At 47.3% G+C, this 144,179-nt stretch overlaps 1 pseudogene; it reads right to left on the reverse strand.

Annotated features, from left to right (window-relative positions):
* Positions 1-49,619: 49,619 nt before the first annotated feature.
* LOC138498580 (dynein light chain Tctex-type 1 pseudogene) lies at positions 49,620-50,006 on the reverse strand (annotated as a pseudogene).
* Positions 50,007-144,179: the final 94,173 nt, after the last annotated feature.

Genomic DNA, 144,179 nt, shown 5'->3' on the forward strand with positions numbered 1-144,179 from the left:
CCATGGAGGACCAAACTAGGGCTTTGCGTGGGCTGCCTCCAATAGCACCACCACCTCCTGTGGCAGCAGCAGCAGAGGTTGAGGAGAGCGAATCCAGCAGTGAATCTCCCACAATTTAGTAGCCGTGCAGGCCATGAGCCCATGGAGGTGTTTTTTTTCCCCAACATTCACGCAGGTGGCTGTTGGTGGGCACCCTGTCCTCGGACCTCCTGGGTGGCCTTCCCCACCTCCCCTGGCCCACACATGGCCATTTTTGATTTTTGATTTTTGATTTTTTGTTGCAGTGTGTTGCCTTGTGTGGCTCCCGTGGGCATCCACTGTATTCCGGCTGGGCACATGCAGGCTTGTCCTGAGTTTGGGTTAGATGCTTGGGTTCGTGAGAGACACACCCCTCCTGCTTCCCGTTTCCATGGGCTTGCAAAGGGTGTGCCCAAGTGACAGTGACTTATACAGTGACGTTGGACTCCCACGACATGTGTGGGCAGTCTGTAGTCAATGCTGTGTATACATTCCTAGTGCATATTGTTGTTGTATTGTGCACTGCATGGTGTATTGATGTGTGCTTGTGCATCCATGTCTCCCTCCTAATTTGCAGGTTCATTCCTCATGTCTTCACAAGGCCGTCCACTTTGGAGATGGAGCTCATGTTGTGAGCAGTGGACTTCCAGATGTGCGTGGCAACAACACTGTACAGTTGGAGGTGGTGGATGTGCTGGCATTCTCATGTTGTAAGACTACGTATCCTTTGCCTTAGTACTGTCATGTTTATGTTATGTCGATTGTATTGTGGTAAGTATTTGGTCATGTGTGTTGTTGTTTCTACATTTATGTGGGCATATTGTGTGTGGCCAGTTTCCATTAGGGACACTGTACTTTGTGACACGTGTCATGTTTGGGGGATGACTTTGTTTGTTCTCACATGGCATGTCATGCCATGGTGTGTTGGGTGGCGGTGCTGGGGAGGGGTTGGGTGACATGGCACTGTTGTCATGTTGTGTCTTGCAAAGGGGTAATGATTTTAGCAGCATAGAAGTGTGCCTTTTGAACACAGCATTGGTGGTGTTTGTGTAGGTAGGAAAGCACACAATGGAACACTTCCAGATGTACAATCTCAGGCTGGTATGGTTGTGACAGTTGACTGTCCATTGACACATCATAATTGTCAGTTACAATCATCATTGATTGTCAGCTGGTATGTGCCAGGGCTGTGTGCACTCCACAGGGGTGTGATTTTATGTGAAGTAATTAGCCACGAGCTGCGTACGGGCTGCCTCACCCCGTGCCCTTTCCCCTCCCATGCGCAGTGGGCATGCATGTGGTTGGGGATGTGGGGGCACCACCATGTCCACGGCCAGGCCCCGGCGTGTTGCAACGTTGTGCAGGACACATGCTGCCACTATGATCCTGCACACTACTGGGGGAGCGTATAACAGCTGCCCGCCAGAACGGTCAAGGGAGCGGAAGCGTGACTTGAGCACTCCGAATGTGCGCTCCACGATGCCCCGGGTTGCAATGTGGGCTGTGTTGTATCTTACCTGGGGTGGCGTGGTGGGGTTCCGAATTGGCGTCATCATGTGGGTGCTGAGAGGGTAGGCACTGTCCCCTGGGGAGGTGGTGATGGGTATCATTAGTGGGGTTGTGACATTACTCAGTATCTGACATGCATGCATGCGCAGTGGCATTTATACTCACCGAGCAGCCATGTATCGCCATGCCGCCCAGCTTCTATGTCCCAGTTTAGGGTAGACATTCTGTAGATGAAACTGTCGTGGGTGGAGCCTGGATAGTTGGCGTATACTGAGGTGATGATTCCCTTGGCATCACATACTACCTGGGCGTTGATGGAATGCCAGTGCTTGCGGTTTCTATAGATGTGCTCAGTTGCCCTGGGGGGACTTAGAGCCACATGGGTGCAATCAATGGCACCTAGCACTTTGGGGAATTGTGGCACCCTGTAGAAATCCTGGGCGACAGCCTGCCTTTCTGCAGGTGTTCTGGGCAGGTATATGTGCCTGCGGACTGATGGGCATGCAGTGATGATGGCCAAGACCTGGTGTAGGCAGCGTGACTGCGTGGCCTGTGACACCCCCCCCACTATGGCACTTGTCCGCTGGAATGATCCAGTGGCCAGGAAGTGCAATACATTGAGGACCTTCTCCAGGGGGCTGAGTGCTTGGGAGCACAGGGTGGTTGATGTGAGGTCATCCTCCCACTCACTGACCAGGTCGAGTATTATGTGAGGTGGACACCTGTACCTCCCATACACATGGTCATCAGGCATCCCAAAAAGGCTGGTTCTGGGTGTAAAAATTCTGGCCCGGACTATCCTCCTCCTCCTCCTGCGGTATCCCACGGCCACTGCTGCTAGGAACGGTATGTTCATCCTGGCGTCTGAGCTTGTTGTTGTTTGCGTGTACTTTTATGCTGTGCGGGTGGACGTACGCCTACTTCCTCCTTGCGTACGTGTTTCCGGATTGGCCACGTTCGATTCCATGAATACGTGTTGTAGGGGAGCGTGTAAAACTTCCTGCACACCCCTGGAATACCCGCACCCAGCCCAATCGCGTGTGGAACTTCTCACGCACCCCTGAAATACACATATCCCGCTCCCCCAGGCCCGATCGCATGTAAAACCACCCGCGAGCCCCTGAAATACACGTACCCCGCTCCCCCAGGCACGATCACGTGTGAAACTTCTCGCGCACCTCTGAACTACACGCGCCCAGGCCAATCGTGTGTGCAACTTCTCGCGCACCCCTGAAATACACGCACACACTCCCCCACACCCAATCGCGTGTGGAACTTCTCGCGCACCTCTGAACTACACGCGCCCAGGCCAATCGCGTGTGGAACTTCTCGCGCACCCCTGAAATACACGCGCCCAGGCCATTCGCGTATGGAACTTCTCGCGCACCCCTGAAATACACGCGCCCAGGCCATTCGCGCGTGGAACTTCTCGCGCACCCCTGAAATACACGCACCCAGGCCATTCGCGTATTGGACTTCTCGCGCACCCCTGAAATACACGCACACGCTCCCCCAGGCCAATCGCGTGTGGAACTTCTCGCGCACCCCTGAAATACACGCGCCCAGGCCATTTGCATGTGGAACTTCTCGCGCACCCCTGAAATACACGCGCCCAGGCCATTCGCGTGTGGAACTTCTCGCACACCCCTGAAATACACGCACCGAGGCCATTCGCGTATTGGACTTCTCGCGCACCCCTGAAATACACGCACACGCTCCCCCAGGCCAATCGCGTGTGGAACTTCTCGCGCACCCCTGAAATACACGCGCCTAGGCCATTCGCGTGTGGAACTTCTCGCGCACCCCTGAAATACACGCGCCCAGGCCATTCGCGTGTGGAACTTCTCGCGCACCCCTGAAATACACGCACCCAGGCCATTCGCGTATTGGACTTCTCGCGCACTCCTGAAATACACGCACACGCTCCCCCAGGCCAATCGCGTGTGGAACTTCTCGCGCACCCCTGAAATACACGCACCCAGGCCATTCGCGTGTGGAACTTCTCGCGCACCCCTGAAATATATACGCGCCCAGGCCATTCGCGTGTGGAACTTCTCGCGCACCCCTGAAATACACGCACCCAGGCCATTCGCGTATTGGACTTCTCGCGCACCCCTGAAATACACGCACACGCTCCCCCAGGCCAGATCGCGTGTGAAACTTCTCGCGCACGCGTGTTCCAGGAACCCGTAATACGCGTTCCCCGCTTTGCATTTGCTGTTTGCCAGTCCTGTAAACTGGTACAGGGTTGGCGCAGCCCTTTGCGATGGTTTGGCGATCTTGATGGCTTTTCCTTGCGCGAGGGCGTTCTTGGGGGCGTAACTGGCGCTGCTGCAGGGTCGCTGCGCCACTCTGTGCCACGTCTGCTTTTGGAGGCGAGAATCCATGAATGCGCTGTGCGCGGAAATTGATTTTATCGCACGCGGCTGGCGCAGACATTCGCACGGGCACGCTGTGTGCCAGCCGTGTGCGACACTTTTGTGAGGAATTACATGAATCGTCTCATAAGTCCCAACTATGCCGCTTTACCATTGATGGCAATATAATTAAAGTTGTCACTCAGTTAAAAACACTAGGTTTCTACCTGGACTCCACACTTTCTCTAAAAAAACAAGTTATCTCCATGGCCTCATCTACAGCCTATACTTGTAAATTAATAAGAGCCTGTAGACCCTTTCAATCCAAATCTAGCTGCATTACACTTGCCAATGCATTAATAATGTCTAAACTAAACTATTGCAATGCTCTATATGCTGGCGCTAACAAAAGTATCATCAATAAAATTCAAATATTACAAAATAATGCGCTGAGAGCAGCCTTGGATATACCCCGACATGAACATATCTCCAACCATAGAAGAGACCAGCACTGGTTAAAAGTTAGCGACGGGATACTTCTCAAAATGGCATCCCTCTTCTTCAAATGTCTTAACAACACTGCTCCCCCTTATCTCTCTGCCAGACTGACCAGAAAAATCCCTAATTACCAAACCAGAGCCTCTAACCACCTCTGCCTAGAAACACCTAGATTCAGACTGTCCAAAGCAGGTGGATCAAGCTTCCCTGTCAAAGCTGCTCTCTACTGGAATGCGTTGCCTACTTACATCAGAATGGAACAACCATACTCTAGCTTTAGGCGAAATCTGGTGACATGGTTGCGAACCAATGCCAACTAATATCAACTGAACCTCTGATCTCTGCATAACCTGCGTCTGTACATATGTGTATATATCTGCTCCCACTTGCCCTATCAATGTATCGATCATGTATTGTGCATACCCAACCAAATTGTAAATATGTTATATGTTTCGTTGATGTATGCACCTATCTGTATTCTGTAACTAAGCTTCAAGTATCCTTGTAACTGCTGCGCCCAGCTACCTATGGGTTTGGAGCGCATTACTAAATAAACAAACAAACAAACATGGAATGCGGGTTTACTGCGTTTCCACCACTTGGAATCTGCCTGTATTTCCAGCAGACCAAGTGGCGGAAACGGTACTATAGTTCGGATACCGTCAAACTCGTTATGACGCACATAGGGCCACATTACGATACTGGTGGTAGCCGTGCTGGTAAAACAGGCACGGTGCCGCCGGTATAATCTTTTTTCCAGCGCCCAGGAATGGGCAATTACCAGGTCATTACGGCCCCGCCAGACCCGGTAATTGCCCATTCCTGGGCGTTAGAAAAAAATGCTCCTTATTCCCATTCGAGCCCCATAGGCCTCAATGGGAATGGGGAGGTCGGATGCACAAGCATCATCCGACATGCTCTGCTCGCAGGTGCCGGTCCACCCGCCAGGTCAGACCTGGCGGGCGAAAAGGCACCCACGAGCAGAACTCGTAGTTTGCCGGTACAGTAACAACGCTACCGTCAAGCTTACCGGTACCGTTGTTACTGTACCAGCAAACTTATAATGAGGCCCATAACAGTCTTGAATGTAATGCATGTGGGCCTCATTGTCAGTTTTCCGGTGCAGAATTATCGTACTGGTAATTCTGTTTACCGGCATGTTTTCGCACTGGCATACTGCAAGTTTGCCGGAGGGGTGGCCAGAATTACCTCCAGTTAGCAGCTGGAGGCAATTCCAGCAGCCCACCATCAAAAATTGCAGGTATTACCGGTGCCAGTAATACCGGCAACTCTCAGCATGGAGTCCCATGGGACTCCATGGAATGGGGAGTAATTTCCCTTACTGGAAGACCACGTACAGATAACGATAATACCGTTTACTGGTATCCTGCCTGATTTACTGGCGGGATACCACCAAACTTGTAATGATGCCCATCTCGTTTGTTTTTAATCACCCTGTGTATTTTATTTTTGTGTGTGCATGCAGTGTTTCTTCCCAAAAACATTCGTTATTTTCGAAAACTGCATTTCTTTTATGAAATGTTCTTACTTTTGGCCACACACATGATGGCTTTGATTGGCCTTGCCTCCTCACCCATAAAATGCATGGTCACGTTTGGGAAGCTTTCACGTGACTTTTCAAGTCCTGTAAACAATCTACAAGCTTGATTTCTTTGGGTGGCCCACAGCCTACATATACATCGTTGGCCACCCAAAGGCATTCACCCTTTGTGATTGCTTTTTTTTCAATATGTCAGAAGTTCAATTAAACAGATTCTGCCCGAATGTCAGGCCTGATAACCGGCCTCAATTTTATCAAGGGCTCTGTACCTCAAAAGGAGGCGTTAGTAGATGTTACTCAGGTGAGTCTGACAGCCAATAGGCTGCACAGCTGAATTACTAAGGGCCATATATAAGAAACCTACATGTACTTTCTTTTGTGCTTTAATTATTTGGCATAGCAGCTGGCAACATCCCTACCCAACTTGGCAGTACGTACAGCATAGTTAATTTGCACATGACATGTGGAAAGCAGCAAACATGAACAATCCTTCAAAACACATGCTGGATTTAGGATAAAGGACTAAATAAAATACAGTTGTCAATTATTTTTTATTTACATTTTTATTGTGTATTAGTTTATACAAAATCTTTCCACAAAAGGTAAAATTAGGAAGACAAAAAAGATAAATACACACTTCATATACTACATTTATGAATGATGTAAGAGAATAAAAGGAAATTCATCATAACGGTTACATGGATTCCATTGAATCATAAAACAATGAATGAAATTTCCATGAATGCAAAACAACTAATACCAAAATAATGAATTTCTTTTTCCTTGTTTTTGGAGAAGTTCCACCCCCAAAGCCTAATGTTTTTTTTAACTAATACAATTCCTCCACCCCAAAACCACTATTCCCACTCCCAAACCCATTTCTAGTTTTTTCCCAAATTAGTTATTTTTGTTTTTGTTGTAATTTCATTAGTTATTTTATATTCAATATCATCACTGCATACCCATCATAACTCACTTCACACACTACATTCCTAATTATTGTAAGATAATGAAGATTACCCCTGCTATCTGCATAGGGAGTATTAATTCTATTAAAGACTAGGAGGCGAGCATTATGCTTCAACGTCATTTATTTACTACTCTTTAGCAGTTCAACCAACTCATATATAAAACATTGAAAAGTGTTCAGCAGAACTTTTCCTTTTTCCAAACTACAAAACCCAAGAGTCTCTGTAGTCAATGTCCTCTCATCCAGTCACAACCCACTTCCTGTGCATGGACTCCTCCTCTGCTTTTACTCGCTCTGAAAGTCTATCATATTCCATAACTGTTCCTCGCTAACGGTGCGAAGTATCTCTTGAACTTGACAACTCAACTGCCGGTGAACCTCCGGTCTCCTGAAGCACTCTGCTGCTTACTCTGCCTTCAGCTATTCTTTTGATCTTCCTCTATGAAACATACAATAGGAGATTTTAGGGTGGTGCCTGTGTAGCGTACTTGCTAACATAATACAATACAATTTTAGAAAGTACAATACTCGGGTGGGAATTTAATGCTCGCCTCCTAGTCTTTAATGGAATTAATACTCCCTGCACAGATAGCAGGGGTAATCTTCATTCTATGACAAGACTGGAGGCGAGCATTAGGCCTGTTCAAAGCTTCCCCAACACCGTTCCCGCTAGACTCTCTGTTGGTTTAAAATAAAACTTTTTAAACGTACGATCACTCGACCAATCTGCTGCTAGCATGATATCTCTTAAAGGTACCCCTGCTATCACGCCTCTAGAAGCCATTGCTCCTCTTACTGAATGAGCTCCATACATGCTCACATTCACACCTGCCGCTTGCATAATCTCTCTGACCCATCTCGCGATGGTAGCTGAAGTAACTGCGTGAAAGGGCTTCCTGCACGCTATTAGCAGCTGTGTGGTACTTACTGCCCTACTCTCCGCCGTCCTATTTTCGTACTCTTTAATGCACCGTGCAACGCACCATTTAGTATTACTCTGAAAATAGGGGTAATGGACCGTAGTAGTCCCTGTCTTGGTTCTCCTGGCTATAGAGAAGGTCACTCCCTCCGGTCCGAAGGACCGTCTGTTAATCTCCAGGGCTTTAACATCTGATACTCGTTTGCATGAAATTAGGCATAATAGCATTGCTAGCTTACCTAATAACTGCTTAAGGGAAAGGTACCTATCCGCTGGCCAATCTTCTAACAAACGCAATACTGCTGACATGTCCCACATTGTACTATACCTGGGCTCTGGTGGAACTCTGAATCTCGCACCTCTGATGAGCCTCACTACTGCAGGATGTTCTGCTGGGACGCCCTCTATTGGCAGATGTCCCGCTGAAATTGCTGATCTGTAAACTCCTATCGTATGGAAAGCTCTTCCGTTCTGCAATACATTCACTAAGAAATTCAGTATTTCCACTACAGGTGCTGAAACGGGATGAACACTTCTCCCCTTACACCAGCTTGTACACTTTGCCCAAGCTGCGTCATAGCTCCTCCTAGTGGATGGAGCCCAGGATTCAGCGATAAGCTCTGCAGCCTGCGCCGAAATTCCTGCCAGTGCCCAACGTTTCCTGATATCCTGCACGCGGCTAGCGGGAGTGTCCCTCTCACTCTCAGAGGATGTTACGACCCAGCTGGGTCCGTGAGCAGTCGCTCTCCTTCGGGGAGGACTCTGGGTATGTCTGTCACTAGTTCCATCAGCATTGGAAACCACACCTGCGATTTCCACAATGGCACTACTAAGACCAGCTCCGCCTTCTCCCTCCGACATTTCGCTAGAACTCTGCTCAACATCATGAAGGGAGAAAACGCATAGTGAGGACCTCCTGACCACTCCTGCAGGAAAGCATCGGTCCCTTGCGCTCCCGGATCCAGCCTCCAGCTGAAGTAGAGGCTCGTCTGAGCATTGAGCCGGGAAGCGAAGAGGTCCATGTGTACTGGTCCCCATCTCGTGTTCAGCCTCTGAAACACTGCCGGATCCACTCTCCAGTCGCTGGAGTCTGTCAGATACTGAGAGTTCCAATCTGCCACTACGTTCAGTGTACCGGGCAGGTACTCTGCTGTCACAGATGTCTCCGACTGTAGGCAGAAGTGCCAAAAGTCCTTTGCTAGCTCCGCCAGCATCTTGGACTTCGTTCCACCTAGGTGGTTTATGTATCGCACTGCTGATATGTTGTCCATTTTCAGCAGGACACATGATTTCACTCTTCCTTTTGTGAATACCTTGATCGCGAACGACCCTGCTAGGAGCTCCAGGCAGTTTATGTGAAGGCGAAGCTCCTCTTCGCTCCACTTGCCTCCGGTCTCTAGACTTCCACATCTGGCTCCCCAGCCCTTCCGGTTGGCGTCTGATTCTATTATCAGATCTGGTCTGTCTCCGAATATGGCTCGCCCATTCCAAGCATCCATATTCTTTAACCACCACTCTAGTTCCGTAATGGACTCTTGATTTAGAGGCACCTGCTGGTGATACCTCCGGCCCTGTTGAAGGTGCTTTATCTTCAACCTCTGTAGTGCTCGGTAGTGCAGGGACCTGGGAATATGGCTTGAATAGATGCAGCTAGTAACCCTACTATTCTTGCCAAGACTCTGAGCGATACTTGTTGCTTTTCTAAGCATGCTCTGATCTCCCTCTTGATATCCTTTATCTTCCGAGCTGAAAGCTCTAGTGTCGCCTTCCTGGTATCTAGTACGAACCCTAGGAAATCTAATCTCTGCGCTTGCGTGGTATCTGACTTCTCTATATTCACTAGGAGCCCTAGCGATCCGAGCAGGTCCTGCACCCATCTCGTCTGGTACGCTAGGAGTAAGAGGTCGTCTAGGTAAATGATCAGCCTATAACCCTTCTCCCTGATCGCTGCTGCTACTGGCTTCATCAGTTTCGTGAATGCCCAGGGTGCAGATGCAAGCCCGAATGGCATTGTCTTGAATTGCCAGAATTGTCTTTGCCAGCGAAAAGCTAGGAATGTTCTGTACTCCCTGAGTACTGGGACCGAAAGGTATGCGTCCTTCAAATCCAGACACGTCAACCAGTCTCCCTCTCTCAGGGAGTCTCTGAGCTGATGGATGCCCTCCATCTTGAAATGTCGATATATGATCCATCCGTTCAGTTCTTTGAGATTTATAACCAGGCACACCTTCTCTTTCCTGTGCACTAGGAGCATGTTGCTCACAAACCTCGGGCAGGGACGTCATTTCACCAAAATGTCAGGGGTAGCGGAAGTGACATCACACCGCCCTTGACCCCCTGATGACATCACAGGAAGTGATGTCATTTGACCTCACCCCGAAGTGATATCCCGGGAACACGACCTTTCACCTGTTGACAAAACAGGAAGTTGCATCACATAGCATTGTACACTACGAAAAATATTGTTACAATATCAGTATAATGTGATGTACATTTCATACAAGAATGGATCGACATATGTATCGTTAAGATCAGTGTGTATAGGCCCATATTACCAAATTACTGTGAATGCAAGCAGACGTCCATGACCAAATGATAATGATGTGTTATTATATAGCACTTACGCTTAAGGGCTTTATATAGAAAAAATATACACCCAATATCACCCAACCTGCATGGGTACTCATTTATCGACCTCAGAAGGATGAAAGGCTGAGTTGAGGTGTTTAAGAACAGACTAAATCAGTGACTCACCCCCTGAAGTGTGCCTGAAATAAACCTTTAATGAGTCTAGCAATTATTGCATAGAATTCCAGAAAGACACATTATTTGGTATTCCTATTCTTTCTTATTTAGGGTCAGTGCTGAAAGTGTTAGGTTAGACTTACATTTTTTTTTTAAAAATACGTTTTTTGTTTTTTTTAGAGGTTGCAAGGGAGACCATAGAGGTCGCAAGGGAGACCTCAGAGGTCGCACTTGCGACCTCTGGTGACCCCTAAATGACGTCCCTGACCTCGGGGTTCTTCACATCTCTCTAACGCCCCTTTGTGGACTAACTGCGCTAGCTCGCTGTCTAGGCATGCCTGTTCTGCTTGCGCTAATCTCTGACTCTGTGGTCTGTTCAGCTGGACTGGGGTCTCTATGAAATCTAGCTGCAAACCTCTGACGGTTTGCAATATCCACGAATCGCTTGAAACCGTGCGCCAATTCTCTAAAAATATGCGTGTCCTCCCCCCTATGGATGGATACTGAATTGCTCTCACCTGGTGTAAATCCTTGACCTCGTCATGATCCTCTGGACCTGTGGCCCCTCTGGAATCTCCCTCTGGATGGGAAGAATGTGTCCTGGCTCTTATTTTCCCAGTATTGTGCCCTGGGATTCGAGGGTCTTCTTCCTCCTTGACTGCAACCGGCTGCGCGACCCCTGAAGCGGCTGGTCCCGCCAAAAACTCTGCTTGGAAATATTTTACGGATAGATGCCTGTGCCTTTTCCAGTGACGTGTATGTTCCGACGAACCGGCCCATCTCCTTCCCAAAGGTCTCTCCAAAAAGGAGTCCCTGGGCTCCTTCTCCTGCTTCATACGATGCTAGATCGCTGAGTTTCGGGTCTATTTTCAGCAGTAGACCCCTTCTCCTTTCCGAAGCGATGGCACAATTCGCATTCCCGAGGAGACAGACTGCTCTCTGCGCCCAGCCGGCGAGAGCCTCAGGATCTACTTCCTCCCCGGCATCTTTTGCCCTCTCTGCGAGGTCCATAATCTTGACGAGAGGTCCTGCCAAGTCCAACACCTTCTCCTGACAGTTTCTCCAAGACCTGTCAATAACCTTGCGGGGGTCCTTGCTTGTCTTTGACACGAAGGTCAGCATCTTTGGATCTAGCTCGGGAGTCTCTGCTACCTTCCCCGGGAGATCTGGTCGTGGGCACTCCGCTCATAGGCGCTGTCTCACCTCCTGATCTAGTGCTTTGTGCAGTCTTACTGTCATATATTGTGCTACCCGGGGGATGGCTGCCACTCAGTGGACCCTGGATTCCGGATGCTGTCCGGGTCAAACATATCATCCCGAGCTTCTTGGAGGTGTTTCTCCTTTCGCGCTCTTTTACCCCCACTGGGCCTTGCCCAGTCGTCCTCAGTGACCTCTTCTTCTTCCTGCGAGGCCTGATCTTCTGCCTGCTCTTCTTCCGAGCCTGCGTCCTCTCCTGTGTTATCTTCACCTGGAGAGGGGGTCATGAGGTCTGGCACCGCCTGACGCTGAAGGTAAGCCTCTTTCAGCTTTGCGAAAGCGTCGGATACCTCTGGGGCCTTTTCTTCTGCCCCGTCCAAAGAGACCCGGGGGTCGTCTGAGGCTTTCCTCTTAAGGGCTGTCTTACTCCCCTTATGCCCTTCTTTCGAGGGTTCTGTGGGTGTGCGCTTCAAGGCCTTGGTACTATTACTGGGCTGTGAGAGCATAGCCTCTAATGTCTTCAGTCTTTCCTGCAGGGGTCTGACCCCTTCTGCCAGTGCATCAATAAGGGAGCTTCCCAGTACTTGTTTGAAGCTGGCTGCGAGATCCTGAGGCTGCTCCTCCTCGCTCCACTCAAACTTAGAAATCTTTCTCCCGTGCTGTGTGCCTAAATACCTGGATCAGGTGTCTTAGCACGCCCACTGCTCCCCCAGTGATGATTCTTCATTATTTATTTATTTATTTATTTATTTATTTTATGTGGCTGCACCAATTAGGATGTATCACTGCCTTCAGGCTAATGCGAGGGTCTTCGCTTCTTTTGCGCTAGTCTCTGTCCACTAGCAGCGTGGGGTGACTATGGAGCTCCCACTGTGTGTCTTGCTGCTCACGATCTCGTGGGCTGCTGCACATCCGCAGCTGCTTGTAATCTTGCTGCTGTGACTCACTCGCGCAATCGCTTTGACCGCCTATCTTTTCAATTTCGCTTGCTGCGAGCGTTCAATGTGGTGCGTGCTATTACACCAAGGTTTGTCGCTTAATAGCAACGTCTGCACTAAAGTGTGGTGCTCGCCACTCTCTGATTCCTCCCCCCCAGAGGGTGAGGGCTGGAGATCCGGAGCATCGCGCACCGTTCCTCGCAAGCAGCTGCCCTGCCTACTCAAGTGTGGGGGCTGGCGTTGTGAGTCTCCAGTGCGGACTGGAGGCACACCTTGCCACTCGCGAGCGCCGGCTCCACCTACCCGAGGGTGGGGGCCTGGCCTCGCGAGTTTTTCTCCCTCGCGCCGAGATGCTGTGTATCCCGCGAGGCTGGCCGCACCCCTGAAGTGCCGAAATTGCGACACGGGGCCGCCAGCCTCGCGGGCAAAACTTTATACTTTACCTGTAACTCGCCTACTGTAATCGTAGAACAACGACTGTAATTTGCATTCTGTAAACATAAAACAACGACCGTATACGCGTGCACGCGTATGATACTCTGCCTAAGGCTGAATTACTTCAGAATAATCTTCTGCAAACACACGTTCACAAGTGCTCTACATGCCCTTAATTAGTGCCTAATCAATTAAGTCTCTTCCACTCAATTTTCAGTCAATTCCCACAACTGACATACGGAGAGGAAGAAATGGTACTTATCTGCTTGAAAAGCAGTAAAAGAAGAGGAGGAGTCCATGCACAGGAAGTGGGTTGTGACTGGATGAGAGGACATGGACTACAGAGTAGTTTGGAAAAAGGAAAAGTTCTGTTGAACACTTTTCAAAGTTATATAGGAGTTTGTTGAACTGCTGAAGAGTAGTAAATAAATGAAGTTGAAGCTTAATGCTCGCCTCCAGTCTTGTCATAGAATAGAACATTGATCACTAGGGTATACTACTATCTAAATAACACTTTTGCGAATCATTCATCTAAAAAAGTTTAAAAACAATCAAATTTAAATACTCCAGATGTCTAATAACCGCAATTGATAAAGCAACAAAAGTTCGAGATAACAGCTTTATCCAAAAGGAGTCCATCTCGACACAGTCGTGGTTATTGAAAAACCTTTCCAAAAACAATACACTGGGCCCATATAAAGCTGAACATGTTTCAGGGATTCTCTTTAACTTGATAACATGCTGCAGTGACGACAAACAGGAGATGGAATTGATTCCCCTCTGTGAATATACAATATGTCCTGAGTGGGTAAGAGAGGAATGTCAGGAATTGATCTTTCCATTTCCCATTTCCCATTAGCAAATTTCATTAAATATGGAGGGAAGACACCTAATTTCTTTGGCACCAAGCTGATCTGCTCTATATGTTGTTGCTATTTCGCAGGTATTACACCAGTCCATCTCCCACAGCTTCAAGGCCCAGCAGGCACGGGACCCACATCTGGGCATACCTGTCCCACTCGGGGTCAAAAGCAAAAACAGAGGTGATGGCTGGAAGGTTTGGAATCTTAAACCTCTGGCAAATCCTGATTTGCATATGGTCTTTTCTCTTTTGTAATGGCTTGGCAGGCGATTAACGATGGACTGGATGATTGCCCAGAGCAATGCCACATTATCTTTCCCCTTTGCAAATGGCTTCGCAGGTGAAGAACGATGGAGGATTGCCCAGAGCAATGCCAGAGGTTAAGATAATTGTAAACATTCCAGCCATCACCTCTTTTGTTTTGCTTAGTCACCCCGAGTGGGAAAGGTATGCCCAGATCTGGGTCCCATGCTTGCTGGGCCTAGAGACCCAAACTACTCCTCACTGATGAGACCCAAGGAGTCTGGAACATGTCTGGGGATGCTTGTGGTCTCATGCAGAAGGGATGTGATCAAGCAGTTCGGGCTGGACTGCCTCTTTTGAGGTGGGACCAAACCTGATTTGCATATGGTCTTTCCCCTTTTCTAAGGGCTTGGCAGGCGGTGAGATGGTCTGGAGGGTTGCCCAGAGCAATGCCAGACACTAGGATGTATTGTAAACCTTCCAGCCATCACCTCTTTTGTTTTGTTTAAATTTAACTAGCCTCAGTTTCGATAGTTCATACATGCGGGCTAAGACATTTGACCTGTTAAGGAGCAGAGTTTGGCCCCTCTGCAAAAGAAATTCCAGTAGGAGTTTTGAGAAGTTGCTGAGTTAACATTTCTCTGATGGAGTTGAAGTGCTGGAAGCTGCTGGAAGGGATCCTGCTTCGAGATGTTAGAGATCTGTACCTTTTGCATGTCATCCAGAATCCACGAAAAAAAGACCTGCTGCTGATCAGCACTCCTTATTTTGGGCCGCTTTCTCAATATCTAATTGGATAGGCATGCTCTCTTCAATACCCTCAGTATAAATACCAGTGTCTTTTGTGTATGCGACAATGTGATCTCACTTGCTGCAAAGTCTTTGGTTAGTTGACTTTCCAAAATGGCTTCTGGTTCCACCTCCCCCACATGCACGAACTTCTACATCTTCAATTTTTTTTTGTTTGTTTCCCTTTATTTGAAATACATTCAATAATTCTCATTTGTTTTACTGGCTTTGGGGAGGTATCAACTGCTTGTGTTTCTTTCAGGGATGTTGCATGCAGGAATTTCCTGGAGGATTTGTTATGAGCGCTTTTTGTTTTTTGTTTTTTAGTCTTCGTTCCCTGGGGAAGTGTACTCGATTTCTTTTTAGCTCACTCAAAGTTTTTATTACTATCCAATCGGAATGTTTTCTCTCTTGGTTGCAGAGCTTTGCAAAATTCGTTACAGACACTACCCAGGTCCAGCTGAGAGTTGGTCATGTTGAGCAAAGTAGTATGATTTTTAACCTCAATGTAAATGTTCTCAGAACGTTTTACTATGGAGGTGATTAGCATATTCAGTACCTATATTGATCACAGGGCCACCTTAGTCCCATCACTCAGTTTAGTTGCATCAATGTTAGCAAACATGGGACTTTGTATGTTTAGTGAGCTACTAGAATCCAATAACAAATTCATTAAATGCTCAGTGAACATGGGAGGGGTATCCACTATTGAAGAAAAGGAAAGCTGGCACTTGGCTTGATTCTTGATTTGCTGTGAGACTTTTGAGTCCAAAGAAACTATTTGCATGACTGGACTATCTTCCCGATGGAATTCATTATTGCTTTCTGTGATAGATGGGCTGGATGAAGCACAAGGTCCTGCTCCTATTTCAAGGGTTTTTATTTAGAAGACAGTAGCTATAGGGTGGTTCTCCATAATTGCAGAACAGACAGGCAATGGTGGCAACACAAATGATGTACCGGCTGGAAAGGGGGTTTCGGAAGGTGGCACCAGGGTGTCTCTCTGTCTCTCAACTACCCTGCGATTCCCGCCCTAGTCCAGGCGTCCGTAGCCCCGGTTAGTTTCGACAGCACCGTAACCCCTACTGTCTGCAGCTTCCTTATGCTCAAGGTGGATTCTGTGAGACGCTGGCTGTCTATCTCCCTCAGGGAATCCCTACCCAATGCAACTCTACCAAGATGTTAGTTCTAGAGGGTGGTGTATGTGTGCCTCCTGATCTTATCACCCCCTTACTTTTTACTACTCTACTCCTCCCCCTACTCTTCTCCGTCCTACCAACTCTGCCTACCTTTTATTCCCCACAACTCTTAAATATCAGTAGCTTTTCACCCTATCACTCTCTCTCCTCTCTACCTTTTCCACACTACTGCAAGTCTTCCTGCTCTACTCCTAGCACAACAACTTCCTGTATCATTACCACTATCGCTTTAGCTCCCACGACCAAGGTCTCTACTACTACTGTCCCACTACTAGTATTTCCACTGCTCTTCTTTTCATGAAAGCTCAGGGACATGGTGTCCTGGTCACCCCTTTACTATTCCCTATCCAGAAAACTCAGATATATGGTGCCCTGCTCAGCCCTTTACTATTCTCTATTCAGGAAACTCAGGGACATGGTGCCCTGCTCACCCCTTTGCTATTCTCCATTCACTAAACTCATGGATATGGTGGGTGCCCTGCTAAACACTTTACTATACCCGCTCTCACTACTCTCACCTCCTCCCCACTTCTCTAATATCACCCTAGTCCTTGCACCCCACTGCTACCCCATCCCTCCCAGCCATACTCTCTGCTAACACTCACTCTCACACTAAGTACTACCACCCACACTATGTTCAGCCTATCTCTTCCCTCCCACCTCCTAAACTCCCGCTCCCCACTTCCTGCACTACAATACACCACACTATACTACATACCACTGATACCACTCTCTCAAATAACTCCTTTTTTCAAAATTGGCCTCTCCAACACCCTGTTCTGCCATTATTCCTCTGCCTGGTCTCTCTCCAACTACACCTGCTACCTCACCCGTACAATCCACACTCTGCCTCTTCTGGTGCCTGCTTTTGTAGTGCAGGGCTGTGTCTACAGGAACTGCCCCCGCCCCATTCGTTGCCGCACTCAGTTGATTTCCTGCAACAGCCCCTGCCTGCCTTTTCCCTAGAAGGAGGGCTACATAGCTGAGAGGCATTAAACAACCCTCTAAGGCCCTCCCCATTTCCCAGCACCGTTTTAAAAGCAGTTTGGTGTTTCTCTGTATGATGAATGGTTATTTTTTCTGTCTGGAGGGCGAGTAGTCAGCTTCTCTGATGAGCTGGATGCAGTTTGGTGGTGTTGCCATTTCACAGTATGCTGGCATTGCTGCATTTCGTGACTTCAGTGTGTTTGCCTCCAGTCCAGGTTTTCCTGGGTGCTTGCAGTTGCATTGTGGGAGATGTAGTTCTAGAACGAGAAAACGAGAACTGGGGTGAGCAACTGTACTGGAAGGCATTGGGAGCATATGAGTGGCATCAGTCTTGTAGTTATTGGCACCAATGGGAGATTTGTTTGGGACCTGTGACCCCAAAACTCCCCCTTAGCATGCCTGGGGCAGGGCTTGTTTTGAGTTTAGTTTTAGGAAGCCTCCTGCTCCAGGCTGAGAAGGGGCACTCCTCCCCCCCTACCCCTTTGTACAGGGTCAGGATTTTCAACAAACGTTTATACCGAGTGGAAAAGAAATGTTTATACCTGGTGGCACATTTCTGACTCCCTATAAATTGGTAGTTGAATTCAAATAAACATAGAACCTTATCTTACCAAAGATGGATCTGAAGATATTGAGGGAACTGAAGTTATAAGAAATCTAGAATTTGCTGTTAAATATATTATTAACCTGTTCTTCCCTCCACTTATTAACTAATTAAATAAATGGCACATTTGCTGACTACGTTTCCCTTTGGCCAGAACTGTAAAGAGATGGTCCAGACCACAAAATTCATTGTCAACTCAAGTAAGGAAATGCACCTCACTCTCATATGGGTGCTTAATTCCTGGCCATGTGTACTTTGAAGGGTACTGACAGCAGGAGTTAGGAAGGCTTACAGAGACTTGCGGGAGACCATTTGAGAGGAAACTCTTTAATCTGCAGGAGGCATGAGTTGAAGGATGGCGGAGAGCATAAAGGACACATGTTTCATGTAGGAAGCATACTGCTATTTTGGATTACTCTTTCATTCACTTACTCTCTGTCACACGACTTCCTGCATTCACATTGTCATTGGCTACCACCGGCCAGCTTCAAAATACATAGATTGCCTGCCAGGATTCAGCTTTATAAGGGGTGCTTTCCCATCACTATGTCAAATACTTTTTGGGGTTGTTGATAGATCAAAATCCCCTTGCACAGATGTGGAGATATAGTTGTTTTAGAAGAGATTGAAAACTCTTCCTTCATCTGCCTCTGGGGAACAGAGAGGCTGCCTGCTTGAAAAACCAAAAGCTTGACTACAGCTGTGAAACTGGTGCCCAGCAGAAGACGGTCCTAATTCTTCTTTAATCTAAAGCATTATAACATTTCATCAAGAGGTTTTCAGACAGTTTAAGACAATGGGCTTTCGTTATCTGTGTTTAAGTACCTACACGTTTATATAGTGGCATACATTGCATTATATGCATATAATAAGAGCAGCTCTAAACTCCCAGCCAGACCACATAGCCTGCAGCCACAAATGAAGCATTACTATTCACTTTTACAGAGATGCGTTTCACAAGTGTCCATTCATAACTATTGGCTTTGCCAGCCTTCTCAAGCACAATTGGAAATATACAGAACATTATTGAAACTTTTCAGAATGCCTTATGGGGTTAATGTTTTCTCTAGAAACAAAAAACGTTTGGTGTGTTTAGAAAATACAGTTATTTATATCTATGCAGAAATACTGCGACAAGTGATTACCTAGCAAGAACTCTATCTGATAACCTAATCCCATTTGCTTCATTGTTTTTTAAAGCAAATGTTCTTGTTTTGCTTCAATGAGAATGTGGTCACATTATCAGTATTGTTATTAAAACACAGCAGCAGAAGAGCACAGGAATTTAGAAACAAGATAAAGCACTGATGACTTTTTATCATTTGGCAAAAGCCTGTCTTGTTCATACGTAAGAGACAGGTAACACCAAAATTGGCTTCAGTTGAAATGTAAACAAACAGGATGTTCTGTTCTTCTATTTCTACTGATTATATTAATGACCATGATTTATTTCTTTTACTTATTTAGTTATTTATATAGCGCACCTATCCCAAGGGTATCTGGGCGCTTTCTTCATATCAGCAGTTACAGTACTTCATATCATCAGTTACAGTACAATGTGAATTTACCATACATTGTTAGGTACATCTAGATTGAGGGGAATGAGTCATTCCGATACAAGCGTACAAAGAGTTACGGACGATACCTTGTAGGATCAAAGAAATGCATAACGTGATAGGTAATACATAGCAGTACAGATGGCGATGTGGGCAAACACCTTAAACGACTTATCCCTCGCACGGAGAGACAGGTTTTTAGTTTCTTTCTAAAGGTCCACAAGGATGGTTCTGCTCTTAAAGACAAGGGCATGGTGTTCCAGAGTTTCGCAGCTTGGACCGGGAAGCTGTTACCTCCTGATTTTTGTAGTTTGAATCTCGGTATGTTTAGGAGGTGAGCATGGGTAGATCGGGTGGGCCTAAGGCTGGTATGCTTAGTGAATTTGTGGGTTAGATATTTTGGCGCTGCATTGGATAGGCACTTGTGGGTCAGTGAAAATGTTTTGAACACAATCCTGTCCTGAACCGGGAGCCAGTGGGCATTGTCTCTGGCAGCTGAGATATGGTTAGTTTTAGGGATATTGAGAACCACTCTTAACGCATTGTCCTGTAGAACTTTAAGTTTTTTTAGGTTACGGCTATTAGTCTCAATGTACAGGGTGTTACAATAGTCAAGTGTAGACACTATAAGGGCCCTGGTCAAGGTAATGCAACTGTCTGATGAGAGGAAGGGTCTACAGGCATTTATAAGTTTTGAGGTGTAAGCAGCTGCTGAGGCAGTTGCATTTCCTTGTCTGGTTAGAGTGAGGGTTGATTCCAGGTAGATGCCTAGTGTTTTAACTTCTTTCAAAACAGTGTTGCTTATATTGTCAATGTTGAATGATTTAAATTGGTTGTCTAGTTTCTTTAGTTGATTCTGGGAGCCAATAAGGAGTAGCTCAGTTTTGTCATTGTTAGGACAAAGGTCACGGATAGCCATCCATGCCTGAACAATTTGGTATGTCTCATTAAGCCTCTTGGAACTATCGTCGTTGGAGCATGAGATGGGGATGAGGATTTGGGTATCATCTGCATAGTTAGTGTAGGTGACACACAAATTGTCCAGGTGATCAAATAATGGCTTCGTAAAGATGTTATATAAGGTTGGGGAGACACAGGAACTTTGTGGAACAGCGCAGTGGATTACCTTTTGGAAAATGATTGTCTTACAGAGAAACAGGTGTGGGACTTAGCTTTTTAAAGCCAGCCTATTCAGACAGTAGGAAGGAGCTCCTGACATTTCTCCAGAGGCTACGACTGTCTCAATCTAGAGGGGCAAGAGCCGGGAGGGCACTGTTGACACAGAAGATCTTGACCTGCCTGGGTAAGGAAGCTAGCAGAAACTTTGATGACTAGGTCAGGGCTGTAATTCTAGTCTCTGTGCCTATAAATTGGCACTTTGCTAGTTTTTCCAAATTCTAATTTTAAATTAAATGCTTACTTCAATAATGCAGAGGTACAGATAAATTACGAAGCTGAACTAGCTTGGAAACAGACAGAAAACAGCTTTCAGGTGCCTTTACCCAAGGTAGTAAGTGCCAATTTTTCAACATATATGTTTGATCCATAGCTATTTGGTTGTTCTTAGTTAACTGCCCAAAAAAACCATGGACTTTTTTTTACCCAGTTTTTAAGCCTCTCCACCTAATGGGTTATCCAGAGGTTGGTCTGTATAACCTTGCCTATCCCCTGGCTTGCTAATCCACAGCATTACAATTGTGAGCATGATTATTTTACTGGGCCACAATGGCTACATAAACATTGGTGATTGGTAGTAGGTTGTTTTTATGTTTTAGAAGTGAATATTACAGTACGATACTCAACTACTTTATTATTAACATTTGGAAATGGATATTGTTTGACTTTTCTATTTTGAATGTTCATATATTATCTCTTAAAGAGAATAAATGTACATGAATGCTAAACATGGGAGTGAAAGAATTATCAATGTGTTTCTGTTTATGAGTATAAAAGACACAGGGCCTCATCACGACATTGGCGGTATCTCGGCGTGAATTGTGCCGGGATACTGCCAACGCAAATAGAGTTACTGGTACTCATTCCAGCGCTACTGGCGCTGGATCACGAGTAGCGGTAAATTGGCAAATCCCCATTCGCCATTGGACTCAATGGGGATAGGGTGGCGCTATTAGCGCCGGTGCAAATAGTGCTGTGCTAATAGTGCAGAAAACAGCCTGAAAATTTAGATTTTTACCTCCAGCAAAAAGCTGGCAATAAAACTCCCATTTTCAGCCAGACCTATAATAGGGCCAGCCCTTAAATGCGGTAGCAATTGCGTTACCGCTGCATTTAAGGGCTACTGCCCAACTTGTGATAAGGTCCACTGTATTGCAAGTGCAAACACGTGATGGTGATAATCTGTGTATGGAAGATATTCATAGCATCTAATGTTTATCACACAGACCAGGGTAATAAGCATTGATACATAAATTCACCTAGAAGGTAGACCCTACAACAATATTGCTATCCAGTAAGCCTGTAAGGAGCTATGGGGTAGTAGTTTAAGATCTAGGTACCAACACAATCGGTCTACTTAATGTTTACCGGGATCTGGGTAGCGTTCACAGTTTGCTTCCAGCATCTACAACAATATCTCTAGAGTTCAAATCTAAAACCTCTTACAAACAGATCATTTGTCTTTTTTCATTCCCACATTTTTTGTGTAAATCCGCCTATTTAGCCATTGACAAAGGTCTTAAAGGGCTTTCATGCATGACAGTAAAAGAGAAATAAATCTAGTAAAAAATAGACTAGAATGGCTGGCCCACAACATACTGATGTTCCAATACCTGCGTAGTGCTGCCAAGCAGTTCATAAATGGCTGATGGATGGGGGGGTCATCAATCCTAACACTAATTTATTTTTATTTTATTATTTTTTTTTAATTTATTTTTTTAGTTGAAAAAATAAACTTTTCAATATAAGAATTTTTTTTTAAATCACTGTTCATGCAATGGAAAAAAATCGATACATATAGCAGAAATAAAATACAACTTTGTATATAGAATTGAACAATTTTACATAACTAATACACAGAATTTCTTATAACAACCTTCTAAAACATATCAAGATCATAATCAAGAATAAAAAGAACTGCATGTGATTGGTCTACTTTATGTGTTTACACTTTACACTTTTCCAATAGATGTAAAGTCATATTTAAGTTACTTTTTTAACAGACTTGCCTGAGATAGGTTTCATTTATATTGTCACATCACTACCAAGTTTTCCTTTAATTTTAGAGCTTTCAAAAAATGTACAACTGTAAGAGGAATGTGTATTTTGAAATGCTTCTTAAAGCATTCAATTCTCATGGGCAACAGGATAGGACATTCTGCTACTAAGTGATATACAGTTTCTGCATTTTCTGTTTTTTTACAAAATCGGCAGAGGCTCTCTGTTTTACTGATGACCTTCCACTTAGCTAGATTGTTTCTTGTATGCCACCAATTCATTCTGAATCTTAAGATTTCATTTCTTGCTTCTGCACCAGGAAATTTTAGCAGATAACTTTCAGTAGTCCTGACTTTTTTTATGGCAATTTTATGATACAAAACATGACCAGTCCTTAGACATTGTTCATATGTGTTTATCCAGTCACAAATCATAATTATTTCTTTTGTTCTTTCGGGATTCATCATTAGTACCTCTTCTGACACCTCTTTTTAAATCAGAAAGTTTCTGACTTGTTGGCGCCATATGCTTATTGCTTTGTGCTCACTCGTTCTCATGTAACTAGACAAAACTTGCAATAGGGAATTATCCTGTTGTGCCATAATACATTTTCGATAGAGACTACATAGTCTCCACATGTACATGCAATTTAGTGATGAAATGCACAATACATACCACAATATACACATCTGTGAAGCTTTTGGCACATGTAAGACCCTCTTCCAAAATTGTCCTTCCAATCTTTGCCAGACCATCGCGTTTCTTCAGACCCTGGATTCGGCACCATAAAGTACAGTCGGCACTACCTTTTGGCAGTAAAACGAGATTATTGGTTTCAGAGAAAATGTACAGAATCTGTAATTTATAATAGATTCTTGCGAAATAGAAGTACTAATTTTTCTTTTCAATTCCTCGAGGTATGGTATCATACATGCCAACATTCTGTGACCAAAAATCTGTAGGATTCTTAGTTTCAAAAATATTGAAAAAAATCAGTATTTGTTGCCACTAAATCGGTAGGCGGTAGGACTGCTTAAAAAGAGGTATCCTACCGCCTAAATCGGTAGGGTTGGCAAGTATGTATCAGGTGCTGGAGGGAGGGGCGCTGCGTTGTGCAGTTAGGCTGAAGAAATAGCATATTTCACTTGCAGGCGGGTGGAAGTGGCGAGACTTGCGCAGGGCGGGGCTGAAACACGTGGTTCCCCCCGGCTCCTGGCGCAAGCTCACACCTGCCAGAACACAGGAGGAGTGGCTCGCCATTGCTTCAGCGGCTCGCCCCAGCATGTAGATGACTGGCACCGGGGAGCTGAGGTATGGTGAACCATGTGGCTGTTGATATCCAGAAGTGCTGGAGTGGATCTCACGGGCGCCTCTGACAGTATGGGAGGTTGCACTGGCGCAGTGGTCTGCTAACTGCTGCCAGTAAGAACACACCATTATAAAAGCAGCAGCTTGGACACATCCCCTCTGAAGAACGTTCCTCGGATTCTGTGTACTTGCGTACCCTGCAACCATGGCTGAACAGGCTGCTAAATCCAGGCCAAAAAACCCCCCACATTTAAAAAATAAATCGGTATTTGTTGCCACTAAATCGGTAGGCAGTAGGACTGCTTAAAAGGCGGTATCCTACCACCTAAATCGGTAGGATTGGCAAGTATGAGTCTACTAAGCTGGCAAAGGCTAGAAGACATGACGAGAGGGAGAGACCTGCAGGTTACTCTCACGGCTGATTAACATAGGTAAGGCAGGCAAAGCTATACTTTTAGAAGAAGATGAAGCTGGCTTACTACACACTAAGATGGAAGAAATCAATGAAGGGTTCTTGACGTTTTATGAGCAACGTTAAGTGAAGTCTGATGACACGGTCAGTGCCTATTTGGTCAAGAGCCCTTTACAACTGTTAACCTCTGAAGTTAGATGGAGTTTGGAAATACCCCTTACGTTACATGTTATATCATACATGTCATAACAGACTTGCTCTTTGCAAAAGCAGTGACTGCTGGTGCCCGAATTTTTAGCTGTTTGGGAGAAGGCATATGCAAAGAGTTCAGGGTGAAAGTCATAACCTTACTTTTGAAGCCAGAGAAACCACCTGCTAAATGTGGGTCACACAAAACCCAATACTCAATGCTGATGTTAAAATGGTTTAAAAAGCCTTAGCCAACCGATCACTGCCTCACATGTTATCCCTTACATAAATGTGGACCAAGCAGGAAGATCAACAGTGCATAACCTTTGTTGCTTATTTGGTAGGATGGCATGGATTACCCCTAAATTGCAAGAGGTTGCTGCAACACAAGGTGCTGAAAAAGCATTCAACTATGTTTCATGCAAGTTTCTCTTCCATGCTATGCAGCGTATGAGCTTTGGAAGCTGCATCATTAACAGCTTTAAACGTCTTTATGCAAATCCGACTGTTGGAATCCTCACTAATGGCATTAATCTCTCTTGACTATTTACATAGGAAATAGGTACCAGGCAGGGAGGCCCTGTTTTGCCCCTCATCTTTGCCTTCACAATGGAGCCATTGGCTGAGCTTATAAGGACATGCCAGGCTCACAGTAGCTTGGCCTTGGGGGTAAGGGGTGATAGAACCATAATATCGATTTAGTTGATGTGTTGCTTTACTTCAAGTAACCTTGACTTATAATGGAGGACGTAGTGACATACTGGGGTTATTCAGGTCTAAATATAAATTGGGCAAAGTGAAAATCCGATCTGTTCCCTCTAAATGGGGGGACCATCTGTGCCTGTAGACATGGGACAGTATAGATGGCTACAAATGGATATTCAATATTTGGGGATCAACATGTATAGGGAAGCATAGATCGAAATCAGGGGTGTCCCTTGAAGACTTTGAGGTTAAACTCACACACTGGAAAACCTTCCTATATTGTGTTGTATGGCGGGATCTCAGATATGAAAATGCGTATTGTCGCAAAGCTACTTTCTTTTTTTCAAAACATCAAAGTGTGGCTGAGGGAGGCAATTCTTTAAGAAAGTAGGAACGTGGCTAATTCCATTTGCTTGGACGAATGGGCAGCCCAGGTTGCTATGTGACCGATTTGTGCCCAGGGCCGACTTGGGCCATACAATTGTCTCGGGCACCAATGAAAAAGGGGCCCACCGTTGCAAATGGCACTTCATTCCTTTTGTGACAGACTGTTTGAATAGTACCCAAGGGGGAGTATAATGATGCTTTGTGATGCAAATTGTGCAATTTAAAGAATATTTATTAAGCAACAATGGTCAAAACAACTAGCCGCATAGTGAAGTAACTCATCAAACTGTCCCACATTGGCCAAAAACTTGTCCCACTTTGACCAAAAAAACTGGCCTATACTAGCTACTAGCATTTTTGATTCGGGCATTGCCCTATTGCTCAATTGGTGGGTCCAAGCCTGTTTGTACCCCCATGTGTCTCCTTCTAATATGGAGTTGTATTTTTTGGAAGCCCAAGCACATTTCTCATTGCATTGGTTTGCCCTCTTTCCATCCCTCCCACATGCCGAGAAAAAGCAACACTTTATCCACAATCGTTGACTTCATAAACATCAGACACTATTACCACCCACTTGTGATGTTGACCCTAAGAGAGTGTGGGAAAAGCAGGAATGGAATATCTGGGCAACATTTTTCAAGGTGGGTAGGGGAGTGTTTGTGTTTTCACAGTGTATCCGGGAGAAGATTGACATGGAGGCGATTATGTAAATGCAAAAATCATAAGGTGCGAGATACCTTTAAAAATTGGAACAAAAATGATCCCTTAGAACTGCAATCGTGTCCTTTATTGCGCTACGGGTTGCAGGAATGTGGTGTCCTCATTATATCAGTAAGCACAAACACTGGATAAGAGCTCTGACAAGACGCCTCAAACAATAAAAATTAGATTTTTGACAATAAGCTGCATTTAAAAAACCCTAACATATCACTGGCTCGGCAACCCCACAGCGCAGCACGGCGCTGACACACAGTTTAAAAGTGTGAACTTACCAGAGAGTGGAGTGACAGTGAACTTAGCTGAGGCACTGGGGCACCGCCCGAAGGATCACGGCACTTCTGACCTGCAAGCAGACACTACCAAACCTTGGTGCGCAGGGCAGAGCCGAGTCATGTGACGGCCCATCTCAGATTTTTATTGATGACAGAGGCGTGCGCCTGGCCAGGCGTGCGCCTCTGTCATCAATCAAAATCTGAGATGGGCCGTCACGCCACCACTGCTCTGGGACCTCAGGCACAGGCCTGAAAATCCGTAGTGCAGCCACGAAAGTCGGTAGGCGGTAGGACTGCTTAAAAAGCGGTATCCTACTGCCTAAATCGGTAGGGTTAGCAAGCATGTGGTATGTCTGCTCTGGACGTGTTTACATTCATTCCCAGATATTTGTATTGGGTGACGTTTTCCAAGATCTTTCCCCCCAAGAACAACGAGAAACAAGATACTCCTGCTTTTTTGTTGGGTACATTCTACAGAATTTTAGTTTTTGAAACATTAATAACCAATTCATTTGCTTGTACATATTCCCCCAATGGGTCAAGTAAGTTTTGCAGCCCCCTTATCGTTTTTGCCAATAGGACTAAATCGTCAGCATAGAACATCCAAGGTATTGGATGTTTACCAAGACGAGGCGCATCTGAGAGAACTCTGCTAAATTTCTTCACAACATTAGCAATGAAGAAATTAAAGAGGGTTGATGCCAACAGACACCCCTGTTTCAGGCCCTTGAATGTTTTAATCGATTTCGATAACGCACCATCCTTCGTCAAGCGCGCTTGTATAGATGTACCAATGTGAAATTGCATTATCCAGTGTAATAATTACTTTGGACACGCATTTTCCTTTAGTTTTTCACACAATAAGGATCTTGACACAGAATCGAAAGCGGTCTCGAAATCAATAAAGGCCATATAGAGTGGTTGATTTACTTGTAATTTATGTTGTTTAATAGCGTCAAGAACCTGCAAATTCACTGAAGTGCCTACACCTACAATAAAGCCCGTTTGATATGGATTATTAAGTTCCGATTCTTTGGTCCATTTGTTAAAATCTCTCAATACAAGACGAGCAAAAAATGTTCCTGGCGCATCAAGAAGCGCAATAGGCCTATTATTTTTTGGGTTCAATCTGTCCCCTTTCTTATAGATTGGGACAATGATTGACTTTTTGCCATGAGGTTGGGATTCTTTTGCTAATAATTACTTGGTTGAAAATAACTCCTAAAATACAAGCCCAGATCTCAGGATTAGTCCTTAACATTACATTAGAAAGACCATCCTGGCCAGGGGCTTTCGACTTACTTAGTTTTCTGATGTACATTTCAATATCCAAGTTGTCATAAATCAATTCTTGGGTCCCTTCCAGACTATAATTAGCGGATTGTCTTTCCGAAAAGTGGGTTTCTGCATACTAAGAACTATAGTACTGTGCCCATATTTCCTCTGGAACCGCATTTATTTGTTTTATGGATTGTTTAGTTCCATAAACGGTTTTGATTAAGCCCCATACTAAAGCAGAATTGTTAGATGCGATCGAGTAGAGCATAGAATGGGTAGTAACATTTTAGCTCTCCGCTGTTTTATCCAATTTTTATATTTGTTTTTGCATTTGGATATCATGAAAGCCCTGTTGGTAGGATTCTGTTGTGTTATATATCGAATCTCTCTTCTGAGGACGGCTTTTCTACTGTTGATCTCTTCATCATAGGAGTGTGAGTGATATCTCTGGTCCGTAATAGATGTTCTGAACGGCTTTTTAAATAATTGTAAAGTGCCCACATAGTTTCCATACGAATATTGTAAGTCTGGCTTTAAAATGTCTTTTGGATAGGATACCGCTGAGAGCAGGTCATTCAAGTTCTGTGTGGACCATTTGAAACTATGACCCTTAGTGGACACTTTTAAGTTGGTTATATGCTTGGAACCAGAGTTGGTAATAACTTCACTCGGCCGAGGCCATGTGAGATGGAGAAGATTGTGATCGCTTTTAGTCTGTTTTAATACTTCAAAAGAGGAGACAGTGGAAAGGAGCTCACTATTGGTGTATATATAGTCTATAGTGGAAGCAGCATTGCCTTGTTGCCATGTTGCTTTTTGAGGGATGTCACCACACACTGCACCATTTAACAGGTTGAGTCCCTGTTAGGACACTTACCTGGCCTTCTCGCCGCATCCGTTCCCGGACGTGGCGGTTCTACCCCTGTTACCAGCTTGGGAAGCGTGGCTGTGGGCAGCGGGTCGGCGCTCGCTTGCGTACGCAAGCCCCGCGGGTAACCAGGAACGGGCAGGCAAGCTTGTGTTCCAAGCCTCGTTCCGGTGCCCGCTCGGCCATCGCGCATGCGCTGTCCCGCTAGCGGTCCACGCCTCGCTTTCGTGCTGGACGCTGTAAATAGCGTCCAGCCCTCTACTATTCGCGTCTTAACGCGGTTTGTCCCCACTTACCGTTGCTTGGTGCCCGCATTCAGTTCCCTGCTCTTTGGTTCCTGTTTCCTTTTCCCGGCTACGGGCTGCCTTACTCCTGCTACCCGCCTGTTCCTCTCCCTTCCCTGGGTCCAATTCCTTTGGGAGTAGCTCCCTTGGTTCCGTGGCTCTTAGGAGGTTGGGGGGGATTCCCATCTTGGCCTTCTCCCTCTCTTTGGGTCTCCCTGTTCCTGGGTCCATTCTCTCTTCCTGACCTCCTTGGCTGCCTTGAACCTTTTGTCACTGTGGCTCTGGGTGCCAGCCCTCCGGATTATCAACTGCCTTGGTGGATCGTGCTGAAGACCTCTCGTCCTCCAGTTGTGGCTTTCTACCGGACCGTACCAGCTCAACCTAGTCACCTCCCTGTCAGTGCTTGCACTGTCCCGACGTCACTGTAATCCACAGGGAGGTGAGCCAGTGGCGTTGGGAGGTGATTCCAATCCATCCCTGTTCCATTAGGGTTGGGTCGGGGTCGCTTCCTAGCGTTGCAATATCTACATTCGGTTTGGAGACTATCAGTCTGGCGTCACCAGTGAGACCAGCAACCGAAACCCCAGGTACGCAGCGCCCCAGAGACGCACAGCTTAACAGTCCCCTCTTATGCATCAGGTTTTTCCATTTTCTCTTAGTTTCTTTCATTTTCCCCCCTTTATCATTCATGCAATCCATATTCAAATCGCCTGCAATAATAATGGATTTAATCAGCTGATCTTTGTCAATCTTGTCCAGACATTTTGTTAGATCTTTGAAAAATCGATTTTCTGAAATGTCTAGATGGTTCCAATATATATTAATACATGCGATAACATAACTGTTGCAAGTGATTCGTACTAGTTGCATATAACTATTAAAAGAAGCCCACTTTTCAGCAGTCAAACCACTTGTTAACTTTACAGCAGTGAGAAGTCCAGCTTTTAGGCGACCTCTTGCTGATTTAATAGCAGGTTCAAGGATTACAAAGTGATTTTCCCAGACCGGGGGGTAATAAGCCATATTTCTTGCAACATGATTATATGATATAAACCTAGAACAGACTTAGAAGAGGACGTGAGATGCATATGACCTCTAGTGTTCCAGGACGCAAGCTGAAAAAAGCTCTTTTTTCCTTTACAAGATAGCTAACATTGATTCATTACTTTGTTTTGAGAAAAGGTCGTTACTGTTTTTGTTTGGTCATCTGCTGTAAAGTACTTTATCGTCATTGGGTCAAAATGTCTTTCAGCTAGTTGTATCTTCCCGTTTGTATTATTCGTGTATATGTTCGCATGAATTGAGGGGTAACTGTTAGCTACATTTGAGAACGAAGTACTATTTGCATCTGTTACAGCCGTGGGGTTATTTAACAAGAAACCTAGTTGATATATTTCATTTCTCGCTTGCCAGATCAAATATTTAACAATAGCAGATGACATCCAAATTTTAACTACAGACCTGTCATGGTCTTTGATGAATTCTATTTGCGCAAAGTCATCAGACTTGATCTCTTGAAGCGCTTGTACACTTTGCATGATATTTAATACGGAGGATCGATTCAAATCATATAATCCGAAATCGCTGCCTCGGCATTGCAAAATAAGGCTCACATGTGTAGAGTCATTGCATTTGTTGCGTCTATTTTTAAGCGGCATCTTAGTTTCTTGTTGTTTGAGCGACACCAATTTTTTTGCCTGTTCGAGCCCTGTTTTGGCCCCAGCACCGGCGTTATTTTGGTATACCTTTGTCTCTTGAATTCTTGGGGTAAGTTCCCCCATCTGATTGGTTTTATTTACACATGGCCTTGGCATGGCCAATTTGGAGTTTTGGGTGTTTCGTGAGAAAAAGATGCCCAGAGATTTCATAATTTCCTCTCGTCTTTCCTCTAATGTTGTAAATGAAGTGTCTCGGTATCCTTTTTCATTATCACCACACTGTTCCTTTGTTTGCACTATTTGTGAGGGAGGAAAAGTCTTTAAGGTGTCCACAGTTTGTTCATGTTTGAAAACTTCAGTTACTAAGTTATCGAGGGGTTCATAGCTCAGTTCATTAGTCAATACATTTTTGTCTCCTTTAGGGGCCAATTGTATAGGAGGTAAATTCGGTTTGCTTCTATTGATAGCAATGTATTTTCGAGCAATTGCCGCACTTTTTTCTTGCGTTCTTTTATCAGGTGTGTTAAGCAATTTAATAATTTTCTGCAAATTCTTGTTTTTTTATTTTTCGTCAATTTCTAGTTTTTTTGTTCTCAAATTGCGTATTTGACATTTGTTTTTGCCCTTAAATATATTGTATGTTTCATTATTTACCAAAGAAGACACAGATGGATCTGCCCTCCCCCCCATGTAGTTTCAACTCCTTCTATACTTTTTTCTTTGGGTTTTGCGTCTTGTTGGTCAATAATATCAATCATGCTCTTATCATGGTTAACACAGCCAGAGCTGACTTTTTTCACGTTCATAGGTAAAAGACTTGTGTCAGTTTGATGCTGTTTTACCTCACTGACAGTCACGTTATTGATCACTTCCTTTGCAATAATAGGTGATACAGTATGTGTTTTTTGAGGACTTACATTTTTAGGTAGTATAGGTTCTACATGATGACACACGTCATTATTATTTACCAACAGTTCTTTAAGCAAAAAATGTTGATCCAATAGTCTAGCATCAAGTGTTTCATACAATTTGGCTAACGAGAAACGGGCCGTATTCATAGCTTGTAAAGTTAGTTCGGTTGGGGCCAAAGTAGTCGGTACTTGATTATATTGAGAACCTGTCTTGCTGCGTTCAGAGTGTTTGGGGGAGTGTTGAGTGAATGAAATTGATAAAATGGAAGAATCATTAGAGCATTCTGGAAACATTACGGGAGATTGGGACAATTGATCTACATTGGCCTCCACACAAGATTGTTCACCTGGAGTATCTTGATTTAAGGCTCTGCATCATTTTGTGATGTTTGGATTGGATCTCCATTTATATTATCATCGTCACCGACTGGGTCTCCAACAGCTGTAACATCGCTAGGTTGCACTGGCTCGGAGTGAATCATAATCTCAATCACTGATTTGTTAGTAGTTGGAAGAGCAAAGTCACCTAGCAAGTTTTGTTCAGAAAAAGCTGCAAGTAATGAATCAGATGGAGTGCACAGGTCTATCGCTACAGGAATTACTGGTTCAATCTTACCGGGACTTACCATTTACCTCTCTATTATCATCAATTGCATTTTTGCAACTTGTTACATTCTCTTTGTTCAATTCGTCGGGCACTCCCGACATATTCTCAGCATAAAATGTCCTTATGTCACTAGTATGTGACAAGGATCGACCCCTCGCGGGCCCACGACTTGGGGGGGCCATTCATATTCTGCTTTGGCGTGGTATGGAAATCGTAAGGTTTATCAGACAGAGCTTCAATGTTCGGCATATTGGTCCGAAGAGAATAGAGTTTGACCATTATGGGGTTGCTTTCCACTTGAAATAATATAAAACTATGAGTTTAGGGGCCCCTCACAGCTCACTGTTCACAGTTAACAGTAAACAGTATACTTCAGGTCACTTCCGGGTGCGCTCGCGGATGCGCTGCACACTCGGATTTTGAAACCTGGAAAGGCGGAGACAGAGGAGTGACACAAAAGCTGGCTCCAATCACAAGGGAGCTGCAATAGGTAAAAATAAAAAAATAAAAAAAGGGAGAGAGGTCAGAGAGCTGAAGTTCACTAACGGTTCTCAGCAACGCTGAGAACTACAATTCACTAAATTAAATTATTCACTTAGACAAGTTCAAGAATGATTATTTGATAGTCAGGCAGGGTCTGTGTTGCCTGAAAAGACGTCCTCCCACAGTCGAGCCGCGACAATAATACAATCACCACAGGAGAGATTTCGTCGGGAGCGCAGCTCGATTAGCAAAGTCCTCCACAGTAAACAGTATACTTCAGGTTACTTCCGGGTGCACGCGGGGATGCGCTGCACACTCGGATTTTGAAGCCTGGAGGGGGCGGAGACAGAGGAGTGACACAGAAGCTGGCTCCAATCACAAGGGAGCTGCAATAGGTAAATATAAAAAAAACAAAAAAAGGGAGGAAGGTCAGAGAGCTGAAGTTCACTAAGAGAAATACAATTCACAAAATTAAATTATTCACTTAGACAAGTTCATGAATGATTACTTGATAGTCAGGCAGGGTCTGTGTTGCCTGAAAAGACGTCCTCCCACAGTCGAGCCGCGACAATAATACAATCACCACAGGAGAGATTTCGTCAGGAGCGCAGCTCGATTAGCAAAGTCCTCCACAGTAAACAGTATACTTCAGATTACTTCCGGGTGCGCGCGCGGGTGCGCTGCACACTCGGATTGTGAAGCCTGGAGAGGGCGGAGACAGAGGAGTGACACAGAAGCTGGTTCCAATCACAAGGGAGCTGCAATAGGCAAAAATAAAAAAAACAAAAAAAAGGAGGGAGTTCAGAGAGCTAAAGTTCACTAACGGTTCTCAGCAACGCTGAGAACTACAATTCACAAAATTAAATAATTCACTTAGACAAGTTCATGAATGATTACTTGATAGTCAGGCAGGATCTGTGTTGCCTGAAAAGACGTCCTCCCACAGTCAAGCCGCGACAATAATACAATCACCACAGGAGAGATTTCGTCGGGAGCGCAGCTCGATTAGCAAAGTCCTCCACAGTAAACAGTATACTTCAGGTTACTTCCGGGTGCACGCGCGGATTCGCTGCACACTCGGATTTTGAAACCTGGAGGGGGCGGAGACACAGGAGTAACACACAAGCTGGCTCCAATCACAAGGGAGCTGCAATAGGTAAAAATAAAAAAAACAAAAAATGGGAGGGAGGTCAGAGAGCTGAAGTTCACTAACGGTTCTCAGGAACGCTGAGAACTACAATTCACAAAATGAAATTATTCACTTAGACAAGTTCATGAATGATTACTTGATAGTCAGGCAGGGTCTGTGTTGCCTGAAAAGACGTCCTCCCACAGTAGAGCCGCGACAATAATACAATCACCACAGGAGAGATTTCGTCAGGAGCGCAGCTCGATTAGCAAAGTCCTCCACAGTAAACAGTATACTTCAGATTACTTCCGGGTGCGCGCGCGGGTGCGCTGCACACTCGGATTGTGAAGCCTGGAGAGGGCGGAGACAGAGGAGTGACACAGAAGCTGGTTCCAATCACAAGGGAGCTGCAATAGGCAAAAATAAAAAAAACAAAAAAAAGGAGGGAGTTCAGAGAGCTAAAGTTCACTAACGGTTCTCAGCAACGCTGAGAACTACAATTCACAAAATTAAATAATTCACTTAGACAAGTTCATGAATGATTACTTGAAAGTCAGGCAGGATCTGTGTTGCCTGAAAAGACGTCCTCCCACAGTCAAGCCGCGACAATAATACAATCACCACAGGAGAGATTTCGTCGGGAGCGCAGCTCGATTAGCAAAGTCCTCCACAGTAAACAGTATACTTCAGGTTACTTCCGGGTGCACGCGCGGATTCGCTGCACACTCGGATTTTGAAGCCTGGAGGGGGCGGAGACACAGGAGTAACACACAAGCTGGCTCCAATCACAAGGGAGCTGCAATAGGTAAAAATAAAAAAAATAAAAAATGGGAGGGAGGTCAGAGAGCTGAAGTTCACTAACGGTTCTCAGGAACGCTGAGAACTACAATTCACAAAATGAAATTATTCACTTAGACAAGTTCATGAATGATTACTTGATAGTCAGGCAGGGTCTGTGTTGCCTGAAAAGACGTCCTCCCACAGTCGAGCCGCGACAATAATACAATCACCACAGGAGAGATTTCGTCGGGAGCGCAGCTCGATTAGCAAAGTCCTCCACAGTAAACAGTATACTTCAGGTTACTTCCGGGTGCACGCGCGGGTGCGCTACACACTCGGATTTTGAAGCCTGGAGGGGCGGAGACAGAGGAGTGACACAGAAGCTGGCTCCAATCACAAGGGAGCTGCAATAGGTAAAAATAAAAAAAACAAAAAATTGGAGGGAGGTCAGAGAGCTGAAGTTCATTAACGGTTCTCAGCAGCGCTGAGAACTACAATTCACAAAATTAAATTATTCACTTAGACAAGTTCATGAATGATTACTTGATAGTCAGGCAGGGTCTGTGTTGCCTGAAAAGACGTCCTCACACAGTCGAGCCGCGACAATAATACAATCACCACAGGAGAGATTTTGTCGGGAGCGCAGCTCGATTAGCAAAGTCCTCCACAGTAAACAGTATACTTCAGGTTACTTCCAGGTGCGCGCGCGGGTGCGCTGCACACTCGGATTTTGAAGCCTAGAGGGGGCGGAGACAGAGGAGTGACACAGAAGCTGGCTCCAATCACAAGGGAGCTGCAATAGGTAAAAATAAAAAAAATAAAAAAGGGAGGAAGGTCAGAGAGCTGAAGTTCACTAACGGTTCTCAGCAACGCTGAGAAATACAATTCACAAAATTAAATTATTCACTTAGACAAGTTCATGAATGATTACTTGATAGTCAGGCAGGGTCTGTGTTGCCTGAAAAGATGTCCTCCCCCAGTAGAGCAGCGACAATAATATAATCACCACAGGAGAGATTTCGTCGGGAGCGCAGCTCGATTAGCAAAGTCCTCCACAGTAAACAGTATACTTCAGATTACTTCCGGGTGCAGGCGTGGATGCGCTGCACACTCGGATTTTGAAGCCTGGAGAGGGCGGAGACAGAGGAGTGACACAGAAGCTGGCTCCAATCACAAGGGAGCTGCAATAGGTAAATATAAAAAAAACAAAAAATGGGAGGGAGGTCAGAGAGCTGAAGTTCACTAACGGTTCTCAGCAACGCTGAGAACTACAATTCACAAAATTAAATAATTCACTTAGACAAGTTCATGAATGATTACTTGATAGTCAGGCAGGATCTGTGTTTCCTGAAAAGACGTCCTCCCACAGTCAAGCCGTGACAATAATACAATCACCACAGGAGAGATTTTGTCGGGAGCGCAGCTCGATTAGCAAAGTCCTCCACAGTAAACAGTATACTTCAGGTTACTTCCGGGTGCAGGCGTGGATGCGCTGCACACTCGGATTTTGAAGCCTGGAGGGGGCGGAGACAGAGGAGTGACACAGAAGCTGGCTCCAATCACAAGGGTGCTGCAATAGGTAAAAATAAAAAAAACAAAAAATGGGAGGGAGGTCAGAGAGCTGAAGTTCACTAACGGTTCTCAGCAACGCTGAGAACTACAATTCACAAAATGAAATTATTCACTTAGACAAGTTCATGAATGATAACTTGATAGTCAGGCAGGGTCTGTGTTGCCTGAAAAGACGTCCTCCCACAGTCGAGCCGCGACAATAATACAATCACCACAGGAGAGATTTCGTCGGGAGCGCAGCTCGATTAGCAAAGTCCTCCACAGTAAACAGTATACTTCAGGTTACTTCCGGGTGCACGCGCGGGTGCGCTACACACTCGGATTTTGAAGCCTGGAGGGGGCGGAGACAGAGGAGTGACACAGAAGCTGGCTCCAATCACAAGGGAGCTGCAATAGGTAAAAATAAAAAAAACAAAAAATGGGAGGGAGGTCAGAGAGCTGAAGTTCATTAACGGTTCTCAGCAACGCTGAGAACTACAATTCACAAAATTAAATTATTCACTTAGACAAGTTCATGAATGATTACTTGATAGTCAGGCAGGGTCTGTGTTGCCTGAAAAGACGTCCTCCCACAGTCGAGCCGCGACATTAATACAATCACCACAGGAGAGATTTCGTCGGGAGCGCAGCTCGATTAGCAAAGTCCTCCACAGTAAACAGTATACTTCAGGTTACTTCCGGGTGCGCGCGCGGGTGCGCTGCACACTCGGATTTTGAAGCCTAGAGGGGGCGGAGACAGAGGAGTGACACAGAAGCTGGCTCCAATCACAAGGGAGCTGCAATAGGTAAAAATAAAAAAAACAAAAAAGGGAGGGAGGTCAGTGAGCTGAAGTTCACTAACTGTTCTCAGCAACGCTGAGAACTACAATTCACAAAATAAAATTATTCACTTAGACAAGTTCATGAATGATTACTTGATAGTCAGGCAGAGTCTGTGTTGCCTGAAAAGACGCCCTCCCACAGTCGAGCCGCGACAATAATACAATCACCACAGGAGAGATTTCGTCGGGAGTGCAGCTCGATTAGCAAAGCCCTCCACAGTAAACAGTATACTTCAGGTTACTTCTGGGTGCGCTCAGTAACACTCATTTAATTGTACTGTGGCAGTAGCACAACCAGCAGGTCTGCCTAAGGAGACACGTTTCTCATTGATCAAAACACCTGCTGAAAAGGTAGGGGGTTTATTTGATATCCTTTTCATTGGGAATGATATAGACCAAACAGACTATGCACTGGTGTCCTAAAATATTCCCAGAAAACATAGCACATAAAAATTGGTTTGGGCGCAATTTAAGATTTCCTGAATATGCTGATAGACATGGTGTTGTACTCCTCACTGGGACCACCATATGGGGCCAACATGCACCTCTGCGACTGCGAGCCCCGAGGGGGCCATCTCGTACAAAGACACACAGGAGACGGCTTAGGAAACAACCTTCTTTATTGCCCTCTACACGGATCTGTTCCCGGGCTCTAGTAGCCCCTCCTCTTCCTCCCTGTCCCTCGTGTCAGGTCCTTCCTCTTTGACTTAAGGTGGTCCAGTATTTAAGGTGGCACGCTCGCTTTCACCCTGCAACACCTCCCCCCTGCTTAACATCTTGGTGGGATCGGCGACTTGTGTTGCGTTCTGGTGGTCGCTGCTGTGTGCGCTTTAGTCTTGTTAGCCTTATGCCCTCCTCCCTAAGTCTCTCCGTTCTCGCAGATCGCTCCTTTTCTACTGTTGTCCTGCAGTGCTCCTTGCTGATGTGATTGCTGTGCAGTAGTCGCGTATTTGGGCTATCCTTTGTGGTATTCAGCAGTCGGTCTTGTTCTTTCCGGTGGCTCCCATTTCTGGGTTTCTTTTGTTGCAGGTGTCCTACTCCTTCCTGTTCTGTCCTCTGGCCCTTCCAACTGGGCTTCCTTTCATGTGTGCCTCCTTTTCTTGCTGCCCTCTTTTCTGGGCTCTCTTTTCTGCTGCCCTCCTTTCTGGGCTTCATTTTTTGCTGCCCTCCTTTTGGGCTCCGTTTTCTGCTGCCCTCTTTTCGGGCTCCCTTTTCTGCTGCCCTCCTTCTGGGCTTCTTTTTCTGCTGCCCTCCTTTTTGGGCTCCGTTTTCTGCTGCCCTCTTTTCTGGGCTCCGTTTTCTGCTGCCCTCCTTTGGGGGCTCCCTTTTCTGCTGCCCTCCTTTCTGGGCTCCATTTTCTGCTGTTTCTGCTGCCCTCCTTTTGGGCTCCCTTTTCTGCTGCCCTCCTTCCTGGGCTCCATTTTCTGCTGTGGGTCTCTTGGGCCTTCCTGCTACTTGTGCAGTGGGCTGCCATCTATGTGGGTGAATTGCCTTCCTCTCATTTCTTGCTGTTGGGCGGAGTGTCCCCTTTCCACTGCGGGTGGACTTCCCCCTCTTCCCTTCGCCTTTCCTTGCCCCCCTCCTCTTGGGCAATTTTCTCTTGACGCTGTCTCATTTGCTGTTGCCTCAGGGTCATCAAGATCTTCCTCCATCATCTGCTCTTTTCGGTACTGCTATCCTGTCGTTCTCCGGTCCCGCTGTCAATCCGCTCTCCTCCTTGTTCTCTGGCACCGTGCTCCTGGTTCGCAGCCAGCCATTTTACGTCCTGTCCTCATGCCATCCGTGGTCTGTTATATGCTGGTTGCGCCATAAATCTCCCGTGGCAATCGTCCCTGTGTTAGCTCCTCTGCGACAACGCTGTACTTCAATGTTCGTGCTTGACCCTCTATGTTGTGTTTCACTGGGCTAGCTGCTGGCCATCTGAGAGCAACAGGTCTCAAGCAGTATCCCTCCACAGGGCTCTTAGTTCTGCATGAGATCTCTTGATGCTCCTTGGGTCCTCAGTGGGTGGTCTGTGGCGTTGCCAGACCGCCTTTTCCCTTTGCCAGCTCCCAAGTCGTTCCCACATTGCTGGTGGCACTCAGATGAGCATTCTCTGGTAGTCTCTGTTGTGAGCCTGTTGTTGTCACCATTGCAGGTGGTTTGTATTGGCTGCTACGTGTGTCTGTGGTTCCCTGGGCTGTGGCTTATGGCGTGGTTTTGCTCTTTTGGGGCTGTTGGCAGTCTACAAATGCGTGCCCTTGGTCCTCAGCAGTGGTGTGAGCGACGTGATGGCTTTCCACCTTGTGGTTATCCTCGTGGTGTTGCTCACTCGTGTTATTGTCCTTCTGTGGGCTTGGCAACTTGCAGTACCAGTGGTCTGCGTGGTGTGGACACTGTAGTGGTGGTCGGTGATTGGCCCTTATAGCTTTCTTCTGGTTAACCCTCTGTGAGCCTGAGGATTGATGGCGCCGGTGTCCTCCGGAGTCTTGTCGTAACGCACTTGTCATGTGTGTCTTTTATCACTTGGACTCGTGCTCTGCGGTTTCGTGCTGCTTTTATGATGTGGACCCCCTGGGTTGGCACAATGTCATGTCCCGGTATGTTAGTTTCGTATGTTCCCTTTTGATATTTAGAAACATACCTTTCTTCGCTGGAGTGTTTTGGCGCTTTGCGGGCAGTTCGCTGCCGTCATGGCTGGGGGGATGATGGTGTCCCAGTTAGTGTGCCCTTTGTTTTTTTTTTTTCCACGCTCACAGGGGCGTTTTGGCGCGCTTGTGGTGCTTTTTGCTTGTGCTGCTCTTCGTTTGGCAGGCGGCGGTGGGTGAGGGGCGGGGGCCACTTTGCGACGCTTGCGCAGTCCTTTGTTCTACATGCCCCGATGGGGGAGGGGTGTGGACTCCTTACCGGTGTCTGGTGCCTCCCATTCTGGGCCGCTACGGTCTTCGTTTTGCGGTGGGGCTCCTCTGTGCTTCTTCCGCCTGCTGGGCTCCCTTACTCTCCCGATGGACTCTCTTAGATGTAGCAGTGCATGCTACACCTCCACTGCTGGGCACACCGGGAACACAGCCTTCCTTGGCTCTGCAGGGTTCGATTACCCTCTTCTACCACAGGCAGCGATGCCTGCTCCTTGTGGCCACTTCTGCTGGGCACCCGATCCTCTTCTTGGCACCGTCCTGTGCCGCTCCTCTCCTTGCGCCGGTCCTGCGTGCTCTGACTGGTGGCACACGGGCCTCTTCTGCCTCTCGCGCCGTTTTAGCTTGCACGGTGCAGTACCTCCTTCAGTGTTGTCACCTAAAAGAGTGGTGTCCACTGATGTGCTGTCTCACTCAGGTGGTGTTGCCTCACTTGTAGTGCGGGCTTCTCTGGTGCTGTGATGTGTCTCAGCCATATAGTGTTACTCCTCATGCCATTCGGGTGTCTCTCCCTCTGTCTCGTAACGCTGGTCGCTGGATCACCTGTGTGCAGTGGACCCTCCTGCAATCCTGTGGCCTCTCTCTTGTGGGTCGATCTCGCCCACAGTGTTGGGTCTCACGCTGCGCTCTGCCAAGCTTGGCTGACTCTGCCCTGCCAATGCTGGCATCATCTCATGTAGGTCCGGTTCTCATGCAAGGGCCAGTGATGTCACACGTGCAGTGCCGGGTCCCTTGAAGACATGTGTATCTATTCGCCTGCTTGGCCCGTACTCTTGATGGCGGGCGCACTGGCCAGTGCGTCGGGTGTTTCTCCTCAGCTGGGCACTCTGTGTCCTTCCCTCTGCTCCTATCCTCACATCATCTGGGGGTCTTCACGCGTTGCGCATCGGGTCTTCAGTGGGTGCTCACCACGACGGTTGTTCCCCCCTTGGTGCCGTGCTGCTGGGCTCTTGTCACCGTCGGTACCAGTGTCTCTGCGCCGCTTCTGCTCTGCGGCCTGCTGCTGCGGGAAGCGCACCTCACCTCCTCTGCAGCCTGCGACGTTGGGCTCACTGCTTTATCCTGTCCCTTGGGCTCCTCTCGCACTCGACTCTTCGCTGGGACGTCACCTGCACCTCACGTACTCTGTGGCCTGCATAGCCGGGCACTCTTTGTGGGCCGCTCCTGGGTTGCGGTATGGGCTGCTGAGCTCCTCACACCCACCTCTCCTACTGCGGGGGCGCCTCTCACGCGGCAGAGTAATCCTCCTCTCCCGTGTCGCTATCCTGTCCGCTCGGCTCTGCTGGACGCTCCTCGCCTATCACACTGCTGGGCTCTGCGCCCCCGTCTTGTTGGGCTCACTGTGCCCCCTCCGTCATCGACTGTGCATCATACAATCAGTTTAGTTCCATCAGCCGCATAGCGTAGGGTTCGAATCACTTCGTCGCCAGTTGTTGTACTCCTCACTGGGACCACCATATGGGGCCAACATGCACCTCTGCGACTGCGAGCCCCGAGGGGGCCATCTCGTACAAAGACACACAGGAGACGGCTTAGGAAACAACCTTCTTTATTGCCCTCTACACGGATCTGTTCCCGGGCTCTAGTAGCCCCTCCTCTTCCTCCCTGTCCCTCGTGTCAGGTCCTTCCTCTTTGACTTAAGGTGGTCCAGTATTTAAGGTGGCACGCTCGCTTTCACCCTGCAACACATGGTTAAAAATCTGAGGGTTTAACACTATAACACCTAATTAAACTTCACACCAACAGAAATCGTACTAATCCTTACACTCGACAAGAGTATAAAATCCTGAGGAGACACTTTGACACAGTCAGAGCATATGCTATAGAGATAGCTGCTCTAGGACCTGCTCCAACACCAGGCAATGCTTCAGCTAGTGAAGAAGTCAAGTTCATTCTGTACCCTCAGACCCAACAAAGTCCTTGTAGCAAGTGCCTGCCGAGTTCAAAGGAAGAGTGTGCTGGGTGGGGTGGTCTTCCTTGTGCCACCTTCTGGTCCTTCTTATCGCCTGTGTTGTAATAAGTGTTTGTTAGAGGAATGCAATGCGCACGCAGCGTTATACCGGCTGCATTCGATATCGCATCCTGCATTGGAGACACGCAGTGACCTCGGATTCTTTCGGGCTTACCCATGCCGCTTCAATTTGCTGCGGGGTTCTCCATACACAAGAGTAGCGCAGGATATACAGAACATCTGTCTGTATACAACACACGTAACCTGAGCACGTTGTACGATATGTCTTTAGTGTGGGCCACCCCTACTATGCAGACGAGAGAAATACCCACCACAGAATGTTTATGCATTTCTCGAAAGTAACAAGAACACATTTATTATGTGTGTTTGAACTAGCCAGCCCAACATGAACAGCACACTTTACAGCACGGGCAATAGAAGTGGAGAGTCAATTAAAGCAAACAATTTAGTTTACATTTAAGCTTTAGGAATGGTATGTAAGAGGCACCACCCTCCAAGCTTCCCACATTAACCATACATTTAAATCCCTCGGCATGCATAGTATGGACAAACATGCTCGATTGTCTTTGCAACTGGCTCTTCATTACTAACATTAGCCTTCCTTGGGCCAGGCATAGACACTAATCTTAGATGTATCAGCAGGACTACAACACGAAGTTGGATGGAAAATTCTCCCACAACTTTGTTTATCGCAGATGGGGAGCAGGTGCAAGTGGATCTAGGTCACCTGGCCTCGCCCACCTGGCGCCTTCCAGGTAGCCACTATTTTTCCCCACTTAGCAAGGCCCGCCCTCCTGGTGCCTTCCAGTTTGCCGCTCTTTTTTCCCTACTTAAGGAGCCCTCCAGCCTCTTTTCCTTGGCAGATGGTGAGCAGGTGCAAGTGTATCTAGGTCACCTGGCCTGCACCCTGTGCACCTGGCACCTTCCAGGTTGCCGCTCTTTTTCCTGACTTAGCAAGCCCCGTCCACCTGGTGCCTTCCTGGTTGCCGCTCTTTTTCTTTACTTAAGGAGCCCTCCAACCTCTTTTCCTTTGCAGATGGGGATCAGGTGCAAGGGGATCTAGGTGACCTGGCCTAAGCCCGGTCCACCTGGCCCCTTCCAGGTTGCCGCTCTTTTTTCCCACTTAGCAAACCACGCCCACCTGGTGCCTTCCTGGTTGCCGCTCTTTTTCCCTACTTAAGGAGCCCTGCAACCTCTTTTCCTTTGCAGATGGGGATCAGGTGCAAGGGGATCTAGGTCACCTGGCCTAAGCCCTGCACACCTGGCGCCTTCCAGGTTGCCGCTCTTTTTCCCAACTTAGCAAGCCCCGCTCACCTGTTGCCTTCCTGGTTGCTGCTCTTTTTCCCTACTTAAGGAGCCCTCCAACCACTTTTCCTTTGCAGATGGGGATTAGGTGCAAGGGGATCTAGGTTACCTGGCCTAAACCCGGCCCACCTGGCACCTTCCAGGTTGCCCCTCTTTTTCCCCACTTAGCAAACCGCGCCCACCTGGAACCTTCCAGGTTGCTGCTCTTTTCCCCACTTAGCAAGCCCTGCTCACCTGGTGCCTTCCTGGTTGCCGCTCTTTTTCCCTACTTAAGGAGCCCTCCAACCTCTTTTCCTTTGCAGATGGGGATCAGGTGCAAGGGGATCTAGGTCACCTGGCCTAAGCCCTGCACACCTGGCGCCTTCCAGGTTGCCGCTCTTTTTCCCCACTTAGAAAGCCCCGCCCACCTAGTGTCTTCCTGGTTGCCGTTCTTTTTCCCTACTTAAGGAGCCCTCCAGCCTCTTTTCCTTTGCAGATGGGGAGCAGGTGCAAGTGGATCTAGGTCATCTAGCCTAAGCCCTGGCCACCTGGCAACTTCCAGGTTGCCGCTTTGTCCCCACTTAGCAAGTCCCACCCACCTGGTGCCTTCCAGGTTGCCGCTCTTTTTCCTGACTTATCAAGCCCCGCCCACCTGGTTCCTTCCTGGTTACTGCTCTTTTTCCCTACTTAAGGAGCCCTCCAGCCTCTTTTCCTTTGCAGATGGGGAGCAGGTGCAAGCGGATCTAGGTCACCTGGCCTAAGCCCTGCCCACCTGGCATCTTCCAGGTTGCCGCTCTTTTTCCCCACGTAGAAAGCCCTGCCCACCTGGTGCCTTCCTGGTTGCCGCTCTTTTGCCCTACTTAAGGATCCCTCCAGCCTCTTTTCCTTTGGAGATGGGGAGCAGGTGCAAGTGGATCTAGGTCACCTGGCCGAAGCCCCTGGCCACCTGGCACCTTCCAGGTTGCCTCTTTTTCCCCACTTAGCAAGTCCCATCCACCTGGTGCCTTCCAGGTTGCCGCTCTTTTTCCTGACTTATCAAGCCCCGCCCACCTGGTGCCTTCCTGGTTACCGCTCTTTTTCCCTACTTAAGGAGCCCTCCAGCCTCTTTTGCTTTGCAGATGGGGAGCAGGTGCAAGTGGATCTAGGTCACCTGGCCTAAGCCCTGCCCACCTGGCGCCTTCCAGGTTGCCGCTCTTTTTCCCCACTTAGTAAGCCCCGCCCACCTGGTGCCTTCCTGGTTGCCGCTCTTTTTACTTAGTTAAGGAGCCCTCCAGCCTCTTTTCCTTTGCAGATGGGGAGCAGGTGCAAGTGGATCTAGGTTACCTGGCCTAAGCCTGGCCCACCTGGCACCTTCCAGATTGCCGCTCTTTTTCCCCCACTTAGCAAGCCGCACCCACCTGGTGCCTTCCAGGTTGCACCTCTTTTTCCCCACTTAGCAAGCCACGCCCACCTGGCGCCTTCCTGGTTGCCGCTCTTTTTCTCTACTTAAGGAGCCCTCCAGCTTCTTTTCCATTGCAGATGGGGAGCAGGTGCAAGTGGATCTAGGTCACCTGGCCTAAGCCCAGGCCACCTGGCGCCTTCCAGGTTGCTGCCTTTTCCCCACTTAGCAAACCCCGCCCACCTGGTGCCTTCCAGGTTGCAGCTCTTGTTCCCCAGTTAGCAAGCCCCGCCCACCTTGTGCCTTCCTGGTTGCCGTTCTTTTTCCCCACTTAAGGAGCCCTCCAACCTCTTTTCCTTTGCAGATGGGGATCAGGTGCAAGAGGATCTAGGCCCCCTGGCCTAAGCCCTGCACACCTGGCGCCATCCAGGTTGCCGCTCTTTTTCTCAATTTAGAAAGCCCCACCCACCTGGTGCCTTCCTATTTGCCGTTCTTTTTCCCTACTCAAGGAGCCCTCCATCCTCTTTTCCTTTGCAGATGGGGAGCAGGTGCAAGTGGTTCTAGGTCACCTGGCCTAAGTCCCGCCCACCTGGCATCTTCCAGGTTGCCGCTCTTTTTCCCCACTTAGCAAGCCACGCCCACCTGGTGCCTTCCTGGTTGCTGCTATTCTTCCCTACTTAAGGAGCCCTACAGCCTCTTTTCCTTTGCAGATGGGGAGCAGATGCAAGTGGATGTAGGTCATCTGGCTTATGCCCTGGCCACCTGGCAACTACCAGGTTGCCGCTTTGTCCCCACTTAGCAAGCCCCGCCCACCTGGTGCCTTCCTGTTTGCCGCTCGTTTGCCCTACTTAAGGATCCATCCAGCCTCTTTTCCTTTGCATATGGGGAGCAGGTGCAAGTGTATCTAGGTCACCTGGCCTAAGCCCTGCCCACCTGGCACCTACCAGGTTGCTGCTCTTTTTCCCCACCTAGCAAGCCCCGGCCACTTGGTGCCTTCCTGGTTGCTGCTCTTTTTTCCTACTTCCTACTTAAGGAGCCCTCCAGCCTCTTTTGCTTTGCAGGTGGGGAGCAGGTGCAAGTGGATGTAGGTCACCTGGCCTAAGCCCCGCCCACCTGGTGCCTTCCAGGTTGCTGCTCTTTTTCCCCACTTAGCAAGCCCCACCCACCTAGTGCTTTCCTGGGTGCCCCTCCTTTGCCCTACTTAAGGAGCTCTCCAGCCTCTTTTCCTTTGCAGATGGGGAGCAGGTGCAAGTGGATTTAGGTCACCTGGCCTAAGCCCCACCCACCGGGTGCCTTCCAGGTTGCCACTCCTTTCCCCATTTGGCAAGCCCTGCCCACCTGGTGCCTTCCTGGATCACACTCTTTTTCTCTACTTAAGAAGCCCTCAAGCCTCTTTTCATTTGCAGATGGGGAGCAGGTGCAAGTGGATCTAGGTCACCTGGCCTAAGCCCTGCCTACCTGGTGCCTTCCAGGTTGCTGCTCTTTTTCCCCCTCTTAGCAAGCCCCGCCCACCTGGTGCCTTCCTGGTTGCTGCTCTTTTTCCCTACTTAAGGAGCCCTCCAACCTCTTTTCCTTTACAGATGGGGAACTGGTGCAAGTGGATCGAGGTCACCTGGCCTAAACCCTGCCCACCTTCTTAGCCCTGCCTCTTCCCTCCTTCTCTTAACTCTAAGATGAAGGGCGTCTCTCGCCCGGGCGTACGAATCGAAGGGCTGACGAAGAAATTCCTGTTCGGACCAGGAGGACCCAAGTCAGACAGCAGGTAAGCATGCACCAACATGCGATTACTTCCTCTGTCCCTACAGGCCATCTCCTCCCACTCTGGTCCCACTGTGATGTTCCCTTGTGCCACCCTCCATTCTCGCACACATGTGTTGCCTGTTTTGCTTGATTCTTCCACCCTGCTCCCCCTCTGCCCCCTCAAGCCTACTTCTGCAGGAGCCTGTCCTGATACATTCTGGTTTCATCATCACTGTCTTGTGGCCAATGCTGGATTTGACTTTTATGGACTTCATTGATTCATGGTGCGTCACCCTTTCTCAACTCTCATGCTGGACTTCCTTTGTATCTTGTACTCATGGTGGCCCTGAATCATGCTGTTCCCATCTTCATCTTGTATCCTGGCTTGTAATATTATGTGTTACTACTGACTTCTGCAATTATATTCTCTCTTCCCCCTTGCTTCTCCACTCTTTTTGACTGATTACTCTCTGTTCTCTCCCCCTCTCCCTTTCTCCCTTTTCCTATCTCCTCCCGTCCTCCTCTTACTTTCTTCTATGCACTTACTCTAACAGAATTGTCCCTGAACCTAGTATGATAGCAACCTCACCTGTCCCCTCCCTCATTACATGCCCCCCCCTCCCCTCCAGCACTATCTGAAATGTTGTCAGGCCTAGTACGATAGCCGCTGGTTTTGTTCCACCTGTCCCTTTCTGTACCCCTCTCCCTTAGCTTTTGTTTTTCTCCGGCTCACCCAGAAATGTCATCAGGCCTAGTACGGTAGTCGCCTATCTGTTTCCATTTCCTTCCCATTCTTCCCCTCCCTTCCTTATCTAAGTCTTAGCTCTTGCACTATCTGAAATGTTGTCAGGCCGATTATGATAGTTAATTTCACATCATTACTGTTCATGGCCTGTAAGAATGTCATTGTATTTTCCCTTGTTCCCTCCCTTGCCTTGAAGCGCTTTGAAACACATCGTGTATAGGCACTATATAAATAAACTATCATATCGAACTATCATATCTACAAAAACCGCAACCAGTATCAGCTCACCAATGTATACAGCGAAGGAAAGGCTCTCTATCGGTAAGTGAAATTACATCAGTCTTCCCCTTGACATAACATAATGGCATTATGTTCTTGTGAGATATTTACAGATCCGTTGTGACTTCATAACAAAGTGGTAACGAGAGCGTGCATACGTGTCGCTCTGATGTCCCTACAGATAGTGGGCTGTAATCAGCACGTACTTTGACAAACTATGGAACATTTCTGCAAACAGAATGTGTAAAAAGGAAGCTCGGAAATGACCCCAGACCTACCCGCCCTGAAGAAGGTGGCTAACACCAGATAAGTGCTACTGAAACCGGCTGTGCGAAATGAGAATAGCACCACCCCCTAGAAACTGAAGTTTTACATTTATTGAAATGGAAGATCATTCTTCCCAAAATTCAATTTGTGTGCCAGTAGGACATTTTACACGCACACCCAAGCAGAAGAAGTTCTTACCTGAATCAGCAGTATAATTGTGTCGTTGATTGCAAAAAGATGTTTAGATGAGTAGGACAGACAGTAACAAATACAATTTAAGATACTAGTCCAGTCTTACTAATTTTCAACTTTTTTTCTGACCTTTTTACTGTGATTGTATTTGAGATAGATACAAGACATTTGTCAAAGTATCTAGATAGGGTAAGGTTTCTCCCTCTATCCCTGACCTAGACAGGCAGCCAACCATCGCTAGTTAGGGTGAGACACCCACATTAAAGACAGCTACAGTCTTTTGTAGGGACAGGTACCTAGGTGACGGGTGACATAAAACGCACAATACCCTCTCTTCTTTTGTGTTTCACAATTGTGTTTGGGTGTCAGAGAGGAAAGTATATTGTTTGCAAAGTAGTCCTTTAGTGTTAAAGTTTTTACTTAAGTACCACAACTTTAAAAGCCTATATTGTTATTAGCATTAGGTATCAATAACCATATAGCTCTCATGAGGGGTCATTATCCCTTGGGACAGACTTGTCCTGAACGTTTGTCACTGAAGTTAGCATTAGGCCATAACTTGTTGGTGGATCATTATCCGGTTATAGTACATTGCAGCCTGCAATATCCCCATAAAAGCCTAGAAATAATGTTCTTATTACAGGCGAGTTGTGACTTCACAACTGAACTGCAGTAAGAAAATGACATTGCAACTGCTTTGCTTGTTAACATGTTTTCTGTGATACTTTAGAGCCATTATTGACACGGAACATTATATGTAGAATGTTTTATTTGTTCAACGCTGGAGTTTAATGCAGGTGAGCAAGAATCTACATGTTATTACTTATTTTAAAGTACACAATGAACATGCCTTAAATGTATTTTAGTAAGCTGCTTCAGCTATCTTTCTGCATATTAGCTTTTTCAATCCAAACATTCACAATTGGTTACATGGATCAGAAAATGGAAGCTCACCTATGTTAGATTAGGCGAAAGGTCACGTATTTAAGGGAATGACAGTGTGTGGCCTGATATTGTAAGGAATGGTTACCCATATTACAAGTCACCTCGTAGTGACTTGCAACATCCTTATTACGTACGGCAGGGGGTGCTTTATTCCATAAATAGTGACCATGCCCCCAGTCTATCACAGTACAGAACTTAATATGAGCTGTAGTACTTTTAGTCACAGTTTGAGACTTGACAAGACTCAAGTATGACTGTATCTGTGATTGTGTGTTTGGCATTGTGACAAAATTACTCTGACCCCACAGGAGTACAATGATGATTAGTGACTGAACCCTGTATGCAGCCCTCACACTTCTACAACACAAGATGAATTCCAATCATAAATGCAAAACAGGCACCGGTCAGAGGGATACCTCCTTCGTCTCTTGTGGTAATTGGGCAGGCTATACTCTCAAGAGGGGTGTGAATGTGATCCAGTAGCAACCCGAACAGCAAAGTATAGCAGTCAAAAATAAAGGACTGTCCAATCAAGGTTCTCTAAAAAATAAAGGCAATAAAGTACCACAACGTTCAAAAAGGATATGCTGCTTGGTAAACAAAAGATGCAAAAAAATATATATATTTTGCCTATAATAATTTATTAGATAACTAATCAAAGTAAAACGTGAGGAAGTTTATTCAGTGTAGTTAATCATTCCAAAGATTAAAGTTTAAGAGATTGGGTTAACATTGCAGCAGACTCCATTTTTTTAGCACCTTAGAATGGGTTGGACTGGAGAGATTTAAGACACAGTAGCATGGCAACAATGGTATTTGGAAAGCTGTGATATAAAACAAAGTACAATGTACAGGTGCTGTGATCTTCAGTTTAGAACGTCAGCATTTGTGGATGTTGAAGTAACAAAAACATAATACTTTGAGGTTTGTGTGCAGGATATGCAATCAGTTGATGCTGAGATGAACACTGTGAAATTGTTAGATTTCAAGTCCAAAGGCGCTGACTATGCAGTACAGTCTTATTCTCCCATCTCACAGTGCAACTTCCATCAGTGCCGTTTGTAGCAAAAGCAAGAGCTTGCCGTATGCAGCCCTGCGCCATTCTTTTGCATAATTACACAGGTCACTATGTATTTGAAAGGCTTTCCAAGCTTGGTTAGTTGACTTAGGGTTTGTTTCACGACATTTGTGGTCCACTGGTTAACGTTGTTGTGGTGGTAGGCATTACCGCCAATGACACTTTCGATGGACTCTTTGATAATGTTGCTCACTTCTTCAACTACAAAAGATGTCTCTTTGGCTGTCTGAAACTCGTCCATCTTCGGTCTGCCGCAGCCCCTCACAGACAGACTGCGCATGCGCCCCGCCCCTGGTAACGGAAATTATCTTATTCAGTCTCTAGGGTCCCAACAAGTCGGCAAGAGAGTACTGGGAGTTCTAACAGTACATTTTCAGTTCCAATACAGGGGCTCAGGGACACGTTGAGTCGTTGTTCTTGTTTAGCCCAACACGGGAGAGAAAGACAAAATCCCACTGGAGTCCTTCACCTCTAGTTGGTATGGAGCAGAGCACGCCTCTAACATGAAGCACTCAATGTTTACCTTGCAGATGGAGGGCTTTGGAGAGGTCCGTTCCCACACAGTTTTAGAGAACTTTCTGCCACTCCCCGGCCTAATGGAACTTCATCTGTTAAGCTGCTCACATTGACTTTTGCCTCCTAATGACACCAACGGCCACAATGACCTGTTTGGGTCTCCCCCTGCAGGCTGAATCTCCCTTCCTATGTGTCACCTCCCCACACATAACACAACCTCTGGGTGAGGAGAGTGGTTGGGCGTTAGTGTTAGAGGTATGCTCACTCTTCGTTTCTGTGGGGCTTGTCCAGTCATGGGTCTGTGAACTCCGGTTGTGTCTCTGGGGATCTTTTCTTGAAGAAGGGTCAGAACCTCTGTCCTTTTCATCTCTGTGCTTACCTTGATCAATGATCCTGTCATCTGACTTGGATGCTGACACCTCTACCTTCTGCTGTTGCCTCTATTACACTATGGCCACCCACCTTTCTTCTAGGAGGTACTTCCTGAACTCCAGGTTATCCAAAGTTAGACTCTCGTGGGGCTTAATTGAGGCCCTGGACCTAGCTGAAGCAAAAGACCTAAATATAGCCTGAGACCAACGGGACACTTGAGATCTCTGAGAAACTACTCTCCATTTCTATGCCCTCCCAGAGAAAAAGGTACCTGAGCTTGGTGCTCCAGGGACTTCTCTACCCCCTTAGCTTTCTCCAAATCTTGGAGGTGCTTGAGCAGTTCAGACTTTCTAACCTTACTATCAAAAGGGGAGTCCCCTTTCCTGACACAGCTCACGCATCTCACTTGCTTTTAGGTTTTGTGTGGTGCTTATGTCAAGATCCATTGTAGCTATTAACACATGCATGGCAGTGCTTCTAGTGTTAACTGCACACTTTTTTTTATTTTGGATGAGTAAGCTGTAGGCACAGTTTGCATCAAATCCCAACAGCTGTCACCAGTGTGATGAAATGGCTTCTGCCACACAATAATACAAGGATGAGTAATAGCTAAACCACCTAATCAGTCCTCACACTTCTACCAAACACGAGTGATAACAATCATAAAGGTGAACCAGGCACAGATAACAGATCCTGCGCCTTTTGAGGTAGTGTCAGCGCAGGGCGGACTATACTCTGCAGAGGAGTGTGAATGGGATCCAGAAGGCAGCCAAATAGCAAAGTGCAGCAGTCCAAGAGTGCACATTCAAGGTTGTATACAAATATATAAACTTTAATCAAACACACGAATGCACAAATAACTAATAGAAAACAATATAAAAACTCACCCCTGCAAAGAAGACGAAGAAATGTAGAATATAAGACGTTCAAGCACTCTTGATATTTAGCAGAGAAGGAAAATGCAATATTCCATGTTGTTTCTTGGTGAAAAAGCTTTGAAAAGGATCTTATCCCGTCTGTAGGGTCCCAACAAGTGGATATGGGGAGCTGGGGCCTTCTAAAAGTACATTTTCAGTTCTTAACAGTTGAATGGCATTGAAGCAGGGTCCTATTAAACATGAATTGGTGACTGGAGGGATTTTAAATACCAGGCAGAGCAATCCCTCTGTAATGTAAACTATCAACAATGGTTGGTGCTTTGATGGCCTTATGTCATTTTAGGTACACACAACATACAATACATGATAGCTTCTCACTTGGGAGAAGTACTTGCTTCCAACAAGATATCTCAGGAGGATAGCTCAGGAGCCGTCTCAGGAGGCCAGCCCAGGGGGAACGTGCTCTCCTTGGAAGCTAGACGACGCGGAGCAACACAGTTTCTATCCCTGCGCCTAGAAACATCTGGGTATAAAGCACGTTATAAATAACCAATTACAATATATCTTAGTGTATATATTGCAATGAGCCTGTTTCAATTTTAATGTATTCTCTTAACAAATACAGGTACATTTATTACTCTTGGTTTTACAAATTGATAAGGATCAGTGAATTTTATATCAGCAGTGCAAAATGAGTTTTCTAAACATCTAAAGGTGCATTATTTTTATAAAACTCTTCAGGAAAAAAACTGTCAGGGTAATTCATAGAATTTCGCACAAAAGTGGCGCACGCGGCTGGCGCACAGTGTGCGCGTGCGAATGTCTGCGCCAGCCGCGTGTGCTAAAATCGATATCCGCGCACAGCGTATTCATGGATTTCAGCCTCCAAAACCAGCCGTGGTGCAGAGTGGCGCAGCGACCCTGCAGCTGCGCCAGTTACGCCCCCCAAGAACGCCCTCGCGCAAGGAAAAGCCATCAAAATTCACAATTCATCGCAAAGGGCTGCGCTAACCCTGGACCAGTATACAGGGCCGCTAAACAGCAAACGGCGAGCGGGGAACGTGTATTACTGGGGTGCGCGGGAAGTTCCACACGCGATTTCAGCAGGGTACGTGTATTTCTGGGGTGCGGGGAAGTTCAACACGTGATTACAGCAGGGTACGTCTATTACAGGGGTGCGCGGGAAGTTCCAGACGCGATTCCAGCAGGGTACGTGTATTACTGGGTTGCGGGGAACTTTTACACGCGATTTCAGCAGGGCACGTGTATTACAGGGGTGTGCGGGAAGTTACACACGCGATTTCAGCAGGGTACCTGTATTTCTGGGGTGCGGGGAAGCTCAACACGCGATTACAGCAGGGTACGTGTATTACTGGGGTGCGCGGGAAGTTCCACACGCGATTACAGCAGGGTACGTGTATTTCTGGGGTGCGGGGAACTTTTACACGTGATTCCAGCAGGGTACCTGTATTACTGGGGTGCGCGGGAAGTTACACATGCGATTTCAGCAGGGTACGTGTATTTCTGGGGTGCGGGGAAATTTTACAAGCGATTTCAGCAGGGTAGGTGTCTCACTGGTGTGCGCGGGAAGTCCCCCACGCAATTTACTATACACAGATGAACAATCCAGGGTCCATGATCCCAACCAAAGAAATGAAACCTATCAAAAACTCCTACCTAATTAAAAAACTATATACAAAAATGTGGTCCATTGTCCAAAAGGTCCAAAATAAAGAAAAAAACAAAGGAAACCTAATACTAACTAAATAACTATTTACAAGGGCAGCAGGCAAGTCCAACGGCTCACATGTTGATGTTCCGGGCCAGGGCATCATCGAACTCCTGATCGATGTCCCGGAGGCGGTCTTCTTCCATGGCCCCGAGGGTTCGCAGGGACGATGACATCTGGAACTCCAGGTCCCTGCGAATGGCCTCGAGGCACTCGGCCCGCCTCAGGGCCCTACACATGGAGTTCTCCGCCTTGACCATCGTAAATCTTGGAGGTGCTTGAGCAGTTCAGACTTTCTAACCTTACTATCAAAAGGGGAGTCCCCTTTCCTGACACAGCTCACGCATCTCACTTGCTTTTAGGTTTTGTGTGGTGCTTATGTCAAGATCCATTGTAGCTATTAACACATGCATGGCAGTGCTTCTAGTGTTAACTGCACACTTTTTTTATTTTGGATGAGTAAGCTGTAGGCACAGTTTGCATCAAATCCCAACAGCTGTCACCAGTGTGATGAAATGGCTTCTGCCACACAATAATACAAGGATGAGTAATAGCTAAACCACCTAATCAGTCCTCACACTTCTACCAAACACGAGTGATAACAATCATAAAGGTGAACCAGGCACAGATAACAGATCCTGCGCCTTTTGAGGTAGTGTCAGCGCAGGGCGGACTATACTCTGCAGAGGAGTGTGAATGGGATCCAGAAGGCAGCCAAATAGCAAAGTGCAGCAGTCCAAGAGTGCACATTCAAGGTTGTATACAAATATATAAACTTTAATCAAACACACGAATGCACAAATAACTAATAGAAAACAATATAAAAACTCACCCCTGCAAAGAAGACGAAGAAATGTAGAATATAAGACGTTCAAGCACTCTTGATATTTAGCAGAGAAGGAAAATGCAATATTCCATGTTGTTTCTTGGTGAAAAAGCTTTGAAAAGGATCTTATCCCGTCTGTAGGGTCCCAACAAGTGGATATGGGGAGCTGGGGCCTTCTAAAAGTACATTTTCAGTTCTTAACAGTTGAATGGCATTGAAGCAGGGTCCTATTAAACATGAATTGGTGACTGGAGGGATTTTAAATACCAGGCAGAGCAATCCCTCTGTAATGTAAACTATCAACAATGGTTGGTGCTTTGATGGCCTTATGTCATTTTAGGTACACACAACATACAATACATGATAGCTTCTCACTTGGGAGAAGTACTTGCTTCCAACAAGATATCTCAGGAGGATAGCTCAGGAGCCGTCTCAGGAGGCCAGCCCAGGGGGAACGTGCTCTCCTTGGAAGCTAGACGACGCGGAGCAACACAGTTTCTATCCCTGCGCCTAGAAACATCTGGGTATAAAGCACGTTATAAATAACCAATTACAATATATCTTAGTGTATATATTGCAATGAGCCTGTTTCAATTTTAATGTATTCTCTTAACAAATACAGGTACATTTATTACTCTTGGTTTTACAAATTGATAAGGATCAGTGAATTTTATATCAGCAGTGCAAAATGAGTTTTCTAAACATCTAAAGGTGCATTATTTTTATAAAACTCTTCAGGAAAAAAACTGTCAGGGTAATTCATAGAATTTCGCACAAAAGTGGCGCACGCGGCTGGCGCACAGTGTGCGCGTGCGAATGTCTGCGCCAGCCGCGTGTGCTAAAATCGATATCCGCGCACAGCGTATTCATGGATTTCAGCCTCCAAAACCAGCCGTGGTGCAGAGTGGCGCAGCGACCCTGCAGCTGCGCCAGTTACGCCCCCCAAGAACGCCCTCGCGCAAGGAAAAGCCATCAAAATTCACAATTCATCGCAAAGGGCTGCGCTAACCCTGGACCAGTATACAGGGCCGCTAAACAGCAAACGGCGAGCGGGGAACGTGTATTACTGGGGTGCGCGGGAAGTTCCACACGCGATTTCAGCAGGGTACGTGTATTTCTGGGGTGCGGGGAAGTTCAACACGTGATTACAGCAGGGTACGTCTATTACAGGGGTGCGCGGGAAGTTCCAGACGCGATTCCAGCAGGGTACGTGTATTACTGGGTTGCGGGGAACTTTTACACGCGATTTCAGCAGGGCACGTGTATTACAGGGGTGTGCGGGAAGTTACACACGCGATTTCAGCAGGGTACCTGTATTTCTGGGGTGCGGGGAAGCTCAACACGCGATTACAGCAGGGTACGTGTATTACTGGGGTGCGCGGGAAGTTCCACACGCGATTACAGCAGGGTACGTGTATTTCTGGGGTGCGGGGAACTTTTACACGTGATTCCAGCAGGGTACCTGTATTACTGGGGTGCGGGAAGTTACACATGCAATTTCAGCAGGGTACGTGTATTTCTGGGGTGCGGGGAACTTTTACAAGCGATTTCAGCAGGGTAGGTGTCTCACTGGTGTGCGCGGGAAGTCCCCCACGCAATTTACTATACACAGATGAACAATCCAGGGTCCATGATCCCAACCAAAGAAATGAAACCTATCAAAAACTCCTACCTAATTAAAAAACTATATACAAAAATGTGGTCCATTGTCCAAAAGGTCCAAAATAAAGAAAAAAACAAAGGAAACCTAATACTAACTAAATAACTATTTACAAGGGCAGCAGGCAAGTCCAACGGCTCACATGTTGATGTTCCGGGCCAGGGCATCATCGAACTCCTGATCGATGTCCCGGAGGCGGTCTTCTTCCATGGCCCCGAGGGTTCGCAGGGACGATGACATCTGGAACTCCAGGTCCCTGCGAATGGCCTCGAGGCACTCGGCCCGCCTCAGGGCCCTACACATGGAGTTCTCCGCCTTGACCATCGTGAGCCGTGCCTCTTCCGCCCGCTGCCACTCCACATCTATCGCATGGAAGACACTTCCCGTCCAGGGTCCTCCTGCCCTCCGGCCGATGCCTGCCCCTCCGATGTTGATGGCCCGAGCCATCATTGCTCCCACCTACAGCCTGCTCCTGCTGCTGCTGTCCATGTGCCCTGTCCGATGGTGCCTGCACATCCACCATCTGCTGGTCTCCAGTTGTGGTGTCCACCCCTGCTGGACCGCTGACTCCCGACTGTGGCAGGGATGTGAGCTCCACCAAGCTGGCTGTGTTGGTCAGGCCAGGTCCACAGGGGGCCCTGGTGGAAACTGGGCCAGAAGACGATGTGGAGAACGACCGGCCCATAGCCTCCACAGAGGAGGAGAGGTCCGCCAGAGTGCGCGTCACATGTAGTAACCCTCCGACCTGGGCCCCTCCCAGCAATGCCACGTCACGACGCTGCTCTTCATGATGGCGTGCGTTCTCCGCCCAGGAAGAATGCACGTCATCACGAATGACACGCGTGGTGCACAATGCGACACTCACCAGGACGGATCCCATACGGTTGTGGGACCCCTCGTCCACACGTAGTGGAGAAGCAGGTGATATGGCACTCTCCCCTACCTGCGGACGGGACTGGGACGGGGCCTCCCAGCTGGTGCATGATGGTGCAGTCACAGGGTCAAGGACAGCGACATGCACAGGCCCCTCCGCGGTGACCTGTGCTGCCTCCTGACCCTGGACTGCACCACTTGCACCAGTGGTACTACCCCCACCAGGCCCCATGTGCGGCTCAGTAGCGGGCTCCTCCTCCTCTGTGGAGACCACCAACCTGGATGTCTCTACACCGTCTTCCGCCATTGGAAGCTCCTGTGGGGGCTCACCCGGCCCTTCCGCCACAGCCGTTGAGGCAGACGCAGCACCAGCCCCCTCGCTCCCGGATGATGGTAATTCCTGGGAGGGTGGCTGGGCCTTGCGTTGCTGCCCAGTGGAGGCATCCCCGCCGCTTGGCTCCACAGCGCCGTCTCCGCCCTCTTCTTCACTTGACGCTGCGTAGAGGGAGACATAGAACACAAGCATCAGGGTACAGTACAAAATACCCTAGACAGGAAGCAATAACACATGAGTGGCACTGTCAAATGTCACTTCCATCCTGTCATTCCACAACACATGGGTGAATGCACGCAACACACATGCAGAAACAGTCCGTGGGCCTGCAATCAACATCAACATCCATGTAGAAGGGCCCCTGTAAACCAAGATGTTGCCTTCAAAGTCACATGCATCCATGGCGTTTCAAACACACACACACTTCTCAGGCACACACACACACATGTGCACCATACATGTACATGACATCAGCACTCATTCCTCACCCCCCTCCATGTCCAGGAACAGAGACAGCCATGCATTCATGTGTGCATTCCACATAGAGCTCCCCATGTTGCTTCAAAGCACATGCACCAACCATGTGGCTCACATATAACTGGTCTCACATGCATGACCATGATGTCCCTGCACACACACATATCCATACATGGCCTATGTCACACATACAGGCAAGCATCAGACTACCAGCACACTGCAACATGCACTGTCTCACACAGCAATGCTTGGCCACTTACCGCTCAACTCCAGACGGGTCTGCCTCTGAAGGATCTGGGCGTGGAGCGCTGGGCCTACGCGTTCCAGGACCCTCATCTGGATGGTACTCAGGTGTGCCCACCCCCTCCGCGAGGCGCCGGGCCTTGTGGAGGGTCCTGGACCTGAAGTCCTCCCAGCGCTTCTTGACGTGCTTGATGTCGCGGGTTGCCACCCCCTCCGCGTTGATGGCAACCACTACGTCGTCCCAGATCCTCTCCCGTCCTTCCTTGTTGGCGCGTGATGTTCCGAAGAGGGCATCATAATGCCCCAGGACATGCTCCACCAGGACACCAACTTCGGTGGCAGTGAAGCTGGTGGCCCTCTGCCTCTCTGGCTGGGGGTTGCCAGTGGTGCCAGATGGTGTAGTGCCCGACATGGCAACCCCAGAGGCAGGAGTGGGTGGGCAACTGGGTCCTAGAGCTGGGCTGTGGAGCGATGGAATCCCAGTCGGGAGTCTTCTGTTCCAGCAGGGGTGGACACAGCAACTGGACCCCTGCAGATGGCTGACGTGCAGGCACCAAATAGCAGGGCACATGGGCCAGCAGGCAGACAGGCAGCAGCAGATGGCTGGTGGGAGCGTGCTCGGGGCTCTGGGGGGCAGTAATTCGGCCTTCTGGGCAGGAGCGTGGTCTTCTGTGTGTGTAAGCGTGGCCAGCTTGATACGGAGTGATTTGGCACGGGAAATTCTTGCACTTCAGCGCGTAATTCGAGGAAAGGCCCTTAGCGCGTAAGCGCGTCAGCACACGTACGTGATATCATTGGACCAAAGGCCCTTAGCGCGTAGGCGCGTCTGTGACGTATTGTGCACGGGCGTTGCCCTTTCGCGTGTAAAACTTGCCGCGCACCCCTGAAATTCACGTACTCCCTCGACCAGGGCCCTTTCGCGTGTGAAACTTCACGCGAACACCGTAATACATGTACCCTGCTGAAATCGCGGGTGAAACTTCACGCGAACCCCAGGACAACACGCACCCCGCTCGATCGCACAGGGCCATATTCCTGTGGTCGCGTGAAGTTTAACACGCGATAGACCATGTGCGAGTGGGGTATGAGTATTTCAGGGGTTCGTGTGAAGTTTCACACGCGATAGGCCATGTGCAAGTGGGGTACGTGCATTACTGCTGTTCGCGGGAAGTTTCACCCGCGATAGGCCCTGTGCGAGTGGGGTACGTGTATTTCAGGGGTTCGAGTGAAGTTTCACCCGCGATAGGCCATGTGCGAGTGGGGTACGTGCATTACCGGTGTTCGCGCGAAGTTTCACCCGCGATAAGCCCTGTGCGAGTGGGGTACGTGTATTTCAGGGGCTCGCGTGAAGTTTCACCCGCGATAGGCCCTGTGCGAGTGGGGTAAGTGCATTTCAGGGGTTCTTGGTAAGTTTCACACGCGATTTAGCTGTCAGAGTGGGCTACGTGAATTTCGGGGGTGCACGGGGAGTCCTACATGTGAATTGGCAGTGTGGGTCCTCCCAGGTGTTCCCTTTACACCCTCCATGGCCCTTGCAGGCAGACCACACCACAGGGGACTACCACGCACCCCTGGTCATGTCCCGCAGGCAGCCCATCCACCATGGCCATGCACCCCAGACAAGCCACCTGTTCGCTTGCACCACTGATCAACAACTCATGTCCCCATGCACCCCCACCCCCCAGCATTGTAAGCCACCTGCCAGCAGGCCCCCACTCATGTCCCCTTGCACCCCCACCCCCCAGCAGTGCAGGGCACCTGCCAGCAGGCCCCCACTCATGTCCCCTTGCACCCCCACACCCCAGCAGTGCGGGGCACATGCCAGCAGGCCCCGACTCATGTCCCCCTGCACCCCCACCAGTGCGGGGCACCTGCCAGCAGGCCCCCACTCATGTCCCCTTGCACCCCCACAACCCAGCAGTGCGGGGCACCTGCCAGCCGGCCCCCACTCATGTCCCCTTGCACCCCCACCCCCCTGCAGTGCGGGGCACCTGCCAGCAGGCCCCACTCATGTCCCCCTGCACCCCCACCCCCAGCAGTGCGGGGCACCTGCCAGCAGGCCCCCACTCATGTCCCACTCATGTCCCCTTGCACCCCCACCCCCCCACCAGTGCGGGGCACCTGCCAGCAGGCCCCCACTCATGTCCCCTTGCACCCCCACCCCCCAGCAGTGCGGGGCACCTGCCAGCAGGCCCCCACTCATGTCCCCCTGCACCCCCACCCCCCACCAGTGCGTGGCACCTGCCAGCAGGCCCCCACTCATGTCCCCTTGCACCCCCACCCCCCAGCAGTGCGGGGCACCTGCCAGCAGGCCCCCACCCATGTCCCCTTGCACCCCCACCCCCCAGCAGTGCGGGGCACCTGCCAGCAGGGCCCCACTCATGTCCCCCTGCACCCCCACCCCCAGCAGTGCGGGGCACCTGCCAGCAGGCCCCCACTCATGTCCCCTTGCACCCCCACCAGTGCGGGGCACCTGCCAGCAGGCCCCCACTCATGTCCCCCTGCACCCCCACCCCCCAGCAGTGCGGGGCACCTGCCAGCAGGCCCCCACTCATGTCCCACTCATGTCCCCTTGCACCCCCACCCCCCACCAGTGCGGGGCACCTGACAGCAGGCCCCCACTTATGTCCCCCAGCCAACACGTCATCACAATCTAGATCCCTGGCCCTCATGGCCAGCCTCCACATGCCAAAGACCCACCCAAGTATTGCATCCACCCACATAGAAATACCAATTTCATGATACAACCCCAATGGCAAGTATGTAAATGAACACATGTCCGTCACACACACACAATGGGTGCAAGTGAATGTCAAAACCCATATCATGACACGCATGAAACCAATGAGATAATACCACACATCAAAGTATGAACAAAAAAATGTATTAAAAGCAACATGAATGGAATAAAAAACAAACAAACGACAAAGGGAATTAAAAACGAAAAGCTGCATGTCCGTAAAATAATGAAAAGCAACAAATCATAATCCAAAGGGAAGGTGTCCAAAGTCACAGTTCAATAAATGAAATCCAAGGGAAAAACAAAAGTGAAAACCATTGCTACATGGGGAAATAAAATGATGGCACACGGCAGCTGCTAAACTTCTGGAATTTGCAATTGAAAAGATAAAAATTAGCACGGCCGTTGATTCCTCACCTACAGAAACTTGAGATTGTGGTTCATTCTACTGTCAAACTGTCCGCAATGCAACGGGGATTCGCTTCGAGTGGAACCATTTCTTGTAAAAATCTGATTTCTGATTATATACAAGTAATAATAAAAAAAAAAATAAAAAAAAAAATGATAAAAAAGATGAATCCAATAGTGAACTATATACAGAAGAACAATCCAGGGTCCATGATCCCAACCGAAGAAATGAAACCTATCAAAAATACTACCTAATGAAAAACTATATACATAAAGGTGGTGCATTGTCCAAGCGCAACCAAAATAAAGAAAAAAACAAAGGAAACCTAACACTATCTAACTATTTACAAGGGCAGCGGGCAAGTCCAACGGCTCACATGTTGATGTTCCGGGCCAGGGCATCATCGAACTCCTGCTCGATGTCCCCGAGGGTTCGCAGGGATGATGACATCTGGAATTCCAGGTCCCTGCGAATGGCCTCGAGGCACTCAGCCCGCCTCAGGGCGCTACGCATGGAGTTCTCCGCCCTGACCATAGTGAGCCGTGCCTCTTCCGCCCGCTGCCGCTCTGCATCTATCGCATGGCCCAACCGCTGCCACACGGAAGACACTTCCCATCCAGGGTCCTCCTGCCCTCCGGCCGATGCCTGCCCCTCCAATGATGAAGGCCCCGAGACATCATGGCTCCCACCTTGCTGCTGCTGCTGTGACGCTGCCTGTGCCCTGGCTCCTGCTGGCTGCACATCCTCTTCCAGCTGGGGTGCAGTTGTCGAGGTGCCCACCCCTGCTGGACGTCCGACTCCCGACTGTGGCAGGGATGTGTCCTCCACTAGCCTGGCCGCAGGGTCAGAGGCAGCTCCACAGGGTACCCAGGTGACACATGGGTGGGAAGATGGCACGGAGGACGACTGGCGCATAGGGGGTTCAGTTGAGGAGGGGGTCGGAACAAGGTCCACAAAACGGAGGAATCCGGCCAGGGTGAGCTGTCCCAGTGTCAACGAGCCATGCGAGAAGACGTGCAGTCTCCTCATGAAAAGACTGCAGGTCAGCTCGCATGGCACATTGACGCAACGCCACCCCACCCAGGACAGGCACAACCTGGTGCCGGATAGCCACATCCGCAGGGAGAGGAAGGCCAGTTGGTGTAAGCCAATCCCCTCCCTGAGAACAGGTCTGGACGTAGGTATCCCTGCTGGTGCAAGATGATGCAGTGCCAGGATCAGGGACAGGATTACACACAGGCACCTCCGCGGCAGCCTGTGCTGCCTCCTGTCCCTGCCCCTGCACTGCACCACTAGCACCAGTGGAATCCCCACCTCCAGACCCCGTCTCTGTCCCTTGCAAGGCCTCCTCCTCCACCAAACCCCCCACCAACCTGGGTGACTCCGTGCCATCTTCCTCCGTTGGGCCCTGTGGGGTCTCAGCTGCCCCTTCGGCTGCCAAGGAGTCCAACTCCAACCTCCACCTCTTGGACCTCCCCTCGGCAGCTGCGACCTGGGACACGGCACCTGACTCCTCACTCCCCGACGAGATGACAACCTGGGAGGGGAGCCGGGCCTTGCGTCTCGGCTGGCAGTGCGATCCCTGCCGCTGTGCTCCACAGCACCTTCTCCGCCCTCTTCATCAGTTGACGCTGCAGACAGGGAGAGATAGGAGACAGGCATCAGGGCACTGTAGAATGGACTCATACACACATGACAGTTGTACATGAGTGGCATTGTCAAACTTCAGACATGGCATCACAATCCCCAACACACATGTCATTGGAACTCACACACATGAGCTATTCCACAGCCATATTGCAACAGCCAGCAGCATCCATACACATACAAACAGCATGAGCAGCCAAAGGTGAGCCAGACATCACATGAAACACAGGGAGTGCACTAGACATGCACACACGCCACCACAATTACATGCATGTGTACACCTCTGCCAACTGTCGCAGTGATGGGATGGGCATCCATGTCACATCTGGCTATCAGTCTTCTACATATCAGTCTCACATGCATCCATGTTGCATCACTGTTGCACCCATGTCAAATACACACACATGCACATGTACACGGTGCAGATACATGCAGCTGGAACCAACATCCATGTGTGACACCACAACCATGCCAACTGACATACACAGTAATCCAAACATGTGTACTCACACATCTGCATTTGGCCTGCATGCTTACCCACACATACACCATCCATGTGTCTCACACATGAAAGGACTTGCATGTGTCAGCCTCACAGCCCTGTAAATACACATCCATACATGGCCCTACAAAACCACATGTACAACCTGCACACTACTGGCACACCACCACACGCACAGCTTCAAATCAGTATGCATGTACACTTACCGCTTGACTCCAGACGGGTCTGCCTCTCAAGGACCTGGACGTGGAGCGATGGGCGTATGCGTTATAGGACCCTCATCTGATGTTTCGACAGGTGGCCCCGGTGCCCCTTAGCATCCGCTGCCTTCAAGAGGCGCCGGGCCTTGTTGAGGGTCCTGGACCTGAAGTCCTCCCAGCGCTTCTTGACATGTTGGAAGTCGCGGACTGCCACCCCCTCCGCATTGATGGCAGTCACGATGTCCGTCCAGATCCGAGTCCGTCCTTCCTTGTCGGCGGCCGACCTTCCGAAGAGGGCATCATACTGCCCCAGGACTTGCTCCACCAGCTGGTGGCCCTCTGCCTCCCTGGCTGGGGGTTGCCAGTGGTGCCAGATGGTGCAGTGCCCGACATGGCAACCCCATAGGCAGGTGTGGGTGGGCAACTGGGTCCTGGGGCTGGGCTGTGGAGCGATTGAATAGCAGTCGGGAGTCTTCTGTTCCAGCAGGGGTGGTCACAGCAACAGCACCTCGGGCTGACGTGCAGGCAGCAAATGGCAGGGCACGTGGGCAGCAGGCAATCAGGCAGCAGCAGATGGCAGGTGGGAGCGTGCTCGGGGGGGCAGTAATTCGGCCTTCTGGGCAGGAGCGTGGTCTTCCATGTGTGAACGAGTGGCCAGCTTGATACAGAGTGATTTGGCACGTGAAAATCTAGCACGTCAGCGTGTATTTTGAGGAAAGGCCCTTAGTGCGTAAGCGTGTCAGCACGCGTACGCGATTTCATTGGACCAAAGGCCCTTAGCGCGTAAGCACGTCTGTGACGTGCGCGTGCAGGCGTTTCCATGAACACGGATGCATGTTACACGTCCAAGAACTGCACGTCCGAGTGTCAGCTCGTGTAATTGGAGGTTATGGCATTAGAGCGTATGCGCGGAAGTGACGTTGGACGTGTGGGCCGGTTCATAAGGCACGTGTAGGACGTCATTTCCTTGTACGTGCTTTTCGTGGAGAGCGAGTGGGTGAATTCTGTTCTTCTTGTCGGTTCACATGCGATTTACTTCACATCGTTTCTAGTTCGTACTCCCTGTTACCTCTGACAGCTTTTTTCTGATTTTCTGTTGGGCCTGTTTCCTCAAACAGCGTTCACTTCTTCTTTTGTCCTGTCTCCTCAGACAGTGTACAATTCTTCTTTTGGCGGGGGTGTTGCCAACGCGCACACGCGCGTATTTTTAACGCTCATTTTCCAGGCAGACAGTGACTTGCGCACGTATTTACCAACTGTGCTTGCCCCGTGTCGCGTACCCCTTCAGAGGTCATTGTAGGCTGCGTGTAACACGCGTACGTTAATTTTTGTGTTTCTGGGTGCCACAGCGTAGTGCGGGTTCATTTTTCCACGCACGTGGTCTACGAGGGGTTGCGTGCATGTTATATTCTGTTTTTGGGGTGCCTGTGCGTTGCGTGACCCGTCATCTTCCCCTAGGGGTCACATACAGCCTTGCTAGAGCACTAGGGTACGAATTCCATCTAGTACCCTACCCCTTTGATACCCAATTGCCCAGGACAATAGTTTACTGCAACTCCCATACGCACAACAACATCAGTGCCATGGTTGGGAGGCGACCAAGCGGTAAGGGTGGCAAAGGTGGCCGAGCCTCAAGAGGTGGCCGTGGTGGGCGCGGTAGGGGATGTGGCCGGGATTTGCAGGGTACCCCTAGCCCCCCATGTGTGGAGGACCAGTCAGGGACACCCATGCCCCCCCAATAGTTGAAGGAAACGCGGCTGACACCATCTCTGATCAGCCCTTGTTGGACCGGCCCATTGTGGCACCTGACCTGGCAGAGGGTGACTCCCAGGCTGACTTCCAGGTCGCCAAGTCTAGGCCACGTGTGGCGGTGCAAGTTGGTGTCATCAGGCCACGTGGATCAGGGGCAGCTATGTCATCTGCTGCCCCGAGTAGGAAGGGTGGGGAGGCTGCAGGGGCAGCTGCAGCTCCATCCACCCCAGCTCTGACTCACCCAGCCAGGGCAGTGTTGGTCCCAGTCCATCTTGCTAACTTTCCCCCTGACTACGTAACACTTCAGCCAATGCCTGCACCAAGTCCCATGCTCAGTGTGCATTCCCACACTCCAACTACCCAGTCCACTGGTGCTCCTGCCCCTAGTGGCCAGAGCGGCGTGGGCCACTCAGGATCCCCACCACCTTCCAAAAAAAAGAGGAAGAGTGCTCCTCCACTACAGGCTGATACCCCAGACACGGCTACGCAGTCCGGCACGCAAAGGAAGCCTAGCTTCAATGATGCCGAACGTGATGTACTTGTGCAGTATGTGTCCGCACACGACAGCGAAATGTTGATCACTTCAGGGTGCAAGACCACACCTGCCCGACGTCAGGCACACTGGCAGACCGTCGCGGACATCATAAGTGCCCTTGGATCAGTGAGGCGCACAGCTGGTGAGTGCTACAAGCGCTGGAATGACCTTAAGCGCAGGGCAAAGAAAAAGCTGGCCTCAAGTCATGTCGCTACTCTGGTGACTGGAGGTGGGTCTCCACAAGAGGACATTGAACTCACTGTACATGAGTCTGTTGCTGGGACCTACGTCACAGAGAAACAGATCCAAGGTGTGGGAGATCTGCCAGATTACGAGGCATTGTCCGGTGAGTGCACATGCATGTGTGTGTGATCCATGTGTATGTTGTGTGTGTGAGGGGTTCTGATTGAGTGCCAGGTGAGGGTGTGTGTGCCTGAGTGGTTTGGGTCACCCATGTGCTTCATCCAAAACATTCTGCACCCCTGGATTTGGGTATTACAGTATCCTTTCTGGCCACAGTAGACTTTTTGTGCAACATCACGCCAGTTGCCCTTGAAGTGGCATCTTGCAACAACATTGTTCCGTATTTCTCATTGTTCATTCAGGCTGATTGTTTCGATCCCCCCACTTTCACTACGCATATCTCAGCCCTATTGTCAAACGATATGTGCCATGCCTATGCTACATGCCATCTGTGTGATGGCATGTGTCATGTATGTGGATTGGACATGCCACTCACAGGCCAATGTGTGATGGCTCTGCTAGCCAGCATGCAGCTAATGTGTTGCTCTTCCATCTTGGTGTCATCAGTGTCTGACATTTTCCTTCAAACTCAGTGACAGTGCATGCATGTGAGGGTTATAGTCATGTGGGACATGTGTCAATCAAGTACTGGTTCTGTACCTTGTGAGGCCTAATTGTGTGCCATGGTGCTAATGCTTGTTTCCATTTTTTGTCTTTCATGGTTCTGCAGGGGATGACGCACTTGATGCTGTTGAGGGTGAGGAGATGGTGCAGACCCAGGAGGGATCTCAGGCACGACCGGGCACCAGTGGGGGACGGGGTGTGGTTGTGGGTGAGAACCCACTCTTGCTGCAGACCGTTCTCTCCAGGGGTGTCTCTGGGTGCACCTCCCCAGACCTCTTTTCGGGTGTTGATTCGGATGATGAGACCTATGTGGCTTCGCAGGTACGTGTTTCTGGGAGGGATTCTGTTCTGTCCGACCCACCTGCACCAGGGGTACAGCCCACTATGGGGATGTCAGTGTTGGTAGGTCCGCCTTTGGTGGTTACGGATGCAGGGCCACACTCCGCAACATCTGATTCTGTTCCTGGGCCAGCAGATCAGAGGGGGAATGCAGTCCTGCAGCCTCAGGCAGTGCCGACACAGCAAGGCACAGTTCGCCTTGCCCCACACAGGTATGGTGCCCGCCAACGCGGTGGCCGTACGCCACCAGGCAATACTGCATGGGAGAAATCCATATACAGTATGGCAAACCAACAGGCAGCAGCATCTGAGATGATGGCTCAAGCTACGGAGAGGGTGGCCCCTTCTATTGTCCCCCCAGAGAGGCAGATGGAGCAACTACAGCAGGCAACAGACTCCATTTGCCAATCACTCACGGAGGACATGTTGGCGTCCAACAGGGACAGACGGGCGGCCCTGGACACTCTGCGGGAAGCCATTTCTTTAGAGTCCCAGGGCCAGAGGGAAGCCCTGAGGGTAGAAGTCCGTCACCTCAGGCAGACTCTTGTGGAGCTTGAGGCTTCCACTGTCACGAGGACAGAACAGCTGCTGGAGTGTGTCACACGTATGCTCTCAGCAGAGATGCAGGCAACTCAGGAGGAGGTCCGGGCATCACGTCAGGTGGTGCATGGGGATCTCCGCACCATAATCCTCCAGAACGAGACCTTCCACACCCGCATGCTTGCCGCCATGGAGGACCAAACTAGGGCTTTGCGTGGGCTGCCTCCCATAGCACCACTACCTCCTGTGGCAGCAGCAGCAAGGGTGATGAGAGTGACCACAGCGATTCTGAATCTCTCACAATAGCGTAGCCGTGCAGGCCATGAGCCTATGGAGGTGTTTTTTTTCGCAACATCCACACAGGTGGCTGTTGGTGTGTACCTTGTCCTCGGACCTCCTGGGTGGCCTCCCCCAACCATCCTGGCCCCCACATGGCCATTTTTGATTTTTGATTTTTAGATTTTTGTTTTTGATTTTTGAGTTTTTGTTACAGTGTGTTGCCTTGTGTGGCTCCCGTGGGCATCCACTGTATTCCGGCTGGGCACATGCAGGCTTGTCCTGAGTTTGGGTTAGATGCTTGGGTTCGTGAGACACACACCCCTCCTGCTTCCCGTTACCATCGGCTTACAAAGGCTGTGCCCAAGTGACAGTCACTTACACAGTGACGTTGGACTCCCATGACATGTGTGGGCAGTCTGTAGTCAACACTGTGTATACATTCCTAGTGCATATTGTTGTAGTATTGTACACTGCATGGTGTATTGATGTGTGCTTGTGCATCCATGTCTCCCTCCTAATTTGCAGGTTCATTCCACATGTCTTCACAAGGCCGTCTACTTTGGAGATGGAGTTCATGTTGTAAGCAGTGCACTTCCAAATTTGCGTGGCACCAACACTGTACAGTTGGAAGTGGTCGATGTGCTTGCATCACCAGGTTGTAAGTCTACGTATCCTTTAACTTAGTACTGTCATGCGAATGCTATGTTTGGGGTGGCTAGCTGCATTGTATTGTGGTAAGTCTTTGGTCATGTGTGTTGTCAGTTCTACATTAATGGGAGCATATTGTGTGTGGCCATTTTCCAATCGGGACACTGTACTTTGTGACACTTGTGTCATGTTTTGGGGATTCCTTTGTTTGCTCTCACATAGCATGACATGCCATGGTGTGTTGGGGGGCGGTGCTGGGGAGGTGTTGGGTGACATGGCACTGTTGTCATGCTGTATCTTGCAAGGGGGTAATGATTTTAGCAGCATAGAAGTGTGTCTTTTGATGACACAGCATTGCTGGTGTTTGTGTAGGTAGGGATGCACACAATGGAACACTACCAGGTGAACAATCTCAGGCTGGTATAGTTGTGACAGTTGAATGTCAGTTGACTCATCATCATTGATAGTCAGCTGGTATATGCCAGGGCTGTGTGCACGCCACAGAGGTGTGATTTTATGTGAAGTAATTAGCCACCAGCTGCGTACGGGCTGCCTCACCCCGTGCCCTTTCCCCTCCCATGCGCAGCGGGCGTGCATGTGGTTGGGGATGTGGGGGCACCACCATGTCCACCGGCAGGCCCCTGCGTGTTGCAACGTTGTGCAGGACACATGCTGCCACTATGATCCTGCACACTACTGGGGGATCGTATAACAGCTGCCCGCCAGAACGTTCAAGGGAGCGAAAGCGTGACTTGAGCACTCCGAATGTGCGCTCCACTATGCCCCGGGTTGCAATATGGGCTGTGTTGTATCTTACCTCGGGTGGCGTGGTGGGGTTCCGAATTGGTGTCATCATGTGGGTGCTCAGAGGGTAGGCACTGTCCCCTGGGGAGGCGGTGATGGGTATCATTACTGGGGTTGTGACATTGCTCAGTATCTGACATGCATGCATGTGCTGTGGCATTTATACTCACCAATCAGCCATGTATCGCCATGCCGACCAGCTTCTAGGTCCCGGTTTAGGGTTGACATTCTGTAAATGAAACTGTCGTGGGTGGACCCTGGATAGTTGGCATAAACTGAGGTGATGATTCCCTTGGCATCACATACTACCTGGACGTTGATGGAATGCCAGTGCTTGCGGTTTCTATAGATGTGCTCAGATGCCTTGGGGGGACGTAGAGCCACATGGGTGCAGTCAATGGCACCTAGCACTTTGGGGAAGTGTGCCACCCAGTAAAAATCCTGGACGACAGCCTGCCTTTCTGCAGGTGTTCTGGGCAGGTATATGTGCCTGCGTACTGATGTGCGTGCAGCCATGATGGCCAAGACCTGGTGTAGGCAGCGTGACTGCGTGGCCTGTGACACCCCCCCCCCACTATGGCACTTGTCCGCTGAAATGATCCAGTGGCCAAGAAGTGCAGTACATTAAGGACCTTCACCAGGGGGCTGAGTGCTTGGGAGCAGAGGGTGGGTGATGTGTGAAACTTCCCGCGAGCCCCTGAAATACACGCTATTTTTGACACAGCGGCTGTCCGTGTTTGTTGCGTACCCCTTTGCACGTCATTTGTCCTAGAGGGCCACAGTATGGGACATCCATCGGAGCTGTATATACGGCATTTTGTTAGCGCACATTTTTTTCATGCGCAGGGACGCTACCGCCTGCCTTCATGTGGCGGACAGGTGTTGATGTACATAGTTGACTTTTGGTTTGTGTCGTGGGATCGCCATTTCACTGCTGGGGGGTGGGGGTGCATGGGCACATGAGTGGGGGCCTGCTGGCAGGTTCCCCGCACTGCTGGGGGTGGGGGTGCAAGGGGACATGAGTGGGGGCCTGCTGGCAGGTGCCCCACACTGCTGGGGGATGGGGGTGCAAGGGGACATGAGTGGGGGCCTGCTGGCAGGTGCCCCGCACTGGTGGGGGGTGGTGGTGCAGGGGGACATGAGTGGGACATGAGTGGGGGCCTGCTGGCAGGTGCCCCGCACTGCTGGGGGCTGGCGGTGCAGGGGGACATGAATGGGACATGAGTGGGGGCCTGCTGGCAGGTGCCCAGCAGTGCTGGGGGTGGGGGTGCAAGGGGACATGAGTGGGGGCCTGCTGGCAGGTGCCCCGCACTGCTGGGGGGTGGGGGTGCAAGGGGACATGAGTGGGGGCCTGCTGGCAGGTGCTCCGCACTGCTGGGGGTGGGGGTGCAAGGGGACATGAGTGGGGGCCTACCTGGCAGGTGCCCCGCACTGCTGGGGGGTGCGGGTGCAAGGGGACATGTGTGGGGGCCTGCTGGCTGGTGTCCCGCACTGGTGGGGGGTGGGGATGCAGGGGGACATGAGTGGGGGCCTGCTGGCAGGTGCTGCGCACTGCTAGGGGGTGGGGGTGCCAGGGGACATGAGTGGGACATGAGAGGGGGCCTGCTGGCAGGTGCCCCGCACTGCTGGGGGGTGGGGGTGCAAGGGGACATGAGTGGGACATGAGTGGGGGCCTGCTGGCAGGTGCCCCGCACTGCTGGGGGGTGGGGGTGCAAGGGGACATGAGTGGGGGCCTGCTGGCAGGTGCCCCGCACTGCTGGGGGGTGGGGGTGCAAGGGGACATGAGTGGGGGCCTGCTGGCAGGTGCCCCGCACTGGTGGGGGGTGGGGGTGCAGGGGGACATGAGTGGGACATGAGTGGGGGCCTGCTGGCAGGTGCCCAGCATTGCTGGGGGTTGGGGGTGCAGGGGGACATGAGTGGGACATGAGTGGGGGCCTGCTGGCAGGTGCCCCGCACTGCTGGGGGTGGGGGTGCAGGGGGACATGAGTGGGACATGAGTGGGGGCCTGCTGGCAGGTGCCCCGCAGTGCTGGGGGTGGGAGTGCAAGGGGACATGAGTGGGGGCCTGCTGGCAGGTGCTCCGCACTGCTGGGGGTGGGGGTGCAAGGGGACATGAGTGGGGGCCTACCTGGCAGGTGCCCCGCACTGCTGGGGGGTGCGGGTGCAAGGGGACATGTGTGGGGGCCTGCTGGCAGGTGTCCCGCACTGGTGGGGGGTGGGGATGCAGGGGGACATGAGTGGGGGCCTGCTGGCAGGTGCTGCGCACTGCTAGGGGGTGGGGGTGCCAGGGGACATGAGTGGGACATGAGAGGGGGCCTGCTGGCAGGTGCCCCGCACTGCTGGGGGGTGGGGGTGCAAGGGGACATGAGTGGGACATGAGTGGGGGCCTGCTGGCAGGTGCCCCGCACTGCTGGGGGGTGGGGGTGCAAGGGGACATGAGTGGGGGCCTGCTGGCAGGTGCCCCGCACTGCTGGGGGGTGGGGGTGCAAGGGGACATGAGTGGGGGCCTGCTGGCAGGTGCCCCGCACTGGTGGGGGGTGGGGGTGCAGGGGGACATGAGTGGGACATGAGTGGGGGCCTGCTGGCAGGTGCCCAGCATTGCTGGGGGTTGGGGGTGCAGGGGGACATGAGTGGGACATGAGTGGGGGCCTGCTGGCAGGTGCCCCGCACTGCTGGGGGTGGGGGTGCAGGGGGACATGAGTGGGACATGAGTGGGGGCCTGCTGGCAGGTGCCCCGCAGTGCTGGGGGTGGGAGTGCAAGGGGACATGAGTGGGGGCCTGCTGGCAGGTGCCCCGCACTGCTGGGGTGTGGGGGTGCAGGGGGTCATGCGTTGGTGATCAGTAGTAGTAGTGGTGCAAGCTGACATGTGGCTTGCCTGGGGGGCATGCCCATGGTGGATGGGCTGCCTGCGGAACCTGAAGTCCCCTGTGGTGTGGGCTGCCTGCAGGGGCCGTGGAGGGTGTAGAGGGAACACCTGGGAGGACCCACACTGCCAATTCACGTGTAGGACTCCCCTGCACCCCAGATATACACGTACCCCACTCGCACAGGGCCTGTCGCGTGTGATAATTCCCGCGCACCCCCGAAATACACGTACCCCGCTCGCGACCAAGGCCAATCGCGTGTGAAACTTCCCGCGCACCCCAGATTTACACGTACCCAGCCCAATCGCGTGTGAAACTTCACGTGAACCCCAGGAGTATACGCACCCCACTCGCACAGGGCCTATCGCGTTTGAAACTTCCCGCGAACCCCTGGAATACACATATCCCGGTCCCCCAGGCACGATGACGTGTGGAACTTCACGTGCACCCCTGAAATACACGTACCCCGCTCCCCCATGCCCGATCGTGTGTGAAACTTCACGCGCACACACGAAATACATGCACAAGCTAATTTTTCACACAGTGGGTGTCGCTGTTTGTCACGTACCCCTTTGCACATCATTTGTCCTAGGGGGCCACAGTATGGGACATTCATCAGAGCTGTATATTCGTGCTTTTTGTTAGCCCACATTTTGGCACACATTTTTTTCCAGCGCAGGGACGCTACCGCCTGCCTTCGTGTGGCGGACGGGTTTGGGCCAGTGCGCGTCTTTGCCCGTGCGCTGGTTTACCCTATTCGATTCCATGAATACGTGTTGTAGGCGAGCGTGTGGGCGTTCCGCGCACTTGCCTCCTGTACTTCCCCCGTGACGCCCACATTTTCACGATTTGTTCCCCATTCCGAGTGTTACGCCCCGTGTTCCGCCTACTTTTGTTATGTGCGCCGCGCTATGTGCGATTTCGCTGTGGCCTTAGCGCACGCCGTTAGATGACCTGTGCGCCGGCGTGCGCCGTGCACTTTTTCGGCACACATCCCTGATTTTACTCGCGCACGGACTTCCATGTATAGATGTGCGCTGGTTTCCCTGCGATATTCACACTTGCACTGCGATTTTCGCTCTTTCACTGTGAATCGCACGTTTTCGCACGCTTGCGCCGAAATTTTCGGCGCACATTAATTCCATAAATCGGCCTGTGTGTCACTCATTCTCATTTCCAGTCTACTCGTTTAGTCTCATTGCATTTTTCCCTAAATGTTTCATTCCTTCCATCCGTTCTATAAAAACAATTTTTAAGGAATTTCTTCAGGGGAGCACTGTCCGCTTTTCTACTACATCTTCAACATCTACTAAATTGTTTAGAAGGCTTATTCCATTTGTAAGGTTCTCCTTGATCTAGTTTCAGCACTTCTGTCTCTGTATTCACGTGCTCTGATCTAATATTGTAAAGGTGTGTTTCCCGCAAAGATATAATAGTAGGGGTTTAGTTTCCCATTTCTCTAAAGGTTTATTAATTAGGCCTACATTAGTTCTTAATTGTTAATTATTATAATACATTTTTCGGGATATTACTTCCCTTTTTACCTCGCATATAGATATACTTACAGTTTCAACATACAGGCAATAACATTAGCTCTGGTGTGCTCGAGGGTGCAACCCAGTGATCATGACTTCTCTATTCAGTGACTATACTCCACGTCAATTTTTTCAAGCTCTGGAATCAGAGAGGGGGTGGGGGGAGATAACATAGATCTTTTCCTATTAGTTTAGTTTTTAGTTAGCCTGTCCTCAAGGCTAACATATACCATATTGATGCAATATGTGTTTGCATCAATATGGTATCTGTTTACAATCTGGATACTCGCTTTAGGCAGTGTCCAAATGTCAGGTTCACTGGCTCCTTTTGGTGCAAACTTGTGTCTTGACTATTCGGAGTCCTTATCTCCAGATACAAAATGACTTCAATTTGCATGCGTTTTAGAAAACACGCGTGTTTCTAGGTGTTACATAGCAGAAACTTACTGTCATTTTTGTGTTCCTCGGCTTGTATGCCTTAGGGCTCTGATTGTGTTCCACGGAGACTTATCCTTCATACGGGTACGCGCAGTTGTTTTGATCCATGCCACATGCTGAAAAACAGAACGAATAACCCAATGTATTGACTACTGTGTCCAACTTCAAAGGATATTGCTCATTCTCAGTATAAGTACTGTCTATCCGGATATGACTGCATCGCATATGCATTGTTTAGTTATTACAGATTAGTTACCATTTCTGTACAGCTACTCTTTGCATCCCTTACGGGTTACTGAACGAAAGTTCCTGCTGGTAGCTCAACTATAGTAACTTCAAAAAACGACCCACATCTTTAGGTTCTTTTTTCTAATCCTCCCGCTCTTCCTTCGTTTGTTTAAGCGGGTTGCTATCGAATCTCATTCTTTCAGTTACGTTGTTTCAAACCGGTTTCCTCATTATGGTTTTTAGCTTTTTTAATGAGCGGTATATATTTAGTGGGGTATGGACTACATAACACCCAGGAGAGAAACATTTTATGGGTTTGTCCGCTCGGCTTTCTTTGGTGAACCAGATGTCAAAATTATGTATTTGTGCCGGGTCACGGTGCCATGGTTACCGGTTCAAATGTCCGAATTACTCTGGTCATATATTCTATATCTTAGTCACTCAGAAGCTTTTCATCACATGGGCTATGTGTCGTCAGCTCGTTAGTAAACAAACGCTGCTGCTAAACAGCTATATCAATGTTCATAGATAAATATATATGCCACTCCTTGTGCAATACTTGTTTCCTCGTGGTTGTGAAAAAAAGGTAACTCCAAAATGATGCTCCTTTCCCACAGGTATTTTTTATAACCTGTCAGTGTAGCTAAACACCACTCCGCCAGCCGCAAGTCAGCTGGATCGGAGACCGGTTGTCATGACTAGTTGTCCACCTCTCCCTCCATTAATCATTTAGTTGTATGGTTTTCTGTCCATATCTTGTGTGGTGAAGTTAGCCAGGTAGCTTCTCCGGGCTATGATATAGCCCTAGTGGAAGGAACATCAGGGAAAGTAATACCCTTGTTTCCTGACATTTTTGCTCGTTACTCGAAATGGCTCCTATTGTTTCCTTGTTGGATACCTCAATGTGTCATTTCTATCCTCTTGCTGTGCCATCACACCTGTATCTATAGCTTCACTCTATATTTCTTACTGGTATGTGACCTCCTCAGCCTGAAGAAGAACTGGATACTTCCCCTGTGTTTAGACAGTGGGACTAGGGCAAAAGATCATCCTAGCACCATTACTCTGTCTGTTCCATAAGTCTTTCCCCCATACTTTATGTGAGAAATATGAATTCCTTTTCTTTTTGTAATAGTTTCTTTTTATCTATGTTGCTGCCACTACTCGATATATTATGGTCCATTTCAATTCTTCTGATTTGTGTATTTATTCAATGAAATGACCTACTAGTGGAGCTGTGTGTGTTCTGTTCCTAATGCAGCTCTTATGTTCGGTTATTCTAGTTTGATTTTTCTTTCTGCCTTTCTTATGTATATTTTGTGGCATGGGCACCATTTTGCATAAATTACCATTTTTGAATTACATTTAGTAAAACTGTATTGTGTCCAGGGTTTTCGTAACCCAAGATAAACTTCTAAACTTCTTCTTATTTGGCTGCAACAGGAGCAATTCCTACAGGGTGAGTGCCCTTTCACTTCTGGAAGACCCCAGCTTTCAGTCACTGTAGTTTATTTTTCCACTAGCATACTTATATTGTTTTGCGTCATGCATGTCTTTTAGGTTCTTGCTTCTCTTATAAGCTATCAGGGGTTTATTTAAAGGACATTTCCCTTTTTCCATTACTTTCCAATTCCTGTGGATGATCTTTTTGATCTGATTTGACATATTACTGTAAGTGTTCACTGTAAGGAAGGCATGGCATCAAAGTAAGACATACACAAGTGATCACAATTCAAGGGTGTTTATTAAACTGTAAAATGGGGGAGACCTAATTTAAACCTAAATCTAAGATGGGAGCAAGCCACGACCATCAAATAATAATAATACAGTCCTAGTGGAGTCTAGTCAAATAAAACGGGCCTATACTAAAAATAACTATTGCCAATCCTTACCGCTATGCTACAAAAGAGTGTGGTATAATGTTCACAAGAAAAGAAAGAAGTGTTCACAAATGTATAAGTCAGGATGTTATGGCTGGGTTCTGTTGGGTATTTTGTGGATATTTGGGGCTTTGCGGTATTTTCTTACCGCCAAAATACCTTTAGCAATAATCACTCTCTGTATTCATATTGAATCACACATAACAATAATACATTGCATTATTTCAGAATTCAGACCTATTTAGATAATGTGCGCGATAATTTGCGTGGTTGGTTGGTATAGTGGTTGGTTTATTTGTGGCCCCAATATCCAACATCCCTTGTTTTTTATCTAGATTGTTCTTGATCACTAGAGAGACCTCAGGCCTACATTTTAGGGATACCACATTTTCAGTGTTAGTGTTGTGTGCCACCATGGGCTATTGTGGTATTTTTGTGGTAATTTCCACTACCTTATATACGGTATGGAACTATGTCCAGAGAGTCTCTCTTCCCGTTGGCTCATGTGCCTCCAACAAGCTATGCTACAAACAGTCACTCACAACTGTCCATACTGAATATAATCATGCACACATCTGTTTTAAAATGACAATTGCACTGTTTAACAATCTACCCACGTTTAAACCTTTTCCCATGCAAAATGAAAGAGAGAAATAATACACACTAGCTATCTGTTTTCAGATATTTTTGTATTATAGAAATTTCCTTTAAACAAAGTTTAACCCTTTTTTACAGAAATAAATGAAATGGTACAACATTATTTGTGATAAAATGAACAGAGAACTGCGAGAATATATTCAATTGGTAACATTAAATATGATGATAAGGGACTGGGACTCCCTCAAATACAATGACTGAACAGTTTCGCACACTTTCGCACAGCTCCCACACTTCTGTAATTACCTTATCTGTTCAGCATGAGTTTTCGCCGGCTATTCTCTTTCTGAATTTGGCTCCCTTGAAGAATAACCCCAGTGAAAACAAGCGTCTGCCGTTCTCAAACCGAGGTTATTGCCTGGAATTCTCAGCTTTTGCAGCAGGAATGCTTCAGCCAGGAAACAGGTCCTTCTCCCAGCTCTGCAAGATCTCGATTCCTCTCCCCCTCTCCTCAAGCTTCCCCAGCAAAACTCTATAATCACAGCCTCTAGCATGATACTTGCTATGACGCTGCTCCAATCAGAATCAATCATGTCATCTCCTCCCTCACTACACAATGGCTCATTTCTACAGTAAAAATTGTAACAAACTGATTTCCTGTTCCTTCGAGCTCTTTGCTTCCTGTAGTTATGTGGACAGGGCAGCAGAGAAAAAAAATGAATGTGCGTGTAAAAGTTCACTTTCAGAGTAGGCCTAATTCTGCAGTGGGGACACATTTTTATTAGTGGGTTATGTTAAATGAAGTTTTATTAGTCAGGTTAGCTATTAATAAGGTTAGTTATTAATTTTCAAATGTGTCTCTTGCAACATAGGCATTTCAGGTGAAAAATAGTGTGCATTTTTGAATGTGCACATGTGTGCTTTTAACTGTAAAAATAGATTTGCATCTTATATGTAAAAATCGTTTTTGACTGAATAGCCTGTCTTTACTTATATGTCCAAGTTACTCTGGCAACACATATAGCAATGCACCACACCCATGTGGTGGTGCTGCATCAAAAAAAAATTGCTACATGTGCAGTAGTGCTGTACACTGTGCTGTAACACGCCAAATATCCTTACATACCCTCCTTTTGTTTTTAGAACTTGGCTACGATCCAAGCCAATTTCTAAAAACAACTTGTTCTTTTTCTTCTTTTCACAATATAGCAATCCAACAAAATGAATATTCATGTGCATCAATGAAAAAGTTGCAATCAACACAGTATTCATCTGAGTTCATTAGTTTACAAAATGTTCTACATTTGCCTTCTCAGTGGAAGTTGCATTACTCTAAGTTTCGATTTTACAAGTCAATTAAAAACAATAAAATAAAACAACTAACTAAAACAAATAATTAATATAACAAATTAAAATAAATAATTAAAATAATAAATATGTGGAACTCCATATGTCAGGACTCTTGTCTGCCTCTGATATGTCCCGACCAGCGATGTCATTTGGTTCATTCGAGTACACTTTCATCTTGGCAATCTTGGATCCATAGGAGTCATCTTTTCTGGCATTCTGGTTATCTTGTCTTCACCTCCACCTGGAGGCAGGCATCTTTTGGTCTTCATCCAGCGGACTCCAGGACTCCATCGTCTCCCGTGGCCTCTGATCCCGGAACCTCTGACCAAATAATGTTAATTTTCTAAATCAAATAGAAAAGAAACAAATTAAGTACATAGCACAAAACTAACTTCACCCTTTTGCCAAAAATAAAACATGCTTGGTAAAATTTTTTTTTTTTTATTTATTTTTTTTCTGAAATAAAACACAAGTTCAAAAGAAAACAAGCACATATAAAACAGCATTCAATATTTAATACATTTTCTCTCTGCACACCAACCATGAGCTTCCATTATATATATTTATTTATTTATTTATTTATTTACTTATTTTATATTATATATTTTTACATATATTACAGTGTTTATGTGCAATTATAACAATCAACCTTTTTAACTTCTCTGTCACTGCCTCCTGATTGTACCCATTTATTTTCTCTTTTTGTGTTCAAGGGACTTTATCTGTTTCTACATGCTCAAGCTGCCTGATCTCATGTCTGGGATGGCATGGTTTGATTTGATTTACATGGACGAACTGCTCTATTGCCGTTTCACCTTCATTTTTCAAAATGTTATAAACTAGAGGGGAGACCTTATCTATAATTCAAAATGGCCCCTGCCAGGCTGCTAGAAATTTAGAATTTTTCTGTTTACTTTTTCCAAAATGAAACTTGTACACCTGATCCCCTACACTGTATTCCTTTACTGATGTCTTTTTGTCATAATAAGACTTTGCACTGTCAGCAGCTCTTTCCAGATTTCTCTGCACAAAAGCAAATGCATGTTGCAAATGCCTCCTCAGTTCATCAATATATTCATGAACTGTGGATGCACTCACAAGTGTCTGCTCATGTGTTCTGTATAGTAGGTGTTGTGGTAACACCATTTTCCTACCTGTCAAGACCTCATGGGGGCTAACACCTGTTGCTTTGGCAGGAGTTGATCTGATTGCCATCAAAACCAACGGTAAACCTAAATCCCAGCTGGAACCTGCTTCTGCCACAAATTTCTTTAAAATATCCACAACAGACCTATTGCTCCTTTCAACTGTACCTGAAGACGCTGCCCGATATGCGATATGTAGTTTCCTTTTCACACCTAGTATTTGCCATACCTTACTCGTTAGAGTACTTGTGAAATGACTTCCTCTGTCCGACTCAATTCTTTGCGGCAAACCAAACCTTGAGAACACATGGTTCACCAGCAATGTGGCTGCTGTTTGCGCACTACAATCTGGTGCAGGAATGCATTCAATCCACTTCGACATCAAACATACCACACTTAAAATATAACGGTTTCCCCTGCTCGACCTTTTTAAAGGACCTACATAGTCTATTTGCAAATCTGACCATGGGAGAGTTAGGCCTCTTTTCATCAATGGTGCTCTATGCATTGGTGAAGCAGGTTTAAATTGGGTGCATACTAGACATCCTCTAGTATATAATTCCACATCTTGGGACATATGTGGCCAGTAAGCATAATCTTTTAGTATTTCTAATGTTTTTTGTGAACCTCTATGGCCTGCAGTTATGGCATCATGTGCATGGTGTAGCATTAGCCCTCTGAATGAAAGGGGTACTACCCACTGTATTTGTCCTGTTATGGACTCTCTAATCATGAGTCCATCCTGTAATCTAATTCGTGTTTTATTCTTTAATAGCACCCTCAACTCTTCTTTTCCCATACAATCATTTTCTGTTAAAAGAATTTTGTTCAGGATCTATCAAATGATTATAATAGATTCCCAAAATTCGATCATTCTTTTGTGCCTCAATCAAATCTTGGTCTGGCGTGTCATGACTCCACTGCACCACTGGTTGATCTACCTCCTTTGGTGCTTTAGAACGTGTCACTGCATCAATTTGTATTTCACCCATTAAATAATCAATAGGTAGCAATTCTCCCATCACAGCCCCAATCTTAGCCAGGTGGTCTGCCTTATCATTTCTCTCCTTATCCTCTCCTGGTGTTTTTAAATGCCCACAAATTTTTCTCCAGTATATTGTTAAATTATTCTCTGACACCAATTTGTCTATGGCTTGTATCATTTTTCCATGTTTAAGTGGCTTTTCGTTGTATGTAACCATGCCTCTTGCTTTCCAACCAGGCAAATACTCCACAAAGCTATTCCGTGCATAGTCAGAATCAGTCACCAGGACAATTTCACTGAACTTTTTATCAACTGCAGTAGCAATTGCTTTATAAATGGCTGCCAATTCCGCCACCTGACTGCTCCTATCTCCAATCCTCATCCCTATACTGGGGACGCCTTCACATTTCAACCAGACATTTCCTATTCCTGCCACTAATTGTTTATTACTGTCATTTTCAATGTGAAAAGCACAACCATCCACATATACAGTTGGCAAATCCTTGCATGTTTTTTCATCAAAAGCTTTGTGTGGTGATTGTTCAAATTCCTGCAAACTAGTTTCCACTTCCATTCCATTTGGTATTTGTTCAGCTGTGCAGTCATGTAAGTCAGCTAACCCTTGAGCAATTGGGTTCTTTTTATTTTGTCCATATGTCACTTCTACGGGAAAACCTTGTAATGCCAGCGTCCACAAAGTGATTCTGGACTGCGCTAGATTACCTGATCTAATTCTTTTACTCTCTAAAAATTGCAAAGGTTGATGATTTGTTTCAATAATCACCTTTTCTCCCTGAACAATGGGGCAGAAATGTTGTAGCGCCCACACAGTGGTTAATAGGGCTTTTTCACATTCATTAAATTTCATTTCAACTTGGGAAAATGCCTTACTTGCATAGGCAATGGTTTTGTGATTCAAATCGTGTTTTTGTGATAACACTGCTGGCATACAATGTTCAGAAAAACCTATTTCTATAAAGAAATCTATGTCCTTTATGGGATATGCTAAACATGGTGCCTTTACAAGACATTCCTTTAATTAGCCACTGCATCAGACTGCTCTTTTTCCCATTTCCAGGGAGTATTCAGTTTAAGCAGTTTAGTCAATGGTTGAGTGATTTATGCATAATTTTCAATGAACTTTCTGTTATAGCCTGTCATCCCTAATAAACTTTTTACTCCTTTCACATTTTTAGGATCTTTTAATCTTTGTATGGCCTCTATTTTGTTCTTTTGTGGATTTAGCCCATGTTCAGTCACTTCATGCCCTAGAAAGTTCACTTTTTTCTTGCACCATTGTGCTTTTTGCAAAGATACTTTGGTGCCTGCTTTCTGCAATTGGCCAAGCACATGTCTTATTTCATCAAATTGGCTTTTCAGGCTTTCATTTTTTACCAGGACATCGTCCACGTAAACTATTGTTCCTCTTTCCGCTGCATCCGGCATGGCCTTTCTCAAAAATATGCCAAATTCACTCCCACTATTGATGTACCCGAACGGAGCTCTAAGCCAGGCGTATTGAGTCCTGTCCTGTCATGTAAAGGAAAATAAATGTTGTATCTCCTCTGCCAATGGCACCCACCAATATCCAGAGGTGAGATCTAATGTGGTAAATACGTTTGAGCCATGTACCTGAGCTAGGCCCTGATCAATGAATGGCAGTGGCCATCTAGATACTGGTACTCTTTTATTTAACTCTCTCAAGTCTGCACATAGCCGCCATTGACCATTTGGCTTTAACACACCTAAAATAGGTGTATTGGATGTGCTATGAATGGGCCTGATGATTCCCCGCGATTCCAAATTTTTAATAATCTCTGCCAATGATTCTAAACATGCCAGCGGTAGTCTATACTGGCGTACAAACACTGGATTTCTGCTACACCCTTCTGGTAGTGTGGCCACATGTAAATCAGTTAAACCACAATCATAAGCATCTTTTGCAAATACATCCTTAAACTCCATAAATATCTCCCTCAGATTGTCCCTATCCTCATTGCTTTCACACGCATCCGCTAAGGAGATCTGCTCTTCTACCATTTTGGAAAATTCTGGAAAATCTTCTGGTAAGGGAATCTCGGCGCTTTCCTCTAACTGTGTGGCTGTGTCTTTTTGTAAAGCTGCCACTTTTAAATATTTTGGCATATCAGCTTCCACTTCAATGGGCTGATTTTCTCTTTCATTTTCATTTAAATTAAATATTATGCAATCCTCTTGATGGCAGCACACTGTCTCATTTGAATCATAAGGATACACAGAATGAATTTTAAATATTCCTTTGGGCTGAGAGTCCAGGTGTTCTGGCAACTCACCCTTGGCATCTACATACTTTTCAGGGATATTTCCAATCACCATGTTATTTAAATCTGCCGTATAATGTGATTTTTGTATGGCCATTCCTAATGGGGAGTTTTCCTCTAAATGAATATCCTGACAACCTTTATTATTTACCATAATTTTTACAGATCCTTCACCAATGTCTACCAAGGGAATGTATTCATAATACAGGTCTTGCTGTTTTATGGATTCATTCAGGCATACAAATGCATCAGAGCCTTTCATCTGCTGTCCATTTTTGCATTTCAGTGTTATTGCAAACTGTTTTGTAAATGCAGGAATAATAGTATCTTTCCTCATTTGTAATTCGATTGCATAAGGAACCAGTTGTGCACAATGATAAGCCCTTCTTTTGTCTTCAAATTCAGGTGCCGGACCACCTAGGCGTGACCATATTTTTTGATTAAGGAAATCTAACACCATACACATTCTGTGCATGATGTCATTGCCCATGTAAAATTCATTTTGTGCTCCACTCACTATCCATACATTATGGTAAATTGTTTTCTGCCTAATGCTAATTTTAAGCATGCATCTGCCTGCAATTCGGTTTTCAAAGTCTGGACTGTCCAACCCAGAAACATATTGGTTTTTAATCCTAAATTTCGAGATTTCTTCCCTCTGCATTATTTTTTGCAACAATTTCTCATTAATGAAACTCCTTTCATGTCCAAGCACTAAAATGGCTTTTATTGTTTTAAAATAGTCATTTATACCAACATGAACCCATGGTTGCTCATCTTCCATGTGTATTTCTGCCAGAGTGGTAATGTGTTTTTCTGAATCTGTCTTAGGAGCAATATTCTGTTTGCATGTTTTCTCTTTTAAATAAAAACGTAATGTGTGCTCATCTATGGCAGTCTGCCAATTTTTCCTTGGGTCCAAGTATATTTGTACAGGTAGTTTTTCATTGTCGCTCTGCATTCTGTCTTGACACATTAATATAACAGTTACACTAGGTATGCAGCTATTCTGGAGATATACCTCCACAGCATCATTTGTTTTGGCAACGGTGTGACATTCATTTATATTGCTGTTTTGTGATTTTAGTTTCTTAGACCTCAATGGTTTTTTGGTTAAGGACCACAGCACTCCATTCACCCCATCTATGAGAGGAGACAATCTTTTCAGGCAATCTGTCCCCATCAGAAATGGAATTTCACAAATAGATGTGATCAATACCTCTTGTTTCATTCTGTGCTTTCCTATTTTTATATCAACCTCAGTTACACCTATGATGGGCTCCCCCTCCCCATTAAAGTTATGCACTGGACCTTGATTTTCCTTCACTGTGATCTGACTCTGTGGGGGTCTCCCTTCATTGATACTCTTTACCAGCTCCTTGGACATAATTGTGGCCTGTGCGCCAGTGTCAATCATAGCAAAGGTGTGGCATTTTTCTTCTACAGTGATGGGTGCATAATATCTGTCCTCAACTTCCTCTAATACACATAAGAAGTGTGAATTCTTACTGATTTCAGGGCTCACCTTTCTCAGGTCTTTTTCACTTTTGGCTAAGCACATTGGTAAATGGAAAGAAATGTTTCCCTCCTTTTTACCCATTTCTGCGCGAGAGACTTTATTCATTTCTCCATGATCAGAGGTTTTTTTGAGTGTGGCCACTGTTCGCCCATCCATCTGGGTAACATCAGAGACCAAATTACAACCTTCCAACTGAACATGTGTAACAACATCATTCAGCAATTTGTCATTTTTTAATTCTGTGCATTTGTGATCATTTAGTGTGATACCAGCCCTTTCAGCCTCTTCAAAAATATGTGGCTCAAAGAATTCTTCAGGTGATTGACTTGTACCTTCCGTTTGAGTATTTCCTTTTTCTGCCTGTGTTTGGTCATTGTTTTGCTTGCCCAGGGAAGCAGCTATAGCGTCCCCACTTACTCCCTGTTCACTGGTATTCCCCAAGCATGAGTCATTTTTCTTAAATCTGTCCCTTTGTTCTTTTGGAATTCCTAATGTTTCTTTTTCATTTGTGCAAATCTTTACTGTTTTATTTAGCTCTAGGTTAAACCGTACCTCTTTTTTAGAAGTATTTGCACTTTCTGTCACAAGTTCATTTACTGGCACTTTCATTTTTAATCCATTAGGCATCTCAGAGTCGTTATGCAAAATTATATCAGAGCAATCTGTCATTTTGGCACTGCAGTTATCATGAGTACTTAGTCACTTTTCGGAAGCCCCCCGGTCATTGCTATGGCCATCAGCCCCCTCTTTGGAAGGTTGTTTTTGTGCTGTATAGAGCTTTCTTATTTGCTCAGCTAACATTTTCACTTGGGCCTCAAGGCACTGGAACCTTTCCATCTCCCTAGGATCCTCTTTCTGTGGCCTAGGTCGATATTGGTTGTTTTCCCCCTGATTGGATCTATTCTGATACCTCTCAGGTGATTGATGTCGGTTGGGATGGTTTCTGAACTCTTGATTCATTTGTGGAGGGGAGCGGATTGCACCCATCCTTTGATTATAGTCCCCTGGTGGAGAATCATTGTACTGACGTGGATTGTAGTTCACGTTTTGCCTCATGTCCTGTCTCTCAGATTTTGGGTACTGGCCCCTATGTTGATTTCCATTATCAGTAAATCGATCCACATATCGGGGTCTATCCTGATTACCATATATCATGGTGTTGGGATCAAATCTGCTCTGTGTCCCCAATGACTGGTAGGGACCATAATTTCTTTGATCTTGATTTTGTCTCTGGTTATTGTTCATACCTGCCATATCAGGCCGATATCCTACCCGGGGTCTGTCCCCTAAATACCTAGGGCTGATGTAGCTCTCTCTATTACTAGGATCATGTGATTGGAACATTGGTACAGGAAATGGCGATCTTTGTTGATTATCCCTTTGTTCAGGTGTCACATTATTTTTACCTTGGCTTTGAGCAGACTCAAGGGACATTTTGGCTGACCTGATTTCCATTACTGTGGCTGAGGGTTCTTTAGATTTAGGTCTAGTATCTTTCATTTTATCACTTTCTCTACCCTGACAATAGAGTACCTCATATAGTTTTGTGCTTTGATGTACAATCCATTCAAGGGACTTGTCACGGTCAAATTCACGACCAATTGGGATATGATGTCTTTCTGTAGCCCATAGAAGTATGCAGTTTTAAACTCATTGGAATTTGGGTCAAAAGATACATCAAAGCGAGAAAATGCTCTTTTTAAATCTTGTAAAAATTGGCGAGGGGATTTATTAGGTCCAGCAGTAATTGTGTAAGCGACTTTCTTTGCCTCCTGCAATGACTGAAAAGGAGAAAAATGATGCCTAATTTCTTTTTCAAACTCCAACCAGGTCATATTCTGCTGTTCATTTAATCTCCTTATGATGCTGGCCGTCGGGGCATCTAAAGTTAAATGTAAATATTGTCTGTACTGTTCCTTAGGTATCTGGAGTGCTTTAAAAATGTCATGCACCGCTTCTAAGTGATCCTCAATGCAGCATTCACCTCCCTTTTTAAATGGTTTGATCAGGGCTTTAATGGATTTCATTATTTTTATGGGGCTACTTGTTGCAATGCATGGAATTGCACTATTTTGTGATTCAATCCTGTTTTCAGGTGTATGAGATTGGTGGCTGCCCCCAATGGGAGTATCAAATCCCCCAAGGGCGCTGCAACCAAGTTCAGTCACCGGCCCAGTCACTGGAGCACTAGCTCTTTGGGCAGAGCTAGAATTCACCTCCACTCCATTGAATGTGGTACCCTGTCGCCTCTCCTGGGACCTGGGAATGCACATTTGCTGTTCTAAGTCCTTACACTTTTTAAGGAGTCTGTTTGCTTCATTTTGCAAATAGTTGTTTTCATCACTCATCTTATTAATCACCTCCTGCATGTCGCACATTTGCATTTGGCATTCATTGAACTCTTTATTTCTCTTGTCTCTTTCTTGAATCATTTTAATCATTTCTTGTTCTGCACTCTGGAGATCACATTCTTTTTCACAATGTTCTTTTTGTAAAATCTGCATTTCTGAAACAATCTCATCTTTATCCTGTCTAATGTGGTCCACTAAGGCTTTTAAGTGTACCAATTCTTGCTCACTATCCCCAAATTGTTTCTTGCTTTTGGATAACTGAGCATCAAAGTCTCTGCATTTTAATTGCATGTCTTTTTGGGATACATCCAATTCTGCTCTTAACATTTCCTGATTTTTACTTGCCCCATCTAATTCAGTCTTTAACCTGTTAATTAGCTGGGTATCATTCTCCTGCATTCGCAGGGACTTATTCAAAATAAACCATATTTTGCCGCATAGCCGTATTAAACAGTCTTTCTCTGCACTTTTATCGGCTGCATTCAATAATCTTGTAAGGCAGACCTGAATTATGCTGCCTTCTGCAAAAATATTGTCTAGTTTTTCTTTCTGCACCTCACCCTGAATGCGGTCACGCCATTCTAAGGTGCTGTTTGATGACCACGTCCCATGTGCAAACAACTTTGCCTCTAAATATTGCACTAGGTCTGAAAATGTGGTTTTCCTTTGTGACATTCTGAAATTCGTTTTTAGTGGCACACTGCTATTATAAAATGGGTTCCCTTTAATGTGCAAATGGCAGTGTGAGACACGCTTCCCATGCCCAGTAGGTACTCTATGATCACTTTCCCGGCCTGCAACGCACCATAAATATGTTGGGTATTTTGTGGATATTTGGGGCTTTGCGGTATTTTCTTACTGCCAAAATACCTTTAGCAATAATCACTCTCTGTATTCATATTGGATCACACATAACAATAATACATTGCATTATTTCAGAATTCAGACCTATTTAGATAATGTGCGCGATAATTTGCGTGGTTGGTTGGTATAGTTGTTGGTTTATTTGTGGCCCCAATATCCAACATCCCTTGTTTTTTATCTGGATTGTTCTTGATCACTAGAGAGACCTCAGGCCTACATTTTAGGGATACCACATTTTCAGTGTTAGTGTTGTGTGCCACCATGGGCTATTGTGGTATTTTTGTGGTAATTTCCACTACCTTATATACGGTATGGAACTATGTCCAGAGAGTCTCTCTTCCCGTTGGCTCATGTACCTCCAACAAGCTATGCTACAAACAGTCACTCACAACTGTCCATACTGAATATCATCATGCACACATCTGTTTTAAAATGACAATTGCACTGTATAAAAATCTACCCACGTTTAAACCTTTTCCCATGCAAAATGAAAGAGAGAAATAATACACACTAGCTATCTGTTTTCAGATATTTTTGTATTATAGAAATTTCCTTTAAACACAGTTTAACCCTTTTTTACAGAAATAAATGAAATGGTACAACATTATTTGTGATAAAATGAACAGAGAACTGCGAGAATATATTCAATTGGTAACATTAAATATGCTGATAAGGGACTGGGACTCCCTCGAATACACTGACTGAACAGTTTCGCACACTTTCGCACAGCTCCCACACTTCTGTAATTACCTTATCTGTTCAGCATGAGTTTTCTCCGGCTATTCTCTTTCTGAATTTGGCTCCCTTGAAGATTAACCCCAGTGAAAACAAGCGTCTGCCGTTCTCAAACCGAGGTTATTGCCTGGAATTCTCAGCTTTTGCAGCAGGAATGCTTCAGCCAGGAAACAGGTCCTTCTCCCAGCTCTGCAAGATCTCGATTCCTCTCCCCCTCTCCTCAAGCTTCCCCAGCAAAACTCTAATCACAGCCTCTAGCAGCTCCAATCAGAATCAATCATGTCATCTCCTCCCTCACTACACAATGGCTCATTTCTACAGTAAAAATTGTAACAAACTGATTTCCTGTTCCTTCGAGCTCTTTGCTTCCTGTAGTTATGTGGACAGGGCAGCAGAGAAAAAAAATGAATGTGCGTTTAAAAGTTCACTTTCAGAGTAGACCTAATTCTGCAGTGGAGACACATTTTTATTAGTGGGTTATGTTAAATGAAGTTTTATTAATCAGGTTAGCTATTAATAAGGTTAGTTATTAATTTTCAAATGTGTCTCTTGCAACATAGGCATTTCAGGTAAAAAATAGTGTGCATTTTTTAATGTTTTAACTGTAAAAATGGATTTGCATATTATATGTAAAAATCGTTTTTGACTGAATAGCCTGTCTTTACCTATATGTCCATGTTACTCTGGCAACACATATAGCAATGCACCACACCCATGTGGTGGTGCTGCATCAAAAAATAAATTGCTACCTGTGCAGTAGTGCTGTACTCTGTGCTGTAACACGCCAAATATCCTTACAGTTCTCCCTTCCCCACGTTTTTAGCATGGAACAAGTTGGGTCTCTCGAGCACAGCACACTCCTGGGCTTCTCCGGCACAAGCTTACAGTTCCTTTTCTCAGTATCAGGGCCTACTCTGCCCAAGTCTCTTTTCATGCAAAGTCTCTTGCTTCAGAGGGCCTGACATGCCAAAACAACAAAACAAAGGTTCCTTCTGTTAACCTTTACATTGGGTGATTTCCCTTCACCCTTGGATCCCCCTCAGCTGGGTTCCGATCTTTCTCTCAATCGTCAGCCTCCGACCAACCAGAGCACTTGCCAATCTCAACAGAGAGTTCTGAAGGGCGATCTCGTCTCGCTGGGCCACTTTGTTAGCCTACGGCAAGCGCAGGCTTCATACCATCACAGTTCGCACACCGTTCCCCTCAGCCGGGCGCAAATGGCTGTTTCACAATATCAAAAGTTCTGCAATGTGTCAAGGACTTTTGATTGTACAAGGGATTTGGCTTGACTCTTGTGTGACCACCTTAACACCTTATACCGGCCTTCCCTATGGCCTCTCGGTACTTGTAGTTTTCTTTAGATAAGTACAATGTTCAACACAGTCTATTTGTTCAGGAGAGGAGTACCAGCCAGAGGCCTTCGACTGAGCACCCACATGGCAACGGACCACTTTATCTCTGGTACCAAGTTTGTTCATAAAATACCTTTTTGTCTATTTATCTTCTTAATGTTGTCACTGCAACCTTGAGCCTCACACAGTCCGGTCGACTATCAGGTTCTTCTGGCTCACTGGCTGTGCTGAACTCTTTGGCGGTTCCTGTGCTGCTGGAGTCAAGCGCGGTACCACAATGGGAACCACGTCTCCCCACCCTGGCTATCAGTGCTGGCGGGAGCCATGCACCGCTGATATCCGTCACACCATTTGCCAGCTGTTATTCCTGGTTTTATGTTTCTTTCATCGGAGGTTTGTGCGTCTGGGTTGAAAAGGGCAACTCCCTCCTTGACGTCCTTTGAGGTCTCGCTGCCTTTCTCCTCCATTTGCACTGCCTTCTTGGAATGGCTGCTGTCTCGTGCATTCGGCCTTGCTCAGAGTGTGCTCTTGTGCTCCGCCTTTTATCCCTATGGGGAAGGGAAAGGGTAGTCAGGTGTGTGAAGTTGTCGGTAATTGCCTATCTCTGCCTGATCGTTGTGCTGGGACATGTGAGAAAATGGCTCGGGTATTAGTCCAATGTTGTTCATGCTGTGAGAAAGTGTTTGGGTTGTACAAGGGGAGGTAGAGTTTCTAAGTATCCTACTGGGGGGATGGGGAAAATGTGTCATAAGGAAGGGTAAACCGCATCTCACCCTTTCACTCCCCGAAGACCCTCCCCATCCAGGTGATCCTCCCGCACTGGTTCACCCCCAGGAACCAGATCCAATAGCGATGGCCGTGTCCTGGTCACCTGGATGACAGATCCCCAGGGACTAGTGGTGAGACACCTTCAGGTTTCTCACATCACAAAGACAACATTGTCTTCCTTTCCATTCCTTGTTCTCTCTATGTATTCTAGCAAGACTTCACTCTCATTGTTACTGGCTCGCTTCATTACTTTGGCTGTCTATTTAGGTGGATATCCTCTTTCATGCAGTCACTCCCTAAGCCTGTTGGCTTCTTGCTTGCAATCCTTACGGTTTGTACTGTTTCTTTTTAATCTAAGGAATTGTCCCATCGGTAGATTATCTCTGACATGCTGGGGATGGAAACTGGTACAGTGCAGGAGTGTGTTCTTATCCGTGGGTTTGTGGAATGGTTTAACAAAAAGTTTCTTATTCACAGGAGCAACCTTTATGGTGAGGTCTAGATAGTTCATTTCGTGTCTGTCTAAATTATGAGTAAAACTCAGATGCCTCTCTTGTTTGTTAATTCATTCAAAGAAAAGAGCTGCCTCTTCTTCATTCCCTTTTTTTCACACTATTAACACATCATCGATGTAAAGCCGCCATAGGCGGAGACGTTCTTTAAATGGGTTAATATCGGCATAGATCACAGTTTTTTCAAAGTGTTCCATATAGAGGTTAGCTACACTCTGGGCTAGGATTGCCCCCATGGGGTAATGGCCCAAAATGTCGCCCTCACAATTACGATGGCCGAAAAGGCTGTCTTTTTTTTAGACACCCCTTACGCCATATATATATGTATGTGGGGGGTATGTAATATAATGGTAATGTGGGCGGGGTCTGGCGGCCTCCCCCGCATATGTCTGCATATGTCTGCATATGTATGTGGTGTAAGGGGGGGGTTTAAAAAAAGTAACAAACAAAAAAAAGTCATCATTTTCGGCCGTGGTAATAATAGTGGTTGCAATAATCACATAGATCCCCCCATGGTTGTACCTTGAGTTTCCTTATAGTACTTCCCATTAAAATGGAAATAATGTTCTGTTAGGGCAATTTCTGCACACCATAAAATTAGCACCATGGTTGGTGCCGGTATCGTAACGTGTCCGCCATGGTGAAATGGGGAAATACGGCCCCATTCCAAGGTTGGCGGGGCAGTATTTCCCCATTTCCCCATGGCCCTTCCCCATTCTCATTTTTGCCCCATAGGGCATAATGGGAATGGCGAAGGCGCTAAGTACGGTACCGCAAATTGCAGTACCATACTTACCGCGAAGGTCCCTTTGCGGGTCCCTACTTTAACGGCTGGTCTAGACCAGACGTTAAGGTCGGGTCCCACAAAGGGACCTTGTAATTAGGCGCTAATGGGTTAACCGTGCTGCAGCCTTTTACGGAGCCGTTAACCCATTAGCGCCAGGGTCGTAATGAGGCCCCTTGCATCTATTTCTTCTAGAGCAGATGTTCTTCTAGCATTTTGAGAGTTATTCCTTACACTATGCTGGTATATAGTGCTACCACATCTAGTCCAATGAGTGTTTCATTCCATTGATCAAAATGTACACCTTCTATTTCTTTAATAATCTGCATAGTATCTTTAATGTAGGGCGTCATTTTCTTCACCTAGAGGTTGAAGGTATACATCTGCAAATTTTTGTAAAGGTTCTAGCACTGAATCTAAACCTGAAACTATAGCGCGTCCAGGCAGTTTTATCATGGTTTTATGTATTTTGGGGAGGGTGTAAAATTGAGGGATCCTTGGTTTATCCATTATCAGAAAATCTGCTTCTTTCTTAGAGATCCAATCTCTTTCTCATGCTTTCTCTGCTTTTGACCCAATCAGCTATTCTAGTTTACATGTCGGATCTTGTTCCAATTGTTGGGAGCAGTGTCTGTCTTCGAGTTGTCTATTACGTTCTTGAATGTAATCCGCAATGCCTTGGATTACTATGGCTCCTCCCTTATCCGCTCACCGAATGTTGATGTTTTTGTCATATTTACTTGTATTCTGAAAACCTACAGTGTGTGCATTTGCACATTTTAGTTTTTCTTGGTCACGCAGTACTCTGTTCTCAAATACTCAAGCCTCAGCACTTTGTGTTTGAGTGGGCGATATAAAGTTCGATTTTTTCCGTAGGCCGCTGTCCTTCTCTCCTTCTTCTAGGTCTTTATCCACAGTTGTTCCAGATAAACATTTTGTATGAAATCCGAAATTCCTTGTCTGATGGTGAAGCGACTATGATTATTGCTAGGATAGGCCTTTCTCTAGTATTGTTTGTTCATTACGGGAAAGGACATGGGTCGGCAGATGTACCACAATGCTCTCAAGCACCGAATTACCCTTGGTTCCATGTCCCAGTCCTGATAATCCGTCTCTAAAAATGCTGATCATTGTACCCACGTCTATTATCCTCATGTCTCATGCTCCCTTGTCTTCCTCAGAAGTTCTTCTCGCTATGGGGTGAGCTAAATTCGTACCTCTCATGCTCAGACCTGCCTCCTCGTTGTTACTGCTTTCACTAGAGGGGTTCAACTCATTGTTTAAGGGGTTCGAATCAGGTTTAAATGCAGCAAGCAGGCTAGGAGCAGGCATTGAGTCATATTCAGGGCTTGTTGCGGTTCAATACAGCATTCAAAAGCAGCATGTTAAAGGGTACCAGGCTCAGTTTGGCATTGGAGCTTGGGTTGGTGGCAATGGTTCAGGTGGCTTGAGGTGCTGTTCGAAACATGGTGGTTCAAAGAATTACATAGTAGTGAATTTCTTCTTTGAGCCAAAGCATTGATGTGCTCAACTGGTGTGGTGGCAAACTGTTCGAGGAGCAGTAACAGCAGTTCAAAGGGTTTGAGCGAGAGCTAAAGGCAGCACCGGCAGGTTCTGTTGGATCGAATGTGGCGAGCATGGCTCAAGGAATTATAACACAGGTATCCTGGATGTTCTGGCTCTCAGGATGCTTTGAGTCCCAATCTAGGGCTCAGAGAAAAGATAAATCCTTGTTCTAGATTTTCCCAACATCTGAGAGGCTATTAAACACCTGTAGGAGTCCTGCACCCCCAGAGGTAGGTCTTGCTCCAGCCGCAGTTCACCCCAACTGGTCTGAATGTGTGGCTAAGGAGCATAGCTTACTGCTGCCGTGGAACACTCAATCGCCACCTCACTGACAGAGGGCTTTGAAGAGGACTTCTCTCCCAAAAGTGGTCTAAAATTAATCAAAAAAGGGATGGTAGATCTCTTCTTCTATAGGCAAAATTCCAGAGGTGATTGATGAAAACAAGCTTGCTTTAATGGGTCGAGTCCACGTCCTTGTGACAAGTGGTCCTTTGTTTCTCACATCACACACAAAGTGCTTTGTGTTAAAAGAAGTGGAGGAGACAGGAACGAAGAATAGGTACAGAGAGAAACAAGTTGGTAGGATTCTCCTCCAAATGTGCTGAGCTCCCTCTGACTACACTAACACTAGCCCCTTCTTAGACCCAATGCATTAAAGGCCCTTTGGTCTGCAACAACCTGGTGTGAGGCCAGTCCTTTTGTTTAAGGTGTGCTCTTTAATTCCTTTTTCCAAGGACAACCTCTGCTGAGGGGCTGCCCTACTGGAGAGAGGTGTTAACCTACCTCACAAAGCATCAAAAGAGTGGCATAGTCTTTCAGTCTCTGGTCCTGCTAGCTGTCTTGGACAGGGTGTGTAGACTAGAATAGACAGAATCTTTCCATAGCTGAACTGGACTCACTGTGATTACACATGTATGATACAGATCAGATGTGGCTGTAATAATTATGTGAATGACCAGCCACCATTCTCAAACTCAGCTTTGGTGTGTGTTTAGAGATTATATTGCCACCAGGATAGTAATTTCTCATAATTATGTGGTTGGGAAGAGAGGTGCAGATTTTAAATGCAGCGTCTGCACTGCAGCAACTTGGCTGTGACATAAGCTTTGAAACGGGCCCCAGTGACCGCTGAACCTGCCCTGTGCCACTGGAGAGCAGGGGCCGCGGATCGAGACTGATGCAGCATGGCACATACGCCTCTATTCTTTTGGCATGGATCCTAATAAAATGGGGCTCTGGTTAGCAGACCATCCGGTCTGAGATGGAATCACTCACATTATGGTATTAATTAATACAAATCAGAAAAGCCAGGGCTTCCACACCTTTGCCAGATGGCATGTCCTCAGAGGCATATCTGGCCTGATCATGTTCATCAGAGCAGCTTTAACAGATAAACAACTTTGTAATAACGGTGCCAAGAGACAGACAGGGCTCTTGCTGCAAATCCATACAGAAAGGCGCACCAGAAAGGAAGACAGAGGGAGAGCTGGTGGACAAGTTCAGCACAAGCAGACGTCTGCTTGTTAATTTCGTTGAAGGTAAGAAAAAGCACCTCATTATTTCGCAAGTCTGAAATAAATTGATAATTTGACCAAGCTCAATAAGGAGAAAAAATGCTGCATCCCTGGCAAGGCAGGCACACAATTGAGTCAATAGAGCTACGTGTACATCCATCACTGTGCAAAGTGATTAAAACAAACGTATTTATACCATCCTGCGGAACCCATTTTATCGTGAAATGTCAGATTTGCATATGACCTTTTTGAATATATATTTCTTTTATATTATAATGGTAAATTAGTTTTCGCGCTCTTGAGCGCTCCGTAAGAGAAGGTTCCAAGATTTAACATGGCCTGTCACTTGGGGGGAGAGGGTTCCTATTGTTGCCCGAGGCGTTGTAGGTTTCGGCAACCCCCACACCATTTAGCTGATTACTGTGTGAACACTCCACAGCATAGTGCTCCTGCCCTCTGGCCCTGCTTCCTCGACACCTCGTTTATCAAAGCCTGTTAACAGCTGCTGAATGGATGTGACACCACATTACCATATAGTGTCTGTTCGCCAAACAATTCAGATCTGCTTAAGTGCTCTGTTCTTAGTTTTGACATGGACGTTGAGAGGGGTGGGGGAGGGGGAGGCATGCCATTGTGTGTGTAACCCTGCTCCTGGTCCAGTTAGCAGCTTTATCTCTGTCAGCTTGGCTTCCTAATGGAGATGGATAAGGCAACATTAGTATTTTAATTAAGAAAGACACAAGGCAGCCACGTGTAAAAGAGCCAGGGTAAAACGGATATGAATTAGGATAAGAATGAGTCGCTTCATTTTACCAGTAGGTACCAAACTAATCGCATTAAGTTGAGTCTTGTGGTATTCTTGTGCTGTCACAATTGTCACCATTACATGTGTGTTGTTTATGAATTAGCAGATGTTTCCCTTTCTGAATGTTGCATCCTCCTGGTGTCTTGTAATGGCAGAGGAACAGGGAATGTATAATCAACTGCCATGACATCACAGCAAAGGGATGTGGCATTTGCACTACCCGGTCATTTTTCCATTTTTGAGCTGCTTTGGGATGGGGTGAGTGGGAACCTATTTTTAAATGTGTGTATAGATCCCTAATGCATTCGCTCTTAGGCCCCTAAAGGTCGGGTCCATGGGGATAGCAGGTGGTGGAATATGGACAATGGCGTTGCCAGGAGTCAAATTTAGGAGGGGCACAGAGAGGCCCACAGACAAAAGTAAGGGGGGGGGGTCAAAGACAAAAGTAGGGGGCCGTCTATAAAAGGGCAATGTGTGACGTCAGAAGCACTCCTGCAGAGAATCTTTTGTGCACACCCATCTCCACACCCCACTGAACCTCCCCTCCCATCAGACTGTAGGCATGAAACCATTAAGTCACTAATGACGCATCATTTGCGGTTTTGTGCACTACATTCTGATTGGAGGGGCTGCTGTTGGCTGCAGGGCGAATTTAACATCTCTTCATTGTTGTGTGTCAGCATTGATTGCGTGACTGTGTGTGTGCTGTGCTGGGATGGACACAGCACTGCAGACACTGCAGAGAAAGTAGCCAGCTGAGGTAGGGGGGCACAAGTGGGGGCGCATGATTTCAGAGGAGGGGCTCCGGCCTCCCCCAGCCCCACCCGAGCGACGCCACTGTATATGGATGCACAAGGCCATGCGCTACATACAATCTACAATCATGGATGGGTAGCTTTCAATGACAATGTGTGGATTTGACCTTGGAGCGCTGAATAAGGTTACAGATATCTCGAGCAACACTCTACTTGTCTATCAGATGTTAAGTGGTACCTCTCAGTTAATTATATCACCACAGTTGATGAATATAAACAGTTGTGCAATGCCAAACTCATACATACATACATTCACAAATCTAGCGCAGATTTGATACTTTATCCAGATAAAGGTCTCTGTGGGCCAACGCAGAGGCTCGCCAAACTCTAAATCTATATCTGTGCCCTGCGAAGATGTACTAAGAGGATTACGAAAGGTAGGTTTGTTTGCAGTGGAGTAACTTTGCTGAAAATGTTGGCAGGGACATGACAACTGTAGGAAAGGGGCAGGGTGGAAGAAGGGCGGATGTGGCTCTGAGGGATCGTTTCGTAGAAATTGTTCGTAAAAATTTCAATGAATGGTAGATTTGACCAAATTCGGTCACAACAATAATTTTGAAGCCGAACATAGCAAACATGAAGAGCGGTGGTTGCAGGGGTGTCCCCCGCTTCCTCAACATTGGAGGCGGGGGACCCCATCAAAAATAAAAGAAGAAAAAAGAAAAAGGGACCCTGCAGAGTCAGATCCAATCTGCATTAGAGGGATGGAACTGACACCACAGAATACAGGAGAGACAGGCGGACAGAGAAAAGGTAAGTAGGGGGGTTTGTGGGCCTACTGGTAGTTTGGGGGGGACATGTTTTTTTTTGTACTGAGGTAAAAACGTATTCACAGCAAAAATGACTATGGTCAATTCCGCCGCAAATCTTTTTAACTCGATAAAACAACCCAAATCCCTGACGGATAACACTAAACTAATACACTGCAAGAGTCCATTGCTGACGCTCTGCTATAACTTTCATAAGACTGGTGGCCTACCTTTTAAAATTCAATTGGGCCCCCACACATCTTCAGCCGGGCCTGCCATGCACCCAGTGACACAACATAACATTCACTAACTTCATTCCACCCAGAGCATACAAACAAAGCATTATTTATCATTTATTCAGACACAAACGTCAACACACATATGCTTGCACACACACTCACTCACACACAAATGCACTCAGCACCTCCATTGACATACAGTGTGTGCACACAACATATATATGTACATACACAACAACAAATGGAAACAATGGCACAACGTCCATTGAGCAGACCAGGCTTTATCACCCTCTGATCATTGAAATTTTGGGCTAGGTTGACTTGACCGGCTGAACTATAAAGCCATGGAAGAAAGGAACAGATTCACTGGAATTTTAGCAATACCCTTGATTTTTCCGTTCAGTCAAAGGCAGAAACCATTGGTTAATACACTGCAGAGATTGACCAAGTATACTTGGTATAGTGTTTTAAATGCCATATATCTCGAAGGTTGGGTTCTGCAAAGCACCTTATATGTGTACGTGCTGATAGATTTTTTCTTCAAGATTCTGGCTGATTAAAATGATGGTATGTTTTCATGCGTTCAAATTACCCCAAGCAGTGTGGTACCAAGTGGAAGAGGCAGTGGGGGGGAATGCTGCCCACCATGGCGCTTTTATGAGCCAGATCGGGACATTTGTTAGTGGGACACCTCTCCCGTTCGGCACCTCAAAGAGGGTGCCCAACGGGAAAGGTGTACCGCTGGTAGGACAATGTGTGCCAAGTAATTGCTGCTCAGCATGCTCATTGTCCTGGCAGTAGGACACCTTGAGCGTTCCAAATGGTTGAGGTGTCCCGCTGCCAGGATAATGCCCAAGGAACTCCAGGCAGCAGAGGGTGCTCACATTGCTCTGTGTCAACAGCGGATTAGAATGTGAGCTATTGGGCACTGATGGGAGGGAGTGGGGTACTATTAACAGGGACGTTTGTCCTTTTAGAAATGTGAATCCGAGGGAGTGATCAGAAGTGAGAAGGTTGCATAATGCTGCATGCTTTATGAAATAATGACAATGGCTTTAAAACCCAAGGGTATTTGTTGGCCTCACATTAATCTACACTATGCTATTGTGGCTTTGCATGCAGGATAGGGAGAATAAAACTAAAGCCATACTCTCACTGCTGAACATATTTCCATGACAGTGTATATAGTGTATGGTTAGTTTACTATGAAAGGCTAGTTTATTATGTAATGTGGTTTCTTCCCAGGAATTGTTATAAATAATTATTTAAGCACATGAAATGTAAAGCAAAACCTTAATAAATATCTATATCAACTAAACCTGGGAAGATGTGTGCAGTTGCTTAAATTTTCCACATCCCAGTTACACCATTTAACCAAAGTGTGTGATTCTGGGCAAACCATTTAATCACATTGGGCCTCATTACGACCCAGGCGGTAAGGGGTTAACGGCGCCATAAAGTTGGCGGTGCCGTTAACCCCTTACCACCTAATTACGAGGTCCCTTTGGGGGTCCCTACCTTAACGGCAGGTTTTACCAGCTGTTAAGGATTGGACCCGCAAAGGGACCTTGGAGGTAATTATGGTACTGCAATTTGTGGTACCGTAACTACCCCCTTCCCCATTTCCATTGAGCCCTATGGGGGCAAAAATGGGAATGGGGAAGGGCCAATGGTGAATGGGGAATTACTGCCCCGCCAACCTTGGAATGGGGCGGTAATTCCGCCATTCACCATGGCGGAATCGGTAAAATACAGCACGGGTCGTAATGAGGCCCATTGTGCCTTATCTGCAGCTCTGTAACTGATTCGGATTCACTGCAAAGTTTATGTTAATATATTGTGCTATTATAATTAAAAAAGCCTAATGACTATAGAGTTTCTCTATATATAACAATAGTGCAATTTAGGTATTTTGCACCACAAAGTTATTTGCCACTTGGCTAACTTATGGCAACTTATTCTAAAGTCACTTCCATGGTGCCTCCATGTATCAAAGACTGATGATGCTTCTTGCAATGTCTTTCTATGAAGTCACTTGTGTTGGTGCAATTCATATGCTAATTATGAGGTTTGCATGTATTTTGCCCGATAGGGCTTGGACAGAGCTCTAATAGATGAGATTCCTGCATCTGGAATGAGCCTGCAGTTTTATTTGTTTTATGTATTAAAATGCAATCTACCACTAATGTTACCAAAAAAGGTAGATTGGGGCAGGGGTGGGCGGTTTGGGGGCACAAATGAGATCATGTGGAATTGCACGCACTGCATTTCATCACTCACCCCCTCACCATGTTGACACTTCCCTGCTTAGTTTGGTAAGTGAAGCAGTTTTTGGTGGCCAGTAACCTGAACCATGACACCCATTGACTAATTAGCATTAAACTGTCCTGAAAAAGCGTCTGCATAGCTCAAAATACTTTTTACCAGTTTGGTAAAGATTATTTTTGGCAGCAGTGGGAAAAATGTTATGGGGCTCCCAAATGTTTGCTTTTAACACAAAATCCCATACGATTCCATTAGGAATCGTATATCGTATATCGTATATCGAATAGGAATCGTTCCTATAGGAATAGGAACGATTCCTATTCCTATAGGCGTATAGCACTCACCTTCATTTCATAGAATGTGCATAGTATGACAGTTTTGGGTCACAGGTTTTCGCAGTTTGACTTTTTCCACTCTACTCGGAGAGGGCACACCTTCCCCCAACTTCATTTTGAAATTAGGATGGTGGTGCTTTCGTAGCACCTGAAAACTGGCAAGACTCATTTTAGAGGCATCACAGAGCTGTGGCTTGCCACAGTGAATGCACGATTTGTTATTGTTAGGGTGTCTTCATACCTGGGGCCTTAATGTGTACTGTGAGCTCTGCGCTCACATTGTCCAAATGTGACCTGGGCCCTCACTAGGGCCAGCCTGCAGCCCAGCCACCCAACAAACACACACAAACACAAAAACATTATTATTTGTTTAAACTTACCTCTGCTCTGCTTTCGAATGCAGCAAGGGCCACGTCTCAAGTGGTGGTCAGTCAAAAGGCGAAAAAAAAATATCGAATGACAAAAATATCGAAAAAAAATCTCGAAAAAAAAAAATCAAATTTTTTATTTATTTATTTATATGTATTTTTGGGGTCAGGTAAGTAAAAAAAAGGGGTAAAATAAAAAAAATGAAAAAAGGGGGATTGGGGGACCCCCCCATTTCGAAAAAAAAAACGTATTGAAAAAAAAATGCGCATTTTTTTTTGTTGAGATTTTTTGGTTCGACCTTTTTTTTAGATATTTTTTTTCGGTCTTTTCACTATAAACCGTCTCAAGTTACAGCGACCTAACCTCTTCGCACTCACGCGCCTCCAGACAGAAACCTGGAAGCTGAATGAGCTTCCTAGTTCCTGTCTGTGTGTCGCCCAAACGCAAAGCCGTACAGCGACGCTCTAAGCCGTGGCCCGCAGAAGTGCTGCTGCTAGCGTGACAGCACAGGCGCCGGGCCCCGCACCGCCCAGTTCAGCACCCTGGCTGCTGACTTTGAGTCAGGCCAGCCAGCATGAGGAACTGAGTGAAGTGACGCGGGGCATCTCAGCCCCAAATATGGATCAGCACGCCTGTCAAGCAGCTCAGAATTATGTAATGAGACAGCGCAAGCCTTGCTGGGCACCCCAGCTGTGCTCATTCTGTCCAATCACATAATTGATGATTGCAACCCCCTGCCCTACCTCCAAAAGATGGAGGGGACAAATAGGCATGCCACAGAAGTTTGGGGGGGACAAAACCCCCTGTCCCCTCCCTATAATTACGCCCATGTTTGTTTGGCTGAGAATACACAAACTGGCTTTTTCGTGTCCCTAATTTCTGGATCCCTCCATGCTCCTCACTATGACGTTCCATCACTGAACTACATCAAGGATAACATTTGGCCATACTTTCCACAATACCTAACTGTGTGAAAGGAGACCTCTGCCAGCTGGCTTCCAAGAGCATGATCTTCCAAGACAGTCACCAGCCTTGTGGAGACAGACCCATCCCTCCACTTCACTTATTACCTGTAGTGCTACCTCTGGCAGAGCCTAGACAAGCGGTCCTTGGAGAATGGTTCCACTCTGTGCAATGTGTAGGGCAACCGGTGAAGCCCTGGAATTTCTTCCATAAACAATACAGTCCATATGTGGCTTTGTAAAGTTAACAAGCACTGTTTGAGCCAAAAGAATCAGCCTTTTTAAGTGTAGATGTTGGATTTAGTTTTAAAGTGTGTGTATGTGTTATGTGAAATGTGTGCAGTTTGTTGCAAGCATGCATTGATTTATAAGTGTGTTTTTTAAAAATATTTTATTGGCATTTGCTTATAGGCATACAATTTGATCGTAATATGTAATATGCATTAGGCATAGCATAATGTCTTTTTCTTTTTTTATGTAACTGATAACAAGTAACAACGGAAAGAGAGGAAAGAAAAAAGGAAAAAAAAAATAATTAACAGGGCCTGTCTTCAGACTATAGTATGTTATGTCCGTTTTCCTGTACAAGCAGGTGGGCGATGGGGACTGATAGCTGAAGCATTGGGAAGTCTTGTGGAGTTCACCTCCTAGCAAAAAGTCTTTAATTTTTCCGTGCGACCCATAACCAATGACAGGTAACAACAAGAAAAGAAAAGGAAAAGCAATCGACCAGAACCTTCTTCAGATTATGATGTGTTATATCTGTCCTTCGTGCAGGCGAGGGGCTTAGAGGACTAGCGGCTCAGGTATTGGGAAATCCTGTGAAGGTTACCACAGATGGTGTGGTTGAGTATTTCATCAACCATATTGGGAAGGTTGCATGAGTCATGGGGGTTTGTGGTCGGCAGCGTAGTGTATATCCCTCAGGAGGGCTTTCCATGATTCGAGCGTATCATTTATGCCTTCTTACCCTTGGTGAATCTCTCCTGCCAGGCTTCAGCTTCTGTCCACCACTCCAACTCTCTGATCCAGCGTTCGTGTCTCGGGCCCCCTGGTGATTTCCATGCCATTGCGATTGTTCTCTTTGCAAGTATAATTTATAATTGTGTTAATGGTGTATGCCGTTCTTGGTTGAAGGTCCTGTATCTTTTGTTTGTGAAAGTGGTAAGGGAATGTGTGTTGTACCAATTGCGTGTTTGTGCTGTTGCCACAGAAGAACCACACTTACAACCATGCAGGCAACAGACAGGTACCATGCAAACTATAAACACACACACGTACAGCCCTCACAAAGGCAACATGTACATATATTCTGTGATCATGTCTCCTGCCTGATTCTAAGGGGCGACCAAGGGGTGCAGCAGGTAACTCCCAGGCAATAGGATGAGTGCCCCAGGGTGGAATGCTGAATACACCCTGGTAACCCACACTGGGCCCTCAACTCATGGAAGGGCACTGTCATGGCTGCCCTGACATCTCACCTTCCTTGGGGTTCGGGAAAATCACGTACCACCTGCCCTCACCTAGTCCTTGCAACGATGGTTCAGAGGCCGGGCACAGGAACTTTAACCCTATCCTCTGCACATTGATTCTTCCCTATGCACAAGCATTGACCCTCCCCATCTTCACAATCAGTGTGGGACAGGTCAGGACTCTTTGACCCTCCCAAGCACCCAGATTAGACAATCTGGAAAAATTAGGGCAGCAATGTTCCTCAGTAATTCAGCATTAGAGAGGCATAGTAATATCGACCCTTCCCAGCTCCACATCACTTCAGCTTGGGTAGGCACAGCCACCTTATCCCTCCCATCTGCACTAACATTGACCCTCTCCATGTCCATAGGAATTCAGCAGGGGACACACTCCTGTTGGCTTTGTCCAATAATGTTAGAACTGTCACAGTAAGAAGACAATGGATCTCATTACAAGTTTGGTGGTATCTCTGCTGTAAATCCGGCGAGATACCATCAAGTTGTCTTACCGTTACCGCCACTTGGTCCGTCAGTATTACTGCCAGATTACAAGTGGGGTAGGCAGTGTTAGTCCCCATTAAATATTGGAGTCCATGGGGGATGTCGGCAGTATAAGCGTCGGCAGTAATACCGCCAAATTGTGCCGATTTTGAGCAGTAAGGTGGAGGAATTACCTCCAGCTTCTTGCTGGGCGTTTTTCCTCCACCTTTCCGCCTAATTCGTAGTTAGGCAGTGCGGTAACATGGCAGCAATTGCATTACCGCCACATTTTTACCTCAAAGCCCAACTTATAATGAGGCCCATTGTCATGCCAGCTGTGCCAGTATATGCCCTGTATGGTTTGACTTGCAGGCAGGGCCAAAAGTGTGGCAGCATTGCAACCAGAAACCTCTGCTTGTAGTTTGTAGACACTCCTTCACAATCTCCTCCACCCTTCCCTGTAGTAATCACTGGCCCTGCTACCATGGCCCACACACACATTACACATATGCACTGCTGCGATCTTACAAAGACATACACACTACACAGACACACACTCGCACACAAAACACAGATGCACACACAATTACATGCACTCACATTCACTCGTGCACACACACGCGCGCACACACACATCCTCTTGCATGCAAAGGGGTCTGGAACCTCTTTTGGTGTTTGATTCAGGACCACTCAGTTTGCGTTTTATGCATTTAGACAGGAAACAGGGAGGCCCTTACAAGTGCCTCGTGCATTGATGGGTGACTGGTGTTGGGGGTCTGTCCTTTGCCCCCCAGGCGTGCCCGTGAGCCCCCAACCCAACAGAGCTCACACGCACACGTCCGTCAGGTTCGGGCTCCCCGGTCGCTCTACTGCTTCCGGGAACGCCCCGTTTATTAAAGCCGCACGCGGCAACGTGCAACGTCACGCCGCCGCGTGCGCAGCCCTCACGGGGCAACGCCACACTCCTCCTTTTTCAGGAGGACACACAATTACGTTATTAGTTAAACACAACATATCACACAACAAACAACTTGCCCAAACTGGACCCAGGCCCCTTTAATGTCAGCCACCCTCACCCCGGACGACTCTCCAACTGTCCCAACACATACTCACTGAGGTAAGCGGGTTTCCCTCGCCCAGTCCTCTGGGGGTACCTCCCGCTCACCTCCGGCACCGGCAGTCCATCACCAGTAGCCTCCCGACACGGAGAGGCCGGGACACCGAGAGGGGGCCCATCTTCCTCAGGGATCTCGGCGACACCAGGATCCAGAGGGGGTTCAGTTCTCGAGTCCCCCAGCTTCTTGAAGAAGCTGACGTTACGGGTGACAGCCGTTCGCCCATCGGAGGCCTTCACCATTGACCCCTTCACGGCGACCACATCCAGAGGCGCTGGTTCATAAGGTAGGGACAACTTCCTGTGAGGATGGCGGTTCCGGATGAGCACCTCATCCCCGGGTTCCAGCCGCTGGGGCCGCAGGCCCCGGCGCACGTTCTCTTGGCTGATCCTGGCCAGTCGGTCAGCCTCAACCTGCTGGTCGTTGATAATCCCGGGTTCTCTCTCCTGTACCTCCGGCAGTAGACCCCGGGGGCATCGCCGGAACAGCACTTCCGCCGGGGCGACACCAGTGGACGCATGTGGGGTGGTGCGATACACTCTCAGGAATTGATACAATGCCCGTTGGAGGGGCTGGCCTTGTCCTTGCGCAATCCGAAATGTCTTGTTTAGTGTTCGCATCAGTCTTTCCGCATCGCTGTTGGCCCGAGGCCACAGAGGGGATATCTTTCGATGTTGAACTCCACAGCTGGCCAGGAACTCTGAGAAACGTTCGCTTTGAAATGGCGACCCATTGTCCGAGCACAGCGTCAGGGGAAATCCGTGGGTTGCAAAGATCTTTTCCACGCCGACTACCACATGCTCGAATGCCACCGATTCCACAAACTCCACTTCGGGGTACCGGGAGTACTCATCGACTATGGCCAGAAAATGGGTGCCCACGGACGTGGACCCAAAGTCCGCATGCACGACCTCCCAGGGCCTGGTCCCTCGAGGCATTGCTTCGATAGCCGGTTCCCTCTGCACCGGGGAGGCTGCCTGGCACCATACACAGGCTGCCACAAAGTCATCGACCCTTTTCTCCAGCTCCGGGAACCAGACCTTCATCCGCAGCCTCGCCTTCGTCTTGGCAGCACCCTGATGTCCGTGATGGGCCAAAGCGATCACCTCACCCACTTTGGAGTGGGGGACCACTATGCGATCCCCCCGGAGCAGGAGCCCCGACTCCGAGAAGGACAGCTCATCTTTCACCTTCCACAGCTGTTCAAGGGCGGTCTTCCCCTCATGGGTCCGCCCTGCGAGAGCTTCCAAGACAAGCTTCCAGGAACCGCTCTGCATCGACTGCTTCAGTATCTGGAAGCACCCATCCTCGGCCGCCGCAGCCTCCAGCTCCGACAGGGGCAGTGCATTTGGTGTTGCTCCCTCCACCACCATCCGGACATGGTCATCCGCTTCTTCTGCGCAGGTGTCTCCCGCCACTCCCCCACGCACTCTGGGATGACGGGAAAGGAAGTCTGCTGCATTGTTGGCACCTGGCCGGTATTCCAGCGTGACCCTGTACTCAAGCAATGCAAGCATCCATCTCTCAATTCTGGCCGGGGGCTTAGATGACGAGCCCGCCAGAATCGGGAGCAGGGGTTTATGATCAGTCACCACAGTCACCGGGCGCCCCAGCACATAGAGGCGAAAATGTCGGCATCCCCACAAGACCGCCAGGGCCTCCCTCTCGATCTGGGAGTACCGCTGCTCCGTTTCCGAGAGCGCCTTGCTGGCGTATGCTACGGGCCGGAGGTTTCCATCCCGGTCCACCTGGGTCAGGACCGCAGCAAGGCCGAACGGACTGGCGTCGACCACAATCTCCGAGGGTAGCGCCGGGTCGAAAAATGCCATGGTGTCTTCCGTTGTTAGGGTGCTCTTGATGTCCTCGAACGCCGACTGTTCCAGTGGACCCCAGTGCCAGGCGGTCTCTTTCTTGGTAAGAGCTCTGAGCGGCTCAGACCTCGAGGCCAGGTTTTGGATGAACCGACCACAGTAGGTCACCATGCCCAGAAAACTTCTCACTTCCGACACGGATTCCGGGGGCTGTGCACTCTTTATGTCCTGAACCTTCCGCGGGTCGGGTGACACCCCTCCCTCCTTGAACACGAACCCAAAGAATTCTATTGATGGGCGCAAGAATTCGCACTTGTCCCTATGGAGGGTGAGGCCCAATGACTGTAGTCTCTCGAAGGTCTTGGCCAGGCGTTTCAGGTGGATCACCTCCGTGTTGGCAAACACCAAAATGTCATCACTGATGTTGAGTACCCCTTCAAGATCAGCAAGTGCACCCCGGATAATGTTCTGAAACACTTCGGCAGCCGACGATACCCCAAAGCTCAACCTCTTGTACCTGTAGAGTCCCCGGTGGGTGGTGAATGTAGTAATGTACCGGGACTCCGGATGGAGGACAACTTGATGGTACCCTGCTCTGAGGTCGAGTTTGGAGAAGAATCTGGCCCCCTGTACCTCAGCAATTATGTCATCGATGGTCGGGGTCAGGTGTCGCTCCCTTTTTATGGCCTTGTTGGGTAGCCTCATATCCACACAGATGCGAACGGAGTCCGGCTGCTTTGGTTTCCTGGCCACGACAATGGGGGACACCCATGGTGTTGGGCCTTTCACTTTCTCGATAATGTCCAAGGCCACCAGGTTGTCCAGTTCTTTGCCGACTTGCTCCCTCAGATGAAAAGGAACTCTCCGGTGTTTCAGGGAAATTGGTTGTACTGAGTCGTCAATGTGTAGCCGGACTGGATCACCGGTCATTCTCCCAATGCCGTTGAACAGGGCTGCGTACTTGTCCAGTAGATCGTTGATATCTTCCAGGTATACTGAGTACGCAAAACTCACTATCCCGAGTGCCTCCGCAGCCGCACAGCTCAGCAGGGTGTTGTTGCTTATGGGGGTCACATAGAACCGGGCTCCGATCTTCGAGCCTTCATGCTCCACCTTCGCCACGAACGCTCCGTCTAGCGGTATGGGCTCGAGTCCACCGAAGGCGAAGATGCGAGCTCTTGGCACAGCCAGGTTCGGTAATGGGTCAAGAGCGTCATAATGTCCCCTCGCCATAACATTGACCGATGCCCCGGTGTCCACCAGCACGGGAACAGGCGAGCGGTTCACCTCCACCACGCACCTTGGCTGTCTCCTGCTTTTGCTTTTCAGGATCCCCATGCTTGAGACGAAGAAGATGTTTTCCTCCTCCTCTACTTCAGCCTCCTCTGCCTGAGCCTCCTCTTCCGCTTGATCCACCTGGGCCACGTTGGATGGCCGGGTTTGGCGCGGAGTCCAGATTCGGGCAGGACCTCTGGGTACCATGACAGGTAGAGCCGACTTACACACTCTCGAGAAGTGATCCGGCAGCCCACATCGGCCACATGTTATTCCTGCGGCTGGGCACTCTGTGGGGTGGGGGAGGTCATAGCCACATTTCTGACATGACTCCCCCAATCTTCCTGCCCTGTCTCGGGGGGCTCCACCAGGCCTTCTTGTTCCTCTGCCGCCCCGCCACACAGCGCACACCTCTTCGGCCTTGATCGAGCGTGAACCCGCTTCCATCTTGTTTGCCCGTGCCTCAGCCACTTCGTGACATCGACCCAGTACTAGTATACGGGACAGAGTGATTCCCGGCTCTCTGAGGACCTGTCTCCTCAGTTTGCCGGAGGAGCATGCTTGGATCAGCATTGTCCATATCATGTCCTCCGTGTCCCCCCACGCGCACCCTTGGGAAAGGCGGCGCAGGCGGCCGTAAAACGTGTCCAGGGTCTCATCATCCTTCTGCTTGGCCGACAGCATCACGAATCTCTCAAAGTCCACGTTGGCAAGTGGAAGTAAGTGTGCGAGGAGAGCCGCGTTCGCCTCACCATAGGTCTGGTCCACTGGAGTCAGCGACTCGAAGATCTCCTGAACCGCGGCTCCCGCCGAGTACAGCATGGTGGCTACCATGCTGTCATCATCATCCACTCGAGCAGCCCTGAAGTACATGTCCAGGCGGGCCACCCACCTCTTCCATCGGGGCCCCAGACTGGACGGGGGGCCCGTAGGATCGAATTCTGGTATCGGTTGCAGGGCCGCCTGGGCTCTAGCTTGAGCCATAATGGGGGGCCCTTGTGGAGCGACAGGCTGTGCCCCTAGTGGTGCCTGTGGTGCAGGCCCCTGATTCCCCGGTGGCAGCGGTTGCAGAGCTGCAGGCTGGGCCGCCTAACCTTCGTCCTGAGATTCTTCCCCAGGATCCGCGGTGTCACCGTCCTGGTCGCTGTCGGACATGGGACTGAGCGCACAGGCACCTCACTACCAGACCTGGGGCCGCAACTCAGATTCCCACCATCACCATGCGGAAGGATGCACCCCCATGCCACACACAGCCTGGTGCAAACACACGAAGAACTTCCCAGAACGGCCACCACCTCGTGATGATGAAGAGGATCAAAAAGAGTGTCCTGATGATGAAGGGGGCGAGGAAGTGCCTTGTTGCCACCTTGCAGCAAAGCACTGCCGTATAGAAGTCCCAAAAATTGAGCCACGTGTATGGACTGGACTAAGCAGGCCCTACCATATTAGTCCTTATCCTGGCTTACACTCGACGTAACAGTCCCAAAATCTGATGAAAACACACAAATTGGGTATGGGCGTGCAGGTCATGCACTCAGCAACCACAAAATCCAAAAATTAGACCCGGATCACCTTCTCGGTCCGAACCGGAGCTCCGAGAAGTTTCGCGGCCTCGTATGCAAAATGGCCGCCAGCCGCGTGTGCGGTCCGCAGCCACGGCATGAAACGAAACGTCCGTGAACGTTCCGATCGTTTGAAAAATTGCGGACGCCTTTCACCGCCGGGCCCGGGCATCCGACATCACTCGTCGCCACTGTTGGGGGTCTGTCCTTTGCCCCCAAGGCGTGCCCGTGAGCCCCCAACCCAACAGAGCTCACACGCACACGTCCGTCAGGTTCGGGCTCCCCGGTCGCTCTACTGCTTCCGGGAACGCCCCGTTTATTTAAGCCGCACGCGGCGACGTGCAACGTCACGCCGCCGCGTGCGCAGCCCTTACGGGGCAACGCCACAACTGGCAGTGTCCCTTCCCAGCAGACTCACATCATGGGGCCTAGGGCATTTTCGTCAGATTCTCTCCAAATACAACTGCATCGAGAGAAAGTTAAAGGAGGAAGGACTTCTGTCTGTTTGCTTTTTCACTGACAAGATTTGATTAATCTGCCGGGGAAAGTCTAGGTATATAAGAGGTTAAAGTCTAGATACAGGCAGAAAAGGTGCACTAGTAGTGTTGCATGTCACCCCTTCTGGGGGACATGGTACCTCCCAGTTGTTGTGTCATGGTCACATGGGCTAACCATGTGACCATGTAAATAAAAGGGACGAGCCGCTTCCGGTTAGTCAGTCTATCCCAAAATGACTCCTCTGTGTCTGTGCACCATGCTGGTGCGGAGCAGCATGCCGAGGGTCTGCCCGTGGCCCGGCATGAAGACAGTGTCCCTGCTGGGCAACACCGCCTATATTGAAGGATGATGCCGTGTGATCATGGCGACTGAGGTGACCCCGGCCTGGATGTCCCCAGGGCCGCGGCTGATAGGTGCTGGGTGTCCCCGGCCAAGGCACGTGGCTCCGGTGCCCCAGAGCTCAGGAGGCTGCAGGGTGCCCCCTGCGGTCCGCCGCTCTCTGAGTGTCCTATCCTGTGATCAGGATACTGTAGGGTGCCCCCTACGGTCCGCTCGTCTGCATGGATGCAGAGCGTGTGGAGGCCTGGTGATCCAGGCCCCCAACAAGTAGTACTCTGTAGCCACTCAGCGCAGCAGGCATTTCTTAATTTACATTTCCATCATTGTATATACATCAAACCACCAGTCAGCATTGTCCCCAATGCCTTAGCATTTTAAAAGGCTGGCTTGTTGCATTTCAATTGATGCAGCCCGCTTTAAAAAATGCTTTGAGTCACTTTTAGACAAAACGTACATCGGGCATGACTGTGTTAAAGGTAAAAAGAGCAACCGTATGTTGCTGCTACATTTGCAGTACATTTCTTGACTCTGCTACAACACTGACACCTTCCCACCGGCTACCCACACACAACTGTTGGCCTCCTGCATAGAGCCATGCTGCTGTCAGCAAAGACGAAGAGTTGACTGCCTTTTGGCCGGAATGTGACAAGCAGACGTTTCCCAGCTTGCATATTTCAATTAAAGCTCACTGTTTGAAATATTCCGAACTAGTTAGTGACATATTTCCATGTAATTTCATTTTGTGAATATACGTTTACACGTTTCCCTCTTCCAACATTTATTTCTGTTTTTAACACAAAAGTCATCCTCAAACGAACGTAGTGGTACACCTGGAGGTGGGCAGAAAATGCAACTGGTCTGGCCTTTTCATATGTTAATTATTCATGGTTGAGATAAAGAACTTGTGTAGGTGCACGAGCGTGTGTGGTGGGTAGATAAATGCGTGAAATTGTGAGTGCAGTTATGTTGATGGGTTAGTGGGTGAATTAATGGAAAATCACATTTATGTTTGTGTTTTTGTGTGGATAGGTAAGTGGGTAAAATGATGGATGATGAGTTGTATGTGTGTGTTTTTGTGGACGGGGTGTTGGCTGTGTGGTTGAGTTAGTGGATGGATGGAAGCATGTTGGGTTTGTGAGCACATGTACCACTCTGTATGGGTTTGTGCCCAACTACTAATTTGTGTCTTGGGGCACACAGATGTCAAACGTTTGGTCAATGGTTAACAGTGCACATGGTATTTACTCTAGTATGCTCATCATTTGACAGATTACGTTATTAGGATTTGTACTGCACACCATGGCCATTTCCATCGTCTTCAGGTGCTCTTTGCGGATCTGGAAGCGAGTGGGTGGTCCTGGTCAGTTGGCAGGAGAGGAAAATGCAAGATTGAAGTGCTTTGTGTTGAGGTTGCAGATCAGAGGTACCCTGAGCTCTGCGTGCTTGTAAGCTTTCTAGGTAAGAAGTGTAGGAGGCATTGAATGCTTTGTGTCCAGAGGGTCAGCCTTATGCTTATAGTGTGGGTGTGTGTTGGCCAGCGGCTGAGTATGTTGTTTGTAGTTAGAGGTATACATATGTGAAATTCAAAGTTTGGGGACATTTAAAAAAAAAAAGATGTATGAAAGTGGCTGCTTTGTGTTTGTGTGTAGTGAGTAAGGTGGAGAGAAATTGAGGGTTAATCAAAAGGTCGTTTGAATTCTTGTGGTTCCATAGTGCTTTTGAATTATTGGGCTCACTGTCTGTTGCATTATGGTGAGAAGTGTTTGGCTTTAGTGGTTGATGTGGGATGTTGCCCTGCGTTGAGGTTTATATATTCGGAGAGACAGGAAATATGTTCTCTTATGGTTTTGGCGGTGCCTTGATGTGATGTCTTCTTGTTGTTATTGGTTCTTGTGTGTTGTGTTCTAGGCAGATGGACAAAAGCCGGTATGGCGTTGTGATGCTGGAAATGCATAGGAGGGACAGGGCCTCCGTATCCTTGTCCTTTACTGCTTTTTATCGTGTGTTCTGCCGTGTTTTCCGCGCAGGAGTTCATGTGGGACTCCTGGCGGTGCAGCTCTCTCTTTTGGTTTTGGTGAACAGACCCATGCGATACCCTTATGGCACCCATGGGTGGGGGTACAACCCTGTGCCCCTAGTGCATGTTTTTGGGCACCTGTGTGTGGCCCACAGAGCAGGGTACGGGCTGGTGGCAGCTCCGTGCTGAATTGACTGGTGCCCTGAGCGTCCTCCATTTTGGGATGCCCAGACCCTGTCATTGGAATCGGTAGATTCCTGATGGAGACAAGATGGCCCCTGTGACCTTCCATCGCCTGTTACCCTGGTCTTCCTGAAGTCCCGGGAAGCCCTGACTCTGTCCCTTCCCCCTAACCGACTGTTGGGTGGAAGTTCCATATATGGTAGTGTGGGGAAGTGCTGACCAGACTGGCTGTAGCCTTCCCAATGTTGTGGGTATGCCTGTGGGTGGGATCTGGGTGAATGGAGTGTGTGACGAATATGCACTTCTTGTTGTGGATGTCTAGTGTCTGGTGGTTGACAAAATGACTGAGACAGCCCCGCCCGAAACTGGTATGAATGCAGTGTGTAGTGTTGAATGGCGTGATACTTGTCCAAATCCACATTCTGTGTTGTGAGTGTCTGGATGGAGAAGAATGGCCTGAATGCACTATGCGCCTGATTGGCTGACAGACTGCTGAATGCCCTTCGTAGCATTTGGATGCTTGAGTGTGACCCAGCAGAATGAATGGGAGATCAACAGTATATCTGGAGACCTCTCACTGCTAGGAATCATGTTCAGAAGTGTTCAGAGCTGAAGTCCAAACTACGAAGAGTAACTGGAGTGAAACTGACGCTTGACCTTGAAGCCCTGCTGGAAGAGAAGAATTGCTGTTGCTCTCCTTCATCAATCTGAAAGCTGCTGTGTCTCCAAGGACTGACCCAGAGAGGACCTGGTAAAGCGCCCTCTTCCCGAGCTACGAGGGACCATCGTGCACCAGCTGATCTTTGCCAAAGCTCCCTGGTAGACAGACCTACGACAGGCTGCTGACCGGAGCCAGGGACTGCCGCGGAATCCCAAGGAAAGTGCCCGGACTGTTGTCCGCCACTGTCGACGACCACCGTCGCCGACCGGAGCTGCCATGCTCCCATTGCCTAAGAACTTTTGATCCAAGGACATTCTCGTCTGCATCATCGCCCGTCTGATCCCACTGGAGAAGGCCAGGCCATCGACGCACCAAGGGGTATCCGCTGGTGGGTTTCCCGCCACCCAAAGTCCACAGAGACGCCGACAACTCGACGCCCTTGCTGGGCCACAGTTCTCCAAACTATCGTCATCGAGGTGCCCCGCACGCCTCTTCCTTGCAGGATGTTTACGCTTCCCTGTCGATGAGCACAGCTAGGAAAGAAGCTGTCACTTCACCGCTGTTGTGCACCCTGTTCTTCGCCAGACGTTCGACGACCCGTGACTCCTGCCTTAAAGGGATGGCACGCAAGAAGGGCCATCGATTCTCCAACGAGGAACACTACAACGCCAGGTACTTTGGGGTTGCAGAACTATTGGGAAGTTGCTTGTGAACAATATATGGACTGGGCTTGTGATATACCTTTATTCAACAAGTTGCCCAGATGGGGGGATCTCCAAACAGAACTGTGTCTAGGTATCGGGGACAGTATTCTGCCAATTGTTCCAACCAGCTGATTTCCTCTTACCTCTATTGTTGGTTTCCTTTACAAACTGATTTGTGTGCCATTTAACTGTACAGTTGATGCACTTCAAAGAGATCTAATAGTAATTGTGGTACCACGTAGAACTGTATATTTGCCATTATAGATAACTGAATTACAAAGTGAGTTATCGTGATATTGTGCATAACCTTGAATATTAATTATATAAATACTTTGTTTTAACTAATACAGTGTGTTGACATTCCTTTGTTGGGGGCTTGGGGACTACACTGTACTTAAGAACCAGCCCACATCACCTCCTGAGAAGCTAGGCCTTGGTTGCTCGTCCATTGCTACCGTAATAGAGAATCTTGGCTGGGGTCATCTGTGCCTCTCCTCTACCATATGGAGAGCAGAAGTACAGACCCACCTTCCAGTCTTTACACTGGTGGCAGCAGTGGGATGCTTATGGTTTTAAGAATCAGTGTATAACTGTGCCACTTTAAAACAATGGAATCTATTGCAAATGGTAAATTGACAAGGATGAGTTTAGAGGCTCTCCAGGATGCTTGTGAAGCCAGGGAGTTAGACTTTGTGGATAAGTCTAGGGCTGAGCTGATAGCTGCCCTGGTGGACTACCAGACTGATGGTGAAACTCTTGAAGGGGGGTGCAACCAATGAGGACTCTGCCCCGAGGGTTGTCGCTGAATCTGTTTCTGGGAATGCCACCATTCCTGCTGCCTCTGTTCCAAACCCCAGCAATTCCTTGGAGCTTGAGTTATTAAGGATGAAATTGGCCTTTGAATGCCGCAAGTTGGAAATAGATGCTGAGCTTAAGAAAGAGGAGTTGGCACAACAAGTGGAGCTCAAGAATAGGGATCTTGAACTCAAAGATAAGGACCTTGAACTCAAGAACCGCGACACTGAATGTCAGCGAATCCAGTTAGAGAAAGCTTGAGTGGAGACTTCAGCTAAACCAGTTGAGAGTGTCAGGTCCCCAGCAACCAAGTTTATGAAATATTTGGTTGGTGTGTATGTGGATGGTTCCGATATCCTCCAATGGATTGAAGCGTTTGAGATGGCTTGTGCAATTCATGATGTAGATAAAAGAGATTGGGCTAAGTGTTTGTTAAACCGAGTGCCTCAGAATGGATATGACTGTATTCTGAAACTAAGTGTGGAAGAAAGGGGTCAGTATGAGTGCATGAAGTCTGCTTTGATTGGCAAGTTTGGCAAGACACCTACCCAATACCTTAAGAGGTTCAGGGATTTTAAGAAACAAGAGAATGTGTCTTGGATTGACTGGATAAGTGCTGCGCACATGAACATGATGGGGTGGATTGATGGTTACAAAGTGAAAACGTGTGTTGAATTGTCCCACCTTTTGTTTTTTTTGCATTTTTCGGAAGCCCGTTCACCAGAGCTGCGTCAGTATGTTACTGACCACAACATTTTGGACCCCTTTAAACTGGCTAGGTTGGCTGACAAGTGGGTCTCCCACCGGGTGTCCCCTAAGGACTCCAGTGGGAAGGACAAGAACAAAGAAAAGGGGACCGGTCAGAAAGCTGAGGAGTCCCAGAAGCAATCACAGTCGGGTAAACCAAAACCTTCCTCTCCTAAGACCCAAAAAACTAGTGGGGATAAGTCTGTTGTGGGTGGGAGTAAGAGTAGTGGTCCGCCTGCTGCAGAGCAGGGTCCCAGTGGTTCCAGTACTGTACCCCGCACTCCCGGCACTTGTTGGGATTGTGGGGCTCTGGATAACCGAAGGGGTGACCCCAAGTGTAAGGCACTTGGAGTCCAGGCTGTCAGCCTGACCTACCCCTACTCCGTACCTGAGGTGGAGGCCACTGTCCTCCCCTCCTCTACTGGGATCACCTTAGGTGCTCCCGTAGAGATTTCGGTAGTGTCCCTTGGGCCCTGGGACCAGTACGCAGAAATACTGGCAACTATCCCACAGAACACTCGTAGGTTTTTGAGAAGTGTCCTCTTGAATGGCCAGCCTTCTACTGGTTTGAGAGACGCTGGGGCAAGTATGACAGTGGTGGATAGGACCCTGCTCAAGCCTGAGGACTATGTAGGTGCTCCTCTGAGAACCACCAGGTTAGCTGGTGGGCCTCCCAAATTATCGCCTGTAGCCTTAGTCAACCTTATGATTGGAGACAAGACAGCAAAGATTCCGGTCCTGGTTCAGGACAACGTGCCTGCGAACATTTTGTTAGGAAACGATTTTGTCGAGCTGGGGATGATCACGGATGGTCTACCCATGGCTGCTGTGGCAGTCATCCGATCGCCTGTCACACAGGGTCCGGCTCCAAGGCCAGTACCCTCGCCGATGGGGAAACCCAAGGCGCGAAGGAAACAGAAGAGTAAGAAGGCCACCTCTGTGGAGCGAGCCCCTGCTCTTCCTGCTGTTCGGACAGCACCCACTGGGAGCCATGCTCCGGACGGGCTGGGTCCAGTGGTGAAACCCGTCTCAACTCCTGTGGGAGAAGAGCCAGAAGACTTTCCTGTGGGAGAGGTACTCAACCCGGAGGACCACCCCGACTTTCAGCGCTTGTTAGATGAAGGGGGACCCTCCCGGGTGGACTTCTGTCAGGGACAGGGAGAGTGCCACTCTCTCGAGGGTCTGAGGAAACAGGCCCTGTCCCAGGCACAAGGAGAAGTGCCTAGGACATTCCGGATCTATTGGGAGGGTGAGCTCCTTGTTAGTGAGCCCACTAAGCCTGAACCTGGTGCCCTCAAGAGGTTGGTGGTACCCCAGGCTTACAGGCCCTTCCTACTGCAGTTGGCACATGAGGTGCCCTTAGCTGGTCCTCTTGGGACCAAGAAGACTAAGCAGAGGCTCTCGGCCCAATGCAGGACCTGCCCAACTTGTCAGTTGTTTGGCAAGACATTTCTGCGTACTGGTCCAGGGACACCGTTTGAGAGGATGGGCATCGACATTGTTGGTCCCCTTGACCCTCCCACTTCAGGTGGACATCGGTTCATCCTGGTCTTGGTTGATCATGCCACCAGGTACCCTGAGGCTATACCCCTTCGGACTGTTACTGCCAAGGTGGTTGCCAGGGCTCTCCTGGGCATTTTCACCCTTCTTGGATTCCCTAAGGAGGTTGTCTCTGACAGAGGATCCAACTTCATGTCTAGTTACATGAAAACCATGTGGAAAGAGTGCGGGGTAACCTACAAGTTCTCCACCTCTTACCATCCCCAGACCAATTGTCTGGTTGAGAGATTTAATAAAACTCTCAAGGGCATGCTAGGTATGCTAGGTGCTTTGGGAGAGCCCCTAAGGAGGAAATGGGATCTCCTCCTGCCATGCCTGCTGTTTGCTTACAGAGAGGTACCTCAAGACGGTGTTGGTTTCAGCCCCTTTGAGTTACTCTTTGGACATCCCGTGAGGGGGCCTCTTGCCTTGATCAGATAAGGTTTGGAAGCTACCCCTCCAGGTCCCGCCAAGCAAGTGGGGGACTATGTGTTAGGCCTCAGACGGAGGATGACACTGATGATGGGTCAAGCAACAGCGAATCTCAAGGCCAGCCAGGAATTGAATAAATACTGGCATGACCTTAAAGCCTTGTAAGTGGATTGGACTCCGGGACAGGAAATCCTTGTGATGGAGCCTACCAAGCCTAGAGCTTTGGCAAACAAGTGGACTGGACCCTTCAGGATCATCTCCAAGATGGGCAAAGTCAATTATCTGGTTGACATGGGTGTCCCTGGGGTAGCCCCTCAAGTATTCCATGTTAACAGGCTCAAGCCTTTCCACAGGCGAGCAGAAGTCCCATGTCTCTTGCTAGCTTCAGAGCAAGAAGAGGATGAGAGTGAGCCCCTTCCTGATTTGTTGCATAGCAACCCTCAGGATGGCTCAGTGGAGGGAGAGAATAGACATCATCAATGGTTTGTTGGACCATAACAGAAAATAAACGTAAATGCTTTAAAACACCATTTACCACCAATGCTCGGGACAAAGTTGAAAATGGTGTGTGTGCAACAAACCCAACCTCTGTGGAGGTTTGTCAAAACAGACACAGTTCAATTGTGAAACAATTCAAAGCGGAATTCTAAAGACAACGTAAAACAACTAAGAAGCAACAGATAAGATTTTTCATGTGTGAACAGCAATCACTGTGCTGTGAATTCGGGGAGTAGTATGTCTACACCAGGTGTTTCGGCTGTTTAGAATTGGGCTAAATGAGCCTCATCTTTGGGGCGGCCATCATCAGGAGAAGGTTCTGTACACGGGACGTCTAAGCTGTGGGGAAGGGAGATCACAATCAGGTGGGTGTATGAGCCGCAGAACTAATTTAAATGGACTGAATCAAAAATGTGTAGTCACAAAATAGAAAACACACAGCTTACCTATGTAGCAATTGATAGGCACTGTATTAGAGATCCATACGCCACACTAGGCTGGTCTCTAGGTACTCCTGTTGTGTTAAACAGATAAAAAGGGGGGGGGGAGTGAGTCTAAACCCCAACCATTATGTACATAATAAATATAAATGTACACAAAGCATAAAACGTGTCTTACCTTTCACCGAATAACTACAGGTGAAAAGGTCCAATGTGTTGTAAAGCGGTCAGCCATCAAAGGTATGGCTGCAAGTAAACAGAAAGTCACATTTAAGGGTCTGAATGTAACGACTGCTCATGTGGAACTAAAAGTGCCCATGCTGGCGAATTTACCTTTTTTGGTGGGCCAGATGGGCTGTCAAAAAGCTGCGTCCAGAGAGCGGGGCATCTTCGAGTGACTGAAGGAGCACACTGCACAGCGTGGGAAAAAGCTGTTGCCAAGGCTGCATGAGTGTTTTATATGGCAGCCATGTTAGGATCAGGCTGAAATCGAGCAGCCAGAGAAAAAATGTATAGCACTCGAACTGGTGGAGCATAGTGATAATAAATCAATTTAGAGGGCACACGGGATACACATCTGTCTTAAAAATTAATTTAGGAGCTAAAATTAGCCAACTGGTTGTCATGGTAACCGTCATGTGACTCATACAAAAAAATCATGCATCAACAGAGTGTAAGATGACCTCATGGGGATGTTAACAAATTCGTTGAAAAGTCGGCGCATGATTAGAAAATGGGCCCAATATGTACAGCTCTTGGAATGCATAGGCAAATAGTAAAGCAATAATAAATACATGGCACATAATGCAGGTACATAATTGCAAAGTCATAGAAAGCCGCAAAATGCATTAATAGGTACAACTCTTGGAATGCATAGGCAATAGTAAAGCAATAATAAATACAAGGCACGTGGTGCAGGTACATAATTGCATAGTCATAGAGAGCCACAGAGTGTACTGATTAAATACCAGCCGTGGGCAAAAGAACATATAAATTGTACCGCTATTCTAAATAGATGGCAAAAGAGAGCACAACAAAATGCTCACTAAATGTGCACACAGACATAAGAATTGGACTGGATGGGAATTGATGTATAGAAAACTGAAAAAACAGTGGCATTTTTTGGAAAAGCATTCTAGTAGGCATACCGGGCACATAATTTGGTCTAGATGTAAAAATATCTAAACAAATGAATGTTCAAGAAACCAAAACACAACATTTTTTGAGAACAGTGTTACAATGTTCATTCAAGTGTGTCAAAGATGGTTTAAAGAAAAGACTTCCATTCCACTGAAATGTTTAAGCCCGAATTTACGATGTTAAGTCTGTGCACCCACCGTTGCTCTAACTGAGTCAATGTTTTATTCAAATCCCCACCCCTCCTTGTCAGGTTCACTTTCTGAAGAACAAACCACCTTAAATCTGTGTCTTTGTGATTTTTACTAGTAAAATATTCTACTAGGGGCTTGTCTGGTATTTTGTTCCTGATGCAGGAACGATGCTCAGAAATGCGCATTTTAATTGCACGTACTGTTTTCCCCACGTATAGAAGATTGCATGGACACTGTATGATATATATAACACCCTTCGTGTTACAATTGGTGAAATCATTCATAGTCCATTGCACCTTATCATGTTCGAATGATTTCTTTTGTAGGGTCAGAGGGCAGGCGACACACTGGCCACACATATGGTGTCCAGAGACAGGTGGTAGATCCCAGAGTGTGCGCTGTGGTTGGGAGGGTGGCTCTATCAAAGTATGGCTGAGAGCATCTTTTAAACTCCTGTTTTTTTTAAATGCGAAACATGGTACATGCTGCAATGTGCCGGGATGGGTTACCAAGTGCCAATTCTTTTTAATCGTTTTCTGGATCAGTGGACTCAAGGGTCCAAAAGGGTCCATTAACACCAGAAAATCCTTTCCAGGATCACATCGTACTATGGAAAAGGTACATTGACGATATAATTATCATCTGGCAAGGGACACCTGCTGAACTACAAGATTTTCATACATGGATCAATTTGAGAAATACCCACATCAACTTCACGATGCAGTGGGACCACCATCACATAGACTTCCTTGATCTTCACATCTATAAAACGGGAGACCGACTAAAAACTGAGCTCTTTCGCAAGCCAACAGACCGCAATACTTTATTGCACTTTACCAGCTACCATCCAATGGGTCTCAAGTATAACTTACTCTATGGACAGTTCCTACGTATTCGTAGAAATTGTTCAGAGTTGGAAACGTTTCATCTACATGCAGAAGGATTAACCCAACGACTCATTGAAAGAGGCTATCCAAGAAAAGCCATCAACCAAGCGAAAAAAAGAGCAAGATACACTCCCAAAGAGATCTGTTTGAGCACAAAACCAAAAAAAGACCTGGGTAGACTTGTGTGTGTCACCACTTTTGGACGCTGTGCAGTTTGCTCCTTCAGTCACTCGAAGATGCCCCGCTCTCTGGACGCAGCTTTTTGACAGCCCATCTGGCCCAACACCAAAGGTAAATTCGCCAGCATGGGCACTTTTAGTTCCACATGAGCAGTCGTTACATTCATACCCTTAAATGTGACTTTCTGTTTACTTGCAGCCATACCTTTGATGGCTGACCGCTTTACAACACACTGGACCTTTTCACCTGTAGTTATTCGGTGAAAGGTAAGACACGTTTTATGCTTTGTGTACATTTATATTTATTATGTACATAATGGTTGGGGTTTAGACTCACCCTCCCCCCCTTTTTTCTGTTTAACACAACAGGAGTACCTAGAGACCAGCCTAGTGTGGCGTATGGATCTCTAATACAGTGCCTATCAATTGCTACATAGGTAAGCTGTGTGTTTTCTATTTTGTGACTACATATTTTTGATTCAGTCAATTTAAATTAGTTCTGCGGCTCATACACCCACCTGATTGTGATCTCCCTTCCCCACAGCTTAGACGTCCCGTGTACAGAACCTTGTCCTGATGATGGCCGTCCCAAAGATGAGGCTCATTTAGCCCAATTCTAAACGGCCGAAACACCTGGTGTAGACATACTACTCCCCGAATTCACAGCACAGTGATTGCTGTTCACACTTGAAAAATCTTATCTGTTGCTTCTTAGTTGTTTTACGTTGTCTTTAGAATTCCGCTTTGAATTGTTTCACAATTGAACTGTGTCTGTTTTGACAAACCTCCACAGAGGTTGGGTTTGTTGCACACACACCATTTTCAACTTTGTCCCGAGCATTGGTGGTAAATGGTGTTTTAAAGCATTTACGTTTATGTTCTGTTATGGTCCAACAAACCATCGATGATGTCTATTCTCTCTCTGTAAATTGTGTTGTTGTGTTTTTGACTCATGCAATTACAACATAAAAAGTCCTCTAGAGATCTTTCTCTGTGATAACAATTTCGAAGAGTCATTTTTTCAAACCAATTGTGGGAGCCCTTTGTGTATGAGTACCCTTGAACCTATTCATTGGTGTATTTTGTTTCTGATTTAACCCTCCTGGGTAGAATAGGTTCCATACCAGGAGCCCACATTTTTTGATTCAGTGGAGGGAGTACATCTCTCTCCCAATCTGATGACAGAGCAACAGAAGGCATGCAGGGCTTTGCTCCGGCAGTATGTCTCTCTGTTTTCACTGACACCAGGCCTTACACCTTGGTATAGGCACGAAATTGACACTGGTGACAGTGTGCCTGTCAAAAGCAGGTGCTACCGTATGTCAGATACCGTTAAGAACCACATCCAGGCTGAGGTCGCCAAGATGTTGGATCTGGGTGTTACTGAACCCTCAACCAGTCCCTGGTCCAGTCCAGTGGTCCGTGTCCCCAAGGCAAGTTCCCAGGCAGGTACCAAGGATTGGAGGTTCTGTGTGGACTACCGAGGAGTCAATGCCGTCACCAAAACTGACGTGCACCCATTGCCCAGGCTGATGAGCTTGTGAACACCATAGGTGCTGCCAAATTTGTGAGCACCTTTGACCTTACCTCAGGCTATTGGCAAATAGCTCTGATGGACCATGCCAAGGAAAAGACAGCGTTCTCAATACCTGAGGGACTCTACCAGTTTAGGGCATGCCTTTTGGGTTGAAGAATGCCCCTGCCACCTTCCAGAGATTGGTCAATCATGTGCTCAGTGGGCTGGAGGCCTTTTGTGTGGCCTACTTAGACAACATTGCCATCTACAGTTCCATCTGGGAAGAGCATTTGACACATCTGGAGAAGGTGTTTCAGGCCTTGAAAAGGGCTAACCTCACTATCAAGGCCACCAAGTGCCAGATAGCTCAGGGGAAAGTCACGTATCTTGGTCATGAGGTAGGAGGGGGTCAAATCCAACCTCTCCCCAGTAAAGTACAAGATGTACATGACTGGGAGACTCCCACTACTCAAACCCAGGTGAGAGCCTTTTTGGGCCTCACTGCGTATTATCGCAATTTCATGGCAGACTATGGAACCATAGCTGCACCCCTGACAGCTCTGACTTCACCCAAACAGCCTAGGAAGGTTAATTGGACTGAAGACTGTCATAGGGCCTTTGATGGCTTCAAAGAAAGTCTGTGTAGGGCACCTCTGTTGTGTTCGCCTGATCACAGCAAGCCCTTTATCGTTCAAACTGACGCCTGCGACACCGGAATTGGAGCTGTCTTGTTAGATGACAAAGGGAGGGAACATCCGATCATATTCATCAGTAGACAACTCAAGGGTAGAGAACTTAGATGGGCTACTGTTGAAAAGGAATGTTTTAGTATAGTTTGGATCCTTAGGCGTTTTAGGCCCTACCTTACCGGGTCTACCTTCAAGGTCCAAACCGATCATAAGCCCCAGAAGTAGCTTATGCAGATGAAGGGTGAAAACCCAAAACTGCTCAGGTGGTCTATTAGCCGGCAAGGGCTAGACTTCACCATAGAGCATAGACCAGTGAAGAGTCACGATAATGCAGATGGCCTTTCCAGAAGGTATGTTGACCGTCTGGATGAGGGTGTCTATCTCGTGGGTGATTAGGCACCCTAACCTCAGTCTGGGGGGGAGTGACTGTGATGCTGGAAATGCATCGGAGGGACAGGGCCTCTGTATCCTTGTCCTTTACTGCTTTTTATTGTGTGTTCTGTTGTGTTTTCCGTGCAGGAGTTCATGCGGTGTAGCTCTCTCTTTTGGTTTTGGTGAACAGACCCATGGAATACCCTTATGGCACCCATGGGTGGGGTTACAACCCTGTGCCCCTAGTGTATGTTTTTGGGCACCTGCGTGTGGCCCACAGAGCAGGGTACGGGCTGGTGGCTGCTCCGTGCTGAATTGACTGGTGCCCTGAGCGTCCTCCATTTTAGGATGCCCAGGCCCTGTCATTGGAATCGGTAGATTCCTGATGGAGAAAAGATGGCCCCTGGGGCCTCTTGCCTTCCATCGCCTGTTACCTTGATCTTCCTGAAGTCCCGGGAAGCCCTGACTCTGTCCCTTTCCCCTGACTTGCTGTTGGGTGGAAGTTCCATATATGGTAGTGTGGGGAAGTGCCGACCAGACTGGCTTGAGCCTTCCCAACGACCGTATGTTGTGGGTACGCCTGTGGGTGGGACCTGGGTGAATGGAGTGTGTGACGAATATGCACTTCTTGTTGTGGATGTCTAGTTTCTAGTGGTTGACACAATGACTGAGACAGCCCTGCCCGAAATTGGTATGAATGCAGTGTGTAGTGTTGAATGGCGTGATACTTGCCCGAATCCACATTCTGTGTTGTGAGTGTCTGGATGGAGAAGAATGGCCTGAAGGCACTGTGCGCCTGATTGGCTGACAGACTGCTGAATGCCCTTCGTAGTGATTGGATGCTCGAGTGTGACCCAGTAGAATGAATGGGAGCTCAACAGTATATCTAGGGACCTCTCACTGCTAGGAATCGTGTTCAGAAGTGTTCAGAGCTGAAGTCCAAACTACGAAGAGTAACTGGAGTGAAACTGATGGATAACCTTAAAGCCCTGCTGAAAGAGAAGAATTGCTGTTGCTCTCCTTCATCAATCTGAAAGCTGCTGTGTCTCCAAAGACTGACCCAGAGAAGACCTGGTAAGGTGCCCTCTTCCCGAGCTACGAGGGACCATCGTGCACCAGCTGATCTTTGCCAAAGCTGCCTGGTAGACAGACCTACGAGAGGCTGCTGACCGGAGACAGGGACTGCCTCGGAATCAAAAGGAGAAGCATTGTCGCCGACCACCATCGCCAACCGGAGCCGCCATGCTCCCGTTGCCTAAGAACTTTTGATCCAAGGACACTCTCGTCTGCATCATCGCCCATCTGATCCCGCTGGAGAAGGCCAGGCCGTCAACGTGCCGAGGAGTATCCGCTGGTGGGTTTCCTGCCACCTAAAGACCACAGAGATGCTGACGACTCGACACCCTTGCTGGGCCACAGTTCTTCAAACTCTTTGCGGTCCAGAACTATCGTCATCGAGGTGCCCCGCACGCCTCTTCCTTGCAGGACGTTTACGCTTCCCTGTCGACAAGCACCGCTAGGAGAGAAGCTGCCATTTCACCGTCATAGCTCACCCTGTTCTCCGTCGGTCGTTCGACGACCCGTGAATCCTGCCTTAAAGAGAGGGCACTCAAGAAGGGCCGTCGATTCCCCGACGAGGAACGTTACAACGCCAGGTACTTTGGGGTTGCAGAACTATTGGGAAGTCGCTTGTGAACAATATATGGACTGGGCTTGTGATATATCTTTATTCTACAGGTTGCCCAGGTGGGGGGATCTCCACACAGAACTGTGTCTAGGTATCGGGGACAGTATTCTGCCAATTGTTCCAACCAACTGCTTTCCTCTTACCTCTATTGTTGGTTTCCTTTACAAACTGATTTGTGTGCCATTTAACTATACAGTTGATGCATTTTAAAGAGATCTAAAAGTAATTGTGGTTCCACGTAGAACTGTATATTTGCCATTATAGATAACCGAAGTACATAGTGAGTTATCATGATATTGTACATAACCTTGAATATTAATTATATAAAGACTGTGTTTTAACTTATACCGTGTGTGGACATTCCTTTGTGGGGGCTTGAGGACTACACTGTACTTAAGAAGCAGCCCGCATCACCTCTTGAGAAGCTAGGCCTTGATTGCTCGTCCATTGCTACCGTAATAGAGAATCTTGGCTGGGGTCCTCTGTGTCTCTCCACTACCATATAGAGAGCAGAAGTACAGACCCACCCTCCAGTCTTTACAGGCGTTCCCTTCGATTGTGTCTTTATATGAAAGTTGAACTATTGAAGAGTGTTGTTTCTGCTGCTTGATGAATTTAGATTAAATTTCTGTCTGTCGAGCATTGAAGAGCCAGATTTTTAGACTTTCCCTGAATTTCAGATGGTTCTGGAGAGTGCTTATTTCTATTGGTAGTGCATTCCAGTTTTTGCCAACCATAGAGGAAAAGCCATAACCTCTTTATCTTTCTCTGAAAAATCTTCTGGTTTCTAATAGTCTGTCATTTTTTGAGAAAAGACCCAAAAAGACCACACAAAAACCGAATGGCAGGGTAGACCGAATTTCGGCCGTACGAAAATTACATACGGCTGAAAACTTCAACCAAGTCTCCCATTCGTTTGCATTACAGTGAAGAAGGGCAGCAGGGGCGTTCCCCGGACCCTTGTTAACTGTTATGTGAGTGGGGGTTGCAGAGGTGTCCCCAGTTCCCATCTAAATAAAGTAATTTAAAAAAAAGGAAAAGCCGACCCTGTGGCACCAGTTCCCATACACTCAATTGAAGGGAACCAGCGTTGCGGAGGGATGCTGGAGACGGTGGCACACAAGAAGGTGTGCTGCTCACAGGTAAGTAAGGGGGTGGGGGAAAGGGGATAGTGTGAAATGTTCGAGAAAACCAAAAGTTATTTTCGGTAAAATAATTTTCAGTCTTTTCTCCTTCAAACATTTCAGCTTCGGTTTAATCACAGTGAATCATTTTTTGATTTTAGGTCTCTTGGTGGTTGGTAGAGTGAAATTTTTTTTGGAAGAATGTTGCTACTTGACCTTTAAGCGCTCTGTGGGCAATGCAGAGGGCCTTTAACTGGATCCTTTTTAGTTCAGCCGAAACTATTGTCATTAAAATAAGAGCTTTAACATAAGTGCTTCAAATATGGGCTTTGAATGAGATGAGGGTCTGTAATGCTTTTCCAATAGAGATGACATTTGTGGAGGGATGCACAGTTGTTAGGTTATTGAATCTCGCCCATTCTCTGCCCCTTGCCATGCCAATCCCTATGGCAAATCCCACCCATCTCGGATCTATTTGCGCTCTTTGAGCGCTTCCATGGAGGCAGCCATCTTGGATGACTGTCTCTAAGGAAGATCTCTGAAAAGAAGCCGAAACTAGCGGCCATCTTTGAATAGGAAAGATACCATGCATCTTCCAAATAAAATGATAGATTGAATCATGTGATTATAATCTTTTTTAAAATAGGTAAAGTAATTTACAATACTTTCGACTGCAGTAACTATTTCTGTCCTTTCTGAGTTTAATTCCCTTGTTTTTTTAATAATAGTTAGGGCTGTTGCTCGTTCAACGTCTTACAGCACAAAATCGGCAATGTTGTGATGCAGGCCATGTAGTGCTCGAACCCTTACTGGCTCAATGATTGCCTGTGTTAGCTGAGAAGGGTCATGCAGATGCTTGCCCCGCATGATCCCGCAATCTGACTGGTTGTGTTCGGCTTCACACATAAATTGCCTGGCTCACTCCACCCCTATTTCTGTCCTTTGATACATTCTCTTTCCGTTGTTTTTCTTCCCCTCAACTTTTAAACCAACTGTAAAGTGTTCAAATAAGAAACTTGCAATAAGACATTAATTCCACAGTGCTCATGTTGGAGAAGATCTCAGGGTCTTTAACCGTGCCCTCTGGGTGTTCATACACAGAGGACAGTGCTCACGTGAGCATTGTCCTCTATGTGTTGACTGGATTTTGCTCAGACTTCAGATTTCTAGCTCCCTGCGAACACACAGAGGACAGTGCTCACGGATTCTGAGCACTGTCTTCTGTGTGTTCTCAGGATTTTGTACACAAATCACATTGCAAACTTAAATGACAAATATATAAATACTTATGTGAACCAAAAATAGTATGACAATAACTTTTTTTTCCACATTTGGAATGGAAGAATACAAGTATATGAATGCAAAATTATGTCAGCCTAAAAAAACTTCTGTGTGTTATGCAGATTTTCAGTTAAGTCATAAAGACACACAAAAACAAAACTGTGTGGCAATGTTATCTGTTAGTAAACATTATGGGTGTGCTTTAAAAAATAAATGTGAATGGGAAAATCAATGTCAATGCTTCCAGAATAAATTTACTGCTTGTAGAAGTGCCTTCTTACCGCTTGGGAATTGTCATTTAAACATTCCACCTGCTTGAAAAATGTTGTAAGCAAGCATTTCTGTTGGTTTAGGGCAATTTTGACCTTGCTGGGTGGCTCCCCTTTTCTCAGCAAGCGAGTCTGTCAGTTAGGGTGGCTTTTCACATGTTCGGAAGCGCAAAGACCACATAACAGAGATGCAGGGTGTGGCTGGTGAGTATTGCAGGTAGGACAGGGCATCCCGTGGGACATGTTTGCAATTTATAATTGATTTAGTGTATCATTGATTAGCCACCTCCTTGATTGAAACATAATAGAGCTTAAATGTTCATCTTCCCCTCACCACCTGGTATGCAAGGTGCCCACTCCCCCCACCACCCCCCCGCCCCCCGCTCAGGTGACTCTAAGAACCCAACGGAAGACATGAGGTTGAACTCTTGTTTTGTCTTCACCTGAAGATAGAGGAGACTTGAACTCTCCTCCAGTACAATCCACGGGACAGTAGAACAGAATGTCACTAAGTGTGCGGGCTCAGCTCCCGTAAAGTATTTCCCAGTCAACCAAAGGTGGTTACTTGGTCATTCTGTGATGAAGCTAGGCTTTATGCCAGTTACCTGCACTGACAAACTGGGGTGAGACTTGTGCACCTTCCAATGCCCCTCCCCAAATCTACAGGGGCAGCAAGGACAGGAAGGATATCAGGGGCAGCCATACCCACAGGGACAGTTTGGGTATCAGGGTCTGCTGGTGGTGCCAGATAGACCCCTTTGCATGTAGATATTGTAAATAGAGTGCTCACACTTCTCCTAAAGAACACAGCAACCCTTCTTCCCTAACATCCAGGGAGAGAGCTTGGTCCCAAGCCCCCCTACCAGTGGTTCGGCCCCTCCTGCCCAACACGAATATGAATGCTTCCTCTATCTTCCCAATAGTTAGCACACCTCTCTGCATTCCTGTGCCCTCTTTGATTCCTCAGGTTGATCAAGAACCATTCTTACTAAAGACAGGAGAAGAAATACCCATAGCAACTTTGGTACCAGTAGATCAGGAGAGTCCATATACACAATGCAATGTGGAAGGGAAATATATACCCTATTTGGTGGACACAGATGCCAGTAAACCAGCTCTGAGAGCAGCCACTTTCCTGGACACTCCATTGTTCATGGACAAAGTGAGAGCAATAGGAATATCCAATGTTTTCCGGTAGTGCATCCGGTTACTGGACAGCTTACAATCACGTTAGGTTCTATAACTGATACACATGTCTTCCTACTCAGTCCCTCAGCCTGTCAATTTTGTACAGAGAGATCTAATGTGTAAGCTTAGATGCACTATATATTTCACACCAGACGGTGTGTATTTGAGCATTGCCCAAGGTGTTCTAGTGACCCTTCAGTTTTTCCTGAAATGAGAGTTGTTAGGGGAGGGCGAGTGGACAGGAGATTTAAAAGAATTGGTTGACTCCATTCCAGCTCCCCTGTGGCTGTGCATGATAATGATGTGGGATATATTCACACCTGTTGAAATCACAGTTGATCCTCTCAAGAAACTACCTAGCATTCCCCAATAGCTTCTGAAACTAGAAACAGAAAAAAGGATTGCTCTTGTTGTTAAAATCACTCCTGAAGCAAGGTATAACACACAAGGCCTCGGCCAGCAGCCTCTGCCAGTCTCATTGCGACATGGGTCCCTCTTCCTCATAGGTAGACCTGCACCACCATCTGCCCTGGAAGAAGCACTGGGTCTGAAGGCCCGCTCGACCCTTCTAAGATGGCCACCACATGCCTCGATGCACACCAGGCTTCCGGGCTGCCCTGGGCCTACAGCAACCTGATTGGCTGGTGATCTGATCTGAACCCGCCAATCCCCCTGCACCGGCAGGTGAAGCCGGCCCCCACAGATGGCCAACACACAAGATCTCAACCGGCAGCCTCAGCCGCGCTCAGCGCAAAGCTACGCATGTTTCGCATCACGCACAGGTCCACACCTCCACTGAAGGAGGTAAGCCTTACATTTCCAGCAACATCGTACTGCTGTGTAAGCAAAAGCCAATTGCAGCATTCCACATACAATGTATACGTCTCTACTGCTCCTCTAATATCCCACTGCCACTCCTTGCCACATTTCTCAGGCCAGCTACAGCTTTTGCTAGCCTACCCCAGGATGTTCATCACTCACTGATCAAGCAGTCTTCCCCCCCTCTTTTACGATCCGATGAGGATGCAGAAAGCCTTGCCAACACCATTAGGTACACTGCAAAGCCCTCCACATGACCAGAAAACTGCATGAATCAGGATATCGGCCCTATGATACACTACTTTCAGGCCGTCATTCTCTTCACATCCCCCAGCATCTTCTGCAACCACGCATGCATGCAGAAAGAATCAACTACACGTCTGCCAGAGGTGCGCGTCCAAAATAATAGTCTCCGCTGCTACACAGTCAAAAGCTCTGCCGCCTCGCAATATTGTCAACGCCACTTCCTCACCCGTATTCATGGGTGCAGCAGAACGCTTCCTCAGTATTCACGGCTCACACACATGGCCACTTCATTAGCCTCGCGGCCACCTCGACACCGCTGTACTTTGCCACAGCCCACCCCACCTTCTACATCGCTCCTCGTTTACTATGGTCGCCTAAATTATCTGGCCATTTGCTCACATCCCAAGATTACAGACTAAGGACTTGTGTCTGTAATAGCCTGATGAAGACACTCCCACAAAACACACAAAAGAGGAATCTCTGCCTCAGGATGCACACAGATCCAGCCACAAACGGGAATAATGACGTGACCCCAAGCCTGTTCAAACTCATTCACTTGCCATGGAGACCCCATTCACCTGCAGCTACCAACAGTAACAAGGAAAGTGCGCCGATGCCTTCCTATTCCTGCATAAACTGTGCCTCTGACTGTAATGTTGTAACAACTACTGCTCTATTATGTGCTGTCGGTAGCCCTCAACCCTGCCACATGTCTAGCTCCACACCTGGCACTCCTCCATGCTAGTTTACAAGTAGCTGCGAGCAAAGGGGGAGCCATAAGCTCACACACGGAACAAGCCTTCCTATCACCACTCCACTAAGTACACCCTACTCTCTTGTTGACTCCAGTGGTCACACATACACATTGGACTGTATTGCTGATGCTAGTATGCCTGTCATTATTCTGCCTGCAATAACCTTACCCTCTAACCATTGTATACAATGGACTCCGGCTGCTAGTATTATGCCTTGTATTCCTTATGTGAAGCATGCTACCTATGTAGACCCTGCTTGTATAGACACAATACTCCCTCATATGACTGTATGCTCCCCATAAATCTGCTAAAGGAAAAGGCTGCGGTTGCCTCACACAGTAGCAAGCCCAACCCCTTCTCACCAAAAAACCAGCCACCTACCATCACAACATGCCAGCCTCCTCCTAAAGAGGGCACACTCACAGACCCATCCACCTCGAACACAACCACTCGGGCCCTCTTGACCTGCACCCTCATCAATGCTCGCTCCCTACCTGCCCATGCACTGGATATAAACAATCTAATCACCAACCACAACCTTGACGCACTAGCCATATCTGAGACCTGGCTCCATGAGGCATCTGGCCGTGCATTATTCCTAGCCATGCCCACCGGCTACACCATCTTCCGGAATGATAGGCCTACTTTCAGAGGAGGTGCCGTCGCCCTAATAGCTAGAGACTCCCTCTCTCAGACAGATCAAAACCTCCATCGATGGCAATATAGACCTACTATCTCTCAAGCTCTCACACTCACCCACATGCCCCATCACCATCCACCTCATTTACCTCCAACCCGGCCCCTAACAATGCTTTTAAGGAAAACATCCATCACATCCTGAAGGATAACATGAAAGCCTCCTCCAAAATGATCCTATTAGGAGACCTGAATTTGGGCCTTCATGATCCCAACAACCCTCCGGCCACCTCGCTAGCCAATGCCCGTGAAACCCTAGGCTTCAGTCAAAGTATCACCAAACCCACCCAAGTGAAGGGACACATACTAAACTGGATTGCCAACCACAATTGTGTGATCTCTCCCAGTGACAACATTCCCTGCCTGTTGTCAGACCACCACATTATCAACTTCTCCATCCCTCGAGCAGAAAATCTAAAGCTGTGCCCATTCCTTTACCACCAGCAGTCACGCGCAGTATGCAGACCTTCTAGGACTACGTAATAAGAAACGCCAAGCTCAACTAACCTGGCAAAAGAATCCCACTGACACCCTGAAAGACACATTCAACAAAATCTCCAAACTCTATAAATCTGCGATCATTATTGCCAAATCCAATTCCTTCAATGCCAGAATCGGCAATGCCAAATGAGACTCTAGAGAGATTTTTTACCATCTTTAGGGAACTGGAATCTCCAGCCTCATTCCCCTCTACCATCATCAAAGATGAAACCTGGTGCTCAAACATCCAAATGGCACTGTTAAATAAAATCAACAACCTGAACAAGAAAATTCTTCATCACAATGTCAAATACCACAAGGACCCCAAATACCTAGGCACCAGCCTCACACCCACCTCCCCAACCCTTCCACCCCCTCAGTTTCTTTTCAGAGACCTATCAGAAACAGAAGTCCTAAACTTAATTAAAAGTCTTAAATCTTTAAAATGCAGAGGAGACATATGCCCAGCATCCTTCAACAAAGGCTGTGTGGAAATACTAGCACCTGTCATCCACACTTTTGTAAATGCCTCCTTCGCCAAAAGCACTGTTCCAGCCAGCCTTAAAGAAGCTTGGGTCCTCCCACTCCTAAGAAAACATCATTAGAACTGACTATTCCCTCTAAATACAGACCAATCACAACCTTCCCCTTCTATTAAAAAATCAGAGATCGGGCAGCCTTCCTGCAATTTGAGCAAACCAGGTCCTTAGAATGCGGGAATCTGGCTTTTGCCCCGGGAACGGTACTGATTGAGCCTTTCTCAACCTAACAAATCAACTAGACGAGATCAGGGATGAGGGAAAGTAAGTTCTTCTACTCCTCCTCGATTTATTTGCTGCATTTGACCTGGTCGACCACCAAATCCTTTGCCAATACCTCACCAACTCTGCCAACCTCTCCCCAACGGCCACTGCCTGGACTGCATCCTTCCTGGAAGGAAGAGTCAAGAGGGTATTCTCGGCAAACGCCAATGCCCATATGGGGTACCGCATGGGTCATGTATTTCCCTGACTCTATACAACATCTTCAACAGACCCCTCTTCAATATTCTGGACTCACGCGGCATAGCTTATAACAACTATGCCGATGACACCCAAATCTTGATCCCACTAACAGGTAATTATGCAGATGACTCTAATACCCTCACCGACATTGACTCCACAATACAGGCCTGGATGACAGCTAATCCCCTATGCCTAAACAGCAATAAAACTGAAATCTTGTCGGACCACCTAGAGCCCTAAAAAAATCTCAACAACCAATACACTTCCTTCCAGATTGACAACTTCTCTATCCCCGTCTCAGCTACTGTAACAACCCTAGGGATATACCTTGACGCCTCACTCACCATGTCCCGACAAGTGAGCGCCATTGTCTCTTCAGCAGCCTACACCACCAAGGTCCTAAATGCAGCCAGACCTTTCCTCTCTAACAATAGTTGCCTAATTGTTGACTGAGCAATCATTGGATCTAGGATTGATTACTATAATATACTATTTGCAGGCACCTCCTCTGGTAACATCCACAAACTCCAAGTCATTCAAAATAACTACCTCCGAGCAGCCCTTAACATCGCAAAAAGATAACATATTTCCAAAGCAAGAAGAGAAGCACATTGGCTTCCCATCCAGGAGTGCATCACAACCAAAACCCCCATAACTGCCTTTCCAACACAGCCCCCTGTACCTCTCTCAAAAGGTTTCCAAAGCTTAGTCTTCAAAACCCACTAGGACACCCTAAACTGATCACCTAATCTTACCCAAAGTAAAAATATCAAAAGCCAGCTGCTCAAGTTTACCCTACCTAGCTGCCAAACTATGGAACTCCCTCCCCCCCTCTCTGTGGGCAGAAAAATCCTACTGGGTGTTCCGCAAAGCTCTCAAAACACAGCTTGTCTCCTAATCTATAACACCACCAGTACCTGCTCTATTTGACCCAATTGAAGTATAATGCAAATCCTGATCTTGTTACCCTAATGTACTGCATGACAAAGCCACTGTGATAACATGTACCTGTGTTACCTTAATGTATTGTATGACAAAGCCACTGTGATAACATGTACCTCTAACAGCGCATCAATGCCTCCGGGATGTATTCATGCTCTAGAAATAAATAAATAAATACATGATAATTGTTCCAACTACTAGCGCTTGTAACACTCCAATATTGCCAGGGAAAGATACCTATAATTTCTAAGATCTGAGAGCCAGTAATGCAGTAGCAGTCTCTTTGTTCCCATTTATGCGTAATACTGCTACCATATTGCCCTGTATTCCTCCTAATGCAACATACTTCAATGTAGTGGAGTTATGCTCTGGGTTCTTTTCTGTTCCCATACATGAAGACAGTCAGCATTTATTTGCATTTTCATATAGAAAGATTCAGTACACATAAACAAGGCTGCCCCAGGGGCTCTCTACCCTGTTTTCCCAGCAGTTGAAGGAAGACTTGGACAGTGTTAATTCCCCAGGCAGTCAGTACTAGTTCAATACATTGATGATTTCCTAATTGCCTTTCCTTCCTATGAAGAATGCAAACAGTATACTCAAATACTAGTAACAGCCTTAGCTCACAAAATTCACAAAACATCTAAGCAAAATTGCAATTGTAGATAGTACATTACTTGGGGCACAACACTATATTGGGACATAGCACCCTCACATAAAAAGGCAGTCTACATAATGCTGAGACCCCAGACTTTTACCCAAATGAGAGCGTTTTTAGGCATTGCAGGTTAGTGGAGTCTGGGTTATGCTGCGTTTGTTAAACCTTTGCAATACTACATGATACAGTCATTAAAATGGACTCCCGAGGCTGAGAAAGCATTCCCAAATATAAAGAAGAGCTTGGTAGAAGGGCCAGCCTTTGGGTTTCCCGATTATAAAAAGTTCACCTTGTATTGCCATCAGAAAAATGGATTTGCCCTGTGTGTTCTTACTCAGAATCATGGGTTTCACAAGGAATCTGTAGCATAATATAGTAAGGAACAGGATTCGGTTGCTGCAGGATTGCCACCTTGTTTATGATCAGTTGCTGCAGCTGCACTAGGGGTGAAACAGTGCAAGAAAATAGTTTTGGGTTCCCCTTTAGAGGGTGATGTTCCAAACTTGCTGTTTGCTTTATTGTTAAAAACTAAGACTCAAAAATATGGCTGTGTCACGCGCTAGCAAATATGACTTTGGCTAGGTGCCCTGTGCTGAATACGGCATCGCTGCTACCCTCCCCCCATGTTTATTGAACTTCATGATGTTATGTGGTCTTGTACCTCACACTGCTGCCACTTGCGTGGTCTCTTGGTGCTCTGGTAGTTCTGCAATGGAAGGAGGGTTGAGGGGTTTGTTAGTGGGATTGAGAGGGAGAAGAGCAGGAGAACTTTGATGTGCTGTTTGGAAAAACCAGTGAGTGTGCGTTGGTGGGTTTTTGGTTGGTAGCTGTCATGTTTTCTTGAGGTATGATTGTACATGGGTGCTTTTTGTGCATTTGTGTTTGGTTTTGTGTTGGGTGTTGTGAAGTGTGTGTGGTTTGTGGTGCAGTCAGTAGAGGTACGTTGTGTTTAGTTTAGAGTTTGAGGGCTAGTATGCAGAATATTGAGTTCTTAGTACAGTTAGTTGAGTGCAACACATTTCCTACCCCCAAAAATCCATCCAAGTGTGACACATTTCCTACCCCAAAAATACAGCTAGGTGCAACACTTTTTCCATCCCCAAAATTCATTTAAGTGCAACCTATTTTCTATCCTCCAAATACAGCTAAGTGCGACACATCTCCACCCCCAAAAATCCATCTAAGTGCAACACATTTCCTACCCTCCCAACCCATCTAAGTGCAATGCATTTCCCAACCCCAAGAATCCATCCAACTGCAACACATTTCCTATCCCCAAAATACAGCTAAGTGCAACACAAAGATAACTCCCAATAAATCTATTGGGCTAGCTAGGTGGTGGAGCAGCTAATTTACACAATGTTATAATATGTTGGTGGTAATGTAGAAGGGTTGGGCTTTTCATTGATCACAGTAATGGCTGTGTTCACCGTCCATGCCACCTTAGCTTAGTTGTAGCTGTAGGGTGCTTCACCGGTTGTCCATGGGCGACAAGAGCTGCCCACAGTGGAGCTGTCCTATGCCTTTGGCCCTTGGCTGGCTGCCCGCGCAAGTCTGCCCTGGAGTCTTCGTTAAAGAGGGCTACTTCCTTGTGTAAGCAGCCAATTGTGGGCTGGGTGTGCGTGAGTGGGGCGGGAAGGGGAAAGGGAAGGAAGCAGGCAGGAGGAGCAGGAGAAAAGGAAAGAAGAAGGCTGGGGGAGCGGGATATAAAGAAACAATGCCAGGGTAGAGCGGGAACATAAATAAATAAACATAACTGGAGGGGAGTGTGACAAAAATAATGAAAGTCCGGTGAGCGGGTGCGAGGCCACTTACCTGATGCAGGTGCACCGAGCACAGAGGACGGAGCAGGATCCACACACAAGGGCCTGCTGGTGGAAACAGCATCTCAGGCTCGGTGCATGGTTGTTTCTGTTTGCTTCCTTTTGGAAGCAGCCAATCTTAGGCCGGGTGGGCGGGAGTGAGGCCGGAAGGGGACAGGGGAAGAAGAAGGCAGAAGGAGTGGGAGAAAATGAAAGAAAACAGCTGGGGGGGGGGCGGATAAAAAGAAACAAGGCTAGGGGGGAGAGCGGGAAAATAAATAAATGAACAGGGCCATGTGGAGAGTGAGAAAAATGATGAAAGGCTGTGGGAGAGTGTGAGAAAAAACAAAGGCTGGGCATCAGGGGAGCGGGGAGACATGTAATCAAAAGGCTGGGGAACCGGGTTCGATGCTACTTACCTCATGAACGTGCACTGAGCACAGAGGGCGGAGCAAGACCCACACACAAGGGCCTGCTTTTGGAAAGAGTACATAGGATGGAGCAGAACCAACACACAAGGGGAAGCAAAGTGATTTGTTTGACACCGCTTCACCTGACACTGATCTGATTTATGTCATGGATGGGACATTTTATTGGGATCAAAATGGGAAATTTGGGTATGCAGTAATATCACCGAAGGAGGTGGTGGAGAGCAGCAGGCTGCCTCAGGTTACCTCCATGCAAGTTGGCACTCACGTGGGCCTGTGAGCTTGCACCTCAACAATTTGTCAACATGTATACTGATTCTAGGTACGCTTTTGGAGTAGGCCACAACTTTGGGCAACTCTGGAAACATAGTGGGTTTTCTGAAATCCACTGGTTCTCCAATTAAGAACAACCATTATGTGAGAGCACTCTTAGATGCTATAATATAATATTCCCAGAAATGAATGACATAATTAAATGTGTTGCTCACCAGCCTCTGGATACTGAGATAAACTACAGCAACAATTTTAGAGACTCAACAGCAAAAACTAGCAGCAGTGATTAAAACAGAGGATGAATACATTGTTCCCGTACAATTTACTCTAGAACCCTCTCCCTATAAAACATTAAAGGAATTGGCTAACATGCAGGAAAATACACCCTTAACTGAGAAGTATGGTCGGATAAGAAAGGGATGCCAGTTGCATAAGGACTCATTGTGGAGCGATGATCATGATCGGTTGGTTGCCCTGAACATATTATTTTTATATATTTTAAGTATTATCATAGTCAAGCACAGGTGATGAAAAGTGGAATGATATTAACTCTGAACAAATATTGTTTCACAAAAATGCTCCAAGAATATTGGCAAAGGTGCATTGTGTGCCTGCAAAATAATGTGGCAAGGTCAATCCCCACAGCACAGGGGGCTAATCCACCTCATTATGGTCCATTTGTTAACCTCCAGATTGATTTTCTGCAGCTCCTCTACTGCAATAATTAGCAATATCTTCTGTTGCCATTGGATGTGTTCTCTGGTTGGGTGGAGGCTTCTCCTTGCAGAAGAGCTGATGCCGCTATGATTGTGAAATGTCTGATAAGGGATTCTGTGCCTAGATTTGGAATTCCTATTAGCATTAATAGTGATTAAGGCTAACATTTTAATAATGTGATAAAGGAAGTTTTGACGGTTATATGGTTTTAGATTGCCAGGTTATTTTCGCATTGAATTTTATTATTTTTTCATTTGGGGGAGGCAGGCCCAAATCCTAATATCTAGTCCCTATTCCCCACCGTCTACCCCTTAAATCCCCTTACCCAACCCCACATTTTTCAATTAGTTTTTCAGCCAAAACGTTTTGGCAAACAACTCCATGAAAAAATGCCTTCTGATGTAACAACGTCGTACCCTTTTTGACTGCAATGAATGTATAATAAAACATACACTGTCCTCACCACCCACAGTCAGCAGGAAGAGTAGACAGAACGAATGAGGTAGTACAAAATACATCGGCAATACTATGCCAAGCGACATGGCTGAAGTGGTCAGATGTCTTTCCCCTAGTGTTACTCGGTATTCGAAGCACCTCAAATAGGAAGACATGACTTTGTAAGATTTATTTGGATTATTATATGACTACACTATCCAGTCAACATCAATCTCTATGCACCCTAATTTTACAATCCCTCCCAACAATTCTGGCAGGAAACAGGCAGGTTGAGCAATAATCAACTTTATTTAAATAAAGAAATTAAAGGTAAGATCAGCGCAAAAAGTAGTGTCCAGCTTTATGGAAGGGAAGACCCCACAATGTTACACTGTCACAGACGGCTAGTACACAAAACTGAAAATGGCTCAAACTTTCTCCCACTCAAACATCTATTTACATAATTATATATCTATGTGAATTGCTAAATTACAATAGGTCTGCTAATTGCAATTCTGCCACTGTTTCAACACTTCCTTTCTATCAAATCATTTCCAAATTACACATGAAGTTGCATTTGCAAATGATGCAAATACTTTGCACTGCCCAATGACACCAATGCATACTACAAGAACTGTTTCAGGTCCCATGCTTCTCTTGTAGATATGGTTCTTTGGGCTGCTTACATGTGTGTGCAGTTTACAATATGCTTTTAATAAGTTTATTAGAATTATGAATTATGCAGGTTTTGGGTTAAGGAATTAATGCTTTTCAATTCATAATGCACAGCCTATTTTGATTCACCGACCCAATTTGCACTTGAACTGCTACAATATGTGTGCCATTTAATATATGCTTATAATAAGTTGCATTAGAACTATTAATTATGCAGGGATTGGGTTAGGGAAGTAATGTTTTCAATTTAGAATGCACATACTATTTTGACTCACCCTCCCCATTTGCATTATTATTATAGGAATGTAGCAATAATCCTGTGTTCTGTGGGCCACACCAGCCGCTAACAGCCCAGGGCCCATGTTACAGGCCTGAGTGAAGCCCTTGTGCCTTTACCGAGCAGGTATAGGCCGCAGAACGCAGGATTTTTGCTATTAGCACCCGGAGGAAAACCCTTGAGGTGCTTCGTTCACAGCAGCGGCCAGGGAGTATCAGGATTGCTTTAGTGATGGTGCAGAGAAGGGCAGGGGACCTTGGTGGAGGTTTCAGGTTAGTTGGTGTGGGGAGTGGCGGGTCTGAGGGGGTGAATTTTTGGGGCTGGAGGCAGGGGAGGAGGGAAAAGTACTGTGCCGGTGGAGGGCAGTGTGTGGAACACTCGGGTTGCTCAGAAACCAGGTTTGTATCAGTAGATTCAGCCTGGATTTGGAGCAATCTGATTGGCTCTCCCGCAATCATTGAGGGTGAAAACAGAAAGGACACAATTAAACTTGATCTAATTTCCCATTTCTTATTAAATAGCTATGGCCTTCACATAATATGCATTATCAAGCATATTTTCACTAGGCCATGGTAAGGGGCCCTTGAACCATGGTCTACTTTTGGCTATGTCTGTGATGTTCTCAAGGGTATTTTTAAATATCACTTATTAATACTACACTGTCAGTGCAGGCAAACATTTCCTGTTTTACAAAGTGCTTACCACAGAGAGAAAAAGGTTTTATATTCATTTAAATATAATCTCCGTCTGCCTTAAATGCAATTAAATCAGAAGGTAACTGACCCAAGCAATCTACTATACCCTATTCTCTTTTTAAGAATAATAATTTGTCAATCCCTCACTCTATGCTTAGGAATGTTATGTTTTCTATAAACAATCAAGTCTCACTGGGCCTTCTTGTAGTGAAAGACACAGTGCATTTGTTCCACTATTATACTAAGGTATTATATTTGGAAAGAGCACCCCAAGTGGCAACCACCACCCCAGTACCCTTACAATGCAGGTGCTAATGAGGGCAACAATTTCTGGGTGACGTATCTCATTAGATTTGTGGAGTTTTCACACCCATATTTGATTTTTTTTCTTTTAAGACAAGGAGATAGGAGAAACACTCAAGTGTTCCCAGGGACCTCTCAGTTAACAGGCTCCTCCTTGTCCCTTCTATGAAGTCAGGACTGCCTCTGATTAGGTTGGTTCCAATCCCTAATGAACAAGGTCCAGTTTTCTAGATGGTACCCAGATTCAGCACTCCCCTAATGGGGACATGTGTTCTGCTTATTTGCAGCTCTTTCAATGTCAGAATGCTCTCATCTGTGCTCAGACTATTTGTAAAGTATCCAAAATGCATCATATGCTCAGGCAAGCATAGCCACAAAAGCCACAAATTCCCCAGTTACGCTGTTCTTATTATGGCTCATAATTATGATGCAGGCAGTTATCAGCTGAAATACATGGCTCAAACACCTAAACGTCCACACTTTCTTTACAACTCTGACCAGCGCTGCAGGCGCATCATCTTACTCCTCCTTCTCCGGGCTGATGCTGCATTCCTGCAGCACTTCTGTTTGGCTTCCTTCAACAGCTGAGCCTGTGCCCAACCTCAGGCCTTTACTCCTGCTTCCTTACTCAACCGACACAGCAAACAATAAATGCCAACAGAAAATAGAGTTCAGAAAAAACAGCATAAGGAATTCAACTCATGCAGCACAGAACACTCCAAAGCACATACTGCACACATCAGACAACAAAGCAAATGATGAGCAAGCACAGAGGACGTGCTGCACAGGAGAAACCACACATTCTACACAAAGGATGCAATACAGCTTGTCCAGAGATCCCTCCCAAGGCGTTCCTTACCATCATTTACTGAGACGAGGCACCTCACTTTCCCTATTAGCGCTGTTATTTCTCCTTTTGAAACTACCAATCCCATTTTCATTGTTTGGGAGGCTTTTTAGAAGCCTTGTGGTCAAGGGTTGGGGAGACTAAACCAGTAGTCTCTCAACTGTGTGCCCATGAAGTTTGTCCAAAACTCTATCAATGATAGTGTGACAGAGCTGCCTGGCTTCAGTGTAAGGAGCGACTGCGGAGCACACAGATCTCAGTGAATGCAACACACAACTCAGAATATGCTGCACAGGGTACACAATGCAGAACAGGGCGCACAACACATGGAAAAGAGCACATCCTGATCACTGTACAAAACACACACACAAAGGAACTTCCAGAAGTTAGGGGCTACTACGACATAATTTCTCTGCTGTCAGTTTCCTCCCCATTACAACAGATTGTGCCCATTGCGTCGAAGAGTTGGCATCTCACACTTCTGGCAAATTGCTGCTCCTGGAATTGGAACCGGAAAGGAGCTAACAGCATGATTTTTCCACAGCAGCTGACGTTAAATATCGTTTATTTACTTGTACCTGGGTCATTCTCCTACTTATGCATAGAGACTACCTATTTTGTGTACACAAATGTTAATATCTGTGAACATTTTGTTAACTTTCTCTGTCCTAAAATATGATGTCTCCCTAAGTATTTGCCACAAACCAAGTACAATGATCTTCCTCCTTCTGCACAGTTTCCTTTTTTCATGTTCTCAAATAATGTCATGCTTGTTTACAGTTCTGAAGATTGACAGCAACACGCCCACAATATTCCCATTCTGTATTCCATTCCAACAACACCTTGGGGGGCAAGAGGGATCCATAGTACCAGACCACCACGTGCTGCTCAGTTCACACACCCCATTATACACATTGGTTACAACACAGTTTGTCTAGCAATCTACCGCGACCATTCCTTACCTACACATCCTTGCTCTTTGCCTCTAGCACTGGTGTATCTAATAGTCACCACCAATCTCATATTCACTGTTAGTGAGGCTTTTCATGCTTTTATGGTTTGGGGTTCAGAAAACCCAAACTGTAGTATCTGAACAGGGGTGTCTGCTACGTTTACCCAAAATTCTTTCAATGGTAGTGTGAGCAGCCTGGCTTCACCTGTCGCAGGGAGTGGGCTGGTCTCAAGGCACAATTAGACCCACTTATCCTCCAAAACTCTGGACATCCTGTCTTCTCTGTCTTCTGCTCCCCCTCTCAATCCCATCACGCCCTCTCTTGCCTCCCTTTGCCCCCTCACCCTCATACTCTCCTCTCCCTCTCCCATTGCACCAGATGAGACCTCTAGAGTTGCCCGCTCTATGAAAGTCTCCTCTAAACAGGTGCTCCCCTGCTCCTCCAGACCCATTAAGGACAACATTGCCTCTCTCGCTCCAACCTTGGCTGACCTCTGCAACCACTCATTTGCCACTGGCTCCTTCCCCAACCCCTCAAGCACTCTCTTGTGCACCCTCTCCTATAAAAGCCATCTGCTGACCCTTCTTGCCCAGCTAACTATCCCTCTATAACCATCACCACTTTCTTGGGCAAACGCATGGAAAAACTGGTCATTCCCCATTTGACCCTCCCCACCGAAATGGCTGGCTGCCTCCACAATCACCAGTCCGGTTTTTGGGCTGCTAGAGACACGGAAACTGCTCTCCTGAACACCTGTGAAGACCTACTCTCCAGCCTGCATTCCAACCCCCCCTCTGTTCTGATCCTCCTCAATCTCTCTTTTGCCTTTGTCACTGTCAACCACTCCATCCTCATGAACTGTCTCTGTGACACCCTACGCATCACAGATAGGGCACTGGCATGGCTTATCGCCTCCCTTTTTAACAGACCCTCCCAAGTGCAAATGGGTCCTTTTCTCTCCTCCAACACTCTCTCTACCTGTGGTGTCCCCCAACCATTCTATCGCCATGGCTGTTCAACATCTACCTGGCCCCTATGGCCTACCTGATCTCCACTTTATAACCTAATTTCCAGTGTTATGCAGATGACACACAGCGCTCCTTCAAGCTGCCATCTGCTACCTCGTCCTCCCTCATTCCTGACTGCTACTCAGGCATGGGGATCTGCCAATGATCTCTCCTTTAATGCCAGTAAGACAGAGATCATATTCATTGAGACGCCTGCTCTCTGTTTACCCCCCACTCTCTGGCCAGACTCCTTGGGTCCCATCCCCTCACCCACCTGTGAGTCAAAAAACGTTGAGATCATATTTGTCTCCTCCCTCTCCTTCTCTCCACACATCACAGACCTTACCAAGAAGTCCAACTTTCAGCTCCACCTTCTCAGGGGCATTCTACCTTTCCTCACCTTTGCCCAGAAGCTCAATGTCTCCAGAGCCCTGGTTCTCTCCAGGCTTGATTACTCCAACAGCCTCTTCCTCAATTTGACTCTTTCCTCCCTTTGTCCCCCTCCAACTAATCCAGAATAGGATCTTGAGACTTATCCTTGGCCACAAGCCCAGGGACCGCACCTCTCCTGCCCTAAAATCTCTCCACTGACTCCCGGCGCATGGATCCAATTCAAGACCCTCTGCATCATCCAAAAGGCCATCTGGGGCCTGGGACATCTTTTATCCAGCTTTCCCTCCCTAAACACCTCCCGACCAGAGTCCTTCGGTCCTCTGGCTCCAACTCTGTGCTGGTCCAAGTTTCTCCAAGCAGACAGCGGGAGGTAGATCCCTTGCTGTGGCCACCTCCTCCCTCTGAAATGGCCTTCCTTCCCCTCTCCGACTTGAGCTGGTTCTTCTAAAGTTCTGGAAACTTCTCAAGACTTTCCTTTTTTCCTCTTCCTTCCCTCTCCCCCTCTGTGCTAACTCTCCCTCTGCCGATCTGACTGGGGACTGGTCCCTTCAGAGTCATACAGGGGCCAGACCATTCCCTCAGCAGTCCCTCCTGCATCCTTTGCAGCACTTGCACTCAAGCTCCATTTTCCGGACTAACCCAATTTAGTCCACCCTGCCCACTGCACTCATCCTCCCTTTCCCCCTTTTTCCCCTGGCACTTGCCTCTTGCCCCCCCACCTCTTCCCTGCCCCCCTCCTTGCAGGCACCCCACTCCTGCACTTCTCCCTCTACCCCTTCACCCCCTGCACTTACCACCTTATGAAGCATTTGCATGGTCGGATTGTCACAAGGCCAATATAACCGTCTTTTGTTTTCTTGTTATTCCCTTGTCGCCCCAGCCCCCATCGCGTTTTGTTGCGCCTGAAAACACTTGTGTATAGGCGCCATACAAATGTCCAAAAAACACATAAATAAATATGCATATACAATAAAATACCCCACACATAATGTATGGCAAATATATATACTTTAGGTATTGCATAAGGTAAAACACTGTCAATAAGTAATGAAGACAGCACAACACAGTAAGCATAGGAAAAACATGAATGGGTTAAAATTACTCATACACATTCCAAACCTTTCTGGGAAAGGGAGACCATAACAAGAACTTAGTATACACTATACAAGTTATTAAAAGAGGGAGTAAAAAGGGGAAAAAAACATTATAATGATCCAGCAACAATATAGCACGCATATCAAGTAATGACATGAAAGATACATTTCCAGTTGATAAAGGACCCAGTTCACCCACTGCCCTGCTGGCAACAAATTGATACTTTTGGACACAATGTAGTTACAGTACGACATGCATTGTTAGAGACCTGTAATTTTTTATCACTCAAAAATGTATATAAAATCACTAGTACATGTTACAGAATACTCTGCTGTGAAAACTCAAACAACAAAGAAACTCCCACAAAAGACCAGGGCTCAGCCAGTTCAGCAAACAACAGAAGTGACAGGAATCACCCATCTCACCAGTAAAGCTTCCAGGTATTGGCAGAATGGATCTGAGAAAACTGTAAGGTCACCACCCAGTGGTATAACACAAAATGTGCCCCCCGGCCGCCTTCCTGCAAGCTATGCTGGCCCCCCGAAGCTCCTCAGCAAAGCACGTGGCTGCCACCCTCCATGTCGGTCTGGAACCCCCCCACGTGTGTCTAATGTCCATGATGATCATGCCTCTCCTCTGCAGGGGCACGCAAGCGCTGCGCTTGAAAGATGTAAGCATGTTTATACATCAAAGCTTAAATATTTCACCTACTGTAGAAACACGGGGATTGTGCCTTGCCCCTGGCACTCAAATGTATCAGCCACCAATGTCAGCTGGTGATTCTTTTTATTGGAGGGGCGTAAATATTTGCCACAAGTATGCAAGAGCAACAGAGCGTAGCGAGGGAGCCTGAACCTATGAAAAGGGCCTCAT

Source organism: Ambystoma mexicanum, chromosome 5q (assembly GCF_040938575.1).
Source record: "Ambystoma mexicanum isolate Mex_15411 chromosome 5q, UKY_AmexF1_1, whole genome shotgun sequence".
In the NCBI taxonomy this organism is placed as follows: Eukaryota; Metazoa; Chordata; class Amphibia; order Caudata; family Ambystomatidae; genus Ambystoma; species Ambystoma mexicanum.